We start from the raw sequence: 101844 nt of genomic DNA, 5'->3' as shown, positions 1-101844 counted from the left end.
CTTTATTGGAAATGTGTGATGTAGGTGTTTCTAACCCTTCTTCCTCAAGGAACACCATTGAGTGAGGGCAGCTCATCAGCATTGATATTCTAACAGCATTTGTGTCTCCGCAGTGGTAGTGACAGAAGAAAAGACATGCACAGGAGGAGATCATCCCTCGGCATGTCCACATCTCAGTCGCAGCATTGATTGCATCATTATACGGCAGCAAAGGCTTCAAGTCTTCTCTCAAATTGATCTTGTTCCTCAGGGGGCTCCCAGGTTGAGCTCACTCACAGGGCCCCATGTATCAAAGCAAAGATCATGGCCTGGCGATTCATGAGGTCAGAGCGCGAAGTGTGAATCTGGGACTTGTGTTCACTGCAAGTAGGTGGACATCCCCTGATTTGAAAGAAAATGGCATTGAGGGCTAGGAGAGATGTGGCCATATGCCCTCACTTAACATTACTCTTCCTGGAACCTGTCAGCAATTAACGTATCCCGGGAATGTCTCCCACGTCTTCCTTCCTCCGTGGCGTGATCGCACTAATACTGACCTTCAACAGCCTCCTGAGGTTCCTTGGCCTCCAAATCTTCATCCTCCAATGAGCTCTCATCCTCCTCTAGTTCATCCTCTGGCAGGGGTTCACCTTTTTGCATTGCTAGATTGTGAAGGGTGCAACACACTGCGATGATGCGGGAGTGTATTAGAGTGAGCCATCTGAGTGCTCCAAGCATCTGAAACGCATCTTCAGAGCCCTATGGTCTGCTCTATGTGGAGCTGTGAACAGCATCGTACCTCTCCTCCAAAGGACTCTGAGGGTGATGCACTGGTGTCATCAGCCAGTGTTACAGTGGATACCCCTTAACCCCAAGCAGCTATCCCTACAGCCATAATGGCCCCTCAAAAATCTCAGGCACCTGGGAGTGACTCAGGATGTAGGATTCATGGCAATTCCCAGGGTACCGTGAACAAATGGGCAGTTTGTGCTTCCGGTGATCACACACCAGTTTTATATTGATGGAATGATAGCCCCTACAATTTATAAACATTAGGGCCTGCTGCACATGAGCCTGTATAGCCACATGGATGCAGTCTATTGTGCCCTGCACTCTAGGGAAACCTGAGATGGTGGCGAAACCAGTGACTCTCACAACCTGGCTCACTTCGTCCAGAGCAAACCTCACATAATGATGGGCCTTCCTGTAAAAAACGTGACCTCCTTTATGCATCGATGTGTTGCGGATTGAGAGATGCCACACAGGTCGCCTATTGACCTTTGGAAAGAACCAGAGGCCAAGAAATTGAATGTTGCAGTCACCTTCAAAGCCACTGGCAGGGAATACCCTCCAACACCACATGGCGTCAGGTTTTCATGAAGAATGTGGCATATGTGATGTGCCAGAGTTTGGGACAAATGCAGACCTGCACGGCATTGCCTCTCACTCATTTGCAAATAGGAGATTCTTCTACGATAAACCCTAGATCTGGTGAGTCACCCCGGTTGTCTGGGTATCTCCTCCTGACCCTCCTATTCATGCTCTGGCTCCACTTGACCATGTCCCTCCTGCTGAAGCTGAACTCGGAGTCGCCTCTCCCTCCTTCACCTCCTCCATTACATTAGGACCCTGTCAAAGGCAGCATTGAGCCCTGGATCCATATCTGCTTTTGCCTTCTCTCTTAAAGGAAACATTGAAGACATTAATGATTCAAGAGGCAAGAAAGTGAAGCCCAGAAGATGACATGTTTGGAAACTTTAAGAATCCATAGTTTTTCTTGCCCTACTTGCATGGTGGCTGAAACTGCCTTGTCCCCAAGACACTAGCACACACATCAAGGTGACCGAGATGGCATTGCAGATATGTGACATCTTGAGCCCTGTGTGGGATGCTAAAGTTTCAGTGAGATGAGTGACATCTCTGATGTCACATATTAATAACCAATCAATTGCTCATAATCAATGATTGGATGCCCTTTGGCCCATTAGGAGTGTCAATTCTGGTGAACATGTGACAGGCCTTCATTGATGAAATGCCATGTTTGATTCAGCTGTGACTCCTTCACTGTTGCCTGCATTCCCAAATTCTACATTCCTGTTACTCTTGAGATACAGCGACTATGTGAAGCCACTGAGTTCTGAGTAGCCCTTTAACAGTGCTAATGAAGCCATTGGCCTTCAGTGGCTTTCATCGCAAGGAGGTCTTTCTGCTTTCCTTCTAAGCAGACCCCTGTGGCAACAAAAGGTTAGAGGGCGACCCCAGAAAGACCTCCCTCGTGTTCGCCCTTCCCCCTCACTGCCATTCCACAGATTTCCCTTCCCATTGTCCCCCTCATGTCTGTCTTTCCCCGTCTCTGCCATTCCACAGACTTCCCTCCCCTTTGACTCCCTGTGTTTACCCTTCCCCCTGACTGCCATTCCACAACCTTCTCTCCCCGTTGACTCCCTGGTGTTCACCCTTGCCCTGACTGCCATTCCACAGCTTTCCCTCCCTGTAGATTCCCTCGTGTTCATCAACCCAATCCTCGTCTCACAGCCCACCCCTGGTTGAAATGCTAGTTTCTGAAAGTAGAAGCCTACATGAGTAGCACAGCACAGCGGTGTTCCTCAGGACAATGTAGGGAAAGTGCAGGAGCAGACCAACCCTACAGCCCCATTAGAGTGGCGTTCATCGCAACAAGGCTGGCACAGCGATAGGCTATATATATTCTACTCACCTCAAAGTTACCAGCAAACTGAGTGTGTGCTACCCTTCTTGAATGGATTTGAGGCTAACATAATTTCTCACTGGCAAGATTGGAAGGCCTGACAAGATTCCATCGAGCAGCTGATTCAATGAGCGTTCATGACATGTCAATGAGGGCAAATGGCATTCACGCCACTAGTCGGCGGGATAACTGGCCCACCATGAACCTACCATTTTACAACAGCGGATTTGCGACTTTTTGCCTGCTACGATTCTCCGCTCCCGCCCTCCAGGAAACACGCCGTGGGTAAGATGGAAAAATTCCACCCAAAGTACCAAAGTATTTATTTAGTTTCCCTGCCATTTCCTTATTCCCCATTACAAATTCTCCCATCTCTAGCTGTAGTGAGCCCACATCTGTCTTTGCTAATCTTTTCCTTTTTACATACCCATAGAAGCTTTTACAGTCTGTTTTTATGCTTCTCGCCCGTTTACTTCCATATTCTGTTTTCTCTTTTAAAAAAGTTTCTAGATCCTCTGCTGAATCCCAAAATGTTCCAATCCTCAGGCTTGTTACATATTTTGGCAACTTCATAAGTCTCTTCCTTTGATCTATTATAATCTTTAACTTATTTTGTTAGCCATGGTTGGATAACCTTTCTGACTGGAAAGTGTTGTAAATCACGAGTTATTTCTTTAAATGCTAGCCACTACCTGTCTATCATACCTTTTACTGTAGTTTCCCAATCTATGACAGCCAATTTGCCCCTCATACCTTGTGGTTTCCTTTGTTTGGATTTTTAGACCTTAGCTTCGGATTGAACTATATCACTTTCAAACGTAATGTCAAATGCTAACATTATGGTCACTCTTTCCTAAAGGCTCCATTACAATGAGATTATTAATTATCCCTTTTCTCACTGCAAAACACTCGATCAAAAATAACCTGCTCTCTAGCTGATTCTAAAAAACCATCTCATATACATTCATGCAGCACAGAGAGCCAATCATATGTAATAAAAATATAAGGGTGGGGAAGTGTAATTACAGCATTACAAGCAGCATGTATTCTAAAAGTGAACATGGAAAAATATAGGGAAATAAAAACTGAGTGTTTGACTTTATAATGGGAATTAAATTATGTCTGCAAGGCATTGTCCAGTTATCCATGATCTTTATAACCCTGCTTTAGCTGAAGCCAGACACAGCCTTGATTCCCCATGTACAATGTTGTAATTACACCTATCTGCCAGTGGTGACAGCATAGAGCCAGTTTTCATCTTCTAGTTCAGTGGTTCTCAAACTTTATTGGTTGAAGGATCCCTTTTCGAATGGATCAATTAATCATGGACCTGTCATCTAAATTATAATGCTATAAAATGTTCATAATGTGAAATGCTAAAGGGTGTTTTTAATCATGCTTTTATGTAAACAGGTATTTACTTACAGACAGCACTGTTCCATAGGTGCTCCCTTCCTAGGTGAGATAGCCATGTTGTAATCGTTGTGATCTTTAAGTAATTGTCATAAAAGTATGATGAAAAATATTATGCAAATATATAGTATTATAATTTAGATGGAGGGTCCATGATTACTAATCCATTTGAAAAGGGTCCTTCAGCCAATAAAATTTGAGAACCACTGAACTAGGAGATGGAAACTGTGGCTCTATGCTGCCATCACTGGCAGATGGGTGTAATTACAACATTGTACATGGGGAATCAAGGCTGCCTGGCTTCAGCTTAAAGCAAGGTTATAAAGGTGAGGGATAATTGGACAATGCCTTGCAGACATAATTTAATTCCCATTATAAAGTCAAACACTCAGTTCTTATTTATATATTTCCTCTTTATTTTTCCGTGTTCACATTTAGAGTACAGACTGCTTATATGAGACTATAATGCACCTCCCCACCCTTATATTTTCATTACCTATGACTGGTTTTCTGAAAAGCAATTTAAAACTCAGCTCACATATGCATGACTCAATCAAATATAAAATGATCCTTACCACTGAGGTAGCTCATGTGACAACTTGAAGCACAAGCCATCACAATGAAATTCACGATGACATTAAGCCAGCAAATACTGACACTTTTTTTTGAACTAGTAAAGATAGCTGTTTGAACACGCAGTGGCAAATCTTTGTGTTTGGCTGTGAAGAGACTCAAGAGCAAGTGGCAAAACAAAATAACTTTCAAAACAATCAAGAAAACTCATGAATTCATCCAAATAGTTCAGAGCCATCAAAATAGGAGTGTGAGAGGAGAAAGGTCTGCGTGGGACTCATAACTCTGTGCTTCGGGAGCTGCTGTTCATTGGAAGGAAGAAAGAAATTATTCAAAATGTAACACAACCATATATATATATATATGCAATTCAAAAACAAGAAACCAACCAATTAAACAAGCAAAAATGACATGCACTCAATAGGCCAAAAGGCCTCCTTCTGTGCTGTAATGACTCTAACGTAATATTATGTAGAGTTACATGGAACATTGGCTTGTTTCTGTGCTCTGTCAGCTCAATTGGTCCATGTCTGTCTTAGAAATGTTCATATTCTCTCAGTACTCTGGCTAAAGAAGTTTGACATTGTGATTTGCAGTAGAATTTGTACAAATGAGAAAAAGGGACTGATTCATTTCCCCCCATCCCTGTTCCCCGAAAACAAAATCACCATTGCCTCTGGGGAAAAATGGATTTTTAAGAAAAAGAACTTTAAGAAGAATATCAATGAAACAATCTGCAACAAAAAAAATCTGAATCGGGTCTATGAAGGATTGGACTTTGTGTTGATCATCAAGGAAAACAGAGGAGCTGTGCAATATAACCTCTCATGTGGTTAGAGACAATCATGTAAGGAGACAGTGTGAAGCATTATGAGACTATATTTGAGGGTTGCCAGTCCTCAAGGAGTTTCCTGGAGTATCCAGGCATCAAAGTTTTTCTTTTAATTACTTCATGGAACAAGGGCCTATATAAATTGCACACCCCTAAATGCCCATGAGAAAGTGGTAATGAGCCACCTTCTTGAACTGTTGCAGTTCATGCAGGGAAGGTACTTCTACAGTGCTGTTAGATAGCATAGTTAGATAGTTCTAGTATTTTGACCCAGGATACTGTTGGAACAACACAGGAGAAAAATCACAGGAGCATTACAAAAAAGAAAATCACTTTCAACACTTGCTGTTGTAATTGAGAAAGAAAAGGCCGTTTGCCAGTTACAAATCATCCAATCAGGTAATGAAGTCTGTTCACTTTCCAAATGGTACGGGAGATCAATGTGATGAAATCTTCAGGATTACAGTCAGTTTTATAAACCCTTAGGGCTGATATTGTGCTTTGGTCATTCATACGCAGCTCTGATGCCAATACAGTCCCTGGGCACTGTAGCAACTATTTGTGCACCTTGAAAACTGGAAAAGCGGTGTGGTATAATTGATAACAAATTCTAAGGAACATTCAAGTCTTCTTAAGCCTCATGCATAGATGCAGCAGGACTGTAACAAAATGCTGGAAAAGCTCAGCAGATCTGACAGCATCTGTGGAGAGAGAAATAGGGTTAAGGTTTCGAGTTCTTATGCTCCTTCTTCAGCTTGGTGCTGTTTGTTGATCCATTAACATTTACACCTGTCTCAGTTAACTCTTTTCTTCAGTTATTTTGAACATCAGAAACGTGCCCAGCCATGAGGTTATAGATTGCGTTGAGTACAATTTTGCTAATGCTGATGGCCCACAGAGCCTCATGGACGTCCAGTCTGGAGTTGCTAGATTTATTCAAAATCTATCCCATTTAGCACAGTAGTGCCACACAACACGATGGGGGTATACTCAATGTGAAGACGGCTGTGCACAATGACTGTGTGGTGGTCACTCCTACTGATACTTTCATGGACAGATGCATCTGCGGCAGGCAGTTTGGTAAGAATGAGGTCAAGTGTGTTTTTCCCTCTTGTTGGTTCCCTCACCACCTGCCGCAGACCCAGTCTAGCAGCTGTCTTTGGCCAGTAGTGGTGCTACCGAGCCACCCTTGGTGATGACATTGAAGTCCCCCACCCAGAGTACATTCTGCACCCTTGCCATGCTCAGTGCTTCCTCAAATTGGTGTTCAACATGGAGGAGCACTGATTCATCAGCTGGGTTGGGGGGACGGGGGGTGGGGGGGGTGGGGTGGGTGGTGTGTGTGTGTGTGTGTGGCTAGATGTGGTAATCAGCAGGTTTCCTTCTCCATGTTTGACCTGATGCCATGAGACTTCATGGGTTCTGGAATCGATGTTGAAGACTCCGAGGGCAACTCCCTCCCAACTGTATACCACTGTGCCACTAACTCTGGTGGGTCTGTCCTGCTGGTGGGACAGGACATACCCAGGTATGGTGATGGTACTGTCTGGGACATTATCTGTTAGACATGATTCCGTGAGGATGACTATGTGAGTCTGTGAGATAGCTCTCCCAATTTTGGCACGAGCCCCCAGATTTTAGTAGGAAGGCCTTTGCATTGACGACAGGGCTGAGTTTGCCGTTGTCATTTCCGTGCCTAAGTCGATGCCGGGTTTAATCCCTTTTTTGTGACTTTGTAGCGGTTTGATACAACTGAATGGCTTGCTAGCCCATTTCAGAGGGCATTTAAGAATCAACCACATTGCTGTGGGTCTGGAGTCAAGTGTAGGCCAGTAGGTAAGGACGGCAGATTTCCTTCCCTAAATGGGAAGGATGGAATGGTCCCGGATGGGATTTTACATCAATTGACAATGGTTTCATGGTCTTCATTAGACTTTTAATTCCAGATTTTTATTGAATTCAAATTCCACCATCTACAATAGTGGGATTTGAACCCAGGTCCCCAAAGCATTACCATGGGTCTCTGGATTACTAGTCCAGCGACAGCTCCTCCATCACCTCCCCCATCACATACGCCATCACGAGTGTGCATCATATGCAGTCGAACAGCTGCTGTGATTAGGCCCTTGATATAACTGCCTATCTTGTAAAAGATATCAGTTTATTGGTTCATTATGTCTTTTTTGTACAACCATCACATTAAGTTACTGGATACATTCAGGTCAATATTATTTTATTCAGGAAAATACACCTGTACCCAAACAATGTAATGCTGCCATCTATCAATTTCTGGCAGTGGAGGGGTCAGGTGGAGGGTTGGGGAAAGAGTATCAAAATCATTCTCTTTGCCTACCTTGATAGCTCCTGATATTCGACCTTTCTAACTTACCTAAGTCAGAGACATGACATCCACCACTAAGTGCCTCTAGTTCCTCTGTTAGTTAGTCCATGAAGACATTTTGTTGATTCTCCCCATTTCTCCTTTAATCTGCCTGGCCTTGTCAGCAATATGGCTTCTCATGTTTTCCACATTCACTCCAGTGGATGAGCAACAAGGATGGTCACTCCATAGTTATATGGTTAATGAATGATTCAATTACAACTATTGCCAGTCCCTTTCTTATTGGCTCATCTGCATTAAAACTGACCTTGCGGGAATTGCATGGAAAAAGCACACATTTGTACATATGATTAAAAAAAGGAAAACTGACTCTCACTACTTGCACTTTCAATGCACTAAAGAGGAAATTCATCTCAACCCAACAGGTTGAGCATTTTAGGACTGTTTTTAATTTCTAGTGGGGAATATCATGACCCAATGAATGGAATGGGGTCAGGGCAGGCATAAGACTGAAAAGTACTAAGTAAACTGTAACAGAAGGGTAGCATGGTGCACCACATTACAGTAACTCACAGGAAAGCACAATGAATCCCATGCGGTGAGTTCTACTTGACTGGGTTATTAAGTGGAAGCAATCAATGAGGCACCGCTCTAGTGACAGAAAGTGACACCAGTGAACTAGAGCTACTCTTAACATCCTTCCATTCCAGAGCACTGTCAGAAGAGGATGTGTTCCTTTCTCATACAGGGAACACATGGTGTATTCATGGTGCAGAGGCCAAGGGGAAAAGTGGATTTCACCTAGCTTGTGCCACTCTCAATAGCACATCCTCACAAATATGCTAGTTTGTAATGTTCAGGGAGAAGGACACTGGGACAAAGGTGCCAAGATCTGTCACTGAGCAACAACTAGTGAAATAAAGATCCATTTTAAGTGAACCAGATTCAAAATTGCTATAATTTCATCTCAGAGTGCAGAGAGAAAACTGTTAAAAGTCATTTTAAAAAATGACACAAACATCTAACATTAGGATCGCTGTTATAAGAACGTCAACTTGTCGCTTTGGCATGAAAAATAGGGGTTTCTGTACTTATGAGCTCATAGAGGTAGTATTACTACGCGATCACTTGGTGGCACTGTGTCATAGGTTACTGGAAAAGTTTGCTGTCTCAGCAAGCAAGTGTGAGCAGCAGTTCATCTCAATCGTTCATATATTTATTAAATATACACTACTTGCTTCTGGTGAAAAATCTATTGTACAGTGTGGGTAAATGGGTGCTTCAAATGTTTGGTAAACAAAGAAATGGAAAGATGCACTTGTTCCATTTAACAAGAGGCAGTCGTTAAAACACTGTACACTCCAGGCAGCTAAAACATGTCTGGGATGGTTGAAAGTGCTGCTTTACAACTACATAATTACAAATGCTAATTCTTTACATTTTTTTCATTTACACAGGGCAGATTTTTCACTGAGTGGGAGGGGAGACATCAAATTACAGGTCTCCTTGCTTCAGTCCGTCGTATTTATTTCAATTCTTTGTTGTTTTGACAACAGGTAATTTTGGTGGAGCTCCACCGGGAGCAGTAACTGTGACGTAGATGAGACTTGCATTCTTACATATCTCCAACGCCATCAGGAAGTCTTAGCCTTTGCAGTTACTGGCATCCAAGGGTAGGGTGCTATAAACAATTCCAGATTTCCATTGTTTGTTATTTGTAACATCGTAAATGGATATAAAACATTATATATGTATTATATGGCATCGTTCATGTTCGCAGGACAGCTCAAGAGTGCTTAACAGCTAATTAAGCACTTTGAAGTGTAATCACTTCATGACACAGCAGCTAATTTGCACACGGTAACATTCCACAAACAACATGATAAATGACTAGAAAATATTGAAAACTTGTTTACAATTTTACTTCAACATCAGAAATCTTCGTCTTATCCGCCAAGGTCAAAGCAGTGATTAAAATCTGCACGCCAGAAGAACACCCAAAGATTATATGATGCCGCCAGGGGTTTTTGGAATCTACCCAGTGTATTTTCCTGCAGTGTTCTTTTAGCCACCAGACTCTTCGCAAGCTGGTCACATGGAAGCACCTGACTTCTCCTTGTATTTCTCCAGTCGAAGCAGCCATTTCTTCCAGCAGGTGAGGAACAGTTCGCAGTCCATGAAATGAGCGTGTGCAGGTGAGCCATCTTTGTAAGCCACCACAATCAGCCCCCGTTCAACCTGCCAGATTCAAAAATGCTCCATCACTTCTGTTCCAAAATGAGGTACAACTCGAACCGTGACAGCGCAAATAAAGGCATCCTTTTTTAAAAAAAATAATTGCGAAGAAATTATTTTATAAAAGTCCCCCAACAGTTGCAACCCATTTGCCAGGTTAGTAAATTATGCAATATCACAGCACAGAACAGTATTGAGGGAATGCTGCATTGTCGAAGGTGCCATCTGTAAGTTGAAACAATAAACCAAGGTCTTTTTGTCCTCTCAGATGAGCATAAAAGATTCCACAGCACAACTTAGAAGAGATGGGGAGTTCTCCCATGTGTCCTGATTAATATTTATCCCTAAATCAACATCACTAAAACACATTAACTTGCCATTAACATAATGCTGATACCTGTTTTTCCCCCCATTCACACAAATGAACTATTTGCTCCATCAACTGTGTGCTGTCCAGGTGAGTTCCTTCATGCGTCAACTAATTTAACCCAACATATGTCTTTTTTGAAAACTACTATCTATTTCCCTTTAAAATATAGTTTGTTGGAAGAGCCCATAACAGATCATAGCACAGAATTCCACATTCTAGTCACCTTCTGTGGACAGACATATTATTCCTACTTTTTCCTTTAATAATTACCTTAAAATTTTTGGCTCTTGTTATCGTGACGCTGACTCTGGAAACTATCCATCTCTCTTTGCGAAATCATGAGTCTTCAGAATTGTGAAGTTCTCTCCATCTCCTTTGCTTGAATGGACAAAAATTGCTAACTTCTCGACTTGCACTTCACAACTGTAGCTCCTCATTGCCAGCAACATCCAGATGAGCCAACACTTTTCCATGCCTATTACAGGTGCCCAAATCCTGGATAATAGTTCAATGTGGCCCCAACGTCAAAAAATTGTTGCTCAAGTTCAAAATCATCCTTACTTTGTATTCCATGTCTCCAAGCAGAAAGCCAAAAATCGCATTTTTAATATTCTTAACTACTTGTGCTATCAACTTTAATGACCAGTATATCTGAACGAGGTTATTCTGTTGCTCAATCATATTTTCAAATATTGGAGAGCACGTATTTTCTTTCACCCTTTGTACCAGTGCAAAAGATAAAGAAAGACTTGCACTTATATAGTACTTTTCATGACCTCAGATGCCTCAAAGTGCTTTACAGCCAATGAAGAGCTTATGAAGTATAGTCACTTGTAAAGTAGGATATGCAGCAGCCAAACTACAGATAATGTGCTCCCAAAAAAATCAATGTAATAATAGCAGCAACGTATATTTACTGAGATAAAAACAAAAAAACTGCGGATGCTGGAAATCCAAAACAAAAACAGAATCACCTGGAAAAACTCAGCAGGTCTGGCAGCATCGGCGGAGAAGAAAAGAGTTGACGTTTCGAGTCCTCATGACCCTTCGACAGAACTTGAGTTCGAGTCCAAGAAAGAGTTGAAATATAAGCTGGTTTAAGGTGTGTGTGTGTGGGGGGCGGAGAGATAGAGATAGAGAGAGAGAGAGAGAGAGAGAGGTGGGGGGGGTGGGGTGTGGTTTTAGGGACAAACAAGCAGTGATAGAAGCAGATCATCAAAAGATGTCAACGACAATAGTACAATAGAACACATAGGTGTTAAAGTTAAAGTTGGTGATATTATCTAAACGAATGTGCTAATTAAGAATGGATGGTAGGGCACTCAAGGTATAGCTCTAGTGGGGGTTTTTTTTTATATAATGGAAATAGGTGGGAAAAGGAAAATCTTTATAATTTATTGGAAAAAAAAAGGAAGGGGGAAACAGAAAGGGGGTGAGGATGGGGGAGGGAGCTCACGACCTAAAGTTGTTGAATTCAATATTCAGTCCGGAAGGCTGTAAAGTCCCTAGTCGGAAGATGAGGTGTTGTTCCTCCAGTTTACATTGGGCTTCACTGGAACAATGCAGCAAGCCAAGGACAGACATGTGGGCAAGAGAGCAGGGTGGAGTGTTAAAATGGCAAGCGACAGGGAGGTTTGGGTCATTCTTGTGGACAGACCGCAGGTGTTCTGCAAAGCGGTCGCCCAGTTTACGTTTGGTCTCTCCAATGTAGAGGAGACCACATTGGGAGCAACGAATGCAGTAGACTAAATTGGGGGAAATGCAAGTGAAATGCTGCTTCACTTGAAAGGAGTGTTTGGATCCTTGGACGGTGAGGAGAGAGGAAGTGAAGGGGCAGGTGTTGCATCTTTTGCGTGGGCATGGGGTGGTGCCATAGGAGGGGGTGATGGAGGAGTGGACCAGGGTGTCCCGGAGGGAGCGATCCCTACGGAATGCCGATAAGGGGGGTGAAGGGAAGATGTGTTTGGTGGTGGCATCATGCTGGAGTTGGCGGAAATGGCGGAGGATGATCCTTTGAATGCGGAGGCTGGTGGGGTGATAAGTGAGGACAAGGGGGACCCTAACATGTTTCTGGCTGGGAGGAGAAGGCGTGAGGGCGGATGCGCGGGAGATGGGCCGGACACGGTTGAGGGCCCTGTCAACGACCGTGGGTGGAAAACCTCGGTTAAGGAAGAAGGCCATGTCAGAGGAACTGTTTTTGAAGGTAGCATCATCGGAACAGATGCAATGGAGGCGAAGGAACTGAGAGAATGGGATGGAGTCCTTACAGGAAGCGGGGTATTAGGAGCTGTAGTCGAGGTAGCTGTGGGAGTCGGTGGGTTTGTAATGGATATTGGTGGACAGTCTATCACCAGAGATTGAGACAGAGAGGTCAAGGAAGGGAAGGGAAGTGTCAGAGATGGACATCGTGAAAACGATGGAGGGGTGGAGATTGGAAGCAAAATTAATAAATTTTTCCAAGTCCCGACAAGAGCATGAAGCAGCACTGAAGTAATCATCGATGTACCGGAGAAAGAGTTGTGGAAGGGGGCCGGAGTAGGACTGCAACAAGGAATGTTCCACATACCCCATAAAGAGACAGGCATAGCTGGGGCCCATGCGGGTACCCATAGCCACACCTTTTATTTGGAGGAAGTGAGAGGAGTTGAAGGAGAAATTGTTCAGCGTGAGAACAAGTTCAGCCAGACGGAGGAGAGTAGTGGTGGATGGGGATTGTTCGGGCCTCTGTTCGAGGAAGAAGCTAAGGGCCCTCAGACCATCCTGGTGGGGGATGGAGGTGTAGAGGGATTGGACGTCCATGGTGAAGAGGAAGTGGTTGGGGCCAGGGAACTGGAAATTGTTGATGTGACGTAAGGTGTCAGAGGAATCACGGATGTAGGTGGGAAGGGACTGGACAAGGGGAGAGAGAAGGGAGTCAAGATAATGAGAAATGAGTTCTGTGGGGCAGGAGCAAGCTGAGACGATCGGTCTACCGGGGCAGTTCTGTTTGTGGATTTTGGGTAGGAGATAGAAGCAGGCCGTCCGAGGTTGGGCGACTATCAGGTTGGAAGCTGTGGGAGGGAGATCCCCAGAGGAGATGAGGTCAGTGACAGTCCTGGAAACAATGGCTTGATGTTCAATGGTGGGGTCATGGTCCAGGGAGAGGTAGGAGGAAGTGTCTGTGAGTTGACGCTCAGCCTCCGCGAGGTAGAGGTCAGTGCGCCAGACAACAACAGCACCACCCTTGTCAGCAGGTTTGATGACAACGTGAGGGTTGGACCTGAGAGAATGGAGTGCAGTAAGTTCAGAGAGAGACAGGTTAGAATGGGTGAGAGGAGCAGAGAAATTGAGACGACTAATGTCGCGCCGACAGTTCTCAATGAAAAGATCGAGAAACCCCCTCCTGTGGCACCACCCCATGCCCACGCAAAAGATGCAACACCTGCCCCTTCACTTCCTCTCTCCTCACCGTCCAAGGATCCAAACACTCCTTTCAAGTGAAGCAGCATTTCACTTGCATTTCCCCCAACTTAGTCTACTGCATTCGTTGCTCCCAATGTGGTCTCCTCTACATTGGAGAGACCAAACGTAAACTGGGCGACCGCTTTGCAGAACACCTGCAGTCTGTCCGCAAGAATGACCCAAACCTCCCTGTCGCTTGCCATTTTAACACTCCACCCTACTCTCTTGCCCACATGTCTGTCCTTGGCTTGCTGCATTGTTCCAGTGAAGCCCAACGTAAACTGGAGGAACAACACCTCATCTTCCGACTAGGGACTTTACAGCCTTCCGGACTGAATATTGAATTCAACAACTTTAGGTCGTGAGCTCCCTCCCCCATCCTCACCCCCTTTCTGTTTCCCCCTTCCTTTTTTTTCCAATAAATTATAAAGATTTTCCTTTTCCCACCTATTTCCATTATATAAAAAAAAAATCCCCACTAGAGCTATACCTTGAGTGCCCTACCATCCATTCTTAATTAGCACATTCGTTTAGATAATATCACCAACTTTAACTTTAACACCTATGTGTTCTATTGTACTATTGTCGTTGACATCTTTTGATGATCTGCTTCTATCACTGCTTGTTTGTCCCTAAAACCACACCACCCCCCCCCACCTCTCTGTCTCTCTATCTCTCCGCCCCCCACACACACACACCTTAAACCAGCTTATATTTCAACTCTTTCTTGGACTCGAACTCAAGTTCTGTCGAAGGGTCATGAGGACTCGAAACTCAACTCTTCTTCTCCGCCGATGCTGCCAGACCTGCTGAGTTTTTCCAGGTAATTCTGTTTTTGTTTACGTATATTTACTGAGCACCTTTACAGTAATGAAACATCCCAAGGTGCTTCAGAGGAGTCTATAATGTAAAATATCACATAAGGCGATATTAGGGCAGAAGACCCAAAAATTGGGCAAAGTAACATCTAAAAGGAAGTAAGAGAACTAAAGTTGTAGAGGTATAGGGAAGGAATTCCATAGCTTAGGGCCAAGGCAGTTGAAGACAAGGCCACTCATGTCAGAGCAATTAAAATCGGTAATGCTCCAGAGGCTGGAATTAGAGGAATGCAGAGACCTCAGAGGGTTGTAGGACTGGAGGAGATTGCAAAGATAGGGAGGAGTGAAGCCAGAGAGCAATTTGCAAACAAGGATGAGAATTTAAAAATTGCATTGTTGCTTGACTAAGAACCAATGCAGGTTGGTGAGAGAAGGGGTGAACCCTTAAATAGGTGAACAGTGTGAGTAGGGACAAGGAAAGCAATACTTTGGATCACCTCAAGTTTATGGAGGATAGAATGTGGGATACCAGCCTGGAATGAGTCAGAATAGTCATGCCTGGAGGTAAAAAAAAATGCATGAATTAGGGTTTCATCAGCAGTTGAGTTGAGACAGGGCAAAGTTGAGTAATGATATGGAAGTGGAAAAGGTCTTAGTGATGGCCTGGGATGTGTTCAGAAGCTTATCTCGGGGTCAAATATGACACCAACGTTGTGAACAGTCTGCCAGTTACCAGGAAGAGGGTTGGAGTCCATAGCTAGGAAATGGAGTTTGGAGCAGGGATGAAGACAATGCTTCAGTCTTCCAAATATTTAACTGGAGGAAATTTCTGCTCTATCAGTACTGGATGCTGGATAAGTAATCTGACAATTTAACAGCAGTGAGGGAATTGAGAGAGGTGGTAGTGTGGTACAGCTGGGAAAACTAAAGCTTTTGGATGATGTACCAATGGGCAGCATGTAGTGAGAAATAGGGCAGGCCAATGACTGATTCTTGGGGGACACCCCAGGTAATGGTGTGGGAGCAGGAGGAGAATTCATTGCAACCAATACTGTGGCTACATTTAAACAGATAAGGAAGGAACCAAGCGACAGCAGTCCCAGCCAGCTAGATGACAGTACAGAGCAGTGGGAGGAGAATGGTGTGGTCAACCATGTCAAAGATAGGAGAAAGGTCGAGGGGGGATAATTTACCTTTGTAATGAGCTGGGGAGTGGGACTGACTGGAATGCCCCTCGGAGAACTGGCATGGACTTGATGGGCCAAATAGCCTCCTACATTGCTGTAAATGACTCTATGACAGTCACATTGATGTCATTTATCACTTTGGTAAGAGCCATTTTGGTACTGTGGCAGAGGTGAAAAATTGATTGGAGGGGCTCAACTTTCAGGCTTGGGCTGATAAGTGGCAAGTAACATTTGTGCCACACAAGTGCCAGGCAATGACCATCTTCAATAAGAGAATCTAACTATCTCCTCATGACATTCAATGGCATTACCACTGTTCGTACACTGGTACACTAGGTATACTGTGGTTGTAACCTATACCACATGGACTGCAGCAGCTCAAGAGAGCAGCTCACCACTAACTTCTCAAGGGCAATTAAGGATAGGCAATAAATGCTGGCCCTGCCAGCGACACACACATCCCAAGAACGAATTTTTTAAAAATTGGGCAGGGGGGGGAGGCAGTTACCATTGACCAGAAACTGAATTGGACCAGCTATATAAATACCGTGGCTACAAGAGCAGGTCAGAGGTTGGGAATTCTGCAGCAAGTAACTTACCTCCCTGACTCCCCAAAGCCTGTCCACCATCTACAAGGCACAAGTCAGGTGTGTGATAGAATATTCTCCACTTGCCTGGATGAGTGCAGCTCCAACAACACTCGAAGCTCCACGCTATCCAGGACAATGCAGCTTGCTTGGTCGACACCCCAACACTGCCTTAAATACTTACGCTGTCCACAGTGGCAGCTATGTGTACCATATACAAGATGCACTACTTCAACTCATAGCCTCCTCTGACAGCACCATCCAAACCCGTGACCTCTACCATCTAGAAGGGCAAGGGCAGCAGTCGCATGGGCACACCATCATCTGAAAGTGCTCCTCCAAGCCACACACCATACTGACTTGGAAATATATCGCCGTTCCTTCACTGTCACTGGGTCAAAATCCTGGAACTACCTTCCTAACAGCACTGTGGGTGTACCTACACCTCAGACTGCAGCAGTTCAAGAACGCAGCTCACCACCACCTTTTCAAGGGCATTTAGGGATTGGCAATAAATGCTGGCCAAGACAGCAATGCCCACATCTGTGAAAGAATAAATAATAAGTACAAAAAAATTCAAACATGGAAAGGGAAAGGAATTTGGAAGGCAACAACACATTTGGACAGGACAGGGAGGTTGGAGATGTGGTGATAGTTTGCAAAGACATTAGGGTCAAGGGTTTTTTTTTTAAAAAAAGAGAGGAATGATGATGGCAGAAGACAGAACTGTTAACAATATTGGCTAACATGGGGACCAGGAGGAGAAGCCAATGGTCAGCACTTTAATGGGAATAGGGTCAAGGGAGCAGGAGGTGGGTTTCATGAACAAGATGAGCTTGGAGAGGATGTGGGGGAGATAGGAGAGAAACTGAGAAATATACACGTTTAAGGCAAGGGCGAGGAGCAGTATTAAAGGAAATTTAGCCAGGCGTGTTAATGGAAGGAAGGGAAGTGGCAGAGGCAGCCGATCAGATGGTCTTGATCTTTGTGACGAAGAAGTCCATGAGCTCTTTACACTTGTTGGATGTGAGGGTGAAGGAGACAGGGCAGAGGGATGTTTGCAGTAAAGAAAAAAAGCGGGAAGTTACTTTTACATTCCCTTGGACTTAAGGGAGCAGAGTTGAGGGCTGGACTAAGACTAGGGGGAACAGCCAGGGTATGAGAGAATAATGGTTTTATTGGGGACTTGGATAACAAAAGGTGCAGGTGATGTAGTAGCTGCAGAAATGTTGTAGTGAATGGAGGGCCAAAGGCTAGATTGTTGGGACTTTGAAAGTGTAGTTATAAGTCAACTGGGGAATCATAATTTTCCAGGGGCAGATACAGGAAAAGGTAGGGCTGGGGTGAGGAAGGGAGATGTGGGTCTAGAGCAATAAAAAGAAGTGATGAGAGATGGCCTTATCTATGATTGATACGATAGGAACAGCAAAACCACATAAGATGGCAAGGTCAAAGGATTGGCTGTCAATATGGGCTGGGTGTTTACAGTGAGTGAGTGTTTATGGGAGGATGATTATGGGAAATGAATGCAAAGAAGAAAGTATGAGGAGTTGAGCTGGAGGTTGAAATCACCAAGAATGAAAAGTTGTTCAGTGCAGAGGCTGAAGGATGAAAGCAGTGAAGATATCTCAAAGAAAAAATTTTATTGTACTTGTGTAATGACCAGATAATCTGTTTCAATGGTGTTGGTAGTGGAATAAATATCGAGCAGAACACCAGGAAAACTCCCCTGCTCTTCTTCCAGAGCACTATAGGGTCTTTTACCTTCTGACAGGACAGACAGGGCCTCGATTTAAAATTTCATTTGAAAAGCAGCACCTTGCCAATACAGCAGTCCCTCAGTACTGCATTGTCATCCTACATTTCCAGAGTGGGACTAGAACCAACAATCGTCCGACTGAGGGGTGAGAGTTCTACCACTCAGCTGTGGCTGACATCCAATGAAAGGTTTACTGACCTGAAAGTTATAGTTGTCATCATGGTTCAGGGCACCAGCATATGCTGCTACCTGGAGTGGGTTATCAAAGGTGTTTCGAAAATAAGGCTTTGGTTTCTCAGAGGTTTTCCAATCAATTACACACAACTTGCTCCTGCACCAAATAAGTAAATGAAAGCATCAGTCAAATTTTCCACTGCTCACCACTGTGCTCATACAGAGGAATTTGCCAACCAGTACTAATCCTTGAAAATTCCAGTCAACCAAACTATTTAAAAAGAAAAGCAGCTTTTTCAGTTGGTAGAGCCAACATAGATCACCAGTCTTAGGTTCAATTATCTGCCTCTACTGAGTTAGCAAATAATTGTTAGGGCACCAGCAGGGTTGCTACAATTGTCTTTAGCAGACCGAAATTAGAAAGGGCAAAATCAGCCTGGTTTGTGCTCCCCATTGCTACCCAACGATCTGAGCTGGAAAGCTTACATTGAGGAGGATAAGTTCAGGACTTGTACCTACCAGGACTGCGTTGCAAAGAGACAAAGCAGCTGTTGCTGAAGCTTTGCTCCTCTGACTGGTGTGAGCACCGGTAGTTGAGGTGATTGTGTCCAAGGTGTCAATCATAACTCAACCAGATACACCACAGTACGAGGTCCATCCTGTCCCTGCTAGCTCCTTGTAGGTCCCACTCCCCTGCTCATTCCCTATAGCCTTGCAAATCTTCTCTTATCAAATACATGTCAAATTTCCTTTTAAAGTTAATGTTGAAGAGAACAATCCCAGCTTTGCCACATAACTGATGCCTGTATCAGTTGAGAGTATGAAAGTAAATCCTCTCTGCACCTTCTACACTTTCAATGGATGCTGTTTAACATAAAAATATAAACAGGAGCAGAAGTAGACCATACAGCCCCTCGAACCTGCTCTGCATTCAATACATAGAAAATAGAAGCAGAAGTAGGTCATTCGGCCTTTTGAGCCTGCTCCGCCGTTCAATATGATCATGGCTGATCCTCTATCTCAATGCCATACTCTCAGTCTCTCCCCATACCCCTTGATACCTTTAGAGTTTAGAAATCTATTTATTTCCTTCTTAAATATATTCAGTGACTTAGTCCCCACAGCCATCCGTGGCAGAGAATTCCATAGGTTCACCGCCCTCTGAGTGAAGAGGTTTCTCCTCATCTCAGTCCTAAATGGCCTACCCCTTATCCTGAGACTGTGACACCTTGTTATAGACTCTCCCAGCCAGAGGAAGCATCATCCCTGCATCCAATCTGTCCAGTCCTGTCAAAATTTTATATGTTTCAATGAGATTCCCTCTCATTCTTCTAAAGTCCAGGTGAATACAGGTCTAGTAGACCCAATCTCTCCTCATTCGACAATTCTGCCATCCCAGGAACCAGTCTGGTGAACCTTAGCTGCACTCCCTCTATGGCAAGTACGTCCTTTCTTAGGTAAGGAGACCAAAACTGCACACAATACTCCAGGTGTGGTCTCATCAAGGCTCTGTATAGCTGCAGTAAGACATTCTTGCTCCTGTACTCAACTCCTCTTGCAATGAAAGCCAACGGGGGAGGTGATGGCGTAGTGTTATTGTTGCTGGACAAGTAATCCAGAGACCCATGGTAATGCTCTGGGGACCCGGGTTCGAATCCCGCCAGATGGTAGAATTTGAATTCAATAAAAATCTGGAATTAAAAGTCTAACGACGACCACGGAACCGTTGTCGATTGCTGCAAGAACCCACCTGGTTCACTAATGCCCTTTAGGGAAGAAAATCTGTCATTCGTACCTGGTCTGACCACAGCAATGTGATTGACTCTTAAATGCTCTCTGAAATGGCCTAGCTAGTTAGTTGTAAAAAACCGCTACAAAGTCATAAAAAAGGAATGAAACTAGATGGACCACCAGGCATTGAGCTAGGCACCGGAAACAACAACGGCAATCTCAGCCCTGTAGACCCTGCAAAGTACTAACATCTGGGGGCTAATGCCAAAATTGAGAGTGCTGTCTCACAGACTAGCCAAGCAACAACCTGACATAGTTATCCTCATGGAATAATACCTTAACAGATATGATTTCCTAACACCACCATCACCATCCCTGGGTATGTCTTGTCCCACCAACAGGACAGGCCCAGCAGAGGTGGCGGCACAGGGGTATGCAGTCGGGAGGGAGTTGCCCTCAACATTGACACCGGACTCCATGAAGTCTCATGGCATCAGCTCAAACATGGGCAAGGAAACCGCCCTCCCTCAGCTGATGAATCAATACTCCTTAATGTTGAACACCACGTGGGGGAAGCACTGAGGGTGGCAAGGGCGCAGAATGTATTCTGGGCAGGGGAACTTCAATGTCCATCACTACTAGCACCATACTGGCCGAGTTCCAAATGACATAGCTACTAGACTGGGTCTGCAGCAGGTGGTGAGGGAACCAACAAGAGGGAAAAACATACTTGATGTCATCCTCACCAACCTGCCTGCCGCAGATGCATCTGTCCATGACAGTATCGGTAGGAGTGACAACCCGTGCAGTCACCGTGGAGACGAAGTCCCACCTTCACAATGAGGATACCTTCCATCATGTTGTGTGGCACTACCACCATGTTAAATGGGGTAGATTTCGAACAGATCTAGCAACTCAAGACTGGGCATCCATGAAGCATTATGGACCATCAGCAGCAGCAGTGTTGCACTTGAACACAATCTGTAACCTCATGGCCTAGCACATCCCCCACTCTACCATTACCATCAAGCCAGGGGATCAACCCTAGTTCAATAAAGACTGCAAGAGGCCATGCCAGGAGCAGCACCAGGCATATCTAAAAATGAGGTGTCAACCTGGTGAAGCTATAACACAGGACTACTTGCATGCCAAACAGCATAAGTAGCAAGTGTTAGACAGGACTAAGTGATCCCACAACCAATGGATCAGATCTAAGCTCTGCAGTCCTGCCACACCCAGCCATGAATGGTAGTGGACAATTAAACAACTCACTGGAGGAGGAGGCTCCACAAATATCCCCACCCTCAATGATGGAGGAGCCCAGCACATCAGTGCCAAAGATAAGGTTGAAGCATTTGCTACAATCATCAGCCAGAAATGCTGAGTGGATGATCCTTTTCGGTCCCCTCTGGAGGTCCACATTATCACTGGTGCCAGTCTTCAGCCAATTCAATTCATTCCATGTGATATCAAGAAACGGCTGAAGGCTCTGCATAGTGCAAAGGCTATGGGCCCTGACAATATTCCAGCAGTAGCACTAAAGTCTTGTGCTCCAGAACTTGTCGAGCCCCTAGCCAAGCTGTTTCAGTACAGCTACAACACGGGCATCTACCCGGCTATTTGGAAAATTGCCCAGGTATGTCCTGTACACAAAAAGCAGGACAAATCCAACTCAGGCAATTACCGCTCCATCGGTCTACTCTCCATCATCTGTAACATAATGGAAGGGATCATCAACAGTGCTATCAAGCAGCATTTGCTTAGCAATAATCTGTTAACTGACGCCCAGTTTGGGTTCCACCAGAGCCATTCAGCTCCTCACCTCATTACAGCCTTGGTTCAAACATGGACAAAAGAGCTGAACTCCCGAGGTGAGGCGAGTGCGACTGCCCTTGACATCAAGGCAGCATTTGACCAAGTGTGGCATCAAGGAGTCCTAGCAAAATTGGAGTCAATGGGAATCAGGGGGAAAATTCTCCACTGGTTGGATTCATACCTAACACAAAGGGAGGTGGTTGTCCTTGTTGAAGGTCAGTTATCTCAGCACCAGGACATCACCGCAGGAGTTACTCAGGGTAGTGTGCATGGCCCAACCATCTTCAGCTACTTCAATGACCTACCTTCCATCATAAGGTCAGAAGTGGGGATGTTTGCTAATGATTGCACAATGTTTAGCATCATTCACAACTCCTCAGATACTGAAGCAGTCTATGTCCAAATGCAGCAAGACCTGGACAATATCCAGGCTTGGGCTGACAAGTGGCAAGTAACATTTGCACCTCACAAGTGTCAGGCAATGACCATCTCCAACAAGAGAAAATCCAACCATCACCCCTTGATGTTCAATGGTATTACCATCAGTGAATCCACTACTATCAACATCCTGGGGGTTACCATTGACCAGAAACTGAGCTGGAATAGCTATATAAATACTGTGGCTACAAGAGTAGGTCAGAGACTAGGAATACGTCGATGAGTAACTCCTGACTCCCCAAAGCCTGTCCACCATCTACAAGGCACAAGTCAGGATTGTGATGGAATACTCTCCCCTTGCCTGGATGAGCGCAGCTCCCACAACACTCAAGAAGCCTGACACCATCCAGGACAGAGCAGCCCACTGGATTGGCACCACATCCACAAACATTCACTCCCTCCACCACCAAAGCACAGTAGCAGCAGTGTGTACCATCTACAAGATGCACTGCAGGGATTCACCAAGGCTCCTTCACCAGCATCTTCCAAACCCATGACCACTACCATGTATAAGGACAAGGGCAGCAGATAGATGGGAACACCACCACCTGGATGCTCCCCAAGTCACTCACCATCCTGACTTGGAAATATATCGCCATTCCTTCACTGTTGCTGGGTCAAAATCCCTTCCTAACAGCACTGTGGGTGTACCTAAGCCACATGGACTGCAGTGGTTCAAGAAGACAGCTCACCACCACCTTCTCAAGGGCAACTAGGGATGGGCAATAAATGCTGGCCTAGCCAGTGAAGCCTAAACCCCATGAATGAATAAAAAAAAAAGACATACCATTTGCCACCTTAACTGCTTGCTATGCCTGCATGCTTGCTTTCAGGTCCCTTTGTCTATCACCATTTAAATAATACTCTGCCATTCTGTTTTTCCGACCAAAGTGGATAACTTCATACTTATCCATGTTATACTGCATATGCCGTGTATTCGCCCACTCACTCAACTTGTCTAAATCGCCTTGAAATTTCTTAATATCCTCCTCACCACTCACATTCCCACCTAGTTTTGTGTTATCAGCAAGCTTAAAAATATTACATTTGGTTCCCTCATCTAAATCATTGATATAGACAATTAATACAATCATAGCTGATCTTCTGTCTCAACTCCACTTTCCCACCTGTTCCCCATATCCTTTGATTCCCCAAGGGATCAAAAATCAATCTCATAGTCCTTGATTGGCCAAGGCCCCAAACCCTACTTCCAGGTGAGACAGTGATTTATATGCACTTCTTTCAATTTAATAAACTGCAGCGATTCCCAAACTGTGGGTTGCAATCACAAATGGGTTAGCAGAGACAGCAGATGGGGTCACGTGCTCCCCCACCCCCCGACATGTGAGTCACTGAATTCCTCCTTCCACCGCCCCCCCTAACTTCATTCTTCTCCTACTGAATCTTTCTACTGGATCCAATCTCGGCACTGGTGGCCTGGAACCTGGGATTGTTTCTCCTTCTTTTCAAGACCATTTAAAAAATGTCATGTGCAGTGGACTCACTAACTCAGAAGTTCCTGTTCCTTTGTGTAAACTAAGGTAGAGAGATGTATAAATAAATCGATTGATCTGAAAATATTAACTGAAGCCTGAGAAGGAGTCAGTTCTTACAAAGGTGAGTATGGAGGTGACGAGACAGTAACCTTCCTATTTATTAGATGATCCAGTCTAAAAGGGGACAGCATCAATTGCACTGTTTTCCTCCTAATATGAGTTTACTCCATTGGAGTGTGGGGGTCAGAGCTTAACAAGAATAGCAAATCTGAATTAAAAATGTGTTAGGAAAATATGAAATTCTTAATAGACAATAGCTGGTAGGCAGAACAGCGGCAGGAGTTGGTGAATTAGCTGCATTCCAGCTTGGACTAGAGTTGGGGCTTGAGCTTGAGCTGGCAGTGCTGTCATGCCTCCCTGCTGGCTGGTTGACCTATGTGCTGTGTGGGAGGAGAGAAGCTAGTTAGAATGTGCGTATGTCAAAATGAGGTCACATTGGAAAACAGTTAGGGAAGCACTGATATACAGTATTCGCTGTGCACAATGTGGTATGCTCTACATTGGGGAAAACAAATGCAGATTGGGTGACTAGTCTGTAGGACACGTCCGTTCATTTGCAAGCGTGACCCCGAACTTCCAGTCGCCGGTCATTTAAATTCTCTATCTTGCTGTCACACTGACCTCTGTTCTTGATCTCATGCCATGTTCCAATGAAGTTCAATGTAAGCTCGAGGGACAGTGCTTCATCTTTAGATTAGGCACATTTCAGCCTTCCGGAATCAACTGGATTTCAACTGTTCAGACTGCAATTTCTGCTCCCATTTTGTTTCCTTTTTCTCTAGAAGTTTTGGCTCCACTTTTTTTTGTTTTTCCTTTCAGATGGAAGGTGTTCATTATTCTGCCATTCACACCTCCTCTGGACATATTTTGTTTCTTTACCGGCCCCATGGCCATTCCCTCTGGCCTTGCACTATCATCTCCTTTGTCATTTAATCTTCCCTGTCTTACACCTTATCACAAGGCCTTCCCTTTTGTTCTTTTTTTTTTTTACACGACCCATTCTCTCTCCACAGATGCTGCCTAACCTGCTGAATATTTCCAGCATTTCTGTTTAAGCGAAGCCCATCTCAACAGGACCAGGAGCCCCTCTTTCTCAGTGCTGGTACCAGTGCCCCATGAATTGAAACCCCTTCTTCCCATACCACTCTTTCAGCCACATGTTTAATTCTCTGATCTGCTTCAACCTATGCACCAATTGGCATATGGCTCAGGTAACAACTCAGATGACCACTTTTAAGGCCCTGCATTTTAATTTGGACCCTAACTCCTCAAACTCTCCCAGGAGAATACCATTCCTAGTTCTACCTATGCCACTGCTTCCTAAGTGGATCACGACAACCTGATCCTCCTTTCTTACTCCAAGTTCTTATCCAGCTGCAAGGCGATCTCCTTAACCCTGACACCCGACAGGCAACACATCCTTTGGAACTCCTGGTCATGGCTGCAGAGAACAGTATTTTTCCTCCTGACCACAGTGTCCTCTATTCCCATATTCCTTTTCATCACCCCCCTCCACCTGAACGACTTCCTGCACTATGGTGCTATGGTCAGTTTGCCTATCCACCCTGCAGTCCCTGTTCTCATCCATACAGGTAGAGACTGAGGCTCCTCCATCATTACCTCTTGGATCCCCATTACTGTTTGACTCAGAGTCACACTCGTCTGTCCATGACCATTAATCAACTCTAAAGTTCTACTTAACCTAAGGGGTGTGACTGTCTCCAGGAACAAAGTGTACAGACAAGTCTCCCCACTCCCTGATGCCCTGCAATGTTTACAACTTGCACTCCAGCTTAACAACTCTGAGCCAAAGTTCCTCAACCTGTGGACACTTAGTGTAAGTATGGTTGTCAGGAATCACAATGCTCTCCATTAATTTCCACATGCTGCTGTTATGACACACCACCTGCACTGCCATGTCTATTTAGCCTTATCTATCTATTTGATTTTATAACCATAGACACTGCAATGTAAACATTAGATGAAAGGAATGCCAGATCTTACCGATATTCTGCAACGCAGTCTACTATTCCCATGTACTGCAATGGCAGATGACTCACAACACTCTCCAAGACTCGAGTTCCTCTAATGTCTGCTAAGATGTCCTGCACACTGTGCAAGTACCCTGCAATTTCTTCATCGTCAGTTTTTGGAATTTTGGTTGAGAGAAGAGTCTCCTCCAAAGCAGAATGGAAAAGCTTCCCTCGATTCAGAATATCTGGAGAAATATTGTGTCTAATGTCACCAGCAGAATGGTCACAGAAATGGAAAGCGCATTTAAATTTTGCTCTAGTCACTAGGACTAGACAGTTTTCTGTACTAGGTGACCAACAAGTGATTTTGTAGGAACTTCCCAAGTGGTGTGAGGGGAAATCCAGATAGTTACTGGGGGCTATTGTCAGCATTGAAATGGCTGGCACAAAAAACAATCTGGATCAGACTGGGAAGGGTAGGTGTACGCACAAGAGTGATTGGGGGGGAGAGGGGAGTGAAAGAGGAAAACAATGGGGGATAAAAGGAGAAAAAGAAGTAATTTAAAGATTGTCCTGAAATATTATCATTTCTATGAGGACTATCTAGTCAGTTGGCTTCCAAGCAGATAGTCAGTACAATGTTAACACAGCACGATAAACTGCCTGTTTCGGGGGGGGGGGGGGGGGGGGGGAAGTATTAAGATGGCAACAGTCTGCATGGAGAAGCACAAGCGTGGCTGATTTTCCATGTTCTGCAGTTTTCTTGTTTCAACTATTTAATATTTCTGTGCTTGTTATAGAGTGTGGGAAAAACTGGCACAACCACATTTATTGTCCATTCTTACTTGCCCTGAACCACCAGTCCTCAAGTTGATGTTGCTCCTACTGCAGCATTAGGTGGAGAATTTCAGGACAGGGTGAACATCAAGTCCAGTGGTAGGGGGATGGATTAACTTTAAAAGGTTGACAGTATTTTTCGAGAGGAGGAGCTACGTATCATACTGCTATAATGATGATTTTGACACCGTTAAACAAAGCTGATCACATTTACAGAATGATGGGGAAAGCTATTCCTCAGTATTAAGTTGGCAGTGACATCTACTTAATTATAGTTTATGGCATTAGGACTGGCTTCAGGACATAACTTCTAGTATTTTCACCTGGTCTATAGCCATCTGCATTAAGTAACTATAGAATAGACACAGAGAAGAGGTTTCCATTTGTGGAGCAGCCCAAAACTGGAGGCCATAAATAAAAGACCAATAAATCCAATATACAATTCAGGAGAAACTTTTTAACGTGGGAGTGCTGAGAATATAGAACTCACTAATACGAGGGATAGTTGAAGCAAATAGCACAGGTATCTATAAAGGGAAGCCAGATCAGTATATGTGGGAGAAAAGAATAAAAGGATAAGCAGACAGTGTTAGATGAAGTGGGATGGGAGGAAGCACATGCTGAGCATAAACGCCAGCACATACTAGCTGAGCTGAATGTTCCCATGTTGCAAATTTTACGTAACCAGATCAACAGAGTGGTCACTTAAACCCCAACCTTCCTTATATTCAGCATCATAGGGTGCACTTACTTTTAGTGTACTCCTCAAAGCCATCTCGGCCAAGCTCAGTTATCATTCTCCGTTTCCACCGCTCCAAGTAAAATGCTTGCTCCAAACTCATGGTGAGCTGCAGGATGCGCGTCACGCTGGGCAAGTTAGTCTTAGAGTGATTCCTCCGTGACATTTTCTGTAACGGTAGTTTGAGCACGGAGCCTGGCTCACGCTCAGCTATCTGGCGTTCAGAGTTCAGGAACGGAGCCAGGTTTCGGGGGCTTTCGGCTTCCGGCTCTTTACTGGCCGGCTTCGATCTGATGACTGGTCCGTACAAGAGGCCATCCTCTCCGAGCAGGGTCTCAGGGGTCTGGGGGCTGATCTTTGTCGAGACAACGGAGCGGACCAAGGAGGCATATTTCTTACAGTCCACTTGCTCGTATTTGCTTAGATCCTTTCTCCGACAATTAAGAGATGGGAAGGTAGAAAAATTGAAACGCTGGAAAACCAGCTCTTTCCACACTACGTCCCAGTGTTGTCTGAAAGAGGTCTTAAGTACTCTGCAGGTTGCAGCATTCGGTGCAATGAAGTAATTCATTCTTAATGCCTCTATGACTGATGCATGGAGTCATAGGTCAGATCATCTTCATTCTGCAACAGAATAAAGGATTAACTTTTTCCATTATCTGCCCATACTTTATCCGCCGATGCAATCCTACCATTCAGGAGTTTTTTGCTACATTTCTCCAATCCATCTCCTTAGCAGGCTGCAAGCCATTTCATAAAAGGGAAATTACCCCTGGATTATCATCCAGTGTGTAATAGAGAGGTAGAATGAAATACTAACTTGCATTTATGTAGCGTCTTTCACAGCCTTCAGACAGCCCAAACCACATCACATGACAACACTTCTCCAGTGAGGTTAAACTGAAACCACGTTAGATAATGAGGTTTCAGATGAGATATAAATCAACACTGACTCTTGCAGTAAATACCTGCAGCATACACAATGCTCTAGTTAAACCTAAAGATATCATCTGAACCCTCAATTAAATTTTGTCCGTAAAAATAAAAAATTCTATTTAATGCAAGGGCGATTCGGCAAAAGAACAAATGATTACTGAATCGAAAATTGATTTTACCTTGTAGTATTAATTTTTGCTGCAGTTTGTTTCATCTTCAATTCCAGTATCTAAAACAGCATATCATCATCTGATTGGAAGGATCCCGTTTAACAGGTAATAATGTGCAACTCATATACACTGCATTTTTATCTAATGAAATTATAAAGGCAGCCCAAATTGGTTAGGAGCCTTTACTCACACAAAAGGAGCTTCAAGTCAATGAGGAATCCCAGAATTTTCAGAAGGTAATCTCCAGGGCAATATCTGCTTTCTGAAAGTGAGGATAATGTTGCGCTGGGGGTTGTCAACTACAAAAGTGAGCAGATGGTTTATAATGAATGTTATCAATCACATTATCAACCAATCACTAGACAGCCTTTCAGAACATAAGGCGCCTTATCATCCTCCAGAGGGTAGCTAATTTTGTATGATTCTTACTATTCAACCTGTAGTCAACTTTGCAAATGCATTTTACACACTAGAAACTGAGATTTGAACAGTTCACTAAAAAAACACTCTTAATCATTTATTAAGCCAGCAACTCCATTTCTCTAATTGAATGACAATACTGTATACATATTAGATATAATGTTTCACAACATTGATTATTTGTGGTAAACTATGATTCAGAGAAAGTACATTAGAATTATAAACACAAGTAGCTAAGGGGTAAGGTTCTAGACCTGTACGCAATGTAGAACTTCCGCATGGTTACAGGCTATTGTACTTTCAAGCCCCATCAAATACTACATTTGTCAGAAGAATAAAGCAGCTTAAGAGAATTGTTAGGGAGTGACGACTGAAGCGTTTGTGCAGATTATGATTAACTTGATTTCACACACCGAGGACCAAATTAACAAAGTCAACAAAATATTTTCAAATAAACAAAATAATGAAGGTGATGAAGAAAGACAATGTAGTTCAAGAGCTAACTCAGACAAAATCTTCTGGGACTCTGCCCCCAGCACTTTTGATACCTCATGTATTCCTGCAAGTGTAGAAGATTAAGGAGTGATCTAACTGAGATGTTGAAGATGATTAAAGGATTTAATAGGATAAATAGAAACTATTTCCTCTGGTAGTAGAGTTCAAAACAAAGGGGCATAACCTTTGAGTCAGGCCATTCAGTAGTAATGTTGCACAAAGGGTAGCGGGAGTCTAAACTTTTGATCCAAACAAGCTGCGGGATTCAGTCAGTTGAAAATTTCAAACCTGAGATTGATAGAATTTTGAAATGTAAAGATATTGAAAGGTTATGAACCAAGGCAAGTAAGATGGAGTTAAGCCATAGATCAGTCGCGGTCAAATCAAATGGGGGAACAACAAGGGGTTGAATAGCCCAATCATGTTCCCATGTTTCTCCCTTTTTATGATATTCAACTTTGGGGAATAGGAAGAAATCAGTTAAGGCTGCTGTTACCTACCCCCAGGCTTTGCAGCACAAACCACTGGGTAAGCAGGCAACAGCTCAGGATTGGGGCCGGTTTCTCTCTTTCTACCCCAAAGACACCAGTGCACTTGTATCACAGCCCCACGTTCCATCAATTATCCCAGAACAGGATGTAACAGGGAGGTGAACCTGGGTTTGAATCACATTATAGATTTATATATCAGTCTGGTCAGTAAGGGTACTAAGTACAAATCCTTGTTGAAACAGTTCCCAAGGTGAGCAGGGTCTCTATTGAAGTAGGTGAAAGAACATTGCAGATGCGCACCATTCTGACTTGGTACTATAATCGCCGTTCCTTCACTGACGTTGGGTCCAAAACCTGGAATCTTTACTCCCTTCCTGACAGCACTATGGGTATACCTACATCACGGGGACTGCAGTAGCTCAAGACAGGGGCTCAGCGCCAACTTCTCCAGGGCAATTAGGGATGGGCAAGAAATGCTGGCTTTGCTAGCAACAATCACATTCTGTGAATTAATTAAAAAGGGATGTTTCAACTATAATCTTCAAAAGTTCTCTTGATTCGGGAAGTGCTTCTTTAGCTTGGAAAATTGAGTCATCACTCTGCTGGCTAAGAAAGATGAGAGAAAAATACCAAGGAATTATAGGCCAGTTAACCTAACCTCCTGTTGGGATAGGGTGACTGAACACCGTGAAAATGTTCAGCTGGTCAGAGAGCCAGAATGGCTTAGTAAGGGGTAGATCATACCTTATTCTGACTGAATGTTTTGAAGAGGTGACTAAAGTAGAGGACAGGGTAACATCAATGAATATTACTTACATGGGCTTATAGAAGGCACTTGATAAAGTCCCTCATAAGAGCATGTTGGCTAAAGTTGTAGCTCATGGGATTGATGGCAAATTATTGATCTGATTAGGAAAATGGCTGAGCGGAAGGAGACAGAGTTGGGATAGTAGGCAGGTATTCTAATTGGCAGGATCTGACTAGTGATGCCCTGCAAGGATTTGCTTTTGGGCTTCAACTATTCAGCGTATTTATTAATATCTTAAGACAATGGCATAGAAAGATAGGCAGGATTTTAAGAAGTTTAAATGGAAGCATAAAATTACAGATTAAAAGATATTGGTTGATTAAATGAATAAGAAACATTGTGGCAAATGGATTTTGATGTAGGCAAATGCGAGATCATTTACTTTGCACCCAAATAAAAGAATGGAGCTTCCTGGAAGGCATTCGATAAGGTGCCAAATAAAAGGTTATTGCACAAGATAGGAGCTCACTGTTCTGGGGGTAATGTAATACCATGGATTGAGGATTGCTTAACACACAAAAGACAGAGTCAGGGTTAATGGGTCTTTTTCAGATTGGAAAGACATAACTAGTGGAGTGCCATAAGGATCAGTCCTAGGGTCTCAATTATTTACTATCTATATTAATGACTTGGAAGAGGGGACAGAGTGTAATGTATCCAAATTTGCTGACGATACAAAAATAGGTGGGAGGGCATGTTGTGATGAGGACATAAGGAATCTGCAAGGGGATGTAGACAGGTTGAGTGAGTAGGCAAAAACTTGGCAGATGGAGTTTAATGTAGGAAACTGTGAGGTCATGCACTTTGGTAGGAAGAATCAAAAGGCAGACTATTATTTAAATGGAGGGGGACTCCAAAAAGTGCAGCACTGAGGGATCAGGGTGTTCTTGTGCATGAAACACAAAAAGTTAGCATCCAGGTGCAGCAAGTAATTAAGAAGGCAAATGGAATTTTGGCCCGTATTGCTAGGGGGTTGGAGTTTAAAAATAGGGAAGTCTTGTTACAATTATACAGGGTGTTGGTGAGGCTGCACCTGGAGTACTGTGTACAGTTTTGGTCCCCATATTTAAGAAAGGATATGCTGGCATTGGAGGCAGTTCAAAAGAGATTCACTAAGCAGATTCCTGGGATGAAGGGGTTGACTTATCAAGAACAGCTAAACAAGTTAGGCCATTATTCATTAGAGTTCAGAAAAATGAGGGGTGATCTTATTTAAAACTTACTAGATTCTCAGGGGGCTTGACAGGTAGATGTTGAGAAGATGCTTCCACTAGTGGGGGGATCTCGAACTAGGGGACGTTGTTACAAAATAAGGGGACACACATTTAAAACTGAAATGCGAAGGAATTTCTTCTCTCTGAGGGTAGTGAATGTCTGGAATTCTCTACCTCAGAGTTGTGAAGGCTAGATCACTAAGTATTTAAAGAGGAGGTAGACAGATTTTTGAAATATCGGGGAGTTGAGGGCTATGAGGAGATGGCATGAAAGAGAAGTTGAGGCCTGGGGCAGATCGGCCATGATCTTATTGAATGGTGGGACAGGCTTGAGGGGCCAAATGGCCTTCTCCTGCTCCTATTTCTTATGTTCTTATGTCTTTATAATTTAACTCTAAGTCCCCGTAGCATTCTGATGAATCTGCTCTGTAACTCCTACAAGGCCAATATATCCTTCCTGAAGTTCAATGCTCCCCACTGAATACTGTATACCAGAAGGGTACTGGCCAACTGTACAACTAATGCACCACTTCCTGCCCTTTGCATTCCAGCCTCCTAGAAGTAAAGTCTAATACGCCATGTCACTTTGATTGCTTTTTGTACCTATCCACTAGCTTTTAATGAATTTGTGTACATGGACACTAAAATCTCTTTGCGTTTCTACAGTTCCTAGTTTCTTACCCTGAGGAAAATATTCCTAATTATCTTCCTTGGCTCCAAAATGGGTGATCTCACACTGCCCAACACCAAACTCCCATTTGTTCTAGTTACCATACCTAACATACTAAACGGATGAAGAAATTCAGAGATAATGAACAAGGATTTGAGGGGGCAAAACCTTTACAGATTCAAATTTGTCAACATATTGTTCGACATAAACTGCCAGACAATGTTGTTTTGACCAGATGAGAACTAGGATGCCTCATATGTTATTATACAGGTTATTCTGCTTAGTTCAGTGTTGCTTGATTTAATGTATATGATGATGCAATTTAAAACAAAACATTAAATTCCTATTCCTCTATGTTACTTGATTCAAAATATTGAATAATTCAAATTCTGTTCAGCAGATAAAATTACGTTGAATTATCAAAGTCACATATTATAACTTTGGGTTAGCTGTAACTCAGTGGTCTGATAGATTGATGACCAACAAGGTATCCCACGGTACTGTACAATACACATAAGATTGCACAACAATTTCAGCGTCAGAATCATACAAAGATTCCTGCTTCATATTGGTCATGGCTTTAAGATACAAGGAAAACTCCACACAAGGCTGCAGCATCTCTTATCATTACGATTAGACTTTTATTTTGACAGAGTATTATCTTTTTCTTATTGTGGCCTGTGATTCACAACTTTGACATGGAGAGCAACCACTTCTTTTAAAACCGAGATTGACAATTGAGTTTGAATGAATGCAACATAATATATGCTGCTGTAAGATCATACATAAAACAAAAGGCAGGAGAACAGGAATAAAAACAAAATATAGCAGAGGCTGGAAATCTGAAATTCTGTTTTTAGAACAAAATAATAGATCTGTTCCATTGTGCTCTCATTGCAAGCTATGTTTAATGCATTACAAAAACAGAATTACCTGGAAAAACTCAGCAGGTCTGGCAGCATCGGCGGAGAAGAAAAGAGTTGACGTTTCGAGTCCTCATGACCCTTCGACAGAACTAATGCATTACTGGGATACAAGAATAAGAATTATATAATCTTAAGGAACCTTCCTGACAGTATAGTCATTTACTATCCAGTTAGGTCACCTTTCGTAATATGCATTCCCTTTTCTTTGTAAAAAAAAAGTGAAGCCAAAAATAAAGAATTTAAAGTAGGAGCCTGCCCCTCCCCTTCCTGACTTATCATGGAAGATGTTGTATGACAGAACACAAGCCCTCTTCCTTAACCACAAAGGTCATTTCAACTTTACAAAATTAAAAGCACATTAAGTGTCAGCTCTCTTATCAGTACAAGGATTGTTTCAACAGGACTTGGTCATGAAATATCTATTACTGACAGGATTTATCAAATATTCACATATAGAATCATACAGCACAGAAGGAGGCCTGGATGAATGAAAGAACTATCCCACTAGTGCCACTAACCTTTTTTTTAAAACTCATGTAACCCTGCAAATGTTTCCTTTTTAAGTATGTATCCATTTCCTTTTTGAAACTTACTGCTGAATCTGCTTCCACCACTCTTTCAGGACTGCATTCCAGATCATGTACTGTGCGAAAATATTTCTCCTCTCCCCAACAACCCCCACACCCAAATCTTTTACCAATTATCTTAAATCCTTTGGATTTATAAAATATATACGAGCTCTTGAATATTAAAGCATCAATGCTATATTCATTGTTAAAAATGATTTACAGAGCCAGTGGCCAACTAAAAATGAAAAGGGCATTTCAATGTGTTATGAGTAAGCTTAATTATATAGCAGTATGTACTTTATAGGCCCACACAAGTTGACCATTCCATTACTTAGCTTTAGTTGCAATCACTGCAGCTCTAATCAGTACCCTCTGCATTGCTCCCTGTAATAGTATTGGCTCAGAGTACAGTGCAACTAAACAGTCCAAGTTTAATGTGCCGTATGCAAGTGAACAATTAATACTACAACTAAAGCAGAGAAACTTCAAATCAACAATTTGACGAAAGCCCAGGTCAGTTGAGACGTATTTTATTCAGGAAAATTGAAAAGAATTAACATCAAAGCAGTTATAAGCTGATACATGAATACAATACAGTCTTAGTAAATTAATGGAGTATGTCCAGAATACAGTTGCCTGGTATTTGATGAAACATGCTGAACATCTACCAATGTATGATAAACAGAGGGGAGGGTGGGGTGGTGAAGCAGGGCAGGGAGGGGAAGAGTTCCCTCTCACTTGGAGTCATAAAGAGTCAAGACAGTGTCAGTTTGCTGTGCAAAGCCATTTAATGCCACTTGCACATTCCACCTTGTCTGTGCAAACTGGATAAACAGCGCAGATGGTTTCATTTAGAAGAGTCTGCACTAAATCTAATGCCAACCCACACAGACTTCAGTGGTGTAACCAGACAACAACTTTAGCTAGAGAGAAACTCTGGATAAGTAACTTCCCATGATAGTAATTCTATGTTACTTTTTCTTTTAAAGAGACAGTATTAATGGAATTAACAACTTACAGCTCTGATTTAAATAACATTCATATCTTCAATTTTATTAGGGCTCCTTGATGTAATTTACAGTATGTTCATTTTACTAAACACCAAGATTCTTGTCATTTCTTGACGGTGAAATGCACACACGTGTATTAAGATTTCAGCAAGGATTCATGTGGAACCTCTCAGCTTATGATAGAAAGTTTGCATGATGCCACTCCAATACAACCCAGCAATTTGTCTAAACTGTGGAATCCTGCGGGTTTATTCTTTTAGTCAATAAATGGGATTTCAGGTTTCATGTCCAATTATTTATAGAATCAACTTCCAACACCTTTTCAGGTAGAGCATCCCAGATCCCAGTGAACAAATTCTTATCTCTTCTCTGGACCTCTTGCCAATTATATTGAATCCATGACTCTAGTTACTGACCCATGTGTCAGAGGGATTTTTTCCTCTCTATCTAATTCTGTTAAAAGCTCTCATCATCTTGAAAACCTCCATTAAGTCATCTTTTAACCTTCTCTGCTCCAAGAACAGCCCTAACTTTTCCAACCTCCTTATAAGAGAAGATCCTCATATTTATAAAGATCCTCTGCACCCACACTAAGACTTTCGCATTTTTCTAAAGTGTGGTGTCCAGAACTGTGCGCAATACCCCCACTGAGGCTGAACCAGTGATTTACAAAATTCTAGCATGATTTCTCTGCTTTTATATTTTATTCCTCAATTTACGAAGCTAAATAATCCATATGCATTTTATCCTTCCACCTTCAAGGATTTATGTAAATAGACACCAAGATTTCTCTGGTCATCTACACTTTTCAAAATTGTGCCATTTATACTATAAATGGGGGAACTTTGGTAGTACTACTGGAAGAGGTCCTACAAAGAAGAGTGCACACCTTTTGGAGCCAAGAGTCATCCTCCATTGAAGACGAACACTGCAGCAGGATGGACTAAGGATAACTGGAAAGAGTATCACCTGTGCATCAAACCTGGGAGGGCTTGGGCATTCTAACAACACTTCAGTTTGGGATAGCATCACAGATGGGGAAATAAACTCCGGTAACTGGATTCATGCACAGATATATTATATTTTAGCAGAGCACTATCTGTTGCTATTATGTCTGAGGAACATATATAGAGAAGACAATGTACTGTGCTGCATGAATGCAGGGAATATGGAAATTCCAACTCTGCAACTGAATCCCCTTGACAAAGATCATAAACTGAGCCTTACCATCTATCACTGAAGATCTGACTGGCCCTCTAGAGACCTTTGCTCAAAATGCAGCAGCCTGTCTCACCACAATCAAGGATTAGGTATGGCAGAGGGTTTCAGGAATCTCTCAGCTGCCTAATGATCCACTTGCAGAGTCGGAATACACCTGGAGAAGTGTCCATTAGCACAGGAATGGCAGAAACCAGCATGAATAATGAAGACCTTTCTCAATGCATGAACGATACTCAACTTCTACTTAAGTGAGGATAGTGTGATAGGATGCATGCTTGCACATTCACCCAATAAATAACCATGGTGTCTGTAACTACAAGGCAGTCCACTGGTGCAGCAGAGGTGGTACTGAACCACTTTCATTCCCAGAGGCAGACACTTCCATGCATCAAACAGCAACAACATATATAGCATTCTTAACGTAATAAAATGTCCCAAGGGGAATTCAGGTGAGCATTAAAAAAAGTCTGATACCAAGCTATATAAGGAAATATTAGGTCAGATGACTAAAACCTGTTCAAATAGGTAGGTTTCAAGGAGTGTTTTAAAGGAGGAAAGAGAGAAGGGAAGGTGGAGAAGTGCAAGGAAGGAATTCCAGAGAAAGGTATGGTCGCCACAGTGCAGCAATTAAAATTGGGATGCTCAGGAAGCTAGAATTAGATGAGCGCAGATATTCCAAGAAGGTTGTGGGGCTGGAGGAGGTTAGAGAGACAGGGAGGGGCAAGGCCATGGAAGGAGTTGAAAACAAGGATGAAATTTTAAAATCATGACACTGCTTGAGCAGAAACCATTGTAAGTCAGCAAAGACAAGGATGATAGAGGAACAGAAATTGTTGCAAGTTCGGACATGAACAGCAGAGTTTTGGATGACCTCAAAAGGAGGAGGATAGAATGTGGGAGACCAGCCAGAAGTGCAATGGAATAGTCAAGTCCAGGGGTTTCAACAGCTGATGAGCTAAGACAGGGGCAATGTCGAGTGATGTCACAGAAGTGGAAAAAGGTGGTCTTAGTGATGGCTCAAATATGTAGTTGGAAGCTCATCTCGGGGTTAAATCAACACCAAGGTTGTGAACAATCTAGTTTAGTCTCAGACAGTTTCCAGGGAGAGGGAGAGGTAGCTGGGAGACAGAATTTGGAGCGGGGACCAAAAACAGTTACTTCAGTCTTCCCAATATTTAATTGGAAGAAGTTCCTGCTCACCCCGTACAGGATGTAAGATAAGCAGTCTGATAATTTAACAACTACAAATATACTATAAATCTATTGTATCGCAGCTGCCAAAACCCATTTGTGGAGGAGTCGAGAGGGATGGTGGTGAGGTAGATTGAGGATGTTGTCAGCATATATGAGAAAGATAACAGTGGGCTGAATTTTGAGGTCAGTGGGTGGGCACAGTCGGCGGGCCCAGGAACCGCCAGGAAACGAGCCAACACCCGCAATCAGCCCCCAACCATGATTTCACGCTGGTGGGCCAATTAAGGCCCCCTAGCATGAAACGCTGCTCTTCACAGGTCGGCTGTCGGGCCTAATGGCGACCTGGTGGCTGGTTTAAAAACAGCCCAGGCAGCCCAACAAAGGCTGCCACAGAAGGACATCTGTTCTGCATTGTCTTGATGAAGTCGAGTGCAGCTGGAGACGCCAGTCAGGAGGGCAAATCAGGTGGGCACTTGACCCTCCACTTTTCGGACGAGTGCCTCTTGGTCCTGCTGGAGGAGGTGGCTGCCAGGAAGGACACCTTTGTCCCCAGAGATGGGAGGAGGAGGCTGCCGCACCTCACAAAGAGGGCATGGGAGGAGGTGGCAGCTCTGGTTAGCAGCCATAATGTCATGCGGCATACATGGGTGCAGTGCCAGGAGCGGTTCAAAGACCTGCTGCACTCAGGAAGGGCGAGTACTGTGTTGGCATGGGTCAGTGTGCAGAAGCGATAAGGTGTGGTCGTCTCCCTCGGGGTGCCAGAGACTGAGTGCCAACTGTCAATGATGCCAGGGCTGGCCAAGGGGGTGAGCCCTGGCTGCTTGGATTGAGTGCCTTTTGGCTCAAGGGCCACAACTCGGATGTGCTCTGCGAGGTAATCCTCAGCTGGGCTTGGCCAGGCTGCAATGGCACTGCAGGTAGAGAGTGGACTCCCCTGTCCATTCAGAAGAAGTCGAGCCATAACCAAGCAAAGATGGCACGTATAGGGGAGGCCCACCCAACCTGCTGCTGTTTAGCAGCTTTGAGCCGGACGCCCTAGAGCTCGAGAGCCAGCACGCTCCCTCTGCAACCGAGCATGGAGACGTGGGGGGTGCCAGACGAAGGTAAAAGCACAATGCACAGAGGTAAGAGTTTCAGATTGTGCAACCATTCTAGTATAGTCTCTTCATTGATGGGAGCCTTAAACCTGGAGTGCCCATTGATCAGTGAAAGACGATGGCACCATGATGCAGATCTCCATTGTCTCACCAGGGTGCCTAGCAGGCACAGTGACAGTGTGACGACATTAACTAATGACATGTCCTTGTTCTCCCTTTTAGGTTTGTCAGCATGCAATCGCTCTCTAGATCCCAAAGGGTCACCCGTGACACCAGAGGACCACCGGGTGTCATTTGCATCTGTGTCACAACTGCTCTCTCAAGATACCAGCACCTCGGTGGGCATTAGATCTGCCGCTAGAATGTCAGTGCACATTGGTAAGGGCAATTCACACTCACCTGAAATGCAAGTGGAGGCAGAGACTGCCCAGGGTGCCCGCAGTCGGAGGACTGCTGGGGACCAGAACGATGCTCGTTCGTGGCAGAGATCCATGAGGGTCCGCGTGCTATGTTGTCTGTTGTGAAGGAGCCCATGCAGTGCATTAGCGGTGACTCTCATGGCCGAGTGCACTACCTCCTCCATTGAGAGAGTTGCAACTCTCATGGACAGGCAGCTCCAGGGGCAGAATCAGGGGTTCCTGTGGTTGCGCTTGGACCTGAAAGCCCTCACACAGGTAATGACCTCAGGTGGCCAGTGCCAGTGTGGGAGATGGATGAGGCACCCAGTATCCCAGCTAGGTGCCCGTCCATCCATGGTGAGCAGGAAGGTCCAGAGTGACCTCATGTTGGCACACAAGCTGCTTGTTGTTTCTGCGGGCTCCTCTCAGAGTGCTCTGGATGACAGCAGCAGCTCCTTCGCCTCTCTGCCAGTGACCGTTGCATCTGATGAGGCTGCGATGGCTGGGGAGATGCTAGCCATTGCACTGGACCCTCCTGTCCAGGCGGGGCCCACACAGGCTCCATTGGCCAGAGGACGACCATCAAGGTCATCAAGGCTAACAAGACACTAGAGTCAGCAGGCCACCTCCAATGCTGGTGCCAGCGAGGGGCAGGGGCACCAAGACATAGCACTCGCAAACATAAGTTTAAGACACGATAAACATGAGAGTGACAGCTCACAGGTGATTTTCTGTTCATTTATGTTTGGTTTAAATGTCTGCTGGTGTGGATATCAACACCAGTAATTGTAATGTCATAATGATTTCAATGTGATGATAACATTAAATTTGCCTTAGTTCTGATGGCCTGAGTATGCTTCACATTTTTTTGTTCTGGTGCAGGGTATGCCAGTATGTAATGCTGGATGTGAGTGGCTAGGTACTTTATTGCACAGGCATTGAGTGGACTTTAGGTGCAAATGAAAGGATCATTTCAGGCATCTGGGACGGAGGCGGCAGCCCTGGCATGAGGCAGAAGCTGATCTTTGGTAGCCTAGATGAAGGACCATTGGATCAATGCTTCCCTACCTCCCTGGCAGTTACCAAGGTCTGCCTCCATGCCCTCAGCGTGCTCCTCTTCTCACTCACTACTGGACTCATCATCTGTAGCCTGTGCAGCTGTGTCAAGATCCTCTTCCTCCAATGGGTTCCTTCTTGTCAGTGCCAGGTTGTGGAGCGCAGCATGCAATCACTGTCAGTGACACCCGTTCTGGGGAGTATTGTAGTGCACCCCCTGAATGGTCCAGGCATTGGAAGTGCATCTTCATAAGACCTATGGATTTCTCTATCGCCACCCTTGTGGAGGCTTGTCTCGTATTGTAACGCTGTTCTGCCCCTGTCCTTGGATGGCGGAAAGGTGTCATGAGCCACCTTTTCAACGATGCTCTCGTCAGCCAGCAGCCATCCAGCCAGTCGAACTGAAGCACTGAAGAGCCTCGGCACCTGGGAGTGTCTGAGGATATAAGTGCCATGGGAGCTGCCTGCATACTTTGCACAGACTTGCAGAATCTGCATCCTGTGATCACACACTATCTGCACATTCATGGAGTGGAATCCCTTCCTGTTGGTCAAGGCACTGGGCTCACCTGCTGGCACCTTGACGGCCACACGTGTGCAATCAGTTGCAGTCTGGATGTGAGGGGCACCCAGCAACCACTGCGGAACCTCTGGCTTGCTCAGCCTGGCTGGCCTCGTCCGTACAATAAAGAATAAAGGACAGTACCCCCCTAAACAGAGCTTGCGTCACCAGCTTGACGCAACTATGGTCAGCTGATTGGGAGAGTCCACAAAAATCCCCTACTGACCCTGGAAAGAGTCGGAGACATAGAAGTTGAGGGGTGTCCACCCACATAGTCGGAGCTGATCTCAGGCCTAGTCATCTGACAAATGGATGTCACTGTCTCCCTTGAGGCGAAGCCTTCTTCAGCAATGCATCTCGGACATAATGAGGTAGCTGCATCGCTGCCTGTAAGCCCTGCGAGCAGGATAGTGGCATCTTCTGCGGCTCCTTCCACCTTGGACTTCCTGCTGGCCCTGCGCCCCTTGTGCCTGCACCTCTCCTCCCACAGGTGCCTCCCCTGGACGCAGCCTCTTCTCCCTTCTGCCCCCCTCTTCCTCCTCAGAGAGGATGCCACCAGAGGAGAGCACAATCCCCTATATCGGGATAATGGAAGGCTGTCTGATACCTGGAAGGATCCACACGGTCAGAATCCTCCAGGGGGCTTGGAGACAAGAAGGAGACCTGAAATGAGGCCTGGAAATGCTATCAATGAAGCCCCGAACAGAGATGAAGCTGCCAAGTACCAATAAGTCACCAGGAGCAAACTATGTACCAAACTCCCCTTTACTGACACGGGCAATGCTGTTCACCCTTTTTATTCCACCCGTGGATGAGGTTTTTTGAAATTGTCAGCAGGCTGCCTGCCTGTGCGATGAGCACGAAATCGCACTGACCACGAAAAATTGCCGTCAATTGGGTTTTTAATGTCTGTAAGTGGCCTTTTAATTAATGGTGGGTGCAGTTCCGGCACCTACTTGTGCCTGCCAACTAAAATATTGCACGCGTGTGTGATGATGTCAGGATGCTTACCCAATGTCATCACCTGCTATTTTATGCCCGATCGGGTTGGGTGCACGCCTGCCCACGGGACGTAAAATTCTGCTCATTGTGTTTTTTGCATGATGTTGCCAAGGGGCATCATGTATATGAGAAATAGGAGGGAGGCCAAGAATCCAGCCTTGGGGGGACACCAATGATGCGAGGGCAGGAAGAGAAGCCATTGCAAGTGATACTCTGGCTGCGATTAAATGGATAAGAATGAAACTAGGTGAGTGGAGTCCCGTCCAGCTGGATGTCAGTGGAGAGATGTTGCAGGACAGTGTGGTAAACTGCTGCAGACAGATTGAGAAGGACGATGGGGGATAGTTTACCTTTGTTAAAATTACATGGGATGACATTTATAACTTTGATAAGCGCTCTTTCAGTATGAACAATTAGAGGGAACCAAACATGGAGTGCCAGATAAGATGGGTACAGATTTGGTAAGTGACAACATGTTCTAGGACTTTGGAGAGGAAAGGAAGGTTGGGGATGGGATGATAGTTTGCAAGGATAGTGGGGTCAAGGGTAGGTTTTTTGATGAGAAGGCTGATGATGGCAGATTTAAAAGGAGAGAGTGGGACAACACCAAAGGAGAGAGAACTTTTAACAATATCAGATGACAAGGGGGTCAGGAGGGGAAGTTGGTTGGTCAGCAGCTTAATGGGAATCATGTTGAAGGAGCAGGAAGTGGGTCTCCAGGACAAGGTGAGCATGAGGAGAAGAGAAACTAGAGAAAAATGTGAGTTCAGGGTTAGGACAGGGAAGAGCTCTTGAAGAGGTTTGGCGTGGTGAGGAAGTACTTATTTCCAGATCATAACCCAGTGGAGAGACGTTTAAATCTGTGCAAGCTCTTCCAAAGTTTGAAGAAAGAGACGTTGAATCATTCAAGAAGATAGCTAAACAGATGAAATGGCCACAGGAAAACTAGACATTGTTGTTACAATCTAGGTTGGTGGGTAGAGCACGAGGTTTATGCTTCACTGTCAGAAGAAATGTTGGTGGACAGTGATATGGCACAAAAGGCTATTTTGAGTGCATATGAGTTGGTTCCTGAAACATACCGGCAGAAATGTAGGAATACGGGAAAACAGCCTGGACAAACTTATATTGAGTTTGAGAGAGTAAAACAAAATAATTTTGACCAGTGGATACAGGCTTTAAAGATAGAGGCGACATATGCAGCTCTTAGAGATGTAATTCTTTTTGAAGAATTTAAACATTTGATTCCTTCAGTAGTGAGAACTCACGTGGAGGAACAGAGGGTTAAAATGATAAGACAAGCAACATAGATAACTGATGCTTGAGTTAGTTCACAGATCTAAACCTTTTTATTGTCACACTTTTAAATCAAAGAATGATAGAAAGTGGGAAGGTGGGTGGTCAGGGAAGAGGAGTAGGTGAAAATTCCCAGGAAGCTTTTTCTGAGGCTGAGGGTAGAAGTGACTTGAAAATTGAGATGTTTTCATTGTAATAAAGTTGGGCACAAAAAGTCAGTTTGTTGGTAATTGTAGTGAAAATTTGTTGGGATTATTGCGATGCAGAAAAGTTCTGGAAGTAAAAGTATTGTTCTGGAAAAGGGTTCTGAGGTTCAGGCACAGGAAAAAAACAACTAGATTGTGTACAGACAAAACAGGAAGTATCAATGTTAGGTAAAGAAGTAGGAATCTGTTCACAATTTACCTAAGGGAGTTCTGGGGAGCAGGCTGCAGAAATGTTTAAAGCTTTTGTGAAGGGGAAGTCTTTCCATATGTACAGGGTGGAGTAAGTAAAGATGTTAAAATTTTAAGAGACACAGAGGCTAGTCAATTCTTAATGTTGTGGGATAATGATATTTGTTGTTCAGAAGGAGTATTGCAGGAACAGGTGGGGTTCATGGAGATGCTAAACCTATTTCATTGTGGAAGGTAAATTTAAAGAGTAAATGGAAAGCAGGTGAGGTGATTGTTGGAGTAGTGGGAAAATTGACATTGCAGGGGTTCAATTTATTTTAGGTAATGATATTACTGGGTCACAGATGTGGGTGATGCCTATGGCAGTTGAGCAGCCTGTAGAGGTGTTTTTAACAGAAATATTGCAGAAAGAACATCCTGGATTGTTTTCAGATTGTGATAACAAGATTGCAAGCTCACAAGTTGAAACAGGAAGAAAGGGAAGGAGAAGGTGTTGAAGTCCTATTAGCTGACACTTCTTCATAAGATTGTTCAGGAAGAAAGAATGGAGGATAATACAGCTGAGGTATTTATCTCAAGGCAGTTGGTAGAATTACAGATAAAGGATATGCAAATAAGACAGTTATATCAAACAGCTTACTCGGAAACAGAGACAGAACATATTCCAGAATCGTATTATCTTAAGGGTAATGTTTTAATGAGAAAATGGCAGCTGTATCATGTTTCAGCAGATGAAAGCTGGAGGGAAGTACATCAGATTGTTATACCATTTGGATATAGAAATGAGGCTCTGAGGATAGCTCATGAAATTCCAATGGGGGGGACATTTAGAAATTAAAGACACAGGCGAAAAAACAAAAGCATTATTATTGGCCTGGATTACATAGAGATTTAGTCAAATTCTGTAGAACATGTCACACGTCAGGTGATAGGGAAACCACAAGGAGTGATTAAGCTGGCACCTTCAATTCCAATTCCAGCATTTGAAGAACCTTTTTACAAGGGTCATGATTGATTGTGTAGGACCCCTCCCTAAGGCTAAAAGTGGAAATCAATACTTACTGATAATAATGGATGTGTCTACAAGGTTTCCTGAAGCGATAACTTTGAGAAATATTACAACAAAGAATTGTGGAAGAGTTGACTAAATATTTTTACAAGATATGGTTTACCAAAAGAAATACAATCAGATCAGGGTTCAAATTTCATGTCACAGCTGTTTAAGGAAGTAATGAACAGTTTAGGGATAAAACAGTTTAAGTCAACAGCTTATCATCCTGAATCACAAGGGGTGTTGGAAAGATGGCGTCAAACTTTAAAAGCTATAATGAGGACGTATAGTCAGGACTATCCACAGGACTTGAATGGGGGATTTCCATTCTTGTTATTTGCTATTAGGAATGCTCCTAATGCATCAACTGGATTTAGTCCTTTCGAATTAGTTTACAGTCATGAGGTAAGGAGACCACTGAAATTGATTCATGAGAAATTAGTGGGTCCAAATTCAGAAACTACTCTCTTGGATTATGTATCAAACTTCAGGGAAAGATTGGACAAAGCATGTGAGTTAGCTAGGGAACATTTAAAGATATCACAGCAAGTGATGAAAGTGAAGGCAGACAGGAAAGGTACAGCCCGTAGTTTTGTTGCTGGGGAAAAAGTGCTAGTTCTGTTACCAGTACTGGATGACTCGTTAAAGACAAGGTTTAGTGGGCCTTACAGGTTTGAAAAGAACTGAGTGAAGTTAATTATTTAATAAATACTCCAGATAGAAGAATGAAGCAGAGAGTGTGTCTTGTAAATATGTTTAAAAAGTACTTTGACAGGGAAGAGGACCAAAAGGAGGTATCAGTGGTAGTGGATAAGGAGAAAGAGGTAGAAATGAAGGATTCTGAAATTGATTTTCCTCTAACCAAATTGAATAATGAGAGGTTACTTGAAAATTTAAATATAATATTGAATTACCCTCCAGACAAGTGTCAAAGTGATTTGGAGAAGCTACTGCAGTCACACAAAGTTATTTGAGAGAATAAGCTCGGGAGGACAAATTTAGCTATATATGTGTGTGTGTGGAAGTTTCATCTTCAATAAGGCAATATCCTTATAGATTAAATCCAGCAAAGTTATCACAAGTACAGAGAGAAAATGAATTCATGCTTCAAAATGACATCATGGAGTCTAGTTGCAGTAATTGGAGTTCGTCTACTGTGATGACACTGAAACCAGATGGAACACAAAGACTGTGTGTTGACTATCAAAAGATGAATGTGGATTCATATCCTATACCACAGTTGGAAGATTGCATTGAGAAAGTGGGAAATTCAAAGTTTATCACAAAAATTGATTTGCTAAGAGGAAGTTGGCAAGTATGAGAGAGATCAAAGGAGATATCAGTTTTTGTGATGCCAGATGGAATATATCAGGTTCAAGTTATGCCATTTGGTATGAAAAATGCACCACAATATTTCAAAGACTGATCAACAAAGTAATTACAGGACTGAGCAATTGCGCTGTTTATATTGATTACTTTATAGTTTTCAGTCAAACGCGGGAGGAGCATTTAAAACATCTGGAAGAACTATATACTGACTACAAGAAACTAATTTGGTAATGAACTTGGCTAAAAGTGAATTTGCAAAAGGGCAAGTTACATATCTAGGTCATACCATTGGACATGATAAGGTGGCTCCAAGAGATGTGAAAGTAAAGGCTATCGTGGATTTCCCCATGCCTACAACAAAACAAGAAGTTTTGAGATTTCTGCGCATGACTGAGTTTTATTGGAAATTTGTATCAAATTTTAGCAGTGTGGTTGCTCCATTGACTGAACTATTTTTAAAAAATGAAGTTTCGATGGACACGAGTGTCAGAAGGCGTTTGACAGTTTGAAAATTGTATTGACCACGACACCAGTTTTGGCAGTACCCAATTATGCCAAGCAATTTAAGTTGGCCATTGATGCAAGTGATATTGGCATTGGGGCCATATTGTTACAAGAAGATAAAACTGGAATTGAGAACGAGAGGGTACTTTTCACAGAAGTTGAATATACAACAGAGAAGATATTCAACAACCAAAAAGGAGACTCTGGGTCTGTTGTTAACATTGCAGCATTTTGAGATTTACATTGCAAACAATTAGTCAGGAACAATTGTTAATACAGACCACAATTCTTTAAAGTTTCTAGGCAAATTTCAAGAAGTACAAGGTTGTTCAGATGGAGTTTACAACTGCAACCATTTAATCTACAGATTATACATGGGGCTGGACGAGAAAATCTAATTGCAGATGCTATGTCAAGAGTTTGAAGCTCAAAAGGGAAAATTGGACATGTAAAAAACCTGGACACTGGACTGGAATAATTTCTGTTAATATCAAGGATTTGTATGTATATTGCTCTGTTAATGGATGCATCTGGTAATGTAATAATGTGAGGTAGTATAAATAAGATACTTGTAGATAAGGTAGTATAAGATAAGGTAGTATAAGATATATAGATAAGTATAAGAGGTAATGTAAGAAGGGTTAAGAAAATGAACCCATCTTTTTTAATTATGACGGTTCATTTTCCCGAAAGAAGTGGGATGTCATGAAAATATAATAATTTTCATAATATTATTGTGATCTATTGCAAAAGTGGGTTAATAGTGGATTTGGGAGGGTGATTTAATTGAATTGGAGACAGCTGGTCTGGGGGTTTTTAGTTATCAACAAGTAACTAGGTTTGAAACGCTAAATATGTAAACATGGCTGAAATGTTAGAGTATGAAGAACATTTGCATTTTTAGATAAATTAGGTTAGTTTGAATTTCAAAGAGATGGTAAGATCTTACACCTAGCCAGAAGGAGCTTAGCCAGTGTGTTTATTTTTCCCAAATGTTGCTGATATAATATAAACCTTTCATAGTACTAATTTTGAGAAAAGTACAGTTGCAAAAACATATAGGCACAATGGAATTTGCATTAAAAGGGAGAAACATATAAAAATGAGTTGAGGCTTTGTGTAAGAGGGGAAGGCATTCTAAGATCTAATACAAGTGTGAAAAGTCTCCAGCCTCTGTGCATTAAGTTGATATCTACTAGAACCGAAGCTGAGAAAACAACTTGAATTCGACTATTCAAGGTATTTGTGGCTTTGCCTGGGTCTGTTTAAATCTATTTGTTTTTACTGTTGCCTTAACATAGGTGTAACTGGGAGCCAGATTAATTAGGGGTTTTAGGAGTTATTATAGTAGCAATTTGTAGACCTATGTATGTGTTTGAAATCTTTTCTTTTGTTAATAAATTTTTTTAGTTTTCTAAAAACCTCTGAAGTTGCGGTGGTCTTATTACTTCTGAATTCAAGGTACACATCTTGAAATAAAATACAAATTGCAAAACAGTTGTGACCACGTGATCAAGTTTCCCTCATGGTTTTGATCCGGCTGGCACACATCATCTGTAACATCATAACAAGCATTTTAAAAATGTATTTGGTTAGGTGGTAGAAGACAACTTCTCATGAAATCTACACTGACAAACTCGCCTAAAATCATTCAAAAGTTCAATCATAATTAAACTCCTAAAATTTCAAATCAAAGCTGCATGATGGTACACTATAAATCTATTGTGTTGCTTCTGCCAAAACCCATTCATGATTAACGCAGGTGCTATGGTTCATTTTGCAATAACCACCTGTCCTTAACATGTATACTGTTCATATAAACAGGATCCAAAATTTGTATAATATGCAATATAATCTTAACCTGTGAACTATGACATAGTACGCCAACTTTGTTAACTGCAACATCATATTTTATGTATCATAGTGAAGCTCAGAGTTACTCGTGGACCTTGTAAGGTCTCTGAATTATACAAATGCCGCAGATCCAATATTATTTACACATTGGATGATGAGCAGCAAAACATGCCCAAAACATCATGTGCAACAATTGCACTGTCCAGTGGTACTGCAAATGCTGTAAAGTTAAAAGCAAAATACTGCGGATGCCGGAAATCTGAAATAAAAACTGAAAATGCTGGAAAAACTCAGCAGGTCTGACAGCATCTGTAAAGAGAGAGAGAGAGAGAGAGAGAGAGAGAGAGAGAAACAGGGGAATGAAACATTTTAGAAAGTATCCAATGGAGATAGGGAGTTACAACAAGCAATTACATTGCAGTGAACCCCCTGCTCTGTGCTCATTTTAGAAACAGGAGGGGATGCAATCCCTCCAGCCAGTTTCAGTGAGATTATAAACAAAAACAGAATTACCTGGAAAAACTCAGCAGGTCTGGCAGCATCAGCGGAGAAGAAAAGAGTTGACGTTTCGAGTCCTCATGACCCTTCAGCAGAACTGGGTGAATCCAAGGAGAGGAGTGAAATATAAGCTGGTTTAAGGTGTGTGTGTGGGGGGAGTGGGGTTGGTGTTGGGTGTGGGGAGAGAAGTGGAGGGGGGTGGTGTGGTTGTAGGGAGTAAACACCTTATCAAACACCAGGAGAGAAATGGAAAGCAATGAAGGTGAACAAGGCAAAAGAGAGATACGGAAATCTTGTTGCAGAGACGAACAAAACTTCTTCAAGGTAGGCATTTCTTGAACAGCAGCGGCAGTCAATTAAACAAAGAGATAAAAACAAAAAACTGCGGATGCTGGAAATCCAAAACAAAAACAGAATTACCTGGAAACACTCAGCAGGTCTGGCAGCATCGGCAGAGAAGAAAAGAGTTGACGTTTCGAGTCCTCATGACCCTTCAGCAGAACTGGGTGAATCCAAGGAGAAGGGTGAAATCTAAGCTGGTTTAAGGCGCCGATGCTGCCAGACCTGCTGAGCTTTTCCAGGTAATTCTGTTTTTGTTTTGGATTTCCAGCATCTGCAGTTTTTTGTTTTTATCTCTTTGTTTAATTGACTGCCACTGCTCTTCAAAAAATGCCTACCTTGAAGAAGTTTTGTTCGTCTCTGCGACAAGATTTCCGTATCTCTCTTTTGCCTTGTTCACCTTCATTGCTTTCCATTTCTCTCCTGGTGTTTGACAAGGTGTTTACTCCCTACAACCATACCACCCCCCCACCCCACCTTAAACCAGCTTATATTTCACCCCTCTCCTTGGATTCACCCAGTTCTGCTGAAGGGTCATGAGGACTCGAAACATCAACTCTTTTCTTCTCCACTGATGCTGCCAGACCTGCTGAGTTTTTCCAGGTAATTCTTTTTTTTTGTTTTGGATTTCCAGCATCCGCAGTTTTTTGTTTTTATTTCAGTGAGATTATGGCTGATTGGAACTTAACTCCATTTACTGAAGAAGAATCGTACGGATTTGAAACGTTAACTGTTTCTCTCTCTTGAGATACTATTAGACCTAATAAGTTTTTTTCCAGCATTTTCTGTTTTTGTTTCAAATTTCCAGCATCCGCAGTATTTTGCTTTTATCCATTGACTGGTCTTTGCCCCATACAATTCAATACATTTACTCCAAAATCTCAGGCTTAAAGTTCCAATTGACCCCAACATCCACAGATCATTTTTTTTGGAGAGGTGAGTGGCGGTGGGGGAAGAAAATTTCAGATTTCCACTCCCATTTCTGAATGGCCCGGCTCCAACTTCAATGTTTTACACCCGTAATTCTGGATGTCCCCACCCGAGTAAACAGTTTCTCATTATTGATTCAATCCCGCCGACACACAAAACGGCTGCGGCCTGAATCAAAACCCTAGTGACTGAGAGGCCCAGTGGTGGTGCGGAAGTCTGAACCCAGCCGGAATAGAGCCACAAGATGCGCTCATTTCACTACAAGTCCGAATGAATAAACGCACTTACTTCCGAACGGGTCCTGGACGGCCAGCACGCGCTTAAGTGCCTGGGGGAGATGTGGAAGCGGTGCCTGTTGGGAATTGTTGTTCGAGTCTACGCTACGCGTGACGATCCGGCCGGCCAAAAGCACTACAACTCCCAGAATGCAAAACGGAGGTGGTGTGGAGGGCAAGCTCTCACGCCAGCGCAGTCCAAACCATCCTCAGAACTTGAAGCGTGCGTCGTAACGCAACGGGCCCGCGCGGCTCGCCCCTATTTGTGTTCATTCCGGTCACGTCGCTCTGATTGAGCGACACAGCCTCAGACCAATGGAAGCTCAGCAATGGGCGGAGGCGGGCAATCGCTGCACCAATGGGAAGGCGGTAAAGGCGGGGCCTTTGAGCAGAGTTGAACTGACAGCGCAGTGCCGGGAGGTTGGGTGAGCTGTTGGGGGAGACTGAGGTTGGTTGGATTGAGTTAACTTCTCAGTCATGGGAAATCGGGGGGCGGAAAATGAAAGCGTGTCGCCTATTTTAACCTTAATGTTTTTCCTTTGCAGAAGGGAGGAATGTTTGACAGTCCTGCTGACCTGAGTGAGGGGAATAAGGTATGTGAGGTGTGGTTTGAAGAGCAGTCACTTGGCTGTTTCCTGTTTGTTCATAAACAATATCCTTCAAGCTTCTGCTGCAAGTTTTTGGATTTGCTGCAACCTAAAAGTGGTGAGCGATGTGTTTCTGGGTGTAGGTCAGGGTATTTTAAAGAAGAGTTATGTCATTATGCTTCTGCTTTTGTTTGTAGATCTGTTTAATAAAAACAATTGGCAAGTAACTTTTTATAATAGCCACGATGAGATGTACTCTCACTGGATCTGATATGCCGTCTATGTTTAAGAATTCATTATTGTTTTTAATGTTGGAAATCTAGCTGATGTTTTTAACTTTTTTGTTGCATTGTTTTGCAGTTTGAGTCTGCATTTATTTTCTGTCTCCTCACACCCTCTTTTTCTCCATTCCAGTTCAAAAGATAGAGCAAAAGTATTTTAAAAGAGAGATGGACTTTCTTTTTCCTACAATTACAAGTGACTTAATTTTGAAAAGCATTTTGTTTGACTGTAAGGTGCTTTGGGATGTCCTGAGGTTGTGAAAGTGTATATATATTTGCAAGTTTTTTTGTGCCATGCTTTTCCTGACCTCGGGACATCCCAAAATAATTAAATATATTGAAATGTAGTCACTTGTAACGTAGGTAACTTTATAAACATGGTGCAAGGTATCGAGAAAGAGTAACTTGCTGTTACTCATTTGAATTGAGTACAGCTGTGCTCAATTTTCTTGACTTACCCTTTTGCAATGGCTTGTAACTAAAATACAATTAAAAACCTTTGTCCACTTCTCCTTTGTAAACTCAGGAATTAGTCCTTTTTGAAATTATGGGCATTTGAGTATACTTCAGACCTTAAAACTAATGTTGACTGTTTTGGTATGTGTTTTTTTCAGTTTGAAAAAATACGTAGAATGGCTCAGCAAAGGCTTTCTGGCCTTCGGTATAATTAGCTCCACTATCCTTTTTCCAACTAATCTTGGACATATTTTTGCTTTAAATGTTTATTCAATTTCTTTTTGAAAGTTACTACTGAATCTGCTTCCATCACCCTTTAAGGCAGTGCACTCCTGATCACAACTTGCTTTTTAAAAAAATTTCCCTCGTGTTATCTCTGGTTCTTTAGCCAATTATCTTAAATCTGTGTCCTCTAGTTCTGCTGATGGAAATGATTTCTCTTTTTTCCTCTGTCAAAACATTCATGATTTTGAACATCAGTTCTCCCCCTAACCATCTCTGCTCTAATGAGAATAACCCAAGTTTCACCTAAACTGTAGTCCCTCATCACTGGTACCATTCCAGTAAATCTCTTCTCCATTTCTAAAGCCTTGATGTCCTTCCTGGAAGTGAAACCCGAATTGAACACCATATTCCAGCTAAAACCTAACCAGTGTTTTATAAATCAGCATAACTTGTGCTTTTTTTACTCCATGCCTTTATTAATAGATCCCAGGATGTCATGCTTTCTAAATATCCTTCTAATTTTTCCTTCATAATTTATATTTAAATAGCACCTTTTAACATAATAAAAATAAGGCTTTAACAGAAGCATTATAAAACAAAATATGACAGGGTCACATGAGATATTGGGTCAGATGACCAAAGGTTTGGTCAAAGAGAGGTTATAAAGAGTGTCTTAAAGGAGGAAAGTGAATCGGAGAGGTTTAGGGCCGGAGCTTAGGGCCTAAGCAACTGAAGGCGCAGCCATCTATGGTGGAGCAGTTAAAATCAGAGAAACTTGGGAGACTCTGGAGGCCAGAAATAGATGAGTGCAGATATCTCGGAGGAGGTTATAGACATAAGGAGACTGAGGCTGTGGAGGGATTTGAAAACATGAGTGAGAATTTTAAAATCAAGATGTTGCTTAACTGGGAGCCACACGAGTTGCAGAGAATTGGATGGGAAGTTTATGGAGAGTAGAATGAGACACCAGTCAGGAGTGTTTTGAACAGTTAAGTCTAGAGGTAACAAAGGCACAAGTGAAGGTTTCAGCAGCAAATCAGCTGAGAAAGGGCCAAATTTGGGCAATGTTATGGAGTTGCATTATTAAGGGAGTGCTGCACTGTCAGAGGTGCTGTCTTTCAGATGAGTTGTTAAACTGAAGCCCCACCTACTTGCTCACATATATGTAAAAGATGCCATGACACTATTTTTGAAGAACAGGCGAGTTCTCTTGGTGTCCTGGCCAATATTTATCCCTCAGTTGACAAATCAATAACGTTATCTGGCAGTTATCAAATTGGACCTTGCTGTGTATGAATTGGCTGTTGAATTTCCTGCAATAAAACAGTAACAGTACACTGAGATGTCCAATCGACAAGAAAAGCGCCATATAATAATGCATGTCTGTCTTGCCCTTCAAGATTGCAAGCAGACTGTTGCCAGGGAGAGGGATGAAGTCAGTAGCTTAGGAGCACAGTTTGGAGCGAGGGCTGAAAAGAGTCGCTTCATTCTTCCCAATATTCCATTGGAGGAAATTTCCTTCTAATTGGTACTGGATAAGCAGTCTGATAATTTAGCAACAGTGGAGGAGTCAAGTGGTAGTGAGGTAGAACTAGTTGTCATCAGCATACTTGTGAAAACTGACGTTGTGCTTTTGGACGAGGGGCAGCATGTAGATGAGAAATAAAAGGAAGCCAAGAATAGCTCATTGGGGGGGGGGGGGGGGGGGGGGGGGGGGGAGAGACACAAGGTGAGGAAGTGGAAAGAAAAGCCTTTGCAAGTGAAACTCTGGCCATGATTAGATAGATTTAAAAAATGGATTCAGGTGAGAGCAATCCCACCCAGCTGGGCGACAGTGGAGAAGTGTTGAAGGATGGTGTGGTCAACCATTTCACAAGCTGCAGACAGATCAAGAGGAACGAGGACAGATAGTTTGTCACAGTCATATGGGTATTATTTGTGACCTTAGCAAGAGGTATTTCTGTTCAGGGGCGGAAACCTGATTGGAGGGATTCAAAATGATATTCTCGGAAAGATAGAATCAGATTTAGGAGGCAGCAACACATTCAAAGATTTTGGAGAGGGAAGGGAGGTTGAAGTTGGAGTAGTATTTTGAAAGGACAGTGAGGTGAAAGTTTTTTTTAAGGAGAGGGGTGATGCAGATTTGAAGGGTGAGAGGCATTGACAATATTGGCTAGCATGGGGACCAGGAGCGGGAGGTTGGGTGGTCAGCAGTTTCGGGGGAATAGGGTCAAGGGAGCTGGATGTGGGTCCCGTGGACAAAATGAGCTTGGAGAGAGAATGAGGGGAGATAGGAGAGAAGCTAGAGAAATATGCAAGGTTGGGGCTCTGGCTGGGGGAAGTACTAGAGGAGGTTTGGCCCAGTGGGCTAGTGGAAGGAAGGCAGCTGATCAGCTTATCTCAGCCTTGGAGTCAAAGAAGCCTATGGGCTCCTTGTATTTATTGTTGTCACCTTCAAAGATTTGTGTACGTATAAAACCAAGACTTGCTGTTCCTCAGCCCTCTTTAAAGTTGTACAATTTAGTTTATATTGCCTCTTCTCATTTGTCTCACCAAAGTGTATCACTCCATGCTCTGGTGCATTAAATAGAATTTACAATGTGTCTGCCTATTAATCAACCTGCGATTTTCTGAAGTCTGTTACTATGTCTCCCATCTTACTACATTCCTGAGTTTTGTGGCAAAACTTGAAATTATGCTCTATACCCAACTCCAGGTCAGTAATATGTATCAAAAAGAGCAGCAGTCCTAATAATCTGGTGTTCTGTAGGGATGGGTATATTTCCATCCATTCTGAAAAATAACCCTTCCTTACTCCTGTCTGTTTCTGTCCTTTAGCCAATTTTGTATCCATGCTGTCACTGTTCCCTTAATTCCATGGGCTTTAATTTTGCTAATAAGCTGAGTTTTGTGGTACTCTTGTTTTTCTCAGTTCATATACAGAATTTCCACTCTGCTCTGCCCTCAACAATGCTCGCTGTTGCCTCATCCAAGAACTCAATAAAATTAGTCGGATATGATTTGTTGTTAACAAATCTGTGCTGGATTACGTTAATTAGTCTGTACTTTTCCAAATGCCAATTAATTTTGTCCTGGTATTTTGTCACAATTTTTACAGCACTGACTGACTGGGCTGTAGTTGCTGGGTTTATCCCTCTCCCTTCTCTGAAACAGGGGTGTAACATTTAAATTGTCCAGTCCTCTGGCACCACCCCCATATCTAAGGAGGATTGGAAGATTGTAGTTAGAGCCTCTGCAATTTCCATGTAAAGTGGTTATATTACTTTCAATTGTACTAGTATTGAAATTTACTGTGGTGTCAGTGTGATGTGTTTATTTCCTGCAACAATGGTGTAAAAATGCATTCTAAATCCGGTCAGGCTTCAAGCTGTTGCTATGACTTCAGAACCTTAACATGACGGAGATGGTGGCATAGTGGTAATGTCACCCAACGAGTAATCCAGAGGCCCAGTCTAATGCCTGGGGACGTAAATTCGAATCCCATTACGGTAGCTGGTGAAATTTAAACTCAACTGATAAATCTGGAATATAAAGCTAGTCTCAGTAATGGTGTCAATGAAACTATCATTGTTGTAAAAACCCACCTGGTTCGCTCATGTCCTTTAGGGAAGGAAATCTGCCATCTTTACCTGGTCTGGCCTGCATGTGACTCCAGACTCTCAGCAATGTGGTGGACTCGGGGGTGGGGGGGAGTGGATTTTAGTAAAATAAGGCAGGATCTAGCCAAGGTAGACTGGGAACAGATACTTGTGGGGAAATGTGTGCGTGCGTGTGCGTTCAAAAAGGAAATGGGGAGGGTACAGGCTCCACATGTTCCCTCTAGGGTGATAGGAAAGAGTAACAAGCCCAGGGAACCAAGGATGACCAGAGATATTCAGGTTACAATGAGAAGGAAAAAAGAGGCTTTTAGCAGGTACAAGGGAAGCAAATTAGTGGAGTACAGGAAGTGCAGGGTGGAGCTTAAGAAAGCAGTTAGGAGAACAAAGGGGATATGAGAAAGCTCTGGCTGGTAAAAGTAGCGAAAATCCCAAGATATTCTATAAGTATATCAATGGCAAGAGGGAAAGAGTAGGGCCCATAAGGGACCAAAGGAGAAATCTATGGGTGGAGCCAGATGACATTGCTAGAGTGTTGAATGAATACTTCACATCCGTCTTCACCCAAGAGAATGAGGGTGAAGGTATCGCACTCAGGGAGCAAGACTGTGAGGTTCTTAAGCAAATTGGTATAGGGAGTGACAAGGTATTGGTGGTGTCTCCAGGTCTGGATGATTTGTGTCCCAGATTGCTGAGGAAGGCAAGGGAGGAGATCGCAGGGGCTCTGACCCAAATTTTTAATTCCTCCTTGGCCACGGGTGAGGTGCCAGAGGACTGGAGAACAGCCAATGTGGTTCCGCTATTTAAGAAGGGTATTAGAGAGAAGCCAGGGAACCACAGGCCAATGAGTCTCACATCAGTGGGAGGGAAACTATTGGAGAAAATTCTGAAGGTGAGAATCTATCTCCACTTGGAGAGGCAAGGTTTGATCAGGGATAGTCAGCATAGCTTTGTCAGTGGGAGGTCATGCCTAACAAATTTGGTGAATTTTTTGAGGAGGTGACCAGGTGTGTGGATGAGAGCAGTGTAGTTTATATGGATTTCAGCAAAGCCTTTGACAAGGTCCTACATGGGAGACTTATAAAGAAGGCAAATGCATATGGGATACAAGGTAATTTAATAAGGTGGATTCAAAATTGGCTTAGTTGTAGGAGACAGAGGGTGATGACAGAGGGATGCTTTAGTGACTGGAAGCCAGTGTCCAGTGGCATACCACAGGGATCTGTGCTGGGTCCCCTATTATTTGTCATTAATATAAATGATATGGATGACTATATGGGGGGTTAGTCATAAAGATGACACAAAGATTGGTTAACAGTGAGGTTGTGTGTCTTGGGCTACAGGAAGATATAGATGGGATTGTCGAATGGGCAGATTGAATGGGCAGATAAGTGGCAGATGGAATTTAACCCTTAAAAGTGGGAGGTGATACACTTTGGAAGGAGTAATTCGATAAAGAAGTATTCAATGAACGACTTGACACTAGGAAGTTCTGAGGAACAAACAGACTTTGGCGTGTGTGTCCATAGATCCCTGAAGGCGGAGGGGCATATTAGTGGGGTGGTGAAAAAGGCATATGGGACACTTGCCTTATCAATTGAGGCATAGATTACAAAAGTTGGGAGGTCATATTGGAGCTGTATCGAACTTTGGTGAGGCCACAGCTGGAGTACTGTGTGCAGTTCTGGTCGCCACATTATAGGAAGGATGTGATTGCACTGGAGGGGGTGCAGTGGAGATTCACCAGGATGTTGCCTGGGATGAAACATTTGAGTTATGAAGAGAGGTTGGATAGACTTGGGTTGTTTTCATTGGAGCAGAGAAGACTGAGGGGCGACCTGATCGAGGTGTACAAGATTGAGGGGCATGGACAGGATGGGTAGGGAGCAGTTGTTCCCCTTAGTTGAAGGGTCAGTCACGAGGGGACATAAGTTCAAGGTGAGGGGCAGGAGGTTTAGGGGGGATGTGAGGAAAAACATTTTTACCCAGAGGGTGTTGATCGTCTGGAATGCACTGCCTGGGAGGGTGGTGGAGGCGGGTTGCCTCACATTCTTTAAAAAGTACCTGGATGAGCACTTGGCACGTCATAACATTCAAGGCTATGGGCCAAGTGCTGGTAAATGGGATTAGGTAGGTCAGGTGTTTCTCATGTGTCGGTGCAGACTCGATGGGCAGAAGGGCCTCTTCTGCACTGAGATTCTGTGAATAAAAAAAAAGACTCTTAAATGCCCTCTGAAATGATCAGCAAGCCACTCATTTCAAGGGCAATTAAGGATGGGCAACAAATGCTGGCTTTGCCAGCCACACCCACATCCCATGAAAGAATAAAGAAAAAAAACATAAACACTGCACCAGTTTACTGTTAGTGCAGAGCTGAAAGTGCTTTGCAGCAACGCTGAACTTGGAATGATTAGTTAGCCACAATTTTGTGAATGCTTAAAACCGGTAAAATCAAGGTGTTCTTGTAATTGTATCTGTTTCTCTAACTTTAATATAATTGACTGAAGAACCATATTTTAAAATAATTATAAAAATGTGCAGCTCCCTGGGTATCTCAGACCTTATCCACTAAGCAAATAGCTGGGCTGTACAGAAGAGGAGGATTCCAGGTTTCCAGATTCAATCCCAGGCCTGTGCTAACTTCACCCTAGGCTGGTAGCTGAAACACCAAGACTGGCCAGAGAGGGCAAATTTGCCAGGGTGCCAGATTTTTTTTTTATTATTCATTCATGGGATGTGGGCCTCGCTGGCTAGGCCAGCACTTATTACCCATTCCTAGTTGCCCTAGTTCAGAGGGCATTTAGCAGTCAACCACATTGCTGTGGGTCTGGAGTCACATGTAAGCCGGGCCAGGTAAAGACAGCAGATTTTCCTTCCCTGAAGGACATTATTGAGCAACCTCCTGTTGGAAAAGTAGACATTGGGGAAGGACAAGATTGAGCTTGTCTGTGATGCCACCACATCAGAACTCGCTGATTCAAGGAAGAATTCAAGAGAAGCATCCTTATGAATGGTTAGAACGTGGAACTAGCTATCACATGGAGTAGTTGAGGCAGTTAGCATAGATTCCTTTACAAGGAAGTTGTTGAAATAGCCTCAATTGGAAATTTTTTTTTAAAAAGCTTTTAAACCAGTTTTTTTTTCAAGGCTACACTTTTTTAGTGTATTAAAAGAACTCTGCCTGAATTTGTTGATGACTGAAAAATTGTGCTTTTGGTTGAGTACTTGACCACATGATGAATTGTGCTTGTTTATTGCTGTGGATCAATAACTGCAGTGCATTTATAGTGTTGTAATTAAAACTATAAATTTGTCTTTTACACAGCCTCCACCACATAAAACTCCCATCTTTGAAATGGATGGTCACTTACATCTGCCAAAGCAAGATAGCTATTAGGCATTTGTATTAACATTGCCAGTTATAGCGTCTTAATTGCCCTGTTAATCTCAGGAAGAAGTAGCCGTGTTAACTCGTTGCAATGTTGTATGAGTGAAATTCAGTTGAAAAATTGCAGGTTTTTCAAAGAATATTTCATGTGCAATAATCTTGCAGTCAGTAAAAAAAAATTTCCCTAATCAGGTATTTGGATTCTTTAAATGGTCCTTCAGTGAAGGAGTTATTGAATGCTTAGACTAAGCCACATCAACAGTTGAAATCAGCAAGGACCTGTCCCAAGGCCTGCGGGGCTTCTAATGATTCCCACCTTTACATAGCACAGCAATGAGTTCTGACATTGAGAGGTGTCCAGTTTGAGGCTGTTTACACTCTAACTGTGACATCTGTTTGAGGCCATTTCACTTCATATCAACCCTCATCAAAATAGTAAATCAAACCCAGTCAGGGCTCAACTTGACCTGAGAGCAAATTGGAGTGAGATTCCTTGAAGAAAGGATCATTGGAAATTTGAATAAACCCATTCAAATGAGTAATGTTATAGCAGGTATGTTTTATGGTTTTGCTGCTACTGTGGGAGTCATAACCAACCTGTAGTGTACAGAGTAAATCATTAAAAGGAGCAGGTGATTTGCAGCAAGGGACATGCTGCTGCAAGAGCATTTTATACAGCTCTTGTTGATGGGGACTGTAAATAAAGCATATTGACAAAATCTGTCAATGGGCTCATAGTGATTTGCATTTGTATAGCCCAAATTGTATGTCCCTAAGTGCTTCACAACCATTGAAGTATTTTTCAAGTGTAGTCACTGTTGTAACACAGTAAACATGACAGCCAATTTGTGTACAGCAAGTTCCCACATACAGCAATGTGGTGACGACCAGATAATCTGTTTTAGTGATGTAGATTGAGGAATAAATGTTGACCAGGACATTGGGAAACTTGTCTCGTAAATAGTGCCAGGGAATATTTTGCATCTAACTGTGGGGCCTGGGTTTAATGTATCATCTGAAAGGCACTATCTCCAGCTCCATCTGCATTTCACTGGAGTGTCGGCCTATATTTTGTGCTCTAATTATAAGCCAACTTTGCAAGGACACTTGTCCATTTGAGCGGAAAAGAATCCTGTAATCTGTCTCTATTTATTAACACCTAAGAATTACCTAATTTTTTTCCATTTACCTAGTGTGCAGTTTTGGGCTTAATAAGATTTTCATTGACTCCAACATTACTGAAGCATTACTCCGTTATGCTGGCCACCATGTATTCCAGGCAAATTTCATTTGCAAGCCTGAGCCTTCATTAAGTGGCTGGGAAGGTATAATGGGATGGTGCTATAAGATTACTCAGTTTTGCAAAATGCTTGTATTAAAAGTAAAATAATTTAAAAGTGCATTACAAAACCCTTTTTGACACATCGAATTCTGACTACTTGTTCAGTTTTCTATGACTTAGAATACAACTATGGCTAGAACACTTGGTTTGCATTTTTTTTTTAAACAAAAGATAATTAATGTATCAAAAATGTGAGATGCTGGGATCACTCAACAGGTCAGACAACATCTGTGGAGCAAATGAAAGTTAATGTTGCAGGTCAGTGATCCTTTATCGGAACTAAAGGGTGTTGAACAGCTTTTAAATAAATACAGAACTGGGAAAAGGGGATAAGGAAAAGAACAAAAGGGATGTCTGATTGGATGGAGAGTAGAAGTGACGAAAGAATTGATGTATAATCTGACATGTACCTAATGAAACCTGCTTGTGGGACAGAGCCTTGTCTTAATGGACACAAAAGAGAACTGAGGGCAGTGAGGTGGAGTGCCGTATAGTTGATGTGGTAACTAGAAGTGAATACTTTGGTTTTTCCGATGGTTGAGAAGGAAGAAACAATCCAAAAATCATGTTGTCCTGCAAAAAAAAACCCACTTGAATTCCACCAGGCATCTTTTTTTCTGCCTTGGAACCTAAAGCTTGATGTTTGAATGGTGTTGCTTCAAGGAGTAGCAATGTTTTTCTTATGTGTGTGTTGCTTCAAGGAGTAGCAATGTCTTTCTTACGTGTGTGTTGCTTCAAGGAGTAGCAATGTCTTTCTTATGTGTGTGTTGCTTCAAGGAGTAGCAATGTCTTTCTTACGTGTGTGTTGCTTCAAGGAGTAGCAATGTCTTTCTTACGTGTGTGCACACCATTCATCCCAGTCGTCTTTTGAATTGAGAAGCGAAGCTATGTAGTTTGGACTTATTGCCACCGGGCATTGTGGTGACCCCTCTCATTTTGATGTAGATTTTATTGAACCCCACAAAGCACTTTCTATATTTTCTTAGTTTTTGCACTAGTTTAAAAAGAAAGCTGACCCTCCAGCGCTGTAATGGAGTGCTGCATTGCCATTTTTTTGTGTGATTTGTTAAGTTGCAGCATTGTTTGCCCTCTCAAGTGGATGTCAAGATCCCATGGCATTACTCAAAGAATGAGAGAACCTCCAATAATCTGGCCAATAATTATCACTCAGTCAACATTACTATAACACATGACTTAGTCATTAGCACGAGTCAGCTGTTTGTGGGAATCTTGCTGTGTGCAAATTAGCTCCCACGCTCACTCTGTTACAGCAATAACTACACTCCAAAAGTACTTCACTGGCTCTAACATTTTGGGACGTTCTGAAGTTGTGGAAGGTGTTGTAAAAGTTGAAGGCTTTGTCTTGTTTTTATTTGTAATTTGGTTCTGTCTATGTCTGTTTTTCTTTTAAATATTGAGAATCTCAAGAGTTCCAATCTCAGATGTTCTGTGAGGCCACATTATTTATTGATGCAAATATAAAAACAAAAAAACTGCGGATGCTGGAAATCCAAAACAAAAACAGAATTACCTGGAAAAACTCAGCAGGTCTGGCAGCATCGGCAGAGAAGAAAAGAGTTGACGTTTCGAGTCCTCGTGACCCTTCGACAGAACTTGAGTTCGAGTCCAAGAAAGAGTTGAAATATAAGCTGGTTTAAGGTGTGGTGGTGGTGGTGGTGGTGGGGGGGGAGAAGTGGGGGGGTGGGGGGTGGTGGAGGGGGGGTGGTGTGATTGTAGGGACAAACAAGCAGTGATAGAAGCAGATCATCAAAAGATGTCACCAACAATAGAACAAAAGAACACATAGGTGTTAAAGTTGGTGATATTATCTAAATGAATGTGCTAATTAAGAATGGATGGTAGGGCACTCAAGGTATAGCTCTAGTGGGGGTAGGGAAAGCATAAAATATTTTAAAATACTTAATAATGGAAATAAGTGGGAAAAGAAAAATCTATATAATTTATTGGAAAAAAAACAAAAGGAAGGGGGAAACAGAAAGGGGGTGGGGATGGAGGAGGGAGCTCAAGACCTAAAGTTGTTGAATTCAATATTCAGTCCGGAAGGCTGTAAAGTGCCTAGTCGGAAGATGAGGTGTTGTTCCTCCAGTTTGCGTTGGGCTTCACTGGAACAATGCAGCAAGCCAAGGACAGACATGTGGGCAAGAGAGCAGGGTGGAGTGTTAAAATGGCAAGCGACAGGGAGGTTTGGGTCATTCTTGCGGACAGACTGCAGGTGTTCTGCAAAGCGGTCGCCCAGCTTACGTTTGGTCTCTCCAATGTAGAGGAGACCACATTGGGAGCAACGAATGCAGTAGACTAAGTTGGGGGAAATGCAAGTGAAATGCTGCTTCACTTGAAAGGAGTGTTTGGGTCCTTGGACGGTGAGGAGAGAGGAAGTGAAGGGGCAGGTGTTGCATCTTTTGCATGGGCATGGGGTGGTGCCATAGGAGGGGGTTGAGGAGTACGGGGTGATGGAGGAGTGGACCAGGGTGTCCCGGAGGGACCGATCCCTATGGAATGCCGACAGGGGGGTGTGAAGGGAAGATGTGTTTGGTGGTGGCATCATGCTGGAGTTGGCGGAAATGGCAGAGGATGATCCTTTGCATACGGAGGCTGGTGCGGTGATAAGTGAGGACAAGGGGGACCCTATCATGTTTCTGGGAGGGAGGAGAAGGCGTGAGGGCGGATGCGCGGGAGATGGGCCGGACACGGTTGAGGGCCCTGTCAACGACCGTGGGTGGAAAACCTCGGTTAAGGAAGAAGGACATGTCAGAGGAACTGTTTTTGAAGGTAGCATCATCGGAACAGATGCAACGGAGGCGAAGGAACTGAGAGAATGGGATGGAGTCCTTACAGGAAGCGGGGTGTTAGGAGCTGTAGTCGAGGTGGCTGTGGGAGTCGGTGGGTTTGTAATGGATATTGGTGGACAGTCTATCACCAGAGATTGAGACAGAGAGGTCAAGGAAGGGAAGGGAAGTGTCAGAGATGGACAACGTGAAAATGATGGAGGGGTGGAGATTGGAAGCAAAATTAATAAATTTTTCCAAGTCCCGACAAGAGCATGAAGCAGCACTGAAGTAATCATCGATGTACCGGAGAAAGAGTTGTGGAAGGGGGCCGGAGTAGGACTGGAACAAGGAATGTTCCACATACCCCATAAAGAGACAGGCATAGCTGGGGCCATGCAGTGGATGACATGTTACATATTGTATGGTGGTTTTGCAGGGATGATGAAATAGTTGTAGTATGTTCATCATAGCCACAAGCAGAATGGCAGCCCTAATAATGAGTTTATTGAAGAATTATAAGTAATCGCAGCCATGAAATTGGATATCCTACCATGCACAATACCAAGGGGAAGGCAGAGAGTGGTGCTATGTGCTTTTTTTTTTCATGGATTACTGAAAAGATTTTTATGTAATGGTGTTGGTGCCCTTTGGTATGGGTAATGTATTGCTTACAAATCAGCTTTGTGTGTTGCTAAATAAATCAGCAGCAGCAAACCCCCCCCCCCCCCACCGGCCCTCTGTTAATGAAACAAAAGCTGCATGGTGTTCTGAGGGCAAGGAAGCTGGTCTGTTTAATGTAGATGGTGCTTTATTTCGTGATAGGAAAAGTTTGAAAATGGGTGATCTGTCAGTTCTAGATAGTAACTACTTGTCTTCAATTAATTTTGGTGCATGTTGTATCTCTGGCTTTGCCTTGTTTGGGTGAGTTTTGCTGTTTGCCTGCCAGGTTGAGGGGGTTCATCCTACTGGGGTGGAAAGAAGAACAAATTTGTGACAAAAGTAGGAGTCCTGTCTTTCGCCTTCTCAGAACTATGCAAAATTAATAGAGATACACAATGGTGGTTGAGATACAAAACAAAGTTGCTATTCACAACCCACTTGATAAAGGATATCCTTTGGCAGAGGGAAACATGTTTATTTTTTAAATTCAGCTTTTGACATGATGCATAGATTCAAATTATGGCAATAAATGAAAATAGCCTATGGTTGGGGAGAGGGACACACGGTTGTAGGCCAGTTACTGCTTCAATTTTAAGTTGGTTTAAATCAGTGGTTCCATGGGGTAAATGTCATCCTACTGCTAAGTAATCTTTAATTCTGATGTGAATGTAAGCAGACTTTCTCAGTTCTTGCTTGTGAAGGCTATATGAAGCATTTATTCTAAAAGATGCATTCAAGACTGCAGACTGCTAAGGGAAGGAAGAGACCCAGTTACTTCATCAAAGAAAACTGAATACCAAGAAACTTTCTGGAAATAAGCTCTTTCTCTGAGAATTGATAACTGCCAATGTTCCTGCATTGAAGGGTTTCCATCTGGGGACTAATGCTTTTTTTATTTGTTTATATGATGTGAGCATTGCTGGCAAGGTCAGCATTTATTGCCCATTCTTAATTGCAATTGAGAATCTGGTGGTGAGCCGTTGCCTTCAACTACTGCAGTCCATGTGGTGTAGGTAAACTCGCAGAACTGATTGGGAGGGAGTTCCAGGATTTTGACCCAGTGACAGTAAAGAAGCAGCGATATGGTCCCAAGTCAGAATGATGTAAGGCTTGGAGGGGAACTTGCAGGTGATGGTGTTCCCATGTATCTGCTGCTCTTGTCCTTATAGGTGTTAGAGATCACAGATTTGGAAGAGACTCTTGAAGATGGCATGGCAAGTTGCCGTAGTGAATCTTACAGATGGTGTGCACTGCTGCCACTGTGTGCAGGTGAGGGATGGGATGCCAATTAAATGTGCTGCTTTTACCTGGATGGTATCTAGTTTCTTGAGTGGTGTTGGAGCTTCACGCATCAAGGCAAGTGGAGAGTATTCTATCACACTCCTGACTTGTGCCTTGTAATGGTAGACAGGCTTTGGGGAGTTAGGAGGTGAGTTACTCGCTACAGAATTCCCACCCTGTGACTTGTTCTTGCAGAAACAGTATACATATACGATTGGTCCTGTTCGGTTTCTGCTGACTGGGAAGCCCCAGGATGGTGGTGATGGGATTCAGTGATGGTGATGTAGTTGAGTGTCAAGGGGCGAAGGTTAGATTCTCTCTTGTTGGGGATGGTCATTGCCTGGCACTTGTGAGGCAAAAATGTGGCCACTTATCAGCCTAAGCCTGAATGTTGCCTGGTCCTGCTTCATGTGAGCATGGACTGCTTCATTATCTAAGGAGTCACGAATGGTACTGAACACGGCAATCAGCAAACATCCCCACTTCTGACCTTATGATGAAGGGAAGGTCATTGATTAAGGGACCCCTGCAACAATATCTTGGGACTGAGATGATTGGCCTCCAACAACCACAATCATCCTTATGCTAGGTGTATAACTCTGAATAGTGGACAGTTTACCCCTGATTCCCATTGGCTTCAATTTTGCTAGGCCTCCTTGGTGCCCCGATGTTAAAGGCAGTCACATCTGGAATTCAGGCCTCTTATTGATGTTTGAACCGAGGCTGTAATGAGGTATGGGGCTGAGTAGCCCTGTTGGAACTCAAATTGTGCATTAGCGAACAAGTTTTTGCTGAGTGATTGCCATTTGGTAGCCCTGTCAGTGAAATCTTCCATCACTTTGCAGACTGGGGTGATAATTGGTTGGGTTGGATTTCTCCTGCTTTTTGTAGACTGGATACCTGGATAATTTTTCACAATGTTGGTTACGTGCCAGTGATGTAGCAGTACTGCTAAGGATGCAGCTAGTTTGGGAGCTCAGTCTTCAGTACTGCAGTTGGGATGTTGTTAGGGTCCATAGCCTTTGCTGGATCCAGTGTCTTCAACCATTTGTGGATGTGGTACCAATCAAGCAGGCTGTTTTTGTCCTGGACAGTATCAAGCTCCTTGAATGTTGTGGGAGCTGCACTCATCCAGGCAATTGGGAAGTATTCCACTCAGCACTTCTGGCTGAAGATTGTAGCAAATGCTTCAGCCTTATCTTTTGCACTGATGTGCTGGGCTCCCCCATCATTGAGCATTGGGATATGTGTGGAGCTACCACCTCCAGTGAGTTGTTCAATTATCCACCATCATTCATGACTAGATGTAGCAGGAATGCAGAGGTTAGATCTGATCCGTTGGCTGTGGGATTGCTTAGCTCTTGTCTATCACTTGCTGCTTATGCTGTTTGGCACTCAAGTAGTCCTGTGTTATAGCTTCACCTGGTTGACACCTCATTTTTAGGTATGCCTGTTGCTGCTCCTGGCATGGCCTCCTGCACTCTTTATTGAACCAGGGTTGATCCCCTGCCTTGATGGTAATAGTAGAGTGGAGGATATGCCAGGCCATTAGGTTACAGATTGTGTTTGAGTACAATTCTGCTGTTGATGGCCCGCACACCTCATGGATGCCCAGTCTTGAGTTGCTGGGTCTTGTTTGAAATCAATCCCATTTAGCACAGTGGTAGTGCCACACAACATGATGGAGGGTACCTTTAGTGTGAAGGCAAGACTTTGTCTCTATAACAACTGTGCAGTGGCCGCTCCTACTGATACTGTCATGGACAGATGCACCTGCGGCAGGCAGGTTGGTGAGGACGAGGTCAAGTATGTTTTTTCCCTCTTGTTGGTTCCCTCACCATCGGCCGCAGACCCAGTCTAGAAGCTATGTCCTTTGGGATTTGGCCAGCTCAGTCAGTGGTAGTGCTACAGAGCCACTTTTGGTGATGGGCATTGAAGTCCCCCACCCAGAGTACATTCTGTGCCCTTGCCACCCTCAGTGTCTCCTCCAAGTGGTGTTCAACATGGAGGAGCACTGATTCATCAGCGGGAGTGCGATATGTGGTAATTAGGAGGAGGTTTCCTTGCCCATGTTTGACCTGATGCCATGAGACTTTATGGAGTTTGGAATCAATGTTGAGGACTCCCAGTGCAACCCCTCCTGACTGTAGTACCACTGTGCTGCCACCTCTGCTGGCTCTGTCTTGCTGGTGGGACGGGGCTTACCCCGGTCGTGGCGGTGCCTGGGACATTATCTTAAGAGATGATTCTGTGAGTATGACTATGTCAGGCTGCTGCTTGACTAGTCTGTGTGACAACTCTCCCAATTTTGGCACTAGCCTCCAGATGTTAGTAAGGAGGACTGTGCAGGGTCGACGGGGTGGGGGTGGGGGGGGCGGGGTGTCCAAATGGATTACCCACTTGGCACTTCTGGTTGAAGATGTTGAAAGTGATTCAGCCTTGTCTTTTGCACTGATGTGCTGGGTTCCCTCATCATTGAGGATGGGCATATTTGTGGAGCCACCTGTTCCTGTGAGTTGTTTAATTGTCCAGCACAACTCATGACTGGATATGTCAAGATTGCAGAGCTTTGATCTCATCCATTGTGTGGTCACTTAGCTCTGTCTATTCCATGCTGCCTCTGCTGTTTATCTTGCATGTAATCCTATGTTGTAGCTGCACAAGGTTGGCACCTCATTTTCAGCTATGTCTGGTGCTGCTCCTGGCATGCTCTGCTGCAATTCTCTTTGAACTAGGGCTGATCCCCGGTTTGATGGTCACGCTAGAGCGAGTGATATGCCGGGTTGCAGATTGTGGTTGAATACAATTATGTTGCTGCTGATTGTCCACAGCACCTCCAGGGAGGTCTAGTGTTGATTTGCGAGATCTGAATTCTGAACCTGTTCCATTTAGCACAATGGTGGTGCCACACAACGTGATGGAGGGAATATATTCAGTCTTCAGACTGAATATATCCCCTATGTCTCCACAAGGACTGTGTAGTGTTCGCTCCTACAAATAATGCAATGCACTGATGCATCGGTGACAGGTAGATTGGTGAGGATGAGGTCAAGTAGACTTTTTTCACGTGTTGGTGTTCTCACCATCGGTCACAGGCCTGGCCCGGCAGACCTGTCCTTCAGGGCTAAGTCAGCTCAATCAGTTGTGGTACTACTGAGCCACTCTTGGTGATGAACATTCAAGTCCACCACCCATTTGTATATTCTGTGCTGTTGTTTACCCTCAGTGCTTCCTCCAAGCTGTGTTTGACATGGAATACTGATTCACCAGTTGAGGGAAGATGGTGGATGATAATCAGTAGGAGGTTTCCTTGTCCATGTTTGACCTGATACCACGAGACATCTTGGGATCTTGAGTCAATGTTGAAGATTGCCTGGATGAGTGCAGTTCCAACAACACTCCAGAAGCTCGGCATCATCCAGGACAAAGTAGCCCACTTGATTGGCACCCCATCCAAAAACATTCACTCCCTCCACCACCAACACACAGTGGCAGCAGTGTGTACCTTCTACAAAATGCACTGCAAGAATTCACCAAGACTCCTTAGACAGCACCATCCAAATCCATGACCTCTACCATCTAGAAGGACAAGGGCAGCAGATGCAGGGGAACACCACCACCTGGAACTCTCCTGACTTGGAACCATATCGCCATTCCTTCACAGTCGCTGGGTCAAAATCCTGGAACTCCATTCCTAACAGCACTGTGGTTATACCTACACCACATGGACTGCAGTGGTTCAAAAAGGCAGCTCACTACCACTTTCTCGAGGGCAATTAGGGATGGGCAATAAATGCTGGTCTAGCCAGCATTTCCCACATCCCATGAATGGAAGAAAAAATTCCCGAAACCATCTCCTTTTGACTGTAACAAACCATGCTACCACCTTTGCTGTGTCTGTCCTGCTGATGGGACAGGACATAAACCAGGAGTGGTGATTAAGGTATCAGGGACATTGGCTTGTAAGGTATGATTCAGTGAGTATAACAATGCCAGGTTGTTCCTTAACTAGTTTGTGGTACATCTCTCCCAATTTTAGCACAAGTCCACAGATGATGTATGTAATACAGGAGCCAATTGGCACAAGCTCTCTCTAAGTGGTGTGATGATGACTAGATCATCTGCTTTTTTTTTAACTGATGTTGGATGAGGGATTAATAACACACTGTGGAGAACTGCCCTTGCTTTTCTCCCGATAATAGCCGTGGGACCTTTTACATCCGTCTGTGAGAGAGCAGGCGAGGCCTCCGTTTAACATCTCCTCCAAGAGACAGTGGCTCTTGGAAGTTAAATACACTTCGGCTGGCATTAACAGAATACAATCCTCAATGTTTTTAGATAAGAGGGTATTTAACATTGCAGTGACAGCAAAAGAAGTCTCTGAATATTTTTTATATGAAAGTTGCTAAGATATTAAATTATCATTTTGTAATCCTGGTGATATTAATTATGCTAGAGTAAGATCCTACACTACCATATATTACCTTGCATGGTGCTGCAAGTAAGTGTTCCCTTTTTGATTTCAGTTAGCTTCAGTATCCATGGAAGCAGAGCCCACAATGCTGGTTGATATTCCTGATGCTCTAAGTGAGAGAGAGAAAGTAAAATTCACAGTTCACACTAAGGTAAGTCTGCTCCTCATTACAAGATATAAAGCATAAAATAAGTCTAGTTTACACCAATAAAAGCCATCATAGACACCCAAGGATTATTGAGATTAAAAAATTGGCCGTACTATGTGCCTAGAATTTAAGTGGATCTACTAATGTGAGTATAATTTCATTAAAGAATAGAATTTGCAACTTGTAAAATGTCGATTGTTTTCTGCCCTATAATACTTTAGGGTGGGTGGTGGAATGGCTCTTTAAATACATTATTAATATTAACAATTAATAATTTGATCAAAGTTGCCTGTACCTATGACAAAATGATATGTTTAATGGCATTTTCTGTCTATTTATATTTTCACTGTCAATCAAAACTGAGCCACACTTTGTTTCAAAGTGAAAGGTTAACACCTTAGTTCCGAGAGCCAGAAGATTTGTGTCCTCTGAGTGACATTTCTATCGCTTTCTGTAAAAGGAAGCAAATGGACTGCTAATGTAATTCCCATATATTTAAGAAGGGGGCAGAAAATGTCCAGGGAATTATAGACCAGTTAGCTTAGCATCGCTGGTGGAAAAAATAATAGAATCATCACTAGAGGAGACAGTAGAAGAGCATCTAGAAAGAGAAGTATAATGATGGGTAGTCAACATGGATTTCAAAAGGGAAGATCTTGCTTGACCAGCTTTATTGAATTTTTTGAGATGGTAACAGAGGGAGATAATGTGGTAGATGTAATTTATCTGGATTTCAGAAAGTCCTCAATAAGATGACCCATTATAGACTAGTGAAAAAGATTAACCAATATGGAGTCAGGGTTATGTGGCAGAATATATTGCTGGCTTTGAGAGTGGGAGTAAAGGGTAGTTATTCAGGGTGGCAGAAGATGGAAAGTGATGTTCCATAGGATCAGTGTTGTACACAGCAGTGACCCCTATGTACATTAACAATTTGGACTTTGGAACCAAAAATACAACCTCTAAACTTGTGGATGTTTGTAAATTGGGCTGGTCAATACTAAGGAGGACTGCAACAGATCACAGGAGGACACTAATAAATTTCCAAATGAGTGAATAATTGGCAAATGAAGCACAACATGGATAATGAGATAGTATATTTTGGCAGGAAGAATAGGGAGTTCACTTATTGGAAGGTGCAAGCCTAGGTTGGATAGGGGAACAAAGGGGTCTCAGAATACAAATACACCAATCACTATAAGTTGCGTAGCAGCTTAGCAAGGCTATTTTGAATCAAAGCAAACCAAGCGCTAGGCTTCACTGTAGATTACAGTGCACAAGTCAACCTGGCGTATGAAACGACTTCATTTTTCAAGCCCCAAAAATCATGATTTGCAGATACTCAGCGTATAAGCCGATCCTCCTTTTTCAGCCCTGACATGTTCTACTCGCATAGTAGTTAGCCTCAATTTTTCACCCCACAAATGTAAGTTTTCCTTAATCGGTACCTTATAACCAGGCACAAGGGAAAAATAGGCAAAGACTCACAGGAGTTTGACACACTCACACTTTGTGTCAGGTGACGATGAATTTGACGGGTTTTAAAATGCTTTAAGGTAAAGTATCATTGTACAATTGCTTTACTCAATAAACGGTGTCACGTTAATTTAATATGAATTATTGCAGTTATGTTTATTTCGCATTTCAAAATGATGACCACCCATGCTTATGCCGGTGGTTCACTTTTATACTTGCATAAAAGTTGACCCCTTTATTTGGATGACTTTTTTGAGGCATCAGCGGTCAACTTATATGCTAATGTCTATGGTATTTCTAGAGAATAGAACTGAAAAGCAGGGAACACTAAACTTGCTTGTGAGCAAGGCCAGAGGAAACAAAGGTCTTCCCCTTGATATTTGATTGGGGAAGAATTGCATGGCTACCTTCATGTTCAGTGAGTCTGTACCGACCATTTTGTATTGTATTAAATATTCAACATATCAATTGCGTAAACAATTCATTATTAGAGCAGTAGTAACAGTTATTATTGCTATAGTTTTCCTTGCAGCATTTCCACACTTTCTCCTTACCACCAAAATTATTCAAAATTACTTTTCCTGTTAGCTCAATGCAATGTGAATAGATGCATCAAGTCTTGCTTTTTATATTTCTTTATATTTTGTTCCTTGCAGCATCCTAACAATGTTCTGTCTGGTGTCAAATATTCTTCACCTAATCTAGCTCTGTTCTTTCTGTACTGTGTGGTGTTTTCTTTTTGCTGTTTCTCTCCAGCTCAGTTGATATCTTTGCTAAATTATCTCTCGCAACATTTGATCTCCTCTGCTATTAAATTTATTATGTTATCCCTTTCTGTCCATTTCTTTTTGTGACCACAAAGTTACTCCCTCCCCCACCCCAAGTTACATTAAAAGTTACATTTTTGTCATGTTATAATAACCATCTGAATATCTTAATTCATTATGTGAAATGAATGACGTTTAGGCGACCGATCCTAGTATCACAATCTTTTGTTAGTTTTGAAGGGGGGTGAGGGAAAAAAACTGCCAAAGTTGCTCATTTTGCAGACTTCCTTCCATTTGCTAGCTCTTGTCTCAAATCTCAAAAGTGCAGATGTCAAACCCTTCCTTGAAAACTAGTGCTTTCAGCTGTTCTGATGATTGAAGTAGATCAAGGCGTTCATTAGTGGTAAAATGATGACTCGGGCGAAAACACATTTTGTAAATGGCTTAAAAGAGACAGTGCTTTTGAAAAGTTCCTTGTGGTTTCTTGACATTTGAAGAAGGTATTGAGAATTAACTTTGGGAAGATAAATGTTTCTGATAATTGGTAAATATAACTCTCCAATATTATTTCTTATTCTATCCACCACACCCCCCCCACCTCTTAATTTACAGGATGCTATTTAAATTGAAAAAATGTGCGAAGGTGACATCAATTAAGAAATAGTGACTAAAGTGACACCTAGGTTGTAAGAGGGAAGGAAGTTCACTTTTCCAGTTTTGCAATTCTCAGAACTTAGCTTGAATTGAGTTGTGCTCTCAAACCATGAGAACGTAGCAAGCAGCACAGCGGCTTATTTGGAGCAAAATGAGAGGGGAAGGCAGAGGAACAATGATCGCAGACTATCCTCTTAAAAAATGAAAGATTGTGGCTGTGCAAGGGCTCGGATGGCAGTGGTGAAGAGAAGGATTGCTTATCAGATGACTATCTTTTTCTTTGTATCTTGTTGGAGTGCAGAAGGAAGGGACAGAAGACTGTTCCCATATCTGGGAGATGTGTGTGTGTGGTCTCTGTGTGTGGAGAGCTAGGTGTGTTGAAGGGAGAAAGAAGTTGTTGGCATGGAAGAGGACATTAATGATTTGGAAGCCCTTGGTACTCGAACCTGTCAAAGGCTTTAGAGAAATCCAAGGTGTTGATAGATAAACCACCAAAGTGTTCAGGAACAGAGTTCCAGCAATGTGAATTGTGGGAAAGATGCGTATGTTGCAAGCCATATTAGTAATTATGGTTTAGACATAGATTTTTAAGATGAAATATGCCTGTGTTTTTGTCTGTTATGATCAAAGCTTTTATTGCTGTTCCTCTCTTAGTTGATGAAACCATTGCCAAAGTCATTTGCCTACCTAAGAAACACAGTCAAAATATCAAAATGTAGGCGTTGCTTTCAAATTCTGTGCCTTGATGTCCCAAACAATCCTGCAATTGAGCATGTCATCTAGCCACTGAGCCTTCAGATTGAGCTGTACGGAATCGATTGGACGCTGAAAATTCTAATTAAAAACGTTTGCAGCTGGTCTCTTTGATCATCTTCAGTGCATTACAACACCGACAAGGTGCCTGACTGCTGCCACTACAGTTGCTGCACCTTTCTTAGCTCCTGGAAGATCCTGTGAGAAACCTTGGTGAAATTCCAGCAGGCCCGCACAGTGTGACTGGTGGCCAAAGGATGCCAAAGCAGCTCCTGAGCTCCATTCTAATTGAGGCAGAACTTTCCATGCGAGAAGCCTCAAGGAAGGAAGCTCACATGTATAGCTTTTTAGAATCATGCTATGCAGAAGGCCATTTGGCCCATCAACCTTTGGTTCTTTGAAAGAGCTGTTTAATTAGTTCTACTCCCCTACTCTTGCTGTTTCCTTTTTTAGTATTTACCCAATTCTTTCTTGTAAGTTACAATTGAACCTTTTTCTATCAACCTTACCTTTTGTATATTTACAAACTAGTGTAGAACTGGTGATTTACATAATGACCTATTAAAATCTGCTTAATGGCGACACTTAAATACGGTGTAAACGTTTACAAAAAGTGCACTTATATAGCACCTTCTAATGTAATAATATGCACTAAGATGCTTCGTAGGCGTATGATAAAGCCGAATTTGAGACCGAGTCACAGAAGAGAATAGTGGGGCAGATGACCAAACGTTTGGTCAAAGAGAGATTTTAAGCAGTCTGTTGCACTCTCCAAAGATGTTTTTGGGCTTAGTCTTTTTCTATACAGCTGGTAAGTGGTGGCTTTAAGCTCTTGCATCTTCTGCAGGATATATGTTGGGTTTTTGAGAGAGAACTTTTTCTGTAGGTTTCAGGACAGTGGACAAGACTGCTTGATATTTTCCCACTCTTAGATGAACTCCACACATGTGCTCTAATTGGTATATGTCCGCCAAGAGTCTTATTCGCATATTTGTTATGGGAAATTAGAATTTTCTCATCTTAAGGACAGGAGTGTATCTTCCTCCCACCAATAGTGATAGATCTGTTAGCCCATGCTTCTTGGGTAGATAATCTTGTCAGCAATGAGTGACTGGTAGAAAGTGTAGATCAAAGTGGACATCACTGCTGGTCATGATGTTTTGTGGCATCCCGGGTTTGTTGAGGGGCAAGGCTAGAAGGTACAAGTGTGGCCTGCATCCATCTCTCACAGGGCCAGAGTTTGAAGTTTGTGCAAGTGAGAGTTCATGCTCATGTTCAACTGAAGCAGGGATTAATTTCCAGAGTCCCTCTGTCCTTTTCAACTCTTGTCAATGAGTCCCATCAATTAGCTTTATAATTATAAATAATATTTATAAGGGTCTGATAAGTGGTACAATTTAACTTTGCAGTTCTCATAACCCTGGGCATCAATGCTAATCTCCAGGGTGTATTCTTCCCACAAAGGGAAGTTGTTTGTTTATTTTTTTTTTGGCTCATCCATGTGGGACGGTGCTTGCCTCGTCTCTGTTAAATTTGGCAAAGGGAGTGGCTCTGGATTTTCATAGGTGGGGTGCAGGGGAAATCATTGACCCGTGGAAAATGGGTGGAGCCACCAATTGCTGCAGAGTGTTGGTGATTGTTTTTAGGTGCATGAGCACACGTCGAGGCCAGAGGCAGGAATGTGTCAGTGATTAGGATGTGCTAATGCTTGATATCTCCTCATTCAGACCACCCTACCTTCCTTCAAGAAATCAGACTTCTCAGTGATTCGGCAGCATGAGGACTTTGTCTGGTTGCACGACACCTTGGTTGAGAATGAGGACTATGCCGGAATTATTGTGAGTAGCTGAAGTATATTCAGTAGTTGCCACCACAAGACTGCAATCTGTTTCATGAGCCTGAAATAGAATCCACTATTTTCTCAATGTTGTGAAAGCCCAGGAGGTGTGGAGGGGATTTGAGTGTCCAGGTGCACATCACTGAAGGATAAATTGACAGATGCAAACTGTAATCAAAAAGACTAAAGGAATATTAGCCTTTATTTCTAGGTGGTTGTAATAAAATAGGGGAGAAAGTGATGCTTTGGTTGTGTAGAGCCTTAGTCAGACTCCATCTGGATTCGGTTTTGGACTTGCTGAAGGCTTTGGAGGAGGTTCACTGCAGATTTATCTTAAATGACACCAGCTTGAAAGGGTTAAAGGGATAAGCTGTATAAACTTGAACTGTATCCCCTTGAGTTTATAAGAGTGAGTGGCAATCTAATCGAGGCCTTCAAAATAATAAAGGAATTTGGTGGGGTAGAAACAGAAACTATTTGCTCTGGGAAAATCCAGAACTAGGAGCAGCGACCTTGAAGTTAGAGCCAGGCCCAAATGAGTGAAATTGGAAAATAGCAATTTTTCACTCAAGGGCAATGAAAATCTATAACTCCCTCCTCTAAAAGAATGTGGATGCTAGAGGCCAACATCCTGGAGGCTACCATTGACCAGAAACAACTGGATTAGCCATATAAATACTGTGACTGTGTAAGCGGGTCAGAGGCTGGGAATCCTTCGACAAATAACTCACCTGAATCCCCAAAGCCTGCCCACTATCTACAAGGCACAATTCAGTAGTGTGGTGGAATACTCTCCACTTGCTTGGACGAGTGCAGCTCCAACAACATTTCAAGAAGCTCAACACCATTCAAGACAAAGCAGCCTGCTTGATTGGCACCCCATCCACAAACATTCACTCCTTCCATAACCGATGCACGGTAGCAGCAGTGTGTACCATCTACAAGGTGCACTGCAGCAACTCACCAAGGCTCCTTCGACAACACCTTCCAAAGCCATGACCTCTACCATCTAGAAGGACAAGGGCAGCAGAAACATGGAAACACCACCGGCTAGAAGTTCCCCTCCAAGCCGCTCACCATCCTGACTTGGAGATATATCGCCATACCTTCATTGTCGCTGGGTCAGAACCCTGGAACTCCCTTCCTTCCAGCACTGTGGATCTACCTACACCAGGTACTGCAGCTCACCACCACCTTCTCAAGGGCAATGAGTGATGGGTAATAAATGCTGGCCCAGCCAGAAACATCCGCATCCCCTGAATGAATAAATAAAAAATAACAAACTTTCAAGACAGATCAATAGACTTTTATTTTGGCAGAGTATCAATAGATATGGAGCAAAGGCAGATAGAGTCGAGGTACAGATCAGCTATGATCTAATTGGGTGTTGGAAGAGGTTGATAGGGCTGAATGACCACCTGTTCCTATCTAAATTCACACATGCATACTTTTGTAGTCTCATTTTTTCTAAGAAAATGATTGAACATGGGATCAGACAAACTTGAGTATTGTGTGGGGAAAGCTAAAAAGTGCTTGCCTTCATGTGGCCATGCATTGAGTGTGGGAGGTAGAGGGTACTTGGCCTTAGGCAGACATGTATTGGGTGAGGGAATGTAAAGGATACTATCTAGTTTTCTTGAAGTCAACTTTTTTTTCTGTAATTCCTTTCCTCCCTCCCTCCCACCCACCCACCTCATTTAGATACCTCCAGCACCTGCCAAACCAGACTTTGATGTTGCGAGAGAAAAGATGCAAAAGCTGGGTGAAGGTGAAGGATCCATGACAAAAGAGGAATTTAATAAAATGAAGCAAGAACTCGAAGCGTAAGATTAAGAGAAAAATTTCATCCTTTTGATTTCTGACAAGTTAAACTTCAGCTGCTTCTATTGGGGAGGTAGAGAACAAGGGTGGATGAGGTGTATTTAATATATACAGTGAAAGGGCTGGGGATGCACAGATTAAAAGTGATTTTCTCTTATTGAAATCTGACTGCTGTTTGAGTTAACTTGATCAGAAATTGCGCACAGCTTTTAAGATGTCAGACTGTGTTTTAAAAGTCAAATATTGCCCAAGAATTTTGCTGATTTGGTTTGTGAATTTAATGTTCATTATTATAATGTATTTTTATTTAATCTATAATAACTTTTGCTGTTGGAATTTCTGAACCAGCTTAATGAATTAATTATTGGGGAGTAACTAATTTTGCAAATATGACCTAATTGTGGTTTCCATTGAGTTTAAAATTCTGCTCTCTGCATAACAAATAATTTGTCGTAATAAATATGTTTTGTCGACAGTACTCCTATCTTTTCCCCCTGCTTATTGTTGTTTTTAGGGAGTACTTGGCTGTCTTTAAGAAGACTGTGTCCATCCATGAAGTCTTCCTTCAGCGACTTGCGGTTCATAGTGTATTGGGCAAAGACCATAACTTCCATGTTTTCCTGGAATATGACCAGGATGTAAGGCATTTTTCTTTTTTCTTTATTGCTTCCTTGAAAGCTCCTGAGGCATGACGGGAGAATGCAAAAGCTACTTTTGTAGTTTCCTAATCATTTATCTCTCCCGTCAAATGAGGTTCAAAAGTCAGTAATCAAAGTATTTTCTCAGGTTGATAGTATTGCAGAACATTCCTGACTCTGAAGGCGATGGAGAGGCTTTAATTTAAATTTGGCAATGTTTTGATCTATATATGCTCAGTTTAAGTAAGCTTGCTTAATGTAGTCCTATACACTTCCTTCCTGATGCAATTACCACCTATTCACAGTTACTCCCTTACCTCTTAGAATCAGAATAATGCAGCATAGAACAGGGCTAATTGTGCCTATGGCAGTCCCTTGAAAGAGTTATCCAATTTGTCTCACCCTCTGCTCTTTCAATTCCTTTTTAAAAAAAAAATACCATTCAATTCCACTAGCCTTTCAGGCATCACATTCCAGATATTCACTGCATTAAAAAAGTAAAATATCCTTGTTTTCCCTCTGGTTCTTCTCCCAATCATCTTAATTGTTTTCAAAGTTTGTGCTGCTGTGAAATCATACTTTTGTTGATGCAGGTGTAGCTTTTGGGCGGGCAGGAGAAGAAACAAAATATTAAAAAGCACATTGAATTTCTGCGCACCAGTCTAAAGGGGATAGTTCTATTAATGATGATCTAATCTAGTTGTTGACCTGGTCTGAAGGAGTTATAACCTCCTCCATGGAGCCCAATAATGTTTAGAAAGAAATTCGAAATTCCAATTAGCTGAAAGGATGACACATCAAGATTTCACATTTTTAAAAAACTTCAACTGTATCAAATGACTAAAGCACTTCACTAAACTCTCTTTTCTTGTGTAGGCAGCTTATATGTTAAACTAAAAACAATTTCTCTTTGCTTATCACTCTCCCAGAATTATAAGTCACATAGCAAACAGTTCACCATTGCTCCCAGCTTCCTTTCCACTGTGCAGCTGGGTAACTTCTAATCCCAGAACATACACTCCACTGTGAGGGCTACACTGTAGATTTCTTTCTCTAGCTCCAAGTTAGTCAAATCTTCCAACCTCTTTTCATCCCTCACCAACTTAGTTTTCAAACTGAGCGGGTGCTCCCACCCACACCCCACGTAGTAAACAATAGAGTTAGAATTTCCTCTGCTTAAGGCGCAGGCCTGGAAGATTCTTTCTTTTGTTCTCCTCTTCAATTGGCTGCCGACCCCCAGAAGACCATACTGCAACTCTGCTGTTTGTAACCTCAGCAATGGAAACTTATCTAAGTAAAAATATTAATTAGTTACCTCTGATCCCAACTCTCTCTCATCCTGGGAATAAAGAGAGAGTTTACAGCATAACTGTTTGCAACTTAATAGCTGTAACAGCTTTCTGGGACCTCAGGAGATGCAGTATCTATTCATTTGTAGATTTAGGAACAGTTATCATTGTCCCCAGTTGTAAATACCTTGCACCTCTCTCTCAATAAAACATTAGGCTTACTGTCGAGGCATACTCCAGCCCAGGTCATATGACCCCTTTCATCTATCTTACCTTTAAAGCCACAGCCCTAAAGTATAGTAATCTTATAAACTAAAAGATAGTCCTAAACCATAACCTTATTGACCTCACAATTGTAACAGAATTCTGAGATACTGATGCACTAAATGTATATGCTTTTAGTTTTGGGATGTTGTGCTGTGCATGAAAGCTCTGACCTATTAGCTTACATCCGCATATCCAATTTGCTTCACCCCACCAAAACCTTCAGTTGTTAAGGCCCATAGACCTGGAATTCCCACTTCATATCTCTCTCCCTTTTAAGACGGTCCTCAAACCCTACCTCTTTGACAAAGCTTTTTGGTCATCTGTTCTAGTATCTCCTTAAGTGGCTCAGTGCCAACTGATCGAGCGACCCGGCATTGGGAGGAGGCCCTTTTGAGAGCCGCTTCCCCCCCACCACCCCCCGGCCCTTGCTTCCAACCCATGTCCCATCATTACTTGCCTGTAGCCTGAGAGCCAGTGGTGATACTAGGCTTTGGGTGGGTGTTGTACCACCAGCAACCACCCCCTCCCTGGTAGTGCGGCTTTTCAGTTGAGCTGCCAGCCTCTGATCGACAGCTCTCATCAGGCAGAACTTCCATCCCATGTCCTTGATCCAGGGAGAGGCCCGCTGCTGGCCTGACAAGTGTTTGAATGGCACATGATGTGGCAGCCTTCTTGGGAAGAGGTGATGCCAGATTCTTGCTGGCCTCAGCTGGCAACCAAGACCCCTGTTGCCTCCATAAGATTCCAACCCTTGCCTGAGGGGCAGTTAAAAGGCTGATAAGCTAATTCTTGAATTGGTTAATGGCATCCACAGCCTGCAAGTGGTAACATCTTACATAAAAGCCAATGAAAGATCAATGATGGAGAATCCAAAACGTTCCAAGGTGAACTGAAACCTTTGCTTCCAATCCCCTGGTAATCTCACTCCATAATTGATTGCTTAAAGATGTGTTGTAAGAGTTCTGTGCTTAACCTGCGTGTCAGGGAAGAATGCCAGTTTGACTCGGTAATTAAGACTAGCAACTTTTAATATGTGGTAAATCACAGCAGTCAAGCCTATCGCTACACACCTGTCAGAGGGCAGGATTTTCTGCCTGTCAGGCGGGCGGGCCCGACCCAATCTCTGGCGGGCGGGAAGCCGATCCCTGCCAGTGAGACGGGCCGCACCGCCATTTTACATGGGCGGGCCAATTAAGGCTATGCGCTTCCTGTGCGGGCAGGGGGTGGGGCGATTCCCCAAAAGCGAGAGTGCGTTCTTTTGCAAATGCGCTCGGAAGAGAGCACATCTCCGTGAGGCAAAGTGCTGCCTTGGGGGAGATAGCTTATATTTTGAAAAATGTTAAAAATTGAAAAAAATTCCCTAACATGTCCCCCTCATGTGACAATGTCACATGAGATGGGACATGTTCATAATTTGCAGATTAACTTTATTAAAATGTTTAAAACCCTGCATGAAACCTCATCCGGCCGGTGGATGAAGTTTCATGTTTTCTCTATTTGCCGCTGGGGCTCCTGGCCTGTCCGCCACCCCTAAGGTTGGATGGGCAGGTCCTTTAATTGTTATAATGATCCTGTCAATGGCCTCAATTGGCCATTGACATGGCGGGCGGAATGCTGATTGCGGTGTCCCCTGCCTTCCTGAAAATTTAAATGGGGTGGGATGACGTCGGGGGTTCTGCCCGATGCCATCCCGGGTCATTTTACATGTTGGCAAGCGGGCCCCGCCCCCAGCTCGCCAACGGCAAAATTCTGCCTTTATTTTAATATTATGTTGTACTTGTATCCAAGATGTTGGAAGGGAAGAAACATTCATTTAAAACTTAAAATGCAATGAGTAACATTGGGATTCAATCAAATTATATGAGAAATTTGAAAAGCGAGCTGATCATTAAGAGATATGTGATGAGCAATTACTTTTCACTTACTGAATCAGCAGCAACTGGCATAGGCAAGTGCAACTCAGTGGAGGCATTTGAGAATCAAATTATTTCACAGCACTGCACAGTGGGTGTTTGCAACTGTTTAATCCAACAATTAAATGGTTTCTTTGAGTTCTACAATTCATGGTGCCAAGAGTAGGGTATTATAGCATTTTTAAAATTCTATTCTTTGGATGTATGTTATGCCAGCATGGCCGGCACTTATGCTAATGGCTTTTTAGGCCTCTTTCTAAGAACGAGAATCCCCCACATGGTGTGTGACAAGGTGCGAACCAGACCAGAAGGGGATAGCAAATTTCCTTCTGTGGGTCTGTGGTAGCAGTTTTACCTCTGAATCAGACAATAATGGGTCCAAGTTTCATTCTAAAAACCTGAGTACATAATGTAGGCTGACATGTCAGCAAGGTGTAATACTGCGGGAATGCTGCCTTTTAAATGAGACATTAAACCCCGTCTTACTCTCTTGGGTGGATGTAAAAGCTCCATCAGGAACATTCAAAGAAGAGCAGGGGAGTTCTCTATCTGGTCCTGGCCAATATTTATTCCTTAACTAAAATCACAAACAGATTATGGTCGTCAGCTCATTGCTCCATGTGAGAGCTTGCTGTGCAGAAATTGGGTGCCATGTTTCCTATATTACAAATATGACTCCAGTTCCAAAATACTTCATGGAAAAGTGCTTTGGGGGCATCTTGAGGCCATGAAAGGCATCAAAGAAATATAAGTTTCTTTCCCTGATGGATATTGGGTTTTTACAATAATCCAGCAGCTTTCTATGTGCCAGTCCATTATTATTGAATTCAGTTTCATAACTTAGTGAAGTGACACAATCACATATAAAAGGTGTTTTCTTACAGTGGCCTGTGAACCAAGAATTTGTGTTTGTATGTAGCTGCCTTTTAATTTGAGTGGCTCAATTTAAAAATAACCCAGCAGATAAGCTTTAGTCTTAAACAAGATAAAGGTTAGTTTATTACAAAGGCTAGTTCTGAAAGTTAGTCAGGTAAAAGTGATGAAGTTATTAACTAAAACACAGATGCAAAGATTAAAATGCAGATAAAGATGAAAGGATACTTAAAGAAAAATTTCCAGTCAGTCTCTGAGATCATTGTAGGCCCATTGCTTGAATTGCTTTCTGAAGTGAAGGGGTTGAAACTTGAGGTTCAGTTAAGCAGCTGTGATGACTTGTGCAGATGCCTAGTCAGTGTTTGCCTTTTTCAGGTGGACTCAGCAGGTCAGCAGGTTTTTGGGAGAGAGTTTTCCTATTCCTCACTATTTCTGTAGTTACAGCACTTGCAGATTACCTGGACTTTTTGGCAGAAACAGCAGTTGATTCTTAATATTATACCCTCTGTCCTTCCTTGACCAAGAACCCTCTCTGAAGTTGTTTAAGTTCTTCCTGGCGTTATGCACACACAATTGCTGTTCACAGCCTGCCTTTATACAGTTCAAAACTTAAAATTGCTACTATTATGTGATCTGGATAAAAATGCCAAATCATCTTCCAAGTAAGGCAAGTGGATCCCATTTCTCAATCTGAAATCCCCTTATCAGTTGCAATGTTCAAAAGGGGCTAAGGTTTTCACTCAGTCTGTGCTTCAGGGGAAAGCAATTGGCTGTTTGAGGACTCATTGAATTGCAAAAGTCTTTTTGTGTCTGGGTATGTCTGCTTGCAATTCACTTAAAGCTTTCTGGAAGTTTGACCACATTGTAGTTGAAAAGGTCAGGTTACTTTTGCCAGCCATCTAAAAAGAAAGATTAGCTATTTCTACAAAATCTATAATATCACAGCTGTCCGTTTGTTTCAGGAGGTTTGAACTCTTGACCTCTGGGTTGCTTGTTAAGTGTCATGATCACCAGTAAAAAAAAAATAAATTTTTATATATGATTGAAACTGGAGAAAGCCAGGTAAAAGGAGAAAAAAACACCTGAGGATCACAAGAATGAGCTTTCAAAAGGCATTTGATGAAGTACTATATAATTGACTGGTTAGAAAAATTAACAACCTTGGTATTGAAAGGACAGTGGCAGTATAGGTACAAAATTGGCTAAAGGATATGAAGCAGTGTAATGCCAAATGGTTGTTTTTCAGATTGGAGGGAAGTATACAGTTAATCTCTAGGGGTTGGTATTAGGATCACTTTTTTTACTATGTAATCATGATTTGGACTTGAGTATACTGGGCATAATTTCAAAGTTTGCAGATAATATAACATTTGGAAACCTAGAAAATGGCGAAGAGGACAGTAACAAATTTCAGGAGGACACACTGTTGAAATCAGAGACTCATGCCTGATAATTTAACAGGAGTGTGAAGTGATAAATTTTGGTAGGAAAAATGAAGTGTGACAGTGTGGACTAAATGGTATAATTTTAAAAGGAATGCAGGAACAGAAAAACCTGGAGGTATATGTACAGTACACAAGTCTTTGATAGTGATAGGACAAATTGAGATGGTAGTTAAGAAATACAGGATTTTTGCCTGTAACAGAGGGAGTGCAAAAATAAGGGAGTTATGATGAACCTTTAAATATCATTAGTTAGGTTAGTTTCAACTGGAATATTGTTTGGCTCTGGGCAGCACACTTTAGGAAAGATCTGAAGGCCTTGGAGAAGGAGCAGAAGAGATTTATTAGAGTGATACAAGATGAAGGACTTCAGTTATGTGGCGAGACTGGGGAACCTGGTTTTGTGGGTTGAGCTGATAATCATAGAGGTGTTCAAAATCATGAATGTTTTGATAGAGTAAATAAACTGTTCTCAATGGCATAAGAGTTGGTAGCCACAGTACGCAGATTTAAAGTGATTGGCAACAGAACCAGAGGCAACACAAAATAACATTTCTTTTTACAGTGAGCTGTTGTGATTGAGAATGTACTGCCTGAAAGGGAAGTAGATGCAGATTCACCATTAACTTTTAAAAGGGAATTGAATAAATACTTGAAGGACAAAAAATCTACAGGGAAAGAGCAGGGAATTGAGATTATTTGGATAACTTTACCAAAGAGCCCGCATGAGCATGATGGACAGAATGGCCTCCTTCGATTGTATCGTTCTATGTTTGTGTCTGTTAGTGTTTTTGTTGCTGTTTGTGGGAAAATATAGAATAATTATGGCACAGAAGGAGGCCATTCAACTCATTGTACAGGCTCTTTGATATCCAGTCAGCCCCACTCGCTCTGCACTTTCTTCATAGCCCTGCAAGATTTTCTTATGTATTGATTCCATTTCCATTTGAAATGTTTGAGAAATACACATTTTTAAAAAAATGTTTGAGCACTGACAAACATACTTACTCAATAAATTAATGGCAGCATTATTGCCCGTGCATAAATTTATAAGCTGGGGCTATGGACCTCATTTCTAAACATGTAGCGAGATGATATCCTGGTTTAAAAGGACCTAAATGATGCCCACCTCTGCCAAACTCAGTGACTTCAACTTCCATCCTCAAAAATAAGTGGTGATCTTGCAAAGTGGGGACAATCTCATGCATTTAGCGTAATGGACTGTCTTTAAAGGGCTAATGTTGCTAAGCACATCCTGTAACTGAGCTCCAACTGCCTACTGAATGAGCTTTAGCAACAAGCTTTCTGTCATTCTGCTCCTTGAACCTATTTCCCCCTATTCACTTAAATCATGGCTGATCTGTACTTGGTTAACCTAACTAACCTCCTTCTGTTTGTATTCTAGCTAAGTGTCCGAAGGAAGAACACAAAGGAGATGTTTGGTGGTTTTTTAAAGAGCATGATGAAGAGTGCTGATGAAGTACTCATCTCTGGAGCCAAGGTAACTTAGACATTTAATTATTTTTTTAAATGCATGGAAAATTGGGATCTAAATATAAATTGGATGACAAGTGCAGTGGTGGAATATTGGAAGAGGGTTTGAGAGAGCTCTTGAAGGTTCAGTTGCATTAATTTCAAAGATCTTTGTATCTGACATGACAGAAAATGACTACAGTCACTGATCTCCAGATCCATGGGTAGCACTGAACCTTAATCTTAAGGTCAGAATGTGTGGAGCTGTAGCATAATGGCTATCAATCTGGCTACAGAAAACAGATTACGGTTTACCCAAACTGTTGAAAGGTGGGACTGGTACACAAATAGCTAAAAGTAACGATGCAGGTTAATAAGGCGACAAAGAAAATCAAATGCATCACTGGTATTCATTTCTAAAGTGATAGAACTGAAAGTAGAAAAATTAATGTTGAACTTGTAACAACTTTGGTTAGGTCATTTGAAGCACTGTGCACAGCTGTAGTCTCTATTATGAAAAGGATATAGAGGCACTAGAGAAGGTGCCAAAAAATGTGCCATGGTACCAGAAATAAGATTTTATACTTAGCAGGAAAGGCTGGGGACACTCTTCTCCAGAAAAGGGAAGACAGAGGAGTGACTTTTTAAAAATTCATTCATCGGATGTGGGCTTCACTGGCTAAGCCAGCATTTATTGTCCACTCCTAATTGCCCTTGAAAAGGTGGTAGTGAGCTGCCTTCGTGAACCACTGCAGTCCATGTGTATGTACACCCAAAGTGCTGTTCGGGAGGGAGTTCCAGGATTTTGACTCCTACAGTGAAGGAACAGACATATGTTTCCAAGTCAGGGTGGTGAGTGGCTTGGAGGGGAATTTCTAGTTGATGTTCCCATGTCTCTTCTAGATGGTAGTGATCCTGGGTTTGGAAGGTGCTATCTAAGGAGCTGGGTGAGTTCCTGCAGGTACACACTGCTGCCACTGTCAGTGGTGGAGGGAGTGAATGGCACTACATCTACAAACAATCAAGTCGGCTGCTTTGTCCTGGATGGTGTTAAGCTTCTTGCGTGTTGAAGCTGCGTTCATCAAGGCAAATGGAGAGTGTTCTGTCACGCTCCTGACTTGTGCCTTGTGTAGATGGTAGACAGGCTTTGGGGAGTCAGGAGGTGAGTTACTTGCTGCAGGATTCCTAGACTCTGATCTGCTACTGTAGTCACAGTATTTATATGGCTAGTCCACTTCAATTTCTGGTCAATGGTAACCTCCAGCATGTTGATAGTGGGAGATTCAGTGATGGTAATGCCATTGAATATCAAGAGACAATGGTTGGATTCTCTCTTGTTGGAGATGGTCATTGCCTGGCACTTGTGTGCTGCGAATGTTTCTTGCTACTTGTCAGCCCAAACCTGGATATTGTCCAGGTCTTGCTGCACTTAGACATGGACTGCTTCAGTATCTGAGGAGTTGCGAATGGTGTTGAACATTGTGCAATCATCAATGAACATCCCCACTTCCGACCTTTATGATGGAAGGAAGGTCATTGATGAAGCAGCTGAAAGCGGTTGGGCCAAAGGCACTACCCTGAGGAACTCCTGCAGTGATGTCCTGGAGGTGAGATGACTGCCCTCCAACAACCACAGCCATCTTTCTTTGTGCTAGGTATGAATCCAACCAGTGGAGAGGTTTCCCCCTGTTTCACATTGACTCCAGTTTTTCTAGGACTCCTTGAGGACACATTGTCAAATGCTGCCTTGATGTCAAGGGCAGTCACTCTCACCTCACCTCTGGAGTTCAGCTCTTTTGTCCATGTTTGAATAAAGGCTGTAATGAGGTCTTTTAAAAATATGAAGGTGTTTGATAGGGTAGCTGTAGAGAAGATGTTTACACTTGTCCTCTATTTATGGTGTCTCTACATTAAGGTAGTCACCAATAAATCCAATAGGGAGTTAAAGAGAATTTTTATCCAGGGAGTGATTAAAATAGGAACTAGCTACCATATGGCATTTTTGAGGTAAATAGCATAGGTGCATTGAAGGGAAAACTAGATAAGCACGAGGGAGAAAGGAATAAAAGGATTGGCTGATTGGGTTAGATGAAGAAGCATGAGTGGAAGCTAGTTTACAGCATAAAACTGACATAGATCTCTTAGGTGGAATGACCCATTTCTGTGCTGTTAAATGCTGCGTAATATGATCTTGCTTTAGACTGAGTAGTCTGGCAATTTGACTCTACCAGAGCTGGCTGAAACTGGGCATCCTTGGCATGCGAATGCCTAATTTGGTTTCTAATGAAGCAGGGTTTCCCAGGTCAGCTTGGAACCTGCCTGTAGTGAGGTTGTTTTTAAGAGGGAAGTTCGAATAAGCGCTGGTTTGGATGTGGCTCATATGAACAGGAGTAGGCCATTCAGCCAGTCCTATCATTCAGTTAGACATGGCTGATCTGTAACTTGGCTCTAGTTTGCCCACCTTGGCTCCATATCCCTTGATACCCATGCCGAACACAAATCTATCAAATTTCATTTTGAAATCTGCAGACGACTGAGCCACAACAGTTTTTGAGGGTGGGGGAAAGTTCCAGATTTCCAGTAGTCTTTGTGAAGAAGTGCTTTCTGACATCACTCGTGAATAGCCTAGCTCCAGTTTGATATCCAAAACTAGGACCAAAAGTATGAGAGCCCACAAATTAATAAATCCAATAAGGAATTCTGGAGAATTCAGAGTGGTTAGAATGTGGAACTCGTCAACGATGGAGTAGTTGAGGTAAATACATCAATGTGTTTAAGGTGGAGCTAGAGAAACACAAGGGAGCGGAAGTTAGAGTTAGATATAATGAGATGAGAGGAGGCTTATGTCGAGCATAGACCTGTTGGGTGAATATCCTGTTTCTGTAATGTACCATTGATGTAAAAAAAATTAAACACCTTTTCTTCTGAAGGATGGTGATGAATTCTTTGAACATGAGAAGACATTTCTTGTAGAATATGGCATCAAAATTAAAGATTCAGCAGTAAAAGCAGAAAAAATGACAAGAACTCACAAAAGTATGTATAGATTGGCTGGTTACATTCACTGGTTTTTGTTTTATAAAGAATTAAAATTGGTTTTTACACTATTTAATAAAAACAATTGTAAGTACATATTTTGAGTTGACTGCCAAGCCTATTTATTTTTTTGATGGGAGCTGTCTCTCTTTCTCCAGATGTTTCCGATGATTACCTTAGTTTATCCTCTTCCTTGAATGAACTTGCGATAGACAATAAAGCTCCAATGAACAAGTGAGTCCTTTCATCATCTATGTGGTCACACTCTGGTTGAGCCTTTTGCATGATGTGTCTCATTGTGAAATCCCTGCAGTGTCTACTTTTTAAAAAAAAAAATTATTCCCTGGACTTGGGTATCCTGGGCAAGGCAAGCATGATTTTTCCTTCCCTAGTTGTTGTGTTGAGAAGGTGATAATGAGCCACCTTTTTGAATTGTTGCAGTCCATGCGGTGAAGGCATTCCCACAGTGCTTTGGTAGGATTTTGACCTAGCAATGATGCTGTGTTCAAGTCTGGATAATGTGCCATTTTGCTATTTGGGGGTGATGGTCTTGTCATGTACCTGCTACTCTTGTCCTTCTTGGTGATCCTTCAGTGATGGGGGTGTAGGGGTACAGGGGAGTGTTGCATTGTTTTTGTAGACTGTACGTGTTGCAGCTGGTGATGGAGGATATGGATGTTCAAGATGGTGGATGGACTGACAATCAAGCAGACTGTTTTGTCCTAACACTTGCACTTTAAAAGTGCCTTGGGACATTTCAAAGGAGCTGTAGAGTCTAGGTAACCTGATTTGAGAGAGCGTAAGCCAGGTTAAGAGGAGGTGTCCAAATAGAAGTGTGTCTGTGGCAGGTGAGGGGTGGTGTTCAGCAATGCAGTTTCAGAGGGGGGCAGGGAGAGAAAATAACAGCAGGCCAAAGTTGGAAAGATCGAGTCTTCAGTACACCTGAAGCCCCATTTAGTTTGTGTTTATAGTCAATATGTTGCTGAAGAGCAGAATAATGTGGGAAATTATTGAAATCACTATTTACGAAAGAAAATGTGATTTTTTTTTTTTCTAGCTACTACATAAAACTTTCCGAGCTGTTTGAAAAACTCAGGGTAAGTGGATCCTTTTAGTGTTAAATGAAAAATAATTGAATATAAGTAAGGCATTTTCAAAACAAAAGTTAAAGGTAACAGCATGTTACCAATGGAGCTTCATTAAATATTCTTGTTTGGTGAAGTTTTTTAGGAAACAGGAAACTGTTCAGCCCCACCACCCTGTTCTACCATTACGGGTGGTCAGTAGCTCAACTCTTATTTACCTGCCTTGGTGCCATTTCCTCTGATATGTTTGCCTAATAAAAAAAACCTGTCAATCAATTATATATTGGATTCTTAAATAAATCTCCCCGCCTGCATCTTGTTTTTTTTAGTTTAATAGGAATTAATGTCAATGGGTTGGGCTCACACCTTCATGTAACACCAATGCACAGGTGACTCTATAGGCATGGTAATTTTTTGGATAGAGTAGCAGCTAGTTCATTATTTTTTAACTACGGTATTTACTAAAATTCATCAAATTTAAATAAACAAACTCAAATTTGTATTAATCTGAATTTGCACAAATGTTGACACCCTTAAAAAAAAAACCCTACTTAAGGACAACACTTTGGTTCACACACTTTTGATTCTCTTAACTGGATGATTTACTTAAGTGGGACAGTTTCCTGATCAATGGTTTGAGAGTTAATTCTCTGGCTAGTTGTTCACATCCTCATTGCAAGTCAGTGGGCAGTTACCATAATGTCAGAGGGTGCAAGCCTGGAGTTAGTGGAGTCCTGGGAGGAAAGAGATGGCGAGAGTTAATTTGCTGCCAGTTTCTTAAGTCAAAGGAGTATCTTGGGAGAACTTCATGGTTTGTGTTGAAGAAAGCCCAAATACAATATTCACAGCAAGTCACAAGATGAAATAAATTATTAGAAAGGTGTTTTTAATGTTTTTGAGCTGACTTGTTCTTTAATCCCTGTTATTGTATCTGGGCAGAACTGTGGTGGGAATAACAAACATGCTCAATATAGCCTTCTGTGCTGGTTTCTGTCTCCCAAGGAGGTTTGGAACCATCTTCTACATTTTTTCTGTCTGTTAGTGCTTGGGTTTTTATCTGTTTTTTGCCTCCCACTAGCTAGTAGGCTATCTACTGTGATGCTTCCAGAGTCACGACTGTGTAGAGCAGGCCTAGATGGTCTTTTCCTGCCCATTGTTTCTGTATATGTTTGAAAGGCAAAACTGGGGAAGAAAAATCAAGGAAATTGAAAGCAGTTGGCAGGAGTCATGGAAGATGACAGAGATAATGAGGAACTTCATCAGCTAGCTTGAAGACGCATGGTCTTTATGAGCATTGAGGTGCATCTTGATCACTGGTCACAATAGGAATTTGGGAAGGAAGAGAAAAAGAAAGCAGAAACTTCACTTTGTCCTTCATTGGACATTGTTAAATGCAGGATTTCAACACAAGAGGGCAGAAACTTCAAGTTAGAACTAGGCTCTGAAGAGTAAAAGGATAGTGAAAATCTCTAATTCTCTTCACTGCCCAAAGGCTATGAAATGTGTGACCTGAACCATCTCAAGACTGAGATTTGATTTTTTTTTTGTTGTCATTGTTATGTTAGCATTTTTCAGGATATGAAGCAAATGGAGTTGTGATACTGATCAACCATGATCTAAACAAATGCTGGAATAGGCACAAAGGGATAAGTAGCCTCCTCCTGTTCCTATATTTCTAATCCAGAGAGGTATTGGCAGTTGTATCCTGGTGTGTATTTTAAGTGTTACTTTGTGTAACTTTACATGTTTGCCAACTACTGGCCCCAACCTAATATCTTAACTTGTTCCAGAACGAAAAACTTAAGTAGAATAAGGCACAACCTCACTCTTCCTATCCAGCTTATGTCCATTGCACTGGCTTTCCATATCACCTGCCCAATTTAGGCAGAGAAAATGCCAATGCCCTATGTGTGAAAACCCATTTCTTCCTAGGTACACTGCTTCTGAATTTTACCTACTGGAGAAAATGTACTGGGCCAGTACACTTGTGGAGAGGGAACTAGAGCCTGGAAGTGCACCAGTAGGTATGTGGGGAAGCTCCAGTGCTTGCCATGATTCATCATAGTTTCTGGCGCACATTTCTCTCCAGATATTGCGATAGAGCTGATACAACACCATTCAGATGCAAAGGTACCTATTTGGGCCAGGATTTGTAGCCAGAACACCCAAACTGGATGGCAATTTTTGCTACTTGGGATTTTTAACAGTTCATTCACATGTGTGCATCATTGACAAGGCCAGCGGTAATGGCCATCCCTAGTTGCCCTTGAGAACATGGTGATGGACCTCCTAGTACCACTGCTGTCCATGTGGTGAAGGTGCTCCCACAATCCTGTGTTAAGTAATGTTCCAGGATTTTTACCCAGCAATGAAGGAGGAATAGTGTTATGTTCATGTGCGACTTGGAGGGGAGGTTGGATGTGTTACCCATACACATGTTGTCCCTGTTCTTCTAGATGGTATAGCTCATCAATTTGGAGGTGCTGACATGAAAGCCTTGGTGAGTTGCTGCAGTGCATCCTGTAGAAAGAGGGAACATTGCCTGCAGTGTGTACTAAGTTGTGCAGTTGCATGGTGCAACAAATAGGCTGCACACAACAAAGAAAATTTAGAGGGAACATTTATTTCAACCATGTGTGCTGATGTGGATGGGGTGATGTTTAGGCTAGTATCTGATATGCAAATCATACAACTGTTAGCAATAGAGGCAAGTGGTGATGTGGAATGTGATCAACCTGTAATAGTCAAATCTTGATGGAAAGTGTCACTCTTCCTTTATCTCAAATGTTAGATTGACAGTTAATAATGGCTTAATGCCAAAGCAGAGTTTCCTTTTACTGATTATTTGTTTGTTTCTTTTCCCCCCCCCCGCACTCATCTACAGAAAGTAGAAGGAAGAGTGTCGAGTGATGAAGACTTGAAGCTGACAGAACTGTTAAAATACTATATGAGAGATATACAGGCAGCAAAGGTAATGTAACTGAAGCATGTTACTTTCCAATATTGCCTCTTTTGGTTTGTAATCCTGGAAGTCAACCTGAGAGTTTGGGATTTTCTCTTAAGAATTTTACCGTATGAGGCCATTCAGCCCATTCAACTATCTGGCTATCAAACTATGGTGCCATGATTCTGTTTTATTATAGTAAATAGGGATTAGTATTACCATTTACCCTCCTGCCAAAGACATTTTTCTTTGTAATTGGTCCTTTTGGTCATTCTTCCCCAATTTTTAACCAATGATCTTCTAGTTTTGATTCTCAGAAAACACCATTTGATCTTGATGGCTGTGCATAAGAATAGCAGCTCCTCCCTGTGCTTTACTTGAATAGGGTTATCTATCTGTTCTAACATTTCAGCATTGTTCCATTTATACGATGGTAAAACTCTGTTCTAGTAAAACTCTGCAACGCATGAAATTGATTTTCAGTGGCCTAGTTACTGCAGAACTTTCCCTAAAGCCATTCTTGTGTAGAATGCTTCGAGGCTTCCCTCTGCTTCCCAAATCCAAGGTGCTTTTGTAGGCCTTGACATTAGGCACTCATCTGTGGATTACAATGTCCAATACAATTTAATCAGCTTGTTTCATTTAAATATGACCCTGGCGTCTTTGACTACAAAATCTAAGGATATTAATTAAGTGGACAGAATCTTGGGAACACCAATTCTCCACTGACACCCATTTTTAGTTCCATGTGATTTTTTTTCAAAAAGCTAACCTTCGAATGAATTTGAGCTGAACAGGTGCTGCTTTATTTTTTAATATTTGTTCATGGGATGTGCACATTACGGGGTAAGCCAGCATTAATTGCCCTTGAGAAGGTGGTGATGTGCTGCTGCCTTGAACCACTGCAGTCCATGTGATGTAGGAACACCCACAGTGCTGTTAGGAAGGGAGTTCCAGGATTTTGACCCAGCAACAGTGATGGAAGGTTATTCAGACACACTGACAAACCATTTATGTTTGGTGGTTTCATGCTTTGATAGCAAGGAAGTGCTTGTTGCTTTTCAAAATCAGCCAGCACAAAATTGTCCACCTAATAATAGTCTGCAACAGACATCCTCTAGATGCTGACTGCACGACTGAAGACTTCACATTTTTAAAAATTCATTCACGGAACGTGGGCTTTGCTGGCTAGACCAGCATTTGTTGCCTATCCCTAGTTGTCCTTGAGAAGGTGGTGGTGAGCTGCCTTCTTGAACCGCTGCAGCCCATGTGGTGTAGGTACATCCACAGTGCTGTTAGGAAGGGAGTTCAGGATTTTGACCCAACGACAGTGAAGGAACGGCAATATATTTCCAAGTCAGGATGGTGAGTGACTTGGAGGGGAACCTCCATTTGGCGGTGTTCTCATGTGTCTGCTACCCTTGTCCTTCTAGATGGTAGTGGTCGTGGGTTTGAAAGGTGCTATCCAAGGAACCTTGGTGCATTCTGCAATGCATCTTGTAGATGGTACACACTGCTGCTACTGTGTGTCGGTGGTGGAGGGAGTGAATGTTTGTGGATGTGGTGCCAATCAAGCGGATGGTGGACAGTGTCCAGCTTCCTCAGTGTTGTAGGAACTGCGCTCATCCAGGCAAGTGGAGAGTATTCCATCACACTCCTGACTGACTTGTGCCTTGTTAGATGGTGGACAGGCTTTGGGGAGTCAGGAGGTGAGTTACTCGTCACACAATTCCTAGCCTCTGACCTGCTCTTGTAGCCACAGTATTTATATGGCTAGTCCAGTTCAGTTTCTGGTCAATGGTAACCCCCAGGATGTTGATAGTAGGGGATTCAGTGATGGTAATGCCATTGAACATCAAGGGGTGATGGTTGGATTTTCTCTTGTTGGAGATGGTCATTGTCTGGCATCTGTGTGGTGCGAATATTACTTGCTGCTTATCAGCCCAAGCCTGGATAATGTCCAAGTCTTGCTGCATTTGGACATGGACTGCTTCAGTATCTGAGGAGTTGCGAATGGTGCTGAATATTGTGCAATCATCAGCGGACATCCCCACTTCTGACATTATGATGGAAGGAAGGTCATTGATGAAGCAGCTGAAGATGGTTGAGCCTGGGACACTACCCTGCGGAACTCCTGCAGTGATGTCCTGGAGGTGAGATGACTGACCTCCAACAACCACAACGATCTTTCTTTGTGCTAGGTATGACTCCAACCAGTGGAGAGTTTTCCCCCTGATTCCCATTGACTCCAGTTTTGTTAGGGCTCCTTGATGTCACACTCCGTCAAATGCTGCCTTGATGTCAAGTGCAGTCACATTCACCTCAGCTTGGGAATTCAGCTTTTTTGTCTGTGTTTGAACCAAGGCTGTAATGAGGTCAGGACCTGGCAGAACCCAAACTGGGCATTGGTGAGCAGGTTATTGCTAAGCAAGTGCTGCTTGATAGCACTGTTGATGACCCCTTCCATTACTTTACTAATGATCGAAAGTAGACTGATGGGGCAGTAATTCGCCAGGTTAGATTTGTCCTGCTTTTTGTATATAGGACATACCTGGGCAATTTTCCACATAGCCAGTTATATGTCATCATTGTAGCTGTACTGGAACAGCTTGGCTAGGGGCACGGCAAGTTCTGGAGTACAAGTTTTCAGTACTATTGCCGGAATACTGTCAGGACCCATAGCCTTCCCAGTATCCAGTGCCGTGAGGTTCTTGATGTCATGTGGCGTGAATTGAATTGGCTGAAGACTGGCATCTGTGATGCAAGGGGCCTCTGGAGGAGGCCAAGATGGATCATCCACTCAGCACTTCTGGCTGAAGATTGAATTTCTGAATGCCAACAGGGCTTTGTAACCTATACTGCAGTGCATGAGTGCATTTCGGTCTTCCTGTTAGTCACATATCCACCCTGGTAACCTTTTCGCAGCAAATTGGTTCATACTTGTCCTCGTGCTACATAAATGTAGTTTCAAAATGATCATGTCAGTCTTCCATCCTTTACAGCATCTTGCCTATCGAATCTTATAGCGTTAAGAGACCACTTGTGCATCATTTCTGCACTGGATCTTTGAAAGAGCTATTCAATTCATCCCACTCCCCTGTTCTTTGCCCATAGCCCTGCAAGTTTTTCATTTTCAAGTATGAATCCAGTTCTCTTTTGAGCTGAATCTGCTTCCACTGCCCTTTCAGGTAGTGCATTTCAGATCATAACTTGCTGTGTTAGAACAAAATTATGTAAAACTTAAATCCAAATTTTCCCTCTGGTTCTTTTGTGAATGCTGACTTTTGGACAAAGTCCTTTTTTTTTTGGATCGTCTTTCTGGAACTAGCATGCTGTGCCAAAATTTCTGATGTTCTGGTGCCCCAGTGTCATCCTCAAGTGCAGTTTGAGAAAATCACACCACAGTTAGAAGAGGGAAGGTGCTGGTGCAAGTTTTAGTTCAGCTTATAGTTGCACTCCACCTTCAACGCATTCTGTTGTCAACCGTTTCCAGCTAGTGATGGGTCCTCTGTTTTGTTTTGGCACATCTTTGAGCACTGCAATGTTCTCCTCAGAGCTGCCACGTAGTCCAAGACGAATGATTGGAAAGTTTTCTCCAAAAACAAGCTGCTTTATCAATTGTAGCTCAGTCAGTTGCACGCTAGAATTAGAAAGTCATGGGTTCGAACCCCACTCCAGAGATTTAAACACAATCTAAGCCAGTGCCAGAGATGCTGTGTTTTGAATGAGACATTATGCAGAGGCCCCCTCTGCCTTCTCATGTGGACGTAAAAACCCCATTTTGAAGAAGATCAGGGGAGTTTTCCCCTGTCCTGGCCAACATTTATCCCTTAACGCATCAGTAAAGCAAGTTATCTGGTCATTATCAAATTGCTGTGAACAATTTGGCAGTTTTAAAATTACAGATGCATTTGGAATCTTATTTTCCCTGTTAATGGTTAGAGAAAACAGCGATGGGATCAGATGATCTAGGTCTGTAAAATACAAACTGCCAAATCCAACAGAGTGAGGAGCATAAAGACCAGTTTTCAGGCCAGTAAGCCAGGGTTTCACAGGCAACAGGAAGTTGATCAGACACCCTGATCTTACTGCAAAGACTTAGTGTTTATGGCACATTGAACTGCTTAGCACTGGAAACAGCAGTGGTACTCGTAGTTCCAGTAGCAGGTTTGTCATTTAATAAAGCATGAAGTTTAACCAAGAGTAGTTTTATGCTCTCCCCTCCCCTTTGAAGGAATTATTCTAATATGCATAAAGAAGCTAAATTTCAAGGTGGACTATACTACTTATCTTTGACTTCTAATTCCTCCTCGGGAAGAATCCAGAGCAAGAGGCCACAATCTGAAGTTTAGAGCAAGGCCATTCAAGAGGAAAATCACAAAGGACTTTTTCACAGTGGGTAGTGGAAATCTGGGATTCTTTGTGCCAAAATGCAGCAGATGCTTGGGGACGATTGGAGTTTTCAAGTCTGTGATCAGGGTATAAAGAATATGGAGCAATGCAGATAAATGGAACTGAGAGCAGATCAGCCTTGATCTGATTAAATGGCAGAATAGGTGTGAGGGACTGAATGGCCTCCTGTTTCCAATCCTCCATTTTACAATGTTGTCCAAAGTTTAATTTGGTTGCCTGCAAATGTATTGTACAAGTGGCACTGGATTAGAACAGATACCTTTTTTAAAAAACATATATTAATGCAGGATTTTTCTATTAATCAGGATCTTCTGTACAGGAGAGCCAGGGCTCTTGTTGATTATGAAAATGCCAACAAAGCTCTAGATAAGGCTCGAATGAAGGGTAAAGATGTGAAACAGGCGGAGCAGCAGCATCAGCTGTCTGGTCAAAAATTTGAAAAGCTCTCAGACTCAGCAAAGCAAGGTACAAGATCCTAATGTCTACAGAATCCCTGAGTGTCCATCCATATATTGTGATGATGAAACTTTGTTTATTCTCCTGTTTTCAGAGCTGACTGCTTTCAGAGCCAGACGAGTGGAAGCATTTCGTAAAAACCTAATTGAAATGACTGAGCTGGAGCTGAAGCATGCCAGAGTGAGTAGCCTGCAACAATGAGCTTGATTTTATTTATTATGTAGCAGGATAGCATTGTCACGAGAGTTTGTAACCCACAACCTGTTATTTATGTTCACATCCGTGGTTTACTCCTTCCCATCCAACTGATGTGTATGAGTACATCCATAAGACACCAAGCACAAACGTCTTAACTGTAACCAAGGACAGATTCCTTTTTGTGCAGCTATTGTGAAACGACACAAGGGGGCGATGTTGCTGTAGAGAGTGAAACAGCACACCGGGGGCAATGTTGTGGTAGTCAGTGAAACTACCAATTTTGTTCTTCTGCATGGAATTAAAAACAAGCCATTTAATTGGCTCTCTAATGCATGGTTTTGGCCTCTGCTCCCTTATCCTCTTTGCGCTGAGAATCATTCTGATCTTTGTCCCTAGTTTCATGGAATTTAAAACAGTCAGAACAAAGAGTACCAAAATGTACAATTTTGCATTTCTGTGTTAAATACTGTCACGTGTCCGCCCATTCCACTTGCCTATATCCTCAAAGCCTATCACATCCCCCTCATTATTGGCTACGCTTCCAAGTTTCATCATTTCTAAATTTTGAAATTGTGACCTGTACCCTCTAGCCCAAGGCATTAATATATACCAAGAAAAGTAATGGTCCTAACACTGATTCCAGGGAAACCCCACTCTATACCTTCCTCCAGTCCAAGAAACAATCATTCACCACTGCTCTCCGTTTCCTGTCACTTGGCCAACTTCCTGTCCGTGCTTCCACTGCCCCTTTTATTCCACGAGCTCTGACTTTTCTGGCAAACATGTTATGCGGCACTTTATCAAAAATTTTCTGGCATTCCACATATACAACATGAACCAAGCAGCTGTTTATTCATGTGTGAGCTCTACGTGTATGCAAGATAAATATGAGAGGGTACGTTCCCACTGCAGAATCCACACGAGCTCGTGTACCAGAAGGAGCCATTGGATAGCTGTAGCGTTGGCTGTTTCCTCTCCACCCACCCTCCCAGTTCATTGGACTGGGCTTAACTGAGGTTAGTCTGTACGTTCTGCTTGCTTGAGGTAGAACCCTAGAATAGTGTGACACAGAAGGAGACTATTCGGCCCTTTGAGTCTCTGTCAGTTCTATCAAAGGTTTGTTTAGGAAGTGTGCACTGGAACTTGGCCATTGGCTGCTCTTGGTCTGTAAGGCCCAATTGTACACTGGGCTATGCAGTTATCAACTGAGCGCATATACTCTTGTTGGTTTGGTACGTAATTTGAGCAAAAAACTGACCTAAGGCCTACTTTCAAAGCTTCACAGCACAGAAGGAGGTTATTGTGCCTGTACTATCTCTTTGAAATTGCCATCTTATTGGTCCTACACCCATGCTCTTTCTTCAAAGCCCTGCAACTTTTCCTTTCTCAAGTATTTATCAAATTCCCTTTTGAAAGTTACTGCTTCTGCCACCTTTTCAGAGTGTGCATTTCAGACCATCATAGTTTGTTCATAAGTTGCCCTCATCATGGACTCAATGGACCAAATGGCTTCCTTCTGTACCATAATGATTCAATGACTATGTACCCTTAGGTGGTTTTGTCAATTATCTTAAATCTGTGTCTATTGACCCTCCTACCCAAAGCCCCCTCTTAATTTTGAACACACTATTAATCGTTCTCTGCTCAAAAGAGAACAATTCCAGCTTCTCTCGTTTGTCTACATAATTGAAACCCCTCATCCTATGTATCATTCCAATAAATCTCCTCTGCACTCCCTGAGGTGTGGTGCTCAGCATGGGCCGCAATACCCCAGCTGGGTCCTGCTCAGTGATTTCTGAAAGTTTACCATAACTTGCTTGTTTTCTCCATTTCTAAAACACAGGTTTTTTAATAGCTTTGATCAACTTATCCTGCCACCACCACAGACTTGTGTGTTTTATTTCTTTCAGAACAATGTACAGATGCTACAAAACTGCCTGGCTGCGTTGATGAGTAATTAGTGCCATATGACTGGATGAGGCCAGGAATCCTCAGACTGACCTTATTTCACCCACTGAAGATGAATTTATAATTTGCAGCCTAAAATCATTGTACATCCAGTTTCTGTTGCAATAACTCTGGTCACGGGATAAGCTGTGCGTGCTCCTATTCTATATCCTTTACAGTTTTTCTCTGCTGCTGTTTAATCCGTAAAAGCTTGGATAATGCACAAAGTAATTTTTCTTTTTTAAAAAAAATGCTAAGCTTTGCTCCACACAAGTGCCTGCTGATTGTAGAACTTCACAAACAGTGACTTCCAAAACTAAAGCTGGACCAAATTTTGTATGTTCATATTCCTATGCATGGTAGTCTTTTTACAAAAGTGGCATAATAGGGACCTGTTACAATAATTGTAATTCAAATTCTATTTATACGCAGGTTGGCTAAACAATGCTCGAAATCTTGTTTGGGGTTTTAACAAAACTTCCATTTGATTGTGTATGCGATGACCAAATTGACATTGCTGGTTTCAATCGATAAGCATACTCTTCGTATTTTTTTAATATTGTGCTGCTCCAAAACTCTTGCTTCTGAATTAAAATCTCTCTTGACTGTTTCTGCTTATCCTAATTTTAGACTAAGCTAACACCGAAGTCCATGTTTTTGGTTCCTGGCTGTAATTTGTAAAAAGAATTAAGATTTAAATTTAAGTGGTGGTATTTCACTGAAGAGAATGATCCTCAATGCTCATGGCATTTCTGTAGGGTTGTACTAGTTACTCTTTAGCACTTGTAGGGTTAATTGCTCCCCATCCCACCCCAATTACTTTACCCTTGCCTCAAAAACAAGCTCTTGTAAACAGTACTTAAATATTTTACATGAAGCACTCAAACTGCAGAGCACTTTGGAAGTATGTGCCTCATTTCTGCCTATGAATGTTTTGATATCTCCCCCCTCTCCTCCCTCAAAACATATTGCAGCACTTTTTAAAGAGTTCATATTTTAGATAAACTTATGCAAAGGAACTTTGAAGTGCACGGTGGATAGCATCTCTTGTTTTTGTTTTCCATCACATTGGGTTTGGAGATGGAGTGAAATCTGCACATAGACTTGTTTGGCCAGGAGGAGGAGGACGCAATGCAGGACACTCGGCTGGCCATCCAATTCTGACTTGTATTCTCTCCTGGGGAAATTCTGCTTCCAAAGCAATAAGGTGAAGGAAATAGCAAAGTGTGAATGCTGTTTTTAACTTGTTTTCATGAAGAAAGGAAAAAGCCAGGTGCTGGGTGTGGTTTGGGCAATTCCTGAAAGTTGTGTTGGAAGAAGAAATGGAAGTTTTGCTGAAGCTCTTAACTCTTCATTGTTTTGCATTGAACTGTGTCCTGTGTATATTGTCTGCAGATCTAAATATAAATGGAAAGCAGAAGAAAGCCCAATCTATATAAAAAGAGACTTGTTACATTTTAGGGGTATTTTAGTTAGCTATTGATGCCTGTGTGTGTGTGTGTGTAAAAATAAATGTTCATAGTACATTAACTTTGTGACTTGGCCTGGTTTAAAGAACAACAGTGTGGGAGATGCCCAGAGTAAAATTTTGTCGGAGTTGGTCTCTAGCCGTCTCCTGCCACCCCTCCCTCTTGGGTCGGTCTCCATTTCCCCTCTTATCACCCCCTCCGCCCACTCCTCACCTCCCAAACTCCACCCTGTGAGCTGGTCTTGTCCTCGTTGTCAATGGCCTTCAAGTTCAACCCATATCATTTTCTTTAAGGCACCAGACCTGATGGTGAGCACAGTGATTAGCTTGCTCAGTCAATCTTGGAATGTCAGTTTTGAACTCTGTTTTCCATATCCTAAAGGAGGAACTGAAGCCATTGAACAAGTAGCAAACAGGTTGCAAAGTTGTGTGTGTGTGGAGTATGGGTAGAATTTCTCTCACCAGATGTTGTGGTTTTGAATAATTCTGTTAAATTTTGCTGGAATTGTGCATTGATTCATGGAGATGATATATTTGGCTTTATTAGTCAGTGTTTTCTCCCTGTAAGACATGTTTCTGTGCCTTTTGGAAGGAATTTGAACAGTAAAGATGGTTTGAAACTGCTTTGTGATGTTTTTTATTTATTGAGGTCAAGTAGATACTTGCACAGAAGCACATATGGATTTCACCCAGAAAATATTAAGTCTTCCGTTGTCTCTCTCTGTGAGGATACAGCAGAATCAGCTTTCCTGTCAACCTGTGTGGATCCACACGTGCAGAGTTGGCGACTTGGATCCAGACACTACAATGTTAACCTAAGCCGCCCATTGGGAATCTGAAGGGGTTGGGTACACTGCTCATTTTACACTCCATTGAGTAACTTGCACATTTCACAATCACAGGACAGCCTAAAGCACTTTACAGTCAATGAAGTACTTTTTCAAGTGTAGTAGCTGTTTTAATGTAGGACAATACAGCAGCCAATTTGCACAAAGCAAGGCCCCACAAATAGTGATATGATAACGATTGTCATTTTTTTTCTTTAGTGATGCTGGTTGAGGGATAAATATTGGCCAATCTGCTTCGTATAGTGCCATGGCCATGGGATCTTTTACATCCACTTGAGGGAGCAGAAGGTACCCCGGTTTAATGATTCATCTAAAGGACAGCCCCTCCAACAGCACTGCACTGGAAAGTCATACTCCAGGAATTTGAGCTGATAATCTAGTAAGACTTGAATCCACAACACACTGAGCCATGGCTATTGAAGCCTCCAGACTGGGTGAGAAATAAAACAAATATTACACTGTTCCCCTGGTTTCCAGCCCAGCAAGTTCAGTTAAAATTGCCCTCTTGGTCTTTGAACGGTGTGCTGCACATCATCAAGTGGCTAAGCTGTTTTGGCAAAGCCTGAAGTTTGAATTGCTCACTGGCTCAATGGTTGCGGTGAAACATCCAAGTGAAAGTTAGACATAAGAAAATGAAAAATAAGAGCAGGAGTCACTCTTATGGGTCCCTTCAGCCTGCTCTGCCATTCAATAATGTCAACTCTACTTTCCCATCCTATTCCCTAATGTCCAAACAATTATCAGTCTCAGCCTTAAATAAACTCATTGACTAAGCCAACATAA

The 101844-nt window shown here is 42.7% G+C and overlaps 2 protein-coding genes across 3 annotated transcripts; one reads left to right on the top strand and one right to left on the bottom strand.

Annotated features, from left to right (window-relative positions):
• Nucleotides 1-9880: 9880 nt before the first annotated feature.
• On the bottom strand, nt 9881-50337 carry mgme1 (mitochondrial genome maintenance exonuclease 1). Of its 2 annotated transcripts, XM_041203753.1 has the most exons (6): nt 33643-33682; nt 28802-28910; nt 27518-28129; nt 25961-26174; nt 18441-18573; nt 9881-10083 (listed from the first exon to the last, which is right to left on the bottom strand). In XM_041203753.1, exons 3-6 carry the CDS (start codon nt 28074-28076, stop codon nt 9937-9939), a joined length of 1053 nt encoding a protein of 350 aa, XP_041059687.1. In that variant the 5' UTR covers nt 28077-28129; nt 28802-28910; nt 33643-33682; the 3' UTR covers nt 9881-9936. The 2 variants fall into 2 exon arrangements, with proteins under 2 accessions (XP_041059687.1, XP_041059695.1); XM_041203761.1 differs by lacking the exons at nt 28802-28910; nt 33643-33682 and adding an exon at nt 50229-50337.
• A 238-nt stretch (nt 50338-50575) lies between these two features.
• snx5 (sorting nexin 5) lies at nt 50576-100837 on the top strand. The gene is made up of 14 exons (XM_041176530.1): nt 50576-50663; nt 50761-50808; nt 69368-69466; nt 74841-74951; nt 76652-76773; nt 77286-77409; nt 84599-84694; nt 87597-87702; nt 87861-87936; nt 88760-88799; nt 91672-91758; nt 96450-96609; nt 96695-96780; nt 98709-100837. Exons 2-14 carry the CDS (start codon nt 50770-50772, stop codon nt 98757-98759), a joined length of 1197 nt encoding a protein of 398 aa, XP_041032464.1. The 5' UTR covers nt 50576-50663; nt 50761-50769; the 3' UTR covers nt 98760-100837.
• Nucleotides 100838-101844: the final 1007 nt, after the last annotated feature.

Source organism: Carcharodon carcharias, chromosome 2 (assembly GCF_017639515.1).
Source record: "Carcharodon carcharias isolate sCarCar2 chromosome 2, sCarCar2.pri, whole genome shotgun sequence".
Classification (NCBI taxonomy): Eukaryota; Metazoa; Chordata; class Chondrichthyes; order Lamniformes; family Lamnidae; genus Carcharodon; species Carcharodon carcharias.
This window is presented reverse-complemented; position numbering and strand designations above follow the sequence as displayed.

Bases quoted from the DNA above. Each gene is read 5' to 3' on its own strand.
- mgme1 (XM_041203761.1), bottom strand. From the start codon at position 28,076: ATGAATTACTTCATTGCACCGAATGCTGCAACCTGCAGAGTACTTAAG. The intron at 26,175-27,517 runs GTAAGTGCACCC...ATATTTCTCCAG, and splicing joins CTTTGAGGAGTACACTAAAA to ATATTCTGAATCGAGGGAAG. The intron at 10,084-18,440 runs GTCAGTAAACCT...TGAATCTGGCAG, and splicing joins ATGACAACTATAACTTTCAG to GTTGAACGGGGGCTGATTGT.
- snx5 (XM_041176530.1), top strand. From the start codon at position 50,770: ATGTTTGACAGTCCTGCTGACCTGAGTGAGGGGAATAAG. The intron at 74,952-76,651 runs GTGAGTAGCTGA...CACCTCATTTAG, and splicing joins AGGACTATGCCGGAATTATT to ATACCTCCAGCACCTGCCAA. The intron at 96,781-98,708 runs GTGAGTAGCCTG...TATTTCTTTCAG, and splicing joins TGGAGCTGAAGCATGCCAGA to AACAATGTACAGATGCTACA.